At 46.4% G+C, this 144179-nt stretch overlaps 1 protein-coding gene across 2 annotated transcripts; it reads right to left on the reverse strand.

The window, feature by feature from the left end:
- Nucleotides 1-13552: 13552 nt before the first annotated feature.
- Nucleotides 13553-43997, reverse strand: CBLN4 (cerebellin 4 precursor). 2 transcript variants are annotated; one of them, XM_077335659.1, is made up of 4 exons: nt 43035-43997; nt 31102-31218; nt 14935-15070; nt 13553-14844 (listed from the first exon to the last, which is right to left on the reverse strand). In XM_077335659.1, the coding sequence occupies exons 1-4, from the start codon at nt 43323-43325 to the stop codon at nt 14813-14815; spliced, it is 576 nt and encodes a 191-aa protein (XP_077191774.1). In that variant the 5' UTR covers nt 43326-43997; the 3' UTR covers nt 13553-14812. The 2 variants fall into 2 exon arrangements, with proteins under 2 accessions (XP_077191774.1, XP_077191773.1); XM_077335658.1 differs by having other exon boundaries at nt 13553-15070; nt 43035-43995.
- Nucleotides 43998-144179: the final 100182 nt, after the last annotated feature.

Genomic DNA, 144179 nt, shown 5'->3' on the forward strand with positions numbered 1-144179 from the left:
GGCCCTGATTTGCCCTCCCTCTCAGTTGACTTCATATACTTTCAGCCACTCCAGAATGGTTATGTAGTATTATTAGGGAGCTGTGTGGTTCCTGATTGGCTGAATGTCCCATGTAACTAGCCTGTAACTATTGTCCAGTCACAAGTGCTCTTGTTTTCATTGAAACCATAATATAATCTGTCTGAGGAATGTTGGTGCTCGCTGATTGGTTGAGATCACCCATATGACTGAGCTAGGAAACACAAAAAAGTGTTGGAATACGCAAAATCTGTATTGGGCATGATTCATAAACATCTGAAGAATGTCCTGCAGGGGGCATTGGAGAAGATGTGTATTTAGCATAGTTAGATTAGGAACTTCCTGGAATTTTTCAAATACTCTCCTCCGGTGCCCTGATTGGCTCTTTCGAGACTTCCTGTTCATTTGAGCAATCTTCCTCCCTGCTTGCCTCCAGAACAGAAGAATGGCCACAGAAAACAGTTAGAACATCTCTCTTTCCTTTCTACACAAAGTTGTTTCTCCTCACAATAAAGCTGTTTTATTATTTCAAGCAGCCTGGTGCTTTGTTGCTCTTGGCATATTTAAATTTTGTCAACAAAAAGAAGCAGCCAACCAAGCGGAGGAGGAAATGGTATCGAAGGAGTTACACCTTGGGGAAAATAGCAGCACAACATAAAATCAATTTAAAAGGTGATTATTAGATCCATCACAGAACTTGGGAGAAACATGTCTGTCCCGTGGAAAATGCTATTAACATCCCGAAAAACAAGAATGGAGGCTATTGGTTGCAGCTAGAAAGGAAACATCATGAAAATCAGGGATCAGATTTGGAATAACATCCAAGCTTGCCATATCAGCCCCATGATGTTGAACTGCTCACTGCTTGAAGAATTTGACTGCACCCACATTGGGAATTAATACTAACAATGATTCCCACAATTCATCAGTGCCCTGTAAGAGGAGGTATTTTACTTCCAGAGGTGCATGGATATTTAGGGAACTACACAACTGGATTTTTCTATGCAGCTTTGAAGAAGAAGAGTTTGTTCTTATATGCCACTTTTCTCTACCTGAAGGTGTCTCAAAGCAGCTTACATTCACCTTCCCTTTCCTCTCCCCACAACAGACACCCTGTGAGGGAGGTTGAGAAAGCTCTGATATTACTGCTCTGATATTACTGTGAGGCTGAGAGAGCCCTGATATTCCTGCTCAGTCAGAACAGCTTGATCAGTGCCATGGCGAGCCCAAGGTCACCCAGCTGGCTGCATGTGGTGGAGCGAAGAATCATACCCAGCTCACCAGATTAGAAGTCCTGTTACGCATGGCAGGATCCCTGCCTTATGCCTTGGCACACTGTCTTCTATAACCAATGGCACCCCACAATAGTCTAGGCTTAAGCTAAAGCCATGACACTGCTAGGGTCAGCCAAGCCAGGCCAGACTCCATCTTAGAAATCTTGCTCTCTGCCTCAGGTTTGGAAATCCAGGTGCCTCCATGCCCTACTCTCGACCCCCCCCCCCATTGTATTTCTAAGTGAGTGGACTGGCTTCCTCCTGTTTGCCTAAGGGCTCCTAGGAAAATCCTTTGTCTTGCAACATTTTTCACACTTGGCCCCTCTGCCAGGGGATATTTCCCCCACATCCTGCCAGCTAGACCTGATGGCTCTCTTCCTCAGAGCCATTAATACCTTTATCCAAATCCATTTACGGCCATCACCCCCCCCCCCCACTTGGCCAGGTATTGTCCTAATCTCCGGGGACCCTGGAAACTTCCAGCACATGCTTACCTGAGCCTTGTCACATAGCCCCCTTCCCAAAATCCTATAAAAACTGTGGCTTCACACAGCCACTCTGAGTGTCTTCCAACCCGGGACCTCCCACGCTGGTTCGTGCTCCTTCCTCTGACCCACCACTCCTCGGACAGGTAACTATCAAGCCTTCCACTCTTCCTCCCCCTTCTCTATATGACTGCTTGTATGTGTGTGTTAGCTATTTGTGTGTACTTTTGTTATTTTCCTTTCAATAAAAGCTTATATTAACATTTTACCATTTAAATCTGTGTTTGCCTTGAGTTCCTACAGGTGGAATAACCCTCGTATACAAAGGTAACGATCCAATAACGCTAAGTTACCCCCCTCTCGCAGCATTTGAGCTAATATTCCCCACAAGCTCAAAGATACGTGTTTTAGGACACGTGTCCAGCAATTTGGGTAACAGATTATGGTGGATCTCGCGGGCAATTGCCCCAGGCTTACTCGGGAGTAAAGTGGACGCACGGCACTCTCCAGTAACCCGGACGTAAGGGGAAAAGCCCGTTTGAACTCTTGGCATAAGTGTGTGAATGTGCTCTTGGAAGTGTGATTTCTAAAAGGGTTGGCCTCTTTCTCTCCTTTCTACCCTTTTGCTATTGTTTTGCTCCTGCTGGAGATTAGTTTCCTTTAAGGCTAGGAACACCGAAGCAAGGTTTTCTTAGGCTTAGACGGGCGGGTGAACGAAACGCACCCAACAACAGTTTTCTTAAGGCTAGGAACACCGAGGCAAGGTTTTCTTAGGCTTAGACGGGCGGGTGGACGACACGCACCCAACAACTAGGGATTAGCCAAGCGTAGGAAGGCGTTAGGCAAAATTCCTCTTAGCTGTAGGAAGGACCAGGAAAATCCCCCTACTGCTACTACTCGTGCAAGCAGAGTCGCTCTCTGTAGCACCAAACTGCCCTGCGGCCGCTGGAGTTGGAGTTTCGAGTGTCGGGAGTGGCACGAGAACTCAAGCGGGCTTTGCGAAGCTCAGATGATCCAGGTTTTGGTAATTTTCCCCGTGTTCAGGAAAGCCAGGGCGATCCTAACCGAATAAATTAGCCGGTACCCTCAGGTTTTCTTGGTAGTTTTGTCCCTGAATCGAGAGAGCCCCGGCCATCTCGGTATAAAATAAGAAAACTAGCCAAACCCCGTAAGGACGTGCCTTGACGGGAGCCCTTCCCCCTTTTCCCCTTGCCGCTTTGAAGGATATAGAAGCCGCAAGAAAATCCCCCAGTGATTTCTTCCCTAAAAATACCTTCAGGTTTTCGGTGGTTTTCCCGAGGATCAAGTGCGCTCTGGCAACCTTGATTGGAAAAATCAGCCATCTGCTTGGTTTTTGGTAGTTTTTGCCCTAAACTGAGAAGCGCCCCGGCCATTCTCAGCCAAAAACAAACTAGCCACACCCGTGAGAGGTTAAACTCCACGGGATCCTTTTCCCTCTCTCCCCTGCTGTTCAAGAGACGAGCAGCGGCTGCCCCTAAACTCATCCCCTCTGTGCTTGCTTGCCCAGCGACAAGAAGCCAGAAAACCAAGCCCCGTCCCCTTTAAGATCTTGGAAATTAATAGGAAGAAATGGCATCCAGATTCAATTTGACTAGCCTGATTGCCCGTAAGGAACGAGCAGACAGATTGACACTCTGGGTGACCAAGAAGGGCGGCCAGAACCCCTGGCGCCCAGGAGCTTTCAAAAGCTCTAACCCCCTGGAAACCCTTACCGAGGCTTTCCAAGAATGGTGTAACACCAGGAAGCTCGGGGGTGGCAGTAAGGACTCTTATGCCACTTGGGGTATGTTTGTTGCCCTTCAGGACAGTGTAGCCCAGATTGCTGAGCTGCAACATGCCCTAGAGGAGAAGGATGCCCTACTGAAGGAGCAGGAAGCTCAACTGACTGACCGTCTCGAACAACGGGAGGCCCAGTTAGCTGATCTCCTAGAACAGCGTGAGGCTCATATCATCCACCTCTCCGACGAGATGGAGGACATGAGAACTGAGCGCTTGAGTGCACGGGTGGAGAAGGCTCATCAGCTTCAGACCATCCAGGAACTAGAAAGTCAGCTCCAAGCCACAAGGCAGAGAGCTGAGGTAGCAGAGGCTCGCATTCTCGAGCTAGAAGCAGAGCAAGTTAAGATCAAGGGAGCTGCACAGTTCCTAGTGGAGAACAATGTGGCCAAGCATGCTCAAGTAAGCCATGAGGCATGCCATAGAAAAATGCAGCAACTTGAAAAGCAGTTAGAGCTCCAAAGGGCTCTAGTTGCCACAATTCATACAGAGACTCTTCCCCTTCTACCTTCTGAGCCTCTGCCAGAAGAAATAACCCCCAAAATGTTCATAGAACCCCAAGGGGAAAATTCAGCTCCCTTCCACCCAGTTCTAGTTACAACCCCTGCAGATAGAACTGAGAGGCAGGAAATCCAGAAACTGCTCCCCATTGCAGGCCAGCTTAGAGAATCAGGTTCTCTTGAATTTCCCACTAACCAGGACTCCAAAAATTTAAACATTCAGGCAAACAGTGGTCTCCACTCTCAGTACAGGATCAAGAGGGAGAACCGCTTTAATCAGAATCACCCCAATTCTAATAGGAATAGAGACAATCGCTCCCTGCAGCCACCTAATGGCTGGAGCAAACAAAAGCCAGGAGAAAGGAGTAAGCCACAAAATGGTTTCCCTTCAAATAATTTCCCCCCAAATACTCTCAAACCTAAATACTTCCAGAATAGAAATTCTGCCCATCAGCAGCGCAATAAAAGAATCAGTAACAGGATTTTTCTGTGGCGGGAACTTAGAAATGCTGGAGCAGACATGTCCCAGTATCATGACCAACCCACATCTGTACTCATGTGTGGTTTTGTAAAGGCCATTAGAGAGAAAAGGAACAGAGACATACTTAGATGTGAGCTACAGAAAACTAGCCCCATAGAAATTTCTTCTCAATCCCCTAAGGACTGGCAGAAGGAAATAGAGAAATTTAAAACTCTTACCCAGAAACAAGATTTAGAAATTAAGGATCTTAATGAGAAAAACAAGGAATTCCAGGGTGAACTTTTAAATGTAAAAACCCATTTGCAAAATGTACTGGATTTCCAAAGCCACACAGATAATAAATTGAAAAGAAAATACAGCAGATCCAGCAACCCAGCTTCATCTCTTGTCTTTAAAGACGAGAAAATATTCTCAGTTCCCCCATCACAGAGTCAGGAAGTAAATCTTGCCTCTGAACCTGTACAGAGTTCCAAAATCCAAGTTCACAATAATGGTTCAACATGTGTGCTTCCATTTTTACTTTTAAACCTCCAAATTTTAAATTTGGCTGCAATTAGTAGAGCCTCCAGCTATAGTTGCAGTCACACTGAAACAGCCACTATTTTGCAATCTTAAAACAGACTCTCTTTGTCTAACTGCCTTCCTAGGCACTCAACCCCATGACTCATGCCTTGCTCTCTCCCCCATCCAGGCAACTAATCCACATAACAAAGGAACTTTATTCTTTCTTCCCAAATCAGTAAGGGAAGAAGTTTTGTTTCTTTAAAGACTGACCCCTACCTCAGAGAGAATCTAAGGGGGGAGAGTACAGTAAAATAGTTCTGTTCTAAAATATGTTTTGTTTTAGTTTTATTTTAAGACAATTTTGGCTGCTTTTAGTATTTGTTTTGCTTTTGTTTTGAATATGTTTAGAAAGCTTCATACAGACCTTTCATTTGGGTACTCAAGGCTTCCACTCAGCCTGACTCCTATGAAAAGGCACTCTGTGTATGTACAGAGGAATAGCCTTTCCTCCTTAAAAACACAATTCTTTTGACACACTATTGTGTAATGGGACTCTTCATGTTCTCCTCATTCATTCCTTCCCACTCCTATCCTCAGCAGTACTCCAATAGATGTATCTTTTTAAAGAAGCAATTGGCATCCAATCAGCCTGGCCTACAAGCAGGCAGATCTCAATCTGAAAAACAAGTTTCTATACCTCAACCTTTAAATTTTCTTTGAAGTTATTGGTTTTATTCATTTTTATAAGAAACCTTTGCTTTTAGAAAGGTGCTTATGTGCTCTAACTTTTTAGATTGTTTAGGTCAATCCACAATATTTTGCAAATTCTTTTGCCATGTTTTTGAGTCCTCTTTTAATTAGGAGTCCTCTCTTGTGCTCTTTATAGCAAGATCTTTATAGATCACAATCCAAGTTTTGGTTTTTGAAGCTTTCCTTTTGTGTTTTGATTTATCTTATGTTCCTTATAGAGAAAAATCTGTAGTATACTTTTAACCTATTGCATATCAGAGCATCTATTTCTTTTTGTGCTTATTAACTAGGAAGCAATTGACCAGATTCTATCTAGCAATTCTCCTTTTTTCCCCTCATATATATGTGTGTGTGTTTGAGCTGCTAATCTATTCATTCATAGACCATTTGCAACATGTTTGCAGGAACCTTTAACTTTGGCTCTTTGATTCTTTTTCTGAATGCTTCTTTTTACACAACAGTGCAGAAGGCCAGTAGACCTAGCCTCCAAAAGCTACCTGCTTACAGGACTTGAAGGACTTTCTCTCCTCTTGTGTATTTCTACAAAGCATCTTGCTTTAGTCACCCATAGTAATCTATCAGTTTTCTCTCAAATTCCCAAACTCACCAGAAGGTTGGCAACCTCCTTCTCTTGTTTTATGATTGCACTCTAATCTCCCTCTCCCTCCCTGGAGATGGCATCCAGCTCCTCTTAAATTCTATTTTCAGTCTCTGTAAGTTCATGGTGGGCACCCACCACAGTAGATCTTTTTGACAGTCACTTATGGGGCACCCCTCTGCTCCAATCTTTCATTTTGAGTTCATTGTCTTCAAAGCTCTAAATGTTTGAGTATTTTCCCTAATCTGTATATCCATCAGGCTGTGTGCCTACTTGAGCCCAGCCTCAACAGACTTTGCAGCCTCTCTCTTTGCAGCTGCACACACTTCTCCATTGAACTTTTGTCAATCTTTGTCCTTCTCTCAATTGGGTGTCTCCCCCTTGAGCTCTTCAGCTCCACTGTGCTGTTGATGCCCTGGGCCACTCAAACATTCTTGCAACCCACGTCTGCCAAGTCTGCCCTAAGGAGGCTCCAGGCTTGTGCATCACAACCAATTCCTGATGGTCCTGCCTGCATGCTGTTCCTGCTCGCCAACCTCCAGACCTGACCTGGCCAAGATGACAGCGATCCTCTGCCTGCGTTTGCTATGGATGTGTCCTGTGGTCATGACCTGCTGTTCTGCACTTTCTGCCCCAGCCCACCTGCTGGTGAACTACTGATGCTTGCTGTTTACCCCAGCTCCTGCTCTATGAAGCCTCACTGCCCAGCCTGCCTGCTGTTTCTTCTATGTGCAATCTCTGACCCTGCATACCCTCTGATGCCTTGGATTAGTGCCTTCACTGCCTCTTCCCCTGCCATTTCAGTCACAAGGGGGGGAAGAAGATCAACTTGCAAGCTAACCCGGACCTGCACACATATCCAGCTATTTGCTTGTTGCCACAACCTCTTGCCAGTGGCTCTTTCATAAAATGGATCCTCACCAAAGTTGCTTTTTACCCACATGGAGGAACCTCCTTTACCATTCTATATGTTTGCAAACATCATCCAGCAATATCTTACAACAGCAACAATATATATATATGCATATATATATCAACATCTTCAACTGCTGAACCAGTTGCTCATCCTCATCAATCCTCATGTTCAACTATCTCCAGCTTCACTCCCACCTTTACCAATGGGACAAGGGGGGGGGGAGGAAGTTTTTCAAACTGTATTGTCTGTATTCCAAATTGTATTGTGCCCTGTATTTCAACTCACTGCCTATTGCATTGTGCCTGTATCAGTTTTAAATAGTTTGCTAGTTTATGTATATAAGTTTTGCTAAATTGCTTAGCTTTATCTTGTTCTTATTGCATTGCTTAGTAGAAGCCATTGCTTAGTGCATTGTCTAACTTTTTAGTTTCTACCACTTTCTGCCTGCTTCATAGTAATTGCTTGATATTCATTGCCAGCATTTTTAGGATTGCCTAGTGCTCGCATTCTAAAATATTGCTCAGGTACTGCCCACAGTTTCCTGCCTGCATAGAATTTGGTTTTCACTGCATTTGCTTTTTGTCTATTGTTTGCTAGATTGCCTTGCTCAACTTATTAGTTTGCATTGGTTCATTGCTTTATTCATATGGTGGAGACCTCACGCTTAGCTAGTTCATAGTTCATGTATGTTACATTTAGTTTTGAGTGGTTGTGGTAAAGAGGAACAGCAACTTCACAGCTTTCCTTAAGTCACCCAAACCCCTCCTAAATGTGTTTTGTTTTTAATTTGGCTTAAGTTTTTGTAGTGGCAGAAGATGGCCCCACTTTTCTCTCTGAATTTCTAGTCTGAATTTCAATCTTTGCCGCCACTAACACAGTATATTGGTCTGTAGTGAATAAATTGGACATATAATTCACTACAGAAGGGGGGGAATGTTACGCATGGCAGGATCCCTGCCTTATGCCTTGGCACACTGTCTTCTATAACCAATGGCACCCCACAATAGTCTAGGCTTAAGCTAAAGCCATGACACTGCTAGGGTCAGCCAAGCCAGGCCAGACTCCATCTTAGAAATCTTGCTCTCTGCCTCAGGTTTGGAAATCCAGGTGCCTCCATGCCCTACTCTCGACCCCCCCCCCATTGTATTTCTAAGTGAGTGGACTGGCTTCCTCCTGTTTGCCTAAGGGCTCCTAGGAAAATCCTTTGTCTTGCAACATTTTTCACACTTGGCCCCTCTGCCAGGGGATATTTCCCCCACATCCTGCCAGCTAGACCTGATGGCTCTCTTCCTCAGAGCCATTAATACCTTTATCCAAATCCATTTACGGCCATCACCCCCCCCCCACTTGGCCAGGTATTGTCCTAATCTCCGGGGACCCTGGAAACTTCCAGCACATGCTTACCTGAGCCTTGTCACATAGCCCCCTTCCCAAAATCCTATAAAAACTGTGGCTTCACACAGCCACTCTGAGTGTCTTCCAACCCGGGACCTCCCACGCTGGTTCGTGCTCCTTCCTCTGACCCACCACTCCTCGGACAGGTAACTATCAAGCCTTCCACTCTTCCTCCCCCTTCTCTATATGACTGCTTGTATGTGTGTGTTAGCTATTTGTGTGTACTTTTGTTATTTTCCTTTCAATAAAAGCTTATATTAACATTTTACCATTTAAATCTGTGTTTGCCTTGAGTTCCTACAGGTGGAATAACCCTCGTATACAAAGGTAACGATCCAATAACGCTAAGTTACCCCCCTCTCGCAGCATTTGAGCTAATATTCCCCACAAGCTCAAAGATACGTGTTTTAGGACACGTGTCCAGCAATTTGGGTAACAGTCCGCACTCCTAACCTACCCCCTCCCCCAAATTCTTTTCCTCTGCTTTATAACTTCTTATTTTTTTCTTGTTTAAATTTCCTTTTGGGTTATGATGTTCCATAAAACTGTTTTTTTTTTGTAGCCATTAAAAATTACTATCTCTCATTCAATTATGTCTTGCCATCCTATTTTAATTAACATATATCCTTTTAGAACTTGGCGATAACATCTGATGGGATGTAATTATAAATGTGTCATTATATTTCTTTTTTCGCAAGACGTAAATCATTTAAAAACCAACCCTGCGTCTTACCCGTCCAGTCGACTGACTCCCAGCTCTGGAAAGGAATCTGAATATATTCTTACTCAGGAGATATACAACGATAAGGCCAAGTGAATAAGAAGAGAAGAAGTTTTTCATGCCCTGCTTTACATTACCTGAAGGAGTCTCAAAGTGGCTTCCAATCGCCTCCTCTTCTTCTCCCCACAACAGACACCATTTGAGGTAGTTGGGCCTGAGAGAGCTCTAAGAGAACTGCTCTGCAAGAGCAGCTCTGTGACTAGCCCAAGGCCACCCAGCTGGCTGCATATGGAGGATTAGTGCATCAAACCTGATTCTTCTGATTGTAAACCATGGCTCGTTAATCTCTACACCACGCTGGCACTCTAATTGTATTAGTCAAGCTGGACCAAGATGGTGTTTCTTTTAAAAGTGGTAATCAGTATGGAGAATATTCAGTCCAGTTGAAGTGAAATATGTAGATTTAAGACTCTGAAAACACACGAGGGATGGTTCAGAGCTTCTGCTGGTTCTGCAGGTGTGAGCTTGGTATCCTCCCAGCCTCAACATTTGCATGAATATTTTTTCAGAATATTAATATACCTGCTTTCTTCCTGATCATCTCAAGTCCAGTTGCATCATCAAGACTAACAAGGCTATTCTGGCATAACACAAAGCTGATTTCATCCCTTAACATTTAGGGAGGTGAACACTGACTGCTAAGTAGGTTTGTGAATCCCCAAATGGGGCCTGGAGATCTCGAATAATGACAACTATTCTCCAAACAACAGAGAGATTGGCTCTCCTGCTTTGAAGGAAAAGAGGTTGGTTTTATACCCTGCTTTTCACTGCCTGAAGGAGGCTCAAAGCGGCTCACAATCACCTTCCCATCCTCTCCCCACAACAGACACCCTGTGAGGGAGGTGAGGCTGAGAGAGCCCTGATATTACTGAAGAAGAAGAAGAGTTGGTTCTTATATGCCGCTTTTCTCTACCTGAAGGAGTCTCAAAGTGGCTTACATTTGCCTTCCCTTTCCTCTCCCCATATCAGACACCCTGTGAGGGAGGTGAGGCTAAGAGAGCCCTGATATTACAGGTCTATGAGGGCAGTGACTAGTTCAAGGTCACACAGCAGTCTGCATGTGGGGGAGCAGGGAATCAAACCCAGCTTGCCAGATTAGAAGATGCTGGTCTTAACTATGATACCATGCTGGCTCCTGTGGAGCATGGGCTTTATGACATTGTACCATGCGGTGGCCTCTCACTTTTCCAGACTCAATCCTCCACCGCAGTGGTCCCCAACCTTTTTTCGGCTGGGGACCGGCAGGGCAACTGCCCCACCCGTGCAGCGCGCATGTGTGCTCGCGCCCGCGCAGCGCGCATGCGCGGCACTTTCGTGCATGCGCGAAAGGGCTGCGCATCCGCGATTTCGGCTGCACAGCGCACGGGCCGCGGACCGCAGGTTGGGGACCACTGCTCCACCGGGACCACCCCCAAATTTCTAGGAATGTCCCGATCCAGAGCTGGCAACCCAACTCCCAAAAGCTGGGAGAAATCCTGTTAGTCTTGAAGATGCCACAGGTCACCTGTTCTCTTCCGCTTTTCTCATGCCAGCCAAGGTCTACTCCTGAGGGCTGGAGGCCTTTGGGGAAAGTATGGGAAGCAAAACAAGGGACTGCATCCAGAGTGGGGAAAGTCTGAAAATGGCAGACCCCCTTTTAGAAGTGAAAATGCCTCTTTCAAGGGCACCTTAAGATCCAGCCCATTGAGACTCGTGACCCAGAGGTGAGTTCCTCCCTTACCGTCCCCTTTATACTGTCCCTTTTTGCTGCTGCAAGATGTCAAAGTATCTACCCCGCATCTACTCTCGGGTAAAGAAAGCACCACGAAGGTTAAAAGGGTGGCTGATGACATGGGCACTGGCAAGTCAGCGCTGCACGCTGCCAGCTTTCTCCCCAAATTAATCACTCAGCAGGAGAGAGGAAAACATGCATCAGATCTGAGCTTAATAGAATTTGCTGCGGCCCCTTCCAGAATCGGCTCATCACTAGACAAATGTCACATTTGCCTTCATCCTAATTGCTGCAATTTAATCCTGTGGCTAGGCGGCTGTCCTGCATCCCTGCACACAATTATCGTCTGCAGCCTGTCAGTTCCTTGGGGGAGGAGTGACGGTCCAAAAGGCACTGTAAAACCATAGGCCCAGTCCTCCAAGAGGCCGTGCAAAGAAAGAACCAATTCCTCTCGGATAAGCCGTTGAAAAATTTCATTCGTAACGCCTGGAGGAAGGTCTAGTCCAGGGGTAGTCAAACTGCGGCCCTCCAGATGTCCATGGACTACAATTCCCAGGAGCCCCCTGCCAGCATTCGCTGGCAGGGGGCTCCTGGGAATTGTAGTCCATGGACATCTGGAGGGCCGCAGTTTGACTACCCCTGGTCTAGTCAGTAGACGCTGGGAACGGCTATACAGCAAGCAGCAACGATCCCAGAAGATGAAACCAGGCTCCCCACACAAAACCACATTCTGGTCTCCCTGATCCAGGACTGGGGCTCAGTGGGAGAGGATCTACTTGACACGCAGAAGGTCCCAGTGAAGAAAGATCTGGAGTGGGTGATATGAATGACCTTCACCTGGGACCCAGGAGAGTTACTGCCAGCCTGCGTAGGCAACACTGTTCTCGATGGGCCAAACTTCAATATGAGCCAGTTTCGTGTGTTCATGTAATTGACATGCAACCTTGCCCCATCATGCTCTTCTTTGGGCAGCAAATATTCATGCGGGGATCTGCTCCCACAGGCACATGCCCCTAGCTGGATTGGGGTCTCAGACTTTGTCATCAGCAATGGTGGTCAAGTGTGCCATCAGATTATTGGGCCGTGCTGTCTTTATTCTCATACATATGGAGATAGGGGTCTGCATTTATGATTCTATCATTTCATAGATAGATAGATAGATAGATAGATAGATAGATAGATAGATGGATGGATGGATGGATGGATGGATGGATGGATGGATGGATGGGTGGGTGGGTGGGTGGGTGGGTGGGTGGGTGGAGGGAAGGAGGAGAGGGAGAGGGAGAGGGAGAGGGAGAGGGAGAGGGAGAGGGAGAGGGAGAGGGAGATGGCTAGAGATGGATGGATGGCTAGAGATGGAAGGAGGGAGAGAGAGAGACAGAGATTAACAGTGCAGGCCTAAGCAACATTACACCATTCTAAGCTCATTCCATGGACTTCGACTGGTGTGATCCCATTCGTTCTTTCTTGTTTGGTCTTCTTTTGTAGGCCTTGCGTGGTCTGGGACCCACATATATGAGGGAACGCCTGTTGCCTTATGCCCTCCCTTATGGCTTAGGCTTAGTACTCACTTGTTGGTTATACCCAGCTCCCAGAAAGTTCATCTGGCCTTGGCCAGGGCCTTTTTGGTCCTGGCCCCAACCTGGTGGAACAAGCCCCAGAAAACCTGAGGGCCCTGCAGGAACTCTCTGTATTTTGCAGGTCCTGCAAGACAGAGCTGTTCCACCAATTAAAATGGGCCCTTCCAGGTTAGATCATCACTGCCAGGTTAGATCATCACTACTAATACTAATACTAATACTAATACTAATACTAATACTAATACTAATACTAATACTAATAATAATAATAATAATAATAATAATAATAATAATAATAATAATAATAATAATAATAATAGGTATACTTGTCACTCATTTATGTATCTACTCCAATTAGCCCTTCCTGGCAATATCCCCCCCCACACACACAAACACAGACACCTTCTCACTACCTATGAGTAATGGTTGAGGGTGTTCTGCTTCATTGTATCTGATGAAGTGTGCATTCACACAAAAGCTTATACCTAGCTTCGTTAGTCTTAAAGTTACCACTGGACTCAGACATTGTGCTTTTAATTCATAGGGTAGCCATAAGTCGTAAGTGACTTGTGAGCATTTAACACACACACAATCTTCTTGATTCCATACTGGTTGCTTTGTAGTCCTGTCCACACAGGACTAGAGCAAACCCAGTTTGCCTCATGCCGCTGTTATACAACCCTCATAAAAACCATTCTGACCTCAAATTAAAACCATCAGATCCTTCCCAGAAGCCCAAAGGCTACAAAAAAAAGGTTACACTAACATATATTAACTTTTATTATGTAACAGCAACGTAATAAATAAATTTATGAATTAATATGGCCTTTACAAAAAGACAGAAAAGATATTGCACCAAATTCAGGTACCGGCTATTTGGACTGAATATTTGCTAAACGGATCAGGTACAACCCAGCCTCAGCAAAGCTCTTTTTGAAGTCCCTCTGATTTCAACAGAAGAGTCAAACACAAGTTGGGAAATCCCTTCTGATGACCTTGACAGGGCTTTTGATGCTTAACTTCGGCTGCCCTATGCCCACGCTATCTATCCTCCTTATATACATTTGTGCAGTTAAGGCAAAACCAGATGACACCTCAAACACAACAGAAGGGCTCGAGAAACCGGCATAATTAAAAAAGAAGGCTCTCGTCTCCAACTAATGAATTTGCTGTGCCTAAGGAATGATTCCCTTCGGTTTTTAATAAAGTGGTTATTATCAAACGTGTTAATTAAAGGTGAAGAGCCAGTGTAAAATTTCCTACGGAGCAAGACTGTTTTGCAGAGGTTTGCCAAAACGATCCCATTTAACCTGGGTAAGCATTTTTTCTTTTTTTAAGCAGGATAATCTCTTCTCATTATTAGAAAATACTTTCCGTAGAATATAAATCCCCCTCCATGTGCAAATAACATCCAACCATGCCTTATTCGCTTTCAGTAGGGTGGTCTTCGTTGAGATTAATTATTTGAAGGAAAACATCTAAGTGGACCATCCAGAACACTGTACAAAGAGAAGCAGGGAAGTCAATTGCTTATCAATAACCATTATCTATTCTTTTGCCAACGGAACAGAATGGGTTTATGTTATTATTTCTTTTTTAGCGCTCGAGAGGAACAAAGGCATGATATAACTAATGTATCAATGAACAGTTCTTTGGCAGTTATGTATTAATCTTGATTGACGGCTGAACTCAAAGGATTCTGAAATCATAGACCTGGCTGCCAGTCTTTTAAAAAAATATAATTGGGAGGGGGACAAGGAAAGAATGCCGCAATTATCCACTTCTCCCACCGATCCAATATGTCCAGTCAAGAAACGCAGAAGGAAATCTTGCAGGTGGATGTACTTTGTAACACGTAGCATAGATAGTCATTGTCCGCTTTCAGTCTTAATCCAAACACAGAAAGAATTTCGGTGACGTCTCAGAGTAGTTCAGGTTGGCCAAGCGCCATCGAGAGAATCCATATTCACCCATGAGAAACCGAGAAAGAAAACATCAATCCAAAGGATGAGGAGATGCTCTTCAAAGAACAGAAGCAATGGACCGATCCACACCTGGATGAATGTCACAGGGAAATTGACCTTACAGGGGGAAGACCAGGAAGCCAGAAAACGTTGAATATTGCCATCCACCAACCAGATTACCTTTCTCCAGTTTCAGGTAAACCTTATCTTCCTTGTCTAGGTAGAGTAGAACTCCGTTTGTGGCGGCTTCACGAGTGACGTCTTTGTCCCCGGCAAATGCGGAAATGACCGGCTTCCCGTTTAGCATCAAGTTCACCTACAAGAAGAAAAGCACTGAACAAACTCAGGTTACCAGTGACCCGTCTGGCTTTAATGAATTCTATGCAAAGGACCGTTAGAGCTCACACGTAGCCTGGGGACCAGGCTTGTAGCCAGAAAATGTTCATGAGTACAGTGGTGGTGAGCACATAATTTGTTTGCTTTAATAAATGAATGAGCTACGATGTAGAGCAAATCTCTCAACGGGATCATGCTGCAAAGAAGGTTAAATGAGAACCCCCTTTCCTTAACACCAAAGGCCCCCTTCTTTTATTGACACAGGATGAACAGAGGCTTGCAAAGGCATGGAGATCCCCACCTCTGTATTGTTACTGCTTCTGTTGCTTAGGGTTGCAGTGTGCCAAATGGGAATTCCCCTTCCATGCACACACCCAGGGTAGTCCCAAAAAAGGATCTGTTTCTTCCTCTGAGCATGAAATGAGGCTTTGCTGACCCAGATGACAGAAGAAAATGAGGTTTTGGGATGGACCGTCCCTTTGATCTCCCACTGAAATCCACTTCCCCTCCTGCAAGCCTGCTCTGGTTTAGGTCCACATAACCTTGCTCTGGTTTAGAGCACATAACTTGCTAGAAGGCCATAGAGAAAGTTATGGGCACTCAAGCTGGACTGCACTAGAGTTCCCAACCTCCAGGTGGTGCCTGAACATCGCCTAGAATGACAAGTGATTGCCAGCCTAGACAGATCTCTTTCCCCTTGAGCAAATAACTATTTCCATGGTGTAAACTTACTGGTAGCCCCTGACCCCAAATACATCTGACCGGCCTCACACAGACCTGGTGGAATGAGCTGCCACCTGAGACTAGGGTCTACAAGGTGACACTCTTCCACCAGGCCTATGATTGAGGCTAAGGCGACCTCCTGAGAGGACCTCCCTGGTGCTTGCAGCTCTCCAACACTCCATTTTCACCCGTGATGCTGAGGGTCCCACCATATCCAATAGGCAAGGAAAGAAAGGATGGCAGAAGTGGGGAGAGTAAATACACAGATTGAACTAGCCAATATTCGCTGCCAGGTAGAGAATTTGGTTATTTAAGCGACTTAGTGTATACCGATGTATTTTAGTGTAATTTAGTGTATACCGATGTATTTGTGACATGTAGTGCCTCAAGCCCTATGGGAGACAGGCGGTTTAAAATGATGATGATGATGATGATGATGATGATGATGATGATGATGATGATGATGATGATGATGATGGTATAATCCCTGATTCATATCCCTCTCCCACTTTCCCCAGCCTCCATTCCCCAGATCTCTGGGAATTTCCCAGCAAGGGAAATTGACCTTACAGGCACTTTCCCTTCACAGTTTCAGCCAGCCGGACATGTAGGGGAAGGGCGGCTTTTCTCCTTCATGCAGTGGGGCCTATAAACCAACGTGGTCTTTCCAAAATAGCACTGCTATTTATTAGTTCAGGGATCCCCAACTAGGGTTTGTGGATGCCCCAGGATGTGCAGGAGCCCCAGTGGGAGTCCGGAGCGCTTCCCTTCCTACCTTAATGGACTCAGCCACAAGCGATGGAAGCAGACACTTCCATAGCTCCCCCCTCCCCCCCAAGCATAAGTGAGTCCTCTCGTGGTTTCTGCACCTGAGAGGGGGCAGAGCTTGTATGCGAACTCCCAGCTCAAACCACCTCCTGTCTCTTCTCCCTTCAGTCCTCCTCGAGCCTGCCTGTTAACACAGGAAGGTGATGTCACTTCCGGTGGTGTGTCACTTCTGAGGGTGGGGCAGGGAGGCGTGGCCAGCTGACATCACTTCCGGGGCTCTTTGAAGCCTGAAGAATTATTTCAGGGGCTCCTCCAGGGCCAACAGGTTGAAAAAGCCTGAACTAACTAGTTTGCACATGGAAGAAGAGATAATACAAAAGGTATTGGGGATGACAGGGCTACGTGGGGCTTGGGCTAGTGATAAAAGGATGTCTTCAGTTCTGCCAGTGGATTGCCTCTGCCCCGGATCCTGCTTCCCCTGCCTTCCCATTCAACACTGATCCCTCACAGCATTGATTTTCAAAGACTTTTTTCCTGTCTTTTTAAAACCATTGCTCATACCCATGAGTTCCTGTGTACTACGGTTGAATGACACTGCAAAGGGGGGAGGCTGTGTCATCATCTCAGGTTCAAGCCCAGTTGAGAGGATCAGGCAGTGGATGGTATGACAGGCCCCTACAGGAGACAGAGTAGTTCAGCAGTGGAATAGGCTGCCTAAGGAGGTGGTGAGCTCCCCCTCACTGGAAGTCTTCAAGCAAAGGTTGGATACGCACTTTTCTTGGATGCTTTAGGATGCTTAGGGCTGATCCTGCGTTGAGCAGGGGGTTGGACTAGATGGCCTGTATGGCCCCTTCCAACTCTATGATTCTATGATTCTATGATTCTATGAGACCTTAAAGAGCTGTTGCCAGCCCAAGTTGATAATCCCATTCCTAACCTCAGTCTCAAGGTTGACTCAGCCTTCCATCCTTCCGAGGTCGGTAAAATGAGTACCCAGCTTGCTGGGGGGTAAACGGTAATGACTGGGGAAGGCACTGGCAAACCACCCCATATTGAGTCTGCCATGAAAACGCTAGAGGGCGTCACCCCAAGGGGCAGACATGACTCGGTGCTTGCACAGGGGATACATTTACCTTTACCTTTAACCTCAGTCTGCCACAGCCCTTTCAACTACCTTATCCAGGAACGCCAAGTGCGAAACCTGGTGGTAGGTGGCTGGGTCCCGTGGGTCCAGTGATGGTTTCTTGAGGAGAGGGCAAACCACTGCCCCTTTTAGAAGCTCAGTAGACAGGGAGAGGTGGATAACGTCCCTGAGCTAACTTCCTATCTGCTGGCCACCTCCTTTGAGGAGCCAAGATGGGCAGGGATCCAGGGGGCAAGTGGTAGCCCTGACCGACCCCACCAACTTGTCCACTTCGGGTAAATAGAGCCACCTGAAGCCATCAAACGTCACCTCCAAAGGCAGCCAATAAGCCTCCAGTTAATTTACTGTATCAATCGTGGTGGGAAGGTCCCAGCGGAATGACAAAACTTTATCTGAAAAATAGCTCGCTAATGCCTCACAGCCAAGATCCAATTGACTAATATTTTGGTGCCTTATTTGAAAGTGATAAGAGAGCGAACTACCCTAAATCATTGAGCTGGGTGAGAGCTTGCAGATACAATTTCCACAGCAAAAAAAAAATCACATCTTGCCACTTTCACTGGCATCTAACGTTGTTGTTGTTAGGTGCGAAGTCGTGTCTGACCCATCGCGACCCCATGGACAATGATCCTCCAGGCCTTCCTGTCCTCTACCATTCCCCGGAGTCCATTTAAGTTTGCACCGACTGCTTCAGTGACTCCATCCAGCCACCTCATTCTCTGTCGTCCCCTTCTTCTTTTGCCCTCGATCGCTCCCAGCATTAGGCTCTTCTCCAGGGAGTCCTTCCTTCTCATGAGGTGGCCAAAGTATTTGAGTTTCATCTTCAGGATCTGGCCTTCTAAAGAGCAGTCAGGGCTGATCTCCTCTAGGACTGACCGGTTTGTTCGCCTCGCAGTCCAAGGGACTCGCAAGAGTCTTCTCCAGCACCAGAGTTCAAAAGCCTCATGCCCTCATAAACATGTGATAAGATGTTCTTGCTGCCTTGTCTTATGCTACACTCGATCAAGTCATCGCACTTCCCTCTTCTTCTCTCAAAGCACCCCAGTATACGAGGGGGCCCGTTTGAGGCGAGGGTGGAGAGGACGTCTGGGGGCAATCTCATCTATAGTGGCCACTAAGCAGGACTGCCAGTCCTCCACTAGGGCTGTCAACAAGACACCAGGAGGCATTGGGTCCCGCAGAACATTCCGGAAACCAAGTGGATCCATATGTCCCCATGCGTGGGCAAAAATTACCCAAACCTTAACTGCACAGGAGCCATTGTGACACACTTCTGTCTGGTTTTTGGGTTGAGGCAGGTTGCCCCAACCTTCTCGGTACTAAATGGAGGAAGATTTGATCCACTCCCCCTCCCCATCAACCCCAGCTATCTGCTCCCACATGGCAGCCATGGCAGTGAGGCTCCGCCGTGCTGCCATTTTAAGAATGTGGGGCATTTCTTTTTTCTTTCCAGGATGCTGTACTCAGGTGCAAGTGGGGAGAAGCCAAGCCAGGCCAGGCAGTTCTTCCACAGACACATGGCCCCAACCCAACATAAATCCACAAGAGGCCTACAACAAAGAAAAGGATGCGGATTTATCCACGTTCCCTCGCCACGGGCCAACGAAGCACCTGAATCACTCCAGGACTGGGACCATCCCAGACCAGCGCTGAGGTTGTGTGGCAGATTTGTCCCAATCTGCAACGAGAGATGAATTAGGCCAAATCCCTCATGGGGTAAAGATCCCAGGGAGATTTTGTGGCAGCGAAGGGATTTGGATCTGAATCTCCCCAGTCACCGTTCAACACCACCTCTGTGCTCCCCTGATCTAACACTAACCACACAGATACCTTGCCCTGGTGGGGCAGAGGATTTGTGAGGCAACCAGGCCAGCCCGCATTTCCCATTGGGGTAAAGGAGCTCTGGCCCAGTTCCCTTGACACCCTGCCCCATTTTACCTCCTCCTTCCCTCAGTGCCCACTTTCTTTGTGAAGGGGTTGGTAACTAGGGTTGCGTGCTCCAGCGCACTTTGGCCGCTTTGGTGAGCACCAAAGCCCAAGGCAACCAGCACTGTGGCACAGAGAGGAGGGGAGGGGAGCGGAGGGGGGAGGGGAGGGGAGGGGACAGCAGGACTCCAGCTGGCATGCCACTGCCAGTGCCACCCCTCCTCTCTGTGCTGCAGCACTGGCCACATCGGGCTTTGGTGCTCACTGAAGCAGCAGATGCATGCCAGAGCATGCAACCCTATCATCATAACAGTTTACAAAGCCTTGCCTAAGAAGGATGCCAATATGAGGCTCCTTTGCAGCCTCTTTTGCTGGCTGGACACATTCTCCAAACAGCTACCCTCTCCTGTTCACTTTTTTTGTAGCACTAATGAAGACATCCCCCTGGCGCACTGCAAGCGTTCTGTGGCACATGCAGAGATCTAAGTGCATGGCAAGTGCAGGCAGACTTGTGAAAGCCAGCCCCAAATCAGTCAGCACTCTTTTTTTCTTGTTTTAAGAATTCGGTTTGTTTCCTGTGGCCCTGGGGTTTCGCTTCCCCCACAGCTAGATGAGGATCACTTCTCCACCCATGGCTCCTGTCCACAAATACCAGTCTCCAGGTGGGACCTGGGAAATAGGTTTCTGTGGCAGGGTAGGGATTTGCGCTTGAAATTCTTTCTGTTACATCACACTGGTTTCTGTGGGGTGGCAAGCAATTAGGATTTGGGCAATTCACGCATGCCAAGTTGTAGCCAGTCACCAAGTGTCTGCTGTCAGACCTGGCCCCGATGAATCTTCCTTCAAAAGCTGAAACAGTCCTGGATAGGGCCCTGCTCTCTCTCCCAGCCTTTTAGCAAGCCTTCAGTTGGCTATAATGAAACCAAGAAAGAGAGTGAAACCAAAGCTTCAGTTTGCAATACTGTTGTAGTTGCCTAGCAATGGTTACTGAGGTCATTTGTTTCTTAAAGCTGCAGGTGTTGCTTTTATTAATGGGTGGAAGGGTTAACTTTCTGATGCATATATTTTGTAGATTTCATATTTTTCTGCAGACCTGGACTTTGTGTAGTTTGTAGCAATATCTGTCTTATCTGTTCATGGCTCTAGCCTCGTAATTTAAATATCCACATATTTAGCCACATTGAGAACATACAAATGTTACATATGTGTGTGTGGGGGGGGGATTACCATGAAAATATTAAAAATCTAAAAACCAAGTTTGATTGAATGAGTCTAGCACTAAGATAGATTCAAGCAGGTAGCCATGCTGGTCTGAAGCAACAGAACAAATTTAGAGTCCCGGGGCACCTTTAAGACCCGACAAAGTTTTATGCAAGGTATGAGCTTTCATGTGCACATATTGTATCTGAGGAAGTGTATGTGCCCACGAAAGCTCATACCTTGCATAAAACTTTGTTCATCTTAAGGTGCCCTTGCCTCATACTAAAAAAAAGATTATGAGTGAATTAGAAAGTGAATGGATTAATGAAAGCCAATATAATGTATTCAACAGAGAGACAAGAGTCTTGCTGGCATAATATTTGTTTCTGAGTCACAAAAGGGTATGAGGATAGTGTTCAGTGCTTGAGAAATTTTAAAGTAAGCTGTCTCCCAAAATGACAGCCAGAAGGAATGCCAAGGGAAAATCCCAAATCATGTCAGTACCTTTTATTAGGACCAACCTAAATAACAGGTGGCAGCTTGCAAGCTTTGAGTTCTCCAAGACTCTTAATTAATTAATTAGTTATCTGTTTATTTATGCATTACATTGCAATGGATGGTTTGTCAGATGAAGAGTTCTGGAGAACTCAGAAACTTACATATTGCTTTGTGTCATTTTGAAAGGCCCTAATAAAGGCAACTGACGTGGCTTTCATTTTTGGATTTCGTTGCGGTATAAGGCAACCCCTGTGAACTTAGCTACTGAAATATTACAGAAAGAAGCCCCAGGCCCCAAACTCACAGAATACTAAAGATATGATATTAATACCCTGAACCCAAAACCCAGTTGAGATCCTTGTGATACAGGAGAGAAATCTGGCAGAGTAGATGTTCTAATAAGCTGATAACTTCAGTTACAGTTAACTTGGCTGGCTAAATGAACATTTAGGTGCATTAATAGGCTTAGGAACGTTAAACTCTACCTTGGACAGCGCCCAAGATTTCTCAATGTAACCGATTCTTGTGCTTTCAGAACATTGACTCATGGGGTGAGTAACAAAGGAGGTGATTCTCAGCTTAATCCTGTGGGGTTCCCAGGATCCCAAACCAGATGCAAGCTCAGTTAAGCGCCTTACAAACTGTGATCACAGCCCTACTACCAAGTTCAGTGCATTAGGTGAGTGGAAAATCGGCCAGAAATTCCAGCTGAGTCATATTCCATTTCAAAAGGGGACTTCCACCCCCTTGAAAATGAAAAGAGTAGAAAGAAGAAAATGAAAAAAGGTATATTTAGGAGGGCAAAATCCCTTTAGGGAAGTTGGAAGTAATTTGAAAAAACAAAACAGAAGTTCAAACAAATTGTATGCCACATATTTGAAATGGCACAAAAGGTTCCAAAGAGACACCAGCGTGATGAGCTAGAAACGAAAGCTGTAACTGCTTACTTAGAAAAGTGGAAGTCTCTGCTTGGTGGTACAAATGAAAAACAGAAATCTCTGGCAAGCCAAGAAGGAATTGGGAAAGCAACTGGCTAAAGAGAGTGGAACTAACAAGGCAATCCACTGCCCAGTGACTCTGATCTAAGGCTACTGGTGTGGATGACATTAAAATGAAGAAACTCAGGAAAGGACTGTGCACAAAATGATTATAAATACGTTTGTGTGTGTGTGTGTGTGTGTGTGTGTGTGGTATATATTGTTTTAATTATACTATTGTTTTGTCTGGTATCAACCACTATGATATTTCTGGCATTGTAATGGCCTTTGGCTGGAAATTGTAAAATCTCTTGTATCTACAGTGAAATGGATCAGAAGCAGGAAATTGGCCAGATGGGGGCAATAGAGAGAAGAAAAATGGCAATAAAGGAGAAGATGTACACAGAGAAATGGCAGAAGAGTGTAGTATGGTGTTTAGAGTTTTGCACTTGGGTTCAGGAGCTGGGGATTCAAATCTGTGTTCTGCCATGAAGATTATTGAGTGACCTTAGGTCAGTCACTGTCTCTCAGCCTAACCTACTCCACAGGGTCGTTGTGAAGATGAGTTAGAAGAGGAGAGAATAACATAAATCTCTTGGGGTCCCAAGTCAGGGGGAAATTTGAAGAAGGTTGATAAATAACTGAGCAAGAAAGCAAATGAGACCTGAGCTAATTGGAGGGAAATGCACAAGATAAAACAACAAGTATTCTTCGTTTAACACTGAAGTTGGGGAAATGAATTCACTTGAGCTGTCCGGAAGTTTTGAAGGTTTTATATTTGCAATTTTAGGAGAAGAAAAAAGGTTTGCACACACACGTACACACACCCTCAGTTTTCACTCCTTTGCACATTTATTGGTACTTGTTCCATTCCTTAACCCAGGGGTAGTCAACCTGTGGTCCTCCAGATGTCCATGGACTACAATTCCCATGAGCCCCTGCCAGCATTTGCTGGCAGGGGCTCATGCGAATTGTAGTCCATGGACATCTGGAGGACCACAGGTTGACTACCCCTGCCTTAACCAACCAATTGTTCTCCCATTGGGATGGCCATCCAGATGTGTGATTGGCTGAAAAGCACACAATGTCTTTTTGAAACCTGTTAAACATTTATTGGGTGGTATGACCATATCTGGTCATGTTGACCCACCCCTCCCAAAATGGTCAATGGTGGGCCTGGAGGATGGGAAGGGAAGAGTGTACAGGTGGGGGGGATCTTTGTTGGGGATCATTTGGGCATGAAATTGGGGCCACTATGGGTAGGCAGATAGTTGTGAGTTCCTGCACTGAAGAATGTTTCAGGGGTTTCTTAATGATAAAAGAGTTGAGAAAGGCTGAGATAAAGATCTGGGAGCCCCCAGCTCAAATCTTCACAATGCTATGGAGGTCTGCTGAGTGACTCGTTGACCAATCGCACACTCTCAGCCTAACCCGCCTCACAGGGTTGTTGTGAAGATGAAATGGAGAGGGAAATTGTATCAGCTGCCCTGGGTCCCCCTTGGGAAGAAAGGCAGGGCATAAATAAAGGGAGCGAAATAAATGAAAGAGTGCCACTTAGAGGAGGGGCAGGGAAAGGTTTCTGTTGGCAGCAGAGGAGAGGACCTGCAGTAATGGGTTTAAACTATGTGTACAATGGTCCTACTGAGGAAGAATCAGCTCAGCTCTTCTGCGAAAGGATACTGCCTCTGAAACATATGGATAATGTCATTCTGATAGATAGCCAGGGACCACAGTGGCATGGGTGGTGATGTCATTTGTGTACAGGAAGAAGCTAATCTCCCTCCTACAAGCAGTAGTCCTAAGAGTGTGCATAACAAAATTCCAGGACTGAAAATATTGGCTTGGGTTAGAATTATAGAGTTGGAAGGGACCTCCAGGGTCATCTAGTCCAACCCGCTGCACAATGCAGGACACTCACAACTACCTGCAGGGATTCGGATCTGAATCTCCCCAGTCACCGTTCAACACCACCTCTGTGGTCCCCTGATCTAACACTAACCACACTGATACCTTGCCCTGATGGGACAGAGGATTTGTGAGGCAACCAGGGTATAGGAGCTCTGGCCCAGTTCCCTTGGCTACCTGCCCTTGACAACCATTTTGCTTCCTCCTTCCCTCATCTAGTCCAACCCGCTGGGAATGGGACTTTGTTCGTGGGGCTTCCCTTGGTCCTTTTAGGATATTTTTATGTGTTTGTGAATGCTTTTTATCAGTTGATGTGATCTGTCCTAATGCCCCTTCTATTCCTTCTTTTGCACTTTGCAACTTTGATTATAAATCTCTCTCTCCAAGTAAGAAGAGGGCTTTTCATTGTGAGAGGAACTCGTGAAAGCCAGGAAGAAGAGGCCAGGGATCAATCTAACTTGTGCACTGGAAATAATCCAATTCCTACCGAGAGCAGTACAGATTATTTTGTACAATGGCCTTCTGATGAAACTATGAAAATGTCCAAAAGGGAGCAGGAGACTGAAGGCCAAAAATCATCTAATGAAATCGAAAGTCTATACAATGGGAATCACAGGTCCCGAAACAAAACGTTATTACTTGAAATAACATTAAATGAGTACTCTGCATGTATTTGCTGATGGATGTCTCTAGGGTGACCGCCTGGCAATCGAGTTGAGTGAATAATGTTGCTGCTAGAAGATGTTAATGCTTGCATGTTCCCTTTCCTTTCTGTATCTGGGAAACCGAAGCATAAAAAGAAATGAAGGAGGTAATGTCCTACAGTAAAAGATAGATGATACGCCACAATAAATCTAACAGACCTGAGCTGAACACTTAAGGTAGTCAAACTGCAGCCCTCCAGATGTCCATGGACTACAATTCCCATGAGCCCCTGCCAGCGAATGCTGGTAGGGGCTCATGGGAATTGTAGTCCATGGACATCTGGAGGGCTGCAGTTTGACTACCCCTGCCACAGGCTGAGGAACCTCATTGTGGTACACTTCTCAGATTCAACCCTCACCTAATAAAAAGAGGACAGCCAGCAAAGAATAGAGGCTAAAACCTTTCATCTTAGAAGAGTGAGAAGGAGAAGGAGAAGGAGAGTTGGTTATTACATGCTGCTTTTCTCTACTCAAAGGAGTCTCAACCAGGGCCAGCACCTTTTCAATCCTCACCCCTGCCTGATGGGATTAGTTCCTGGAAGACCTGAAGGCCTTGATGGAGCTGTCAACACTCTGCAGGGCATGCAACATGGAGCTCTTCCATAGGCAGTTGGTTGAAGCTGGGTAGAAGATGATCTTTCCCCTCCTCTGAGTATCAATCTGGAACAGGTTCACCAGAGTTATGGCAGTCGGGGAGGGGAGAATGGTGAGGACTGGGGTATGTGGGGGGAAGGGTTTTGAGGTTGGGATTTTATTGTATTTTGTTGCATTTTGAGCCGTTGTTGTAAACCACCATGAGCTAGCAGGCCCAGAAGCAGCGGCCTCAAAAGAGAATTATAAATGAATCAATCCGTAAGAGTTTTAGGGTATAAGCTTGGAAAGGCAAAACTCCCCCCATTAGATACGAGTAGGAAGGGGGAAGGGATGTGATAAAGACTGGTTGTAAAGGATACAAAGGGGCAATGCATATTCTAATCAGCATGATTAGAGCAGAGGGAAAACGTTCGGGGGCCGAAAATTAGCATCTTATTACCTTATTCAGCCTGGGAGAAGAGTCCATTTTTAAAATCTTGTAGATAAACTCAAATTCGGGGATCTCATGTTGGAATTTCCCCTTGAAGTTCCTTTGTTTGATGACTGCTGCTCTGAGGTCCTTAGTGACACTTCATAAACAAAGGTGATTAGGTCAAGGTCACCCAGTAAATCCCATGGCCAAGTAAGAATAGCCTAGGTGTCCCAGGTCCTAATCTAGCAATCTGACTACTACACCATGCTGGTGTAGAACTTGAAGAGCCCTGGTGATCTCATTCTCATAGGCCATCTGTTGTTGTTGTTGTTGTTACGGACTGAAGGCCTAAATGGACCTTATTGTTGTAAAGAACGAAAAGAAAATGTTTCCAACTTTGGTCTCCCCTTCCAGATGTGAGCAGGCAGAATTTAACACCTCTCTCTCTCTCCTCTCTCTCTTCTCTCTCTCTCCCCCCCTGGTTCTTCTCCTTCTTTCGCTGACTTCCAGGGAGGGAAGGAGTCATAGTATAGGCCAAGCTCATCAAAGATCAGAATTTAAGCAGGGTCAGTACTTGGATGGGAGACCACTAAGGAAGGCTCTGCAGAGGAAGGCACTGGCAAACCACCTCTGGTTCCCAATTGCCTTGAAAGCCCCTTGCTGGAGTCGCCATACATCCGCTGTAACTCGACAGCTCTTGCACACACCCACGGCTGACTCTCAATTGTGCTCCACAATGAGAGCTATGAGAACGTTCAGTTGTCAGGAGCTGCTTAAGGGAAGATTCTCCTTAATTTTTTTACAGAAATATATGTCATTATTTATTTATTTGTTGGATTTCTACACCATCCCTGTCCAAAAGGGCCTCAGGGCCGGTTTTAAGTTAGCAACATGGGATGGATTTGTTGCCGCCATAGGGGGTTTGAATGGGGGGGGGTTAATGGTTCAATGCTGTATTTTTATTGGGGGGGGGTTAGCGTGACCCGCTGTGAGCCAGCTTCCTGAGAGCGGCGGGATATAAATCGCAACATCAATAAAAACCAAAAATAAATCGGGCAGGTTACAACAAAGAAGAATCGCATACAGAGAAGCATTTCAAAGCTTAAAATGAAACTAATCAGACACCGTGACCCAAAGAGACTGGGTGACACTGAGAAGGGTGCTGGCCCAAAGCTTGCAGTGAATCTAACAGAATGTGCCCTAGAAGCCACTGGTGACCTACAAAACAGCAGTGATAGCAGGAAAGAGATGTGACCCCTCTGCTCCCGTTACATCAGCTGGTCGACAACAATCCCTGTTGTTTAAGCTTATCTGCTGACACCTGAATCCGAGCCTTTATTGACTCAGGAACAAAAATCAGTTGTGATACTTTTGCCAAGTTTCCTGCCAATAAAATATTGCAGATGCACACTGATCTGGATGCCTGGTTGCAACATAGGTCAGTCAGAAGGAATAGACAGTATATCCTTCTGGTCTGCTTATGGACTATTGTGACCCAATTACTGTAATGGGTCTTGACAGAATCCTGGGAACTGAGAAGGCCACTGGTTGTGCCCTGGATCCTTTCCCACTCTGGCTGCTAAAATGAACCAAGGACCACAGCAATGAGCCCTTGAGGTCCATCATAAAGTGGTCACTTACTCAGTGGGTCTCTCTCAAAGAAAAAAAATCTCTTTCCACTGCTTTTTAAAAAATCCCTACAGAAGAATGATGGGGCCAATAATTCCCCAGTCTTTTATCTACCATTTTTGGACAATGTTACTGAGAAAGTAGTAGGTGACCAACTCAAAGTCTTCTTGGATAAATCATCAGTTCTGGACTCTTTTCAGTCTGGCTTCAGGCCTGGCTATGGGACAGAGACACCTCTGGTGGCTTTGGTTGATGACCTCCACCTGAATGTAGAAACAAGTTCATATTTATTTGTTGATCCTACTGGATTCATCTGCATCCTTAGATAGGGTGGACAATGTCATCTTGTTGAGACATTTGGACACAGAAGTCACAATGAAGGGAGGTGCTCTAAACTGGTTCATGTAATTCCTCATGGACCAAACTCAAATATAGATGTGCTTATACTGGTTTTTAAGAATGGATTGTTTTAACGTGCCATAACCCACCCTGAACTACCAGAAAGGGCAGGATACAAAAACAAAAATGATGATGATGATGATGATGATGAAGAAGAAGAAGAAGAAGAAGAAGAAGAAGAAGAAGAAGAAGAAGAAGAAGAAGAAGAAGAAGAAGAAGAAGAAGAAGAAGAAGAAGAAGAAGAAGAAGAAGAAGAAGAAGGGGTTGCCCAGGGAAGCCAACTGACACCTATCATGTGGGATTCCACAGGGTATAGCACTATTCCCCATTCAATTCAAATTATTTGCCAAGTCCTTAGGACTAATCATTCATCGTTTTGGGATTGGCTGTCATTCATATGCTGGTGACACCAAGTTCTTCATCTCCATATCCAAATCACTTGCTGATTCAGGTAGAGGTCCTCAATCACTGCCTCTCCACAGTAGTTAAAAGGCTGTGAACAAATGGAAACTAAACCCTTGAAGCACAAAGGTAAGGTTGCTTGGGAAAGCAGGGATCTAGAAGTGCCTGGTGATCCCCCACTTTAAGCTGATCTTGGTGGATTTGGATAAGGGGTTATGTTAGATCCAGCATTACTGCTGGAGAAACAACTTAATGCAGCTACAAAACAAGCAACGAAAAACCCCACACCCCTTTCTATAAATTTAGTTTCGCCCAGAAAATGACTCGGCTAATCTGACCACCTCCATTCATTCTACGGTGACATCAAGACTAAACTATTGCAGTATACTCTACATAGGTCTCTCCTCAAAGTCATCTTGGAGACTCCATCTGGGGCAGGAAGCCACAGAATGAAGGCAGTCTGTGCATATTAGCCTCATTCTGCAGGGATTCCATTAGTTGTCCATCAAGCACAATTCATCTTGGATCAGGCCAATGGTCATTCAGCCCCAAACTCGGCATCACATAGACCTATTATGCATGGCGGCAGCTATTCCAGGCTGCTGCTGTTCCATTGCAAAAAGCCCCGCCATTCCCAGAGTATGCACAGGAGAGGGTCTCCCCCAGCACATGCTGGTTATGCCGATGCAACGCCCCTGGGCACACAATGCTGGGCTGGGAGTGACCCCTCGCCACGGCAGCAGCAGTGGGGGGGAATTGAGAGTATGGCCCCCCCACTGCACGATGGTGGGTATCAACATGCTGCTCTCATACCATTGTGGGGGTGGGGGGACTCCTCTGTCAGCTCCGCAGAGCCCTCAGCGGATCCAGGCCCCTGGAAGAATCCCTGTTTTCTTAACGCGGGTCTTCTGAGGGCCTGGGTCAGGCCAGGACTCAGATGGCGGCGACATTGTGCATAATTGGGGATTTTCCCTGAAGCCTTGTTGCCACCATCGTGGGCATTCCAGCCCGTGCATAATCGGTCACAGTGGCAAAAACTCAGATGCCATCAGGAGGTCCACAAGCTTTCCCACAGATGCTCCCAAGCACCAAGACTACAGATCTTCTCTGCCCCAGACATAGTTTTCCCTCTATACCTTATGGCTAATCGCCACAGATGGACCTCTGCTCCGTATGTTTATCCAATCCCCTCTTGAAGCTGTCCATGCTTGGAGCCCCCACCACTTCCTGTGGCAGTGAATTCCAGGGGTTAATTCTTCTTCTCGTGAATTTCATTGAGTGCCTCGTGAGTTCTTGTATTGTGAATAAGGGATAAAAGGACTTCTTTTCATAACTTCTCTATCCCATGTATAACTTTGTAAACCTCAACCATCATTTCTCCAAGCTAAAGAGCCCGGACCACTTTAACCTTTCTTCCTAAGGAAACTGACCCATCTCCTTAATCTAATCACTTTAGTTGCCCTTTTCTGCCCTTTTGCTAGAATATCCTTTTTAAGGCACAGTTACTAGAACCACATTTTCCAAATGAGACCCCTACCATAGGTTTGCACAGGGGCATTATGATACTGGCTGGCATTGGCTATCACCCAGCTGGCTGCATGGGGAGGAGTGGGGAATCAAACCCAGCTCGCCGGGTTAGAAGCTGCCAATCTTAACCACTATACCAAGCTGCCATGTTCATGCTTATGTTCATGCTTATGCTTTGTCTCAGCTTGTTCCAGAGTTTGGGATGGTTGGTGTTTACTTGTTTAGGACAGCCTTTCTCAACTTTTTCACTCTTGGGAATCCTCTAAAATAGCGACCCCCAACCTGTGGACTGCGGACCACGTGTGGTCCTTTGACTAATTGGAGGTGGGCCCCGAAGGACGCCTTCTCCCCCCCCCCCGGCCCTTTACTTCATCCCCCCCAGCCCTTTACAACACACTTCATTGTTGTGGTGTGTCTGTATCTTATTTTGAAGGGATGTTTAAACATTACCATAGCGATCAGAGAGCGCTAGGGCAGTGGTTGAGAGTAGAGGAGTAAACTACCCCCCCCACCGGGCCTCAGCATTGAGTGGTCCCCAGCATTGAGTGGTCCCCGATGATAAAAAGGTTGGGAACCACTGCCCTAAAACATTCATCAGGCTTCAAAAAAAAAAAAACCCAGAAGTGATGCGATGGTGCAGGATATGGTTGGGAAGCATAGTTGTGTATATGCCAACCCAGGGCCACTCCCTTTCCCAACCCCTCCAGGCCCATCACTAGCCATTTTGGGAGGAGTGAGTGGGTCAACATGACCATATATGGCCATATCATCCCATAAACGTTTAACAAATTTAAAAAATATATATGAAAAATTAATTATCTCCCACCCATTAGGAAACCCTTCCAGGACCATCAAGAAACCTACTTTAGGATGCCTTTTAACTTGCCTAGGAATGTTTTAATCTATTGATATATACCATCCCAAGCCTGCTGGTGGAAAGGGGTGTTTTCTAAATCAAATCAAATAGAATCCATCTGCATTGGCCAAGCTAAGCCCCAAGGAGTTCTACACTTTCTTCTAAAGATGTTTCCAGTGATAGCGAACATGATTCCCAAGTTCCTCCAACCATTTCACCTTGACTGTTTCTAGATACAAAAAAATCTGTTTCAGACACCATCCAATGATCAGTGCAAGGCAGGGGAGGGGGAGGGGGAGAGAAGCAAGGAAACATCAGCATCCCCATAGAAGTTCAAATCAGCTTACCTGGATTGTTTGGCTCTGATAGACTTTAATTACATGAAAATTAAAACTGTAAATTCCTTTTCTTGGTGCTACGAAGACAGACTCCAACGTAAAGAAATTCCCCACATTTACTAGGATCTACAAATAAAAAGAGGGGAGAAAAACCAAGAATTAACATAAGCATTCAGAGTGCTGAAAAAGAACATAATTAATTTGCAATAGATGCAAAATTCATTACCAGGGCTATTCTGGGCTGAAGTTGAGCTTGGTTCCTTATTTCATTCCAATATTTGTTTACACTAATATATTGCACATAAAATGATTATTTGCTTACATAAGGGAAAGATTTATTTTTTCAGCCAGATATAGCTTTTCTTGAAATTGCTTTCTGAGGCTGAAATTCTATGCAGATTTATTTTGGAGGAAGTCTAAGTGGGACTTATTTCTGAGTACACACACCTAGGATCCGGTGGCAAATACTTAGTAAGGACTTCTAGGGAAGAAGAAGAAGAAGAAGAAGAAGAAGAAGAAGAAGAAGAAGAAGAAGAAGAGTTGGTTCTTATATGCCACTTTTCTCTACCTGAAAGAGGCTGAAAGCGGCTTACAGTCGCCTTCCTTTTCCTCTCCCCAGAACAGACACCCTGTGGGGTGGGTGAGGCTGAGAGAGCCCTGATATTACCGCTCGGTCAGAACAGCTTTATCAGGGCTGTGGGGAGCCCAAGGTCACCCATCTGCTTGCATGTGGGGGAGTGGGGAATCGAACCTGGCATGCCAGATTAGAAGTCCACACTCCTAACCACTACACCAAACTGGCTCTCATAGGGAATAGGTCTCCTTGTTCCATTTGTTTTAAGATAGCCTGGATTCCAAGAGAAGTCTGTGTGTTTAATAGGCATTTTCAGCACCACGATCCAAGTTCTCCAACTCTATCAGCAAGTAGCCATGCAGATAAAGTACCGGTATGTGCAACCTGAATGCCAACAGTTGCCTTGAGAACCAAGGTATGACCTTACTACACCACTATTATTATTATTATTATTATTATTATTATTATTATTATTATTATTATTATTATTATTATTATTATTATTATTATTATTATTTATATCCTGCCTCCCCTAGGAGGCTCGAGGCGGGTCACATAAAAACCAATCCCCTAAAGCAATAAAAGCACAATAAAACATAATACAATTAATTACAAAGTTAAGACAAGAATGGCGGCAAAATTCAATATAACTAACCCAATTCCACACCCACTAAGAAGGGAAAGGGAGGGGAAAGATGACAGACGCAACCGTCAAATTTGGGAGAGGGGGCTAGATCTTCTTGCTGCCCGGCCTCAACCGAAAGCCTGGAGGAAGAGCTCCATCTTGCAGGCCCTGCAGAATGATGATAGTTCCTGCAGGGCCCGCAGCTCTCCCGGGAGCTCATTCCACCAGGTTGGGGCCAGGACCGAAAAGGCCCTGGCCCTGGTCGAGGCCAGGCAAGCTTCCTTGGGACCGGGAATGACCAATAGGTTAGCCCCCGCAGAGCGTAAGGCCCTGCGGGGGACATAGGGCAATAAGCAGTCCCTCATATACACTGATGAGCCTCTTGTGGCGCAGAGTGGTAAGGCAGCGATATGCTGTCTGAAGCTGTCTGCCCATGAGGTTGGGAGTTCGATCCCAGCAGCCGGCTCAAGGTTGACTCAGCCTTCCATCCTTCTGAGGTCGGTAAAATGAGGACCCAGCTTGCTGGGGGGTAAACGGTAATGACTGGGGAAGGCACTGACAAACCACCCCGTATTGAGTCTGCCATGAAAACGCTAGAGGGCGTCACCCCAAGGGTCAGACATGACCCGGTGCTTGCACAGGGGATACCTTTACCTTTACCTTTACATATACGCTGGGCCCAGACCACGGATGGCCTTGAAGGTCAAAACCAAAACCTTGAACCTGATTCGGAAGATAACCGGTGATGTAGTGCAATTGCAGTGATTCAGTGCAATATGTTGAGCACTGCAGGGAGGAAATATGCTAGTTAGTGCCCAGGGCCTATATTTAAGGCTGGGAATTGAAATGCCTCGAAACTATGACCTCAAATGCCAATCAGCCTCCATATGGGCAGACATCTGACTCTCAGGAGAACAAGTAGATCAAGATGAAGTTTTAGTCCAGTGGCACCAGAAATAATGACTGAAAGGGTGACATGAATAGAGGCTTGCAAAACCATGCATGGGACAGAGAAGGTAAAGAAAGGACATGTCTACCCATGTTGATCTATGAAGGTAGAGTCAGGTGTGGAGCTGTGTTGGCTTGAAGCAGCAGGACCAAGTTTGAGTCCAGTGGCATGGTCAAGACCAAGGTTTTATTCAAGGTAGAAGCAAGATTCAAATGGGTAGCCATGTTGGTCTGAAGTAGCACAATAAAATCAGAGCCCAGAAGCACCTTTAAGACCAACAAAGATTTATTCAGGGCATGAGCTTTCGAGTGCAAGCACCCTTCGTCAGACTATGATCTTCTTACGTGACAGGGAATATATAGCAAAAATCAATTCTGTTACATGCAAGTTTCTGTGTAAGGTTGATGGAGTTCCATTCCAAGCAGGTAAATGTGGTGCCTTCAATAAGGATAGATTCAAATGAGCAGCCGTGTTGGTCTGAAGTAGCACAATAAAATCAGAGAGCAGCTTTCAAGTCTATGTACACTCCATCAGACAATGAAATGGGAGTTATGAGGCCACTTATGGATTAGTACATAATATAATGGAGACTGTGTACTAACATATGTGGTCTTCTAACTTCCATTTCATTGTCTGGCCAAGTGTGCTGTGGAGAACTGGGTTTGATTCCCCACTTCTCCTCCATATGCAGCCAGCTGGGTGACCATGGGCTAGTCACAGTTCTTCTCAGACCTCTCTTGGCCTCACCTACTTCACGGGGTGTCTGTTGTGGAGAGAGGAAGGGAAGGCAATTATAAGGTGCTTTGAGATTCCTTCAGATAGTAAAAAGCAGGGTATAAAAAACCTATCTCTTCTCTCTATGTGTCTTCTGTCTGTCTGTCTGACTCTCTCTCTCTCTCTCTCTCTCTCTCTCTCTTTCTCTTTAAAAATGATCCAAGTGTTTCTTTTGTTTGCCCTCTTTGTTGTTCATCATTGGGTGCTCCCAGGTATTAATGGGAGAGGGGGGAGAACTCCTTCCATCCACTGCCCTCACCTCATGCTGTGAAAAATCCTGAATCTGCAGTTGGGCACAAGGCTGTGCTCACACCTACCATGAAGCATTAGTGCATCATGCCTCACATAAATGTACTTGACCCCCCACAATCTTTCCATGCATTTTCTAGGCATTGCACAAGAGCTTGCACCAGCAGGTATGTACTGATTACATTTCTGCTCATGCATTGCCAGATCCAAACCTGGGAGCACAGCCAGGTAAAGGACAGACAGGTAAAGATGCTCAGGTGACTCTCGATGACCTGTATGTTGACTTTTCCATAGATCTTTTAAAAAAATGACAAGACAAAAGTGTACCCACCCAGCTGGATGCACTTCTAACAAATAAATGCAGTCCAAAGAAAGATAATGTTTAATGGATGAGTTATACTCTGTGTTAAATGAGACATTTTGACAATTTGGCCTGGTATACTGGATCAAACCAAACGTCCTGCTGGCCTGGCATATTTTCTCCCACTGTGACCAACCAGATACTCCTTAGAAACTTTGAAGCAGGGTAATAGGTCTCCCTTGCCCTGGAAGAGCTGTTGTGTTTTGTATAGAGGTTCCACGTAATCATTATCGCTAACACACATGGATATGTCTGCCCTCCATTGTTGTTAGGTGCGAAGTCGTGTCCGACCCATCGCGACCCCATTGACAGTGATCCTCCAGGCCTTCCTGTCCTCTACCATTCCCCAGAGTCCATTTAAGTTTCCACCGACTGCTTCAGTGACTCCATCCAGCCACCTCATTCTCTGTGGTCCCTTCTTCTTTTGCCCTCGATCGCTCCCAGCATTAGGCCTCCATAGATATATCTAATTCCCTTTGAAACCAAATAAATGAGTGACCACCACTGTGTCCTGTGGCTGGGAGCATCACATATTGATCATTTCCCCTGTGAATCGATATTTCACACAGTTCATGCTGGGCTTTGAAACTCATCCCATGACTGGAGATGTTTCCCTTCCCATGTTCTGAGGTCAGCGGTTCTCAATTTTAATTTGAAGAGGAACCCATTTCTATAAAGGTAAAGGTAAAGGTATCCCCTGTGCAAGCACCGAGTCATGTCTGGCCCTTGGGGTGACGCCCTCTAGTGTTTTCATGGCAGACTCAATACGGGGTGGTTTGCCAGTGCCTTCCCCAGTCATGACCGTTTACCCCCCAGCAAGCCGGGTACTCATTTTACCGACCTCGGAAGGATGGAAGGCTGAGTCAACCTTGAGCCGGCTGCTGGGATCGAACTCCCAGCCTCATGGGCAGAGCTTTCAGGCGGCTGCCTTACCACTCTGCGCCACAAGAGGCTCTTTCTATAGATTTCTATAGATACTCTAATTTTTTGGATCTACTTGCAGTGTAATTGCATACAACCCTCCCCCCTCACGAAATACAAGAATCACACATCAGTTAACTCTCTGTATGTCTGTCTGTCTGTCTGTCTATCACAACCTGCTGTGATTCATGGCTATTTTGCACACTATACCGAAGCAAATCCAGATCTGCCATCAAGCCTCCCAGGAACTCCTATCCAATTCACCTCTACTCTTTACTGCTATAGCCACCCCTCTGCATCCTGGATCCAACTGGCCCTTGCTTTGTAACACCCATCCCACCTTCTGACCAGAATATAAGCGCTGATGGAACCTTAGTCTTACTCGCATCTGATGAAGTGCACACAAGAGAATCCATGTTGGATCAGCCAGTGGTCCACCCAGTCCAATAGTTTGTGTCACACAGTGGCCAAAACCAAGGTGCCATCAGGAGATATACCACTGGAGCCAGAACTACAGAAACCCTCCCATGGTCACCCCCAACCACCAAGAATACAGAGTATCACTGCCCTAGACCAATGATTTCTAGAGTATGGCGGCCAGGACTGGGTGCCTTATATGCAGGGCCGGTATAGCCAGGTAGCACATGCTACGGGCCCCATGCTTCCAGGTCCCCAGACAGTTCCGTTCATGGATCAGGGCTGTAGACTCTCTGTAGATTCTTCTGCTCCTCTAACTCTTGCCCTGGCAGGTGGAGAATGGCTTGTCAGGGAATACATTGCCTGCAGGCAGCCCAGCAATGAGACACCACAGAGCAAAGGCTGGGCCCACCCAACACAAACCCCATGTTCTTTCCTCTGGGGCGAGCTTTGGTGTGAGCTGGCCCTGACAGCCACCAGTCCTCCATCGCCACACCTTCCCAATGGCACGGAGAAGCCAAGGGTTTTGTGTGTAAAGGCAACTGGTCCCTCTGCCACCTTCCTGCATACAAATGACAGCACAGCTGGAAACTACAAGACAGCTGGGCAAGGGAGCATCTATAGATGTCGGACAACATTGGAGAGGGAATAGCTCCTTGTGGGTTCTCCTTCTTTGGAGAGGCTAAATAGACATCTGGCAGGAAGGTTGTTTTTATGGACTTAGGCGGATTTTGAGTGGATGGGCAGGAAGGGATGCACCAGTGTTTGTCTCTTGTGGCCCTTCCTTGCATGCTCAGGGAACTGCTAATTGCCACTGTGGGGTGGTAGATGAATTTCCTCCAGGCCAGGCTGGATTCTGGAGATTTTTGGTGCACTTGGGCATGAAATTTGGGTCACTGTGGTTGGCCAGGTAGTTGTGAGTTCCTGTATTCTGTAGGGGGTTGGACTAGATGGCCCTGAAGGTACCATCCAACTCTATGATTCTATGTTTCTAACCCCACATACCAGGGTGTGTCACTGGGAAGTTCCCTTCTCTAGCCCCTCCCTCTGTCCCAAATCTTGAGAAAAGATTGCAGCCATTTGAGGGCAGCACCTTGAATTCCCCACCTACCACTTGATCCTTTTGGCTGGAGGAGCCAGGGATTGAACCTTTTGCATGCCAAGTAGATGTTCAGTCACTGAGCCATAGTCCCTCCTCAGGATTAGCTACTCTGCCCCCATCTTTATAGCTACACAGGCAAGTGGCTTTGTCTTTAGGACAGGAGACTTTTACTGGAGCAATCCAAGTTTACTTCTAAACTCTTCAGTGCAGCTTCAAGCACAGTCATTAGGTCAAAAAATTCAGATGCTTCAAAAATTGCATCTCATATATTGAGAGATTTGTTAAAATGCTTCAGTCAACCTATTTATGGATTATACAAACATTTGGCAACCTATATCTTTCTCCAAGAACCTATTGTGCCGCAGAGTGGTAAGGCAGCAGACATGCAGCCTGAAAGCTCTGCCGACGAGGCTGGGAGTTCGATTCCAGCAGCCAACTCAATGTTGACTCAGCCTTCCATCCTTCTGAGGTTGGTAAAATGAGTACCCAGCTTGCTGGGGGGTAAACGGTAATGACTGGGGAAGGCACTGGCAAACCACCCCGTATTGAGTCTGCCATGAAAACGCTAGAGGGCGTCACCCCAAGGGTCAGGCATGACCCAGTGCTTGCACAGGGGATACCTTTACCTTTTTACCTTATTATGTATCAGCTTATCAACCACTTGTGTTTCTCACTCTGGCATGACATACGGGATCTGTGCATGGCCTGAACACATTTTTTTTCTTGTGGGGCAATGAGGAAATACAGCTTTTGTTTTTATATTGCTCCAAAGTTAAATTAAGCTCTGGTTTCGCTGCTAGAGTTTAACAAGAAACAATTACTGGCAGGTAAAGAATCTCATCACAGTTTAGCTGTCATTGTCTTGTCTCAGGGTAAATGACTCCTTTATATACTTATCAAGCTTGCTGCTGGGAAAAGGGTAATGACTGGGGAAGGCACTGGCAAACCACCCCGTATTGAGTCTGCCATGAAAACGCTGGAGGATGTCACCCCAAGAGTCAGACATGACTTGGTGCTTGCACAGGGGATACCTTTACCTTTTTATCTTTCCCCAAATTCACTCTCACACAACTACCACTCAAGAAACTATCCCTGAATCCAGGGCATTGCATCATGCCATAATTAAACAGCCTCTGTATACACAATATCCATCAGAATACTGAGATCAAGACAGATCTAGAAAGCCCGTGAGATCGCTATTATGATCCAGGTCCATTAAAACCCAAGCAAGTTTGAACAGTAGCTTCAAGGGCATCAGGATATCGGTCTTACACCATAAGCAGTTATCTGCTAAATAGATATCAGCTTCATTCCTTCTGTTTTGCGATAATACTGCGGTGCAAACCTCATCCTCAGCTTTTTAACTGCCTATGCTTATAACGGAGCTATTAGTCTGCCTGTGTTATCTCTCCCTACCCCCACCCCCCAACCACATCCCGTCAGCATTATCACCAATTTAAAACTTATTTCTAAAAAGAGCTGGACTTTGCAAAAGGAGAAATGGGATTAAAGGGACGCAAATGACAGGCACAGAACATTGGCTACAGCACAGGCCTCATAGTGGCCAGACCAGGCCAATGTTTCTGTCAACTTAATCTGTCTCATAGGTTTATTAGGAGGATCAGAATAATCTGTTGGTTCTTATATGCTCTTTACCCGAAGGAGTCTCAAAGTGGCTTATAATTGCCTTCCCTTTCCTCTCCCCACAACAGGCACCCTGTGAGGGAAGTGAGGCTGAGAGAGCCCTGAGATTATTGCTCTACCACTACACCCAGCTATGGGGCGAAAGTTTCACGACTCTCCGTATATAAAGTCAATCCCATGACATTCAGTTGTGTGTACTGCCTCTGAGTAAGGGTGCATAGGATTCAAGACCATTAGTGTAATCCTAAGTGGAGTTACACCCTCTGACAGTGCAATCCTGCACAGAGTTACACTCATAGAATCATAGAGCTGAAAGAGACCTCCAGGGTCATCTAGCCCAACCCCCTGCACAATGGAGATAATTCATAACTCTTCTAAACCCAATGAAGTCAGTGGACTAAGAAGGATGTAATTCAGCTTGCCCTGAATTGCATGTCCCATAGTAGCCCAATCTCATAAGGTCTTGGAAGCTAAGCAGGACCAGCCCTGCTTAGTACTTGGATGGGAGACCAACAAAGAAGTCAAGAGTCACTACACAGAGGCAGGCAATGGCAAACCACCTCTGGTCACCTCATGCCTTGAAAACCCTACAGGGTCACTATAAATCGGCTGCAACTTGACCTCACTTCCCACTACAAACTCTTCTTAGGATTGCACTTGGGTGTCTTACTATGGAAAGGAAGAGAGCAATGAAAATAACCTTGATCATCAAGTTGAATTTTCTTGGGCAATGTTCATTAAGCCATTTATGGGGAAGACCATAGATTAGTGATGAAGGTCCCTGAAATTCACTTCCAGGTTTCCTCATTAGGGCCACCTCAGTGTCTTCAAACCATACTTTCTCCCAAACCCATTTTCCCTAAAAAGCATGTGGCTTACAGTTGCATTCAAAGCACGGTTACATAATTCAAGGCCCGTTGAATTCATTGTTCTTAGAAGGATGTAACCCTTTTTTCGGAGTACCCTATGAACTTAATCCTTCCCAGAAATAAAAGCATAAGCATACATTGGTGACCTTTCTCACATTCATTTCCTTCTTTCTTCCCTTGGCCATCTCTTCTAGCTTTTATTAGAAGCATTTGACCACACACACAAAGCTGCCTTATACCGAATCAGATCATCAGTCCTTCAAAGTCAGTATTGTCTACTCAGACTGGCAGCTGCTCTCCAGGGTCTCAGGTGAGGGGCCTTTCACGTCACCTACTACCTAATCATTGAACTGGAGGTGTTGGGGATTGAACCGGGGACCTTCTGCAAACCAAGCAGATGCTCTATCATTGAGCTGGAGACCTCATAGCTGCAAAAGGCATGGAAGGAATGATGATGATACATATACATATTTCTTCCAGTCCATGCAAGTCCCCCCCCCAGAAAGACAGAGGAAGGCCCTTGCCTTGAAAGTGGCTGCTGGTGTGGATAGACCCTATTCAGCTAAATAGTCCACAATACAGTAATGTAATAAATAACATAAAGCAGTTTTATCACATGGCTTCTCCTACAAAACTCTAGGGGAAATAAGAACCCGCCTTGCTTATTCTTGGAAGCCTTCACATGTGCCTTCATATTCTGCCATCCATGTGTCTTTCTGTCTATCTGTCAGTCTGTCTATGTATCTATCGATATGTAGATATATTTGCATGAGCTCAACCAAAATTACATTCAAGCCCATTGGGTTAGCATTTGCAACTTTGACTTAAAATCCATACAACTTCCATCCAAATCAATCTGGTTTTGGGGCTGAGCAGATCGACTTCCCTCCGTGTGGCAATTGAGGGGTGAGGTGGAGAAAGCAATGGATAGCATTCCATACAACAAGCAACACACGTTGGCTTCTTCTCCAGTCCTGGTTGGAATGCTCATGACATCTTGTGAGTGAAACAGAGTATAGGGGTGTGGATTGTATCTCATGGGCAAGCAGGGGCTCAAGAACATGACCAGAAGATGAGGAATTAACTGTACAGTACTTAGGCACTTAAAATGCAAGGTTCATCACCTGTGCCTGGACCCCCCTCCTCCCCAAAAAATCCATGGCTTGTCTTCTTCCTCTCCACTGAGACAAGCAGCTGCCTGATATTTGGCCCATGCCTAAGCTTCTTTCACATCCACCTGTCTCCGAGTCTCTTGAAAAGGTTAATGACACTGTGACTGAGTAAGCGACAAGGTTCCAAGACCTCTTTGTAGTCATGGGAGAGACTGAAGATTCATCTCTCTCCCTCTCTCTCTGAGTATATGCTTAGGAAGAGGAACTTTCAGGGGCTTAATTAGATGGTTGGGCTAATATTTGCAAAGGCACACTCCTCCAATGCTATCGCACATAATGAGAAGAGACTGAGCAAGGAAATAGCTGAGAGGATAATATTAGACAATTCCCAAGAAGAGGCAGGCATTTCAAGCTGCCAGCTGGCTTAACATCATTGCAACTCTTCTCCTTCTCTCTCTTTTTGTCCTCACCCTTTAATGGTTTAATGGTGTCCAAATCAAGACCCTTCATATCCAGTAGGAGAGATACAAGCACACAAGGAACTCTCCATTGGGAATAAATCAATTTTTGAAGTCTTCTAAAGCAGGGGTAGTCAACCTGTGGTCCTCCAGATGTTCATGGACTACAACCTACAACCTGGCAGGGGCTCATGGGAATTGTCGTCCATGAACATCTGGAGGACCACAGGTTGACTACCCCTGTAGTGTAATAATTCTGTAGGTCATGAGACAGGCGTCATCATCCCAATTGAAACGTCAGTCTTTTACACTAGAGAAAGTGTCAATAAATATGCCTCTTTCGTATAGCCTGGTCTTATAGTTGCATTTTTTCAAAGTTAGGTTTTTGCAGAGGTCGGGATGGAAAGGCAAGGAGAATGTGGGAAGCCTTCCCAACAGTGCTACATTCTTCAGCGACTCAGCTAAGGTGCAGTGAATCTTACAAAGGACTGCCTGTGTACGACCGGCAGGGTTACCTGACTCTGTTTGACTGCAAATATCGGCTTCCAGCCCAGACGAGTGCTGCAATCTTCCCAATGCAATTCTTGGGGGGGAGGGATTGTTTCGTGAGTTGCAAGTTGCATCTAAATTCCACTTAGAGATTCTGACCACTTGCAAAGTGATAAAAGGGCAGCACTGCTGGGAGATTTGGGTGTAAACCAAACAGGGATCTTCTGAGGAATCCTCAGAAGTTTGCATCATGCCTCTCTCAACCGTCTTCCAAAAAAGCATCCTTCTCCCCTCCCACACAAATCTCCTTCAGATATCCAGTCATGCACGCTGTGCTGCTGTGGTCCAGGGTACATTTACTTTGAAGCAAAAGCCTCTTTGCATATGATCTGGCTTCCAGAGTGCAGGCAGAAACAGCATGACCTCTGAATTCTGCCCTTCCTTCAGATCACTTACAATTACTTTAAACCAGGCTCTGTTAGGGATCTGTCTGATCTTCTTCCTGCAGCCTTATCATGTGCAAGAGACATATTTCTTCAATAAAATCATTGGAACACGAGCTTTTAAAAGACAAGTACTTCTGATTGTGAATGTTCAACGGCAGACGCCAGCACAATTCACTGGGAGCCCTCGGTATATAGCAGGATACACATCCAAATCAATTAATCATGAAAAAGGTAGTTAAATTTTCATTCAAAACAGCCGCGTTGCAATCTTATGATTAATTCAGTCAATAGATTCCAAAATGCGCAAATGCTGCCTGGTTCAGTTCAGTGAGATGGCTATAACTTCTTTGGACAAGGAAGGGGGGGATGACTGGTTGTGGGAGGAGAGCAGCTCATTGCTCCTGAGTCTTCCCCATCCCTTTGTAAGTTTCATCCCATTGTTTTCCATGGAGCATTGTGCAGAGTTCACAAATCGGCTCCCACCTGTTGCTTACCCCTTCTCCTCCCTGTAGCCATCTCTTCCCCCTTTGACGAGGAAATGCACCCCCCTCCGACCACACACAGACCCCTCTAATCTCATCCCATTCCCAAGAGCCACTTGTATTTTTTTAAAAAAATGTTCCCTACTTAGACAGAATTGGGGTCCTAAACTTTTTTTTTTTAACCTGCTTGCTCAATGGCCCCACACAACAGAAATCCTCCCAGTTCTTTCCTGAGTAACAACCAGAGCTAGATTCAAATGGGTAGCCGTGTTGGTCTGATGTAGCACAATAGAATCAGAGTCCAGTAGCACCTTTAAGACCAACAACGATTTATTCAGGGCGTGAGCTTTTGAGTGCAAGCACTCTTCCTCAGATTAAGAACTCCTTACAACCAGAGATATTTATTCTTCACAATCTCTTCCCCCCTTTTGGGGGGGGGGGAGGTGAGCAGATTTTTTGGGTTTTTTTACCTGATCGAAGTAGATTATCCTGGTTTTGTTGCTCATCTCCGACGGCTCGTGGTTGGTACTCCTGACGGCCGAAAAAGCCACCTTGGAATTGGCGGCCCGCACGGAGATCCCCAGGGGAGAAGACGACGAGCCTTTGGAATCGGTGGCCGGGTTGGAGTCGCAGACCACCAGGCATTTCCCTTCCAGCACGATGGGTTCCGTGTCGTTCTGCGCCCAGGCCGGGAAAGCGGGCAGAGTCAACGCCAGGAGGACGGTCGGGACCATGGACAGCGCCCTGCTTGAAGCGCCCATGTTCAGCACCGAGAGGCGGACAGCGCAGCCGGGCTCCGAGCGTCGCCCCGACGCCGCTCTGCGCCTTCTACCTCTTCTCCACACTTGCGCGACCACCGCGGAGCAAGCGAAAGCGGCCGTACCAGCAAGCACGCGAGAGGAGGGGAGGGAAAAACCACACCGAGACTCTCTCTTTCACACACACGCACGCACTCACACGCGCACTCACAACACCCCACTACCAGCGCGCCGGCAGCGGAAGCTTCCCTTGCACACTTCCAGCGAGTCGTCGCTTCTTTCTTGCGGTTCTTGTCGCCGTTGGTCCTTTCAAGATCGCTTTGGCAAGCAGCCTCCCCAACAGCTCCGGGAGCAAGCCGGCACTTCCCTCTGGCCCGTCCTTTGCCGTCCAGCCCCCCCTCCGCATCCAGGAGGAGAAGAGAGGGGGGGGAAGCCCTCAGGTGAATTATTGATGGAAGGGAGACAGACCGAGAGAGAGAGAGATCAGGACGAAATCAGAGCGCTTGACGTAGCCATGATTCTTTCCCGCCGCGACCCTTTTCCCGCCGCTGTCCTGCAGGGATCTAAGCAGACGCGCTCGGCTGCGCAGGGGCGGGCGGTTCGCAGGCTGTGGCTCAGCTCGTCTGGCAAGAGCCTTCGCGGAAGCGGAGTTCCCCCGCTCTTTACCACAGTCCCCCCCACCCCAAGCGTCACAGCTCCGAGAAGCACGCCCAGCCCTCTCTCTCTGGGCACAACTATCGCCTTTTTCAGTTCACACGAGTCCAGGAGCCCTCCTGGGTATTACTTCGCCACGTCCCAGGCGTAACTTTTAAAGGATGCGGGGCGGGGGCGGGGGGGGGGCGCAACACAGGAGATAGGTAGTTATTTGTCCCAAGGAAATATTACTATATTTGGGATTTGGGATGACTGCACAAGATATTTGCCCGTGGGGGGGGGGGGGTGTTGAAATATTGACTCAGGGGCCAACACAGTCATTAAGGAAAGGCAAACCGTCAAGGCTCTTAACCCTTTCAGGACTGAGGAATAATGGGCAAAGCATGAGAGTTGTAAGCTGGGATCTTTCCAGAAATAGGCTTCTCTGTGTGTGTGTCCACTGCATAGATAAGAAAGGCAGACTTTAGATCATTGGGTTTCTTGTCGCAACAACCCAGAGTTAGGCAGCTCCAAACTGAAGTGACAGAGAGGTCCCTTCCAAGCCACCCCCACTCCCCGCCCATTTTAAGATGGCCTTGGTAGGCTTGGCTCTGCAGTGCAGTCTAGTGGCTCCTTTGGAGATGGTACCAGGTGATATCTACATTCCTTTCCTTAGCATGTGGTACACAAGAGTAAACCAACCTATGGAGGGGGGAATGATTTTATTATTGTTTTCTTCTCCCTCTGTTACTCTTCTTTCCATGCACTAACCTTCCACACGTTAGCATGCATCAAATTATACACACACACACACATATACATACACATACACATATATACATACATACACGCTAGTTATACATATATAACTCTTGCAGCATTTTAAAGATACGGGGGGGGGGATGATTATCTCTTGTGATGGTATTAGGAAAGTCGCAGCCCAGAGAAAACAGTCTTATTGGGTGGAGATACACAGACTGAAAAATCCCACGCCATCTTGATACCCCAACCTAGGGTGTAGTCTGCACGGGGCTTTTTACCCAGTCCCAATTTGAATGAATCCCTGCTGTCTACACTGAATTCAATTTGCATTTTGATTTTGGCTGCTTTAGATTATCCCTCTGCAACATGCACGATTGATTAGTGGTGACTCTACCTTTCCCCTGCGCTATCCTGAAGTGGATATAAGCCTCGCTATTTCAAAAAACACCATGAGTACATATGCAGCTCACTGCTTTTCCCGAATTAACTTGCTGCCTTGCTGTAGTCTTCTCTGATTGGCCAGGGTGTCAGTTCCTGGTTCCCAGTTTCAAGGCTTGTCTTAAAGTGACTGCGCTTCAGAAGCCCTAACTTCTCTCAGCAGAGATTTGTCTCTTGGTTCCCCCCCCCCTCTGCTGTCTCCAATCCTCCACACACACACACCACCTTTCAAGAAAAGAAAGAGGATCCTGCTGTGCTTGGCTCCCTCCCCTGATTTCATATTGATGCTCACTGCATGGTGTAGGCCAAGCTATCAAGGAAACAACTGCAACTTGGGAAAAGGTGAGAATGTCAAGGACCTGTGTAAAAATATGGAATGCCCTGGTGTCTTTGGGCTGACTGCAGTCCTTTCCCCTGGGCAGTCAGCCTTATTCTAACTCTTAGCTGAGAGATAATGATCAGGCTTTCCAAAGGTTAAACTTTGTTGGCTTGGCTAGTGACATCTCACCTAGATGAAGAGCGCTAGAGCTCTCCAGTTGGGAACCCTGTCTGGGTTTGGGATTCTTCAAACAGCACTTCAACCAAATGGGTCTGTTTTTTTTCCAGTAGTCTTCAAGCAGCAGCTCTCTTTGTATAGTGACAGGCAGCTCTGCCCTTGCTGGTACCAGTCTTACCCTGAGCAGACGGGCAAAAGCCTTCCTGTTTTTTTGTTGGGAAGAATACATCTGTATGGAAGGAGATCTGCAAGGAAGAGAGCACACTGGGTTGACATTTGCATCGAGCTAGCCACTACAAACCCAAGATCTTTTCCCTGGCTTTTCCATTTATGGGATACCCTTTCCGTTGAGGCTCAGCTGGGGCCTAGATTGTGGAGGAGGAGGAGGAGGAGGAGGAGGAGGGAGAGGAAGAAGACAGTTGGTTTTTGTACCCTGCTTTTCACTACCTGAAGTAGTGTCAAAGGGGCTCACCTTCCCTTCCTCTCCTCACAACAGGAAGCCTGTGAGGCAGGTGGGGAGGAGAGAGCTCTGAGAGAACTGTGACTCACCCAAGGTCACCCAGCTGGCTGCATGCGGAGGAGGAGTGGGGGCCAAATCTGATTCTCCGGACTACAGTCCACTACCCCTATCACTACCCCAAGCTGGCACTCACGGTGGCTTTAGACCCCAGTCCAAAACGTATCTGTCCCCTCAGAGAGTTATTTATTTAAGTCATTTGTACTCCACCTTTCTCCCTGATGGGGAGTCATTTGTTCTCCACCTCTCTCCCTGATCTAAATCAGCTTACATTGTTCTCCTCTTCTCCGGTTTATCTGCACAACCACCCTGTGAGGTAGGTGAGGCTGGGAGAGTGGGACTGGCCCAAGGTCACCCAGAAAGCTCTCCTGGCACAAGTGGGGATTTGAACCTGAATCTTCCAGGCAGCCTGACACTCTTAACCACTACACCACAGTGTTAGCTTTTTAAAGCACCCTTCCAGCCTATTAACTGGTATTTTAATCTGTCTGTAGCCTGTTTTTATGGGCTATGCTTGTATGCCGAGCTGTTTTTTTTTTTTTTAATTAATGTCTTTTTAATGTTTGGTCGTGTTTTTTTTTTCATTAAGACAGGTCAGGCCAGTTCTTAGAGAGGCAGCACAATGATCTCTCCCCCCCCCCCTAAATAAATATATTATGGTTGCTGGCCCTCAAGAAGAAGGGCAGGTCATACAGCCTGGCCTTTAAAAGTACGCAAAGCTGGTCAAGCCTTTGCTGCCTCAGCATACAAAGTTTTATTCCATTTCAGCCTTCTTCGCTGGTAATTGAAATCATCCACTCTATAAGCAGCAGGAAAGGTTGAAATGAGCTCCCCGCAACGGCCTTGGTTTACTAAAACTTCGAGGGTAATCGGTTTATGCAATCTTTATTTTCCACTTTCAGCACAGAGTAGAAAAACGGTGAGATCACCATTTTATTAGGTGCCAGGTGACTCTTTCTCTTTCCCCAAGATGCAAACAAATTAAGAGGCTCAATTCTACAGCGACTGTTTTCAGGTTCAATTCTTTCTTTCCCCAGGTAAGCACCTTATTAACCCAAACCAGCAAGCATCCATGCTCGAGGGGGAAAGAGAAACGGAGATGAATGGTAATAAATTTAAGTCTTGTTTCTTAAAGGAAAAAAAACACACACACACAATCATTGTCTTTATGGAATTTTAATGCACCTTCAAAGCTGTTATTAATCATGTGCATGATTATTGAACACTTCAAGACACCAAATCAGCCAACGATTTCCCTGCTTCTTGCCAAGACCAATGGGATCCTAAGGTTACTGCCTCTGTTTCATGCAAAGATGTCATGATAAGTGGAGTGGGTCCATCCAGCGCACCCTCCAAATTTGGAAATATGATTTCACAAGTGATAGGTCGAGGGGTGCTGGAATATTCAGGCCCACCATCACACTTGCCATTTTTATTCTCTCCTTTTTCAAACTGGAATCAAACCCAAAGGACTGAAAACTTGCTAACCTTATAAATTCAGGTTGTTTTTCTAGCTAGGCTCTTGAAACTGCTGAACATCTTCATTATATTGCACATTTGTTGGATTACACCGTTTCCTATTTTACTGCTAATTTACTCTCTCCTTATATACGTAGCCTAGAGATTTCCAGGTCATTGTCCAAAGAAGTGTGCCTGCACATGAAAGCTCACCCCTTGAATAAAACTTTGCTGGTCTTAAAGGTGCTGCTGGACTCAAACTCTGACCTGGGGATGCTGCGGTTTTCGCCGTGAAAATTGTGGTCTTTGGACTTTGACATTTTTATCATTGAACTTACCTTGTTTGACTGAGCTTGGTGTTGGGGTTAAGAGTGGTGGCTTCTAATCTGACGATCTGGGTTTGATTCCCTGTCCCTCCACATGCAGCCAGTGGGGTGACCTTGTGTTCACCACAGCACTGAGAGAGCTGTTCTGATTGAGCAGTACTTATCAGGGCTCTCTCCGCCTCTTCTACCTCACAGGGAAAGGGAAGGCGATTGGAAGCCACTTTGAGACCAGGAGAACCAACTCTTCTTCTTCTTCTTCTTCTTCTTCTTCTTCTTCTTCTTCTTCTTCTTCTTCTTCTTCTTCTTCTTCTTCTTCTTCTTCTTCTTCTTCTTCTTCTTCTTCTTCTTCTTCTTCTTCTTCTACTTCTGTTGATCAGACATGACAGCATCTTCAGATTTGTTGACCCAGCCCCAGCTCCTACATCATGCAACTAACATTGTGTGCATTGGTGGGTGTGGGCAGTGGATTCCTCATAAAGAAGCATATGTACAGTGCCCTTGTTCATAGAACCATAGAATCCTAGAGTTGGAAGGGGCCATACAGGCCATCTAGTCCAACCCCCTGCTCAACGCAGGATCAGCCCAAAGCCTCCTAAAGCATGCACCATCTCCTTGTTCATGCACCATCTCCTTATACACACATATCTGTTAAGACAAAAGATACTCCAGACACACGAGCTGTAAAGGGCTTTTAGAACTGATGTTCTGAGTTCTTCCCAAAAATATATGGAAAATAAGTATAGATCCTGCAACACAGGATTGATATGAGCCCTGTATATAAGACCTGGCAAGACACGTAAGAGCAGACTCCAAAAGCAGCCTTGTCTGGTCCATGCGTTGTCAGCCTCAGTACCTACCTAGTGGAGAAAATAAGGGCCCTTATTTTTCCTGATGGCAAGAGAGTGAGAAACAGGCTTGTGGCAATATCAGTTGGATGGTATTTCTGGCTTGCAGTTTGACAGCCCTTGTTCCATATCTGTATGATTGTGTGCCTCAGCTCTCATAAAGCATTTGGTGCATTCTATCCAAACATCAATATATCTAATTCTCATCATGGCCACATTTATGGATACTTAAATCTAGAGATTGGAGTCAGGAACAGGCAAGATAGATTTTTCGATATACCTGAGAAAAGCTGCAAGTTTGAAGAAAAGTCTGATGTGCACACACAATAATAGAAGCAGCACTTGCACCTTTAAGAAATTAATGCCCCTAGAGGCCATTGGGGGTAGTTGCTAGGCAACCATAGCAAGATTGCCAACCTTCAAACTTGGGCTTCTGTTAATGAAAGGTGGAGAAGGGACATTCCAGGGATATTTTGGCATCCTAGTCCACCCCATTCCCTTCTCATTGACCTAGAGGGAGGATTCATGAGAACCAGACGTGACAGCAACTATCAGGTGACTCACTACTACATGACTTGCACAATTCACCCAGATCCAGTGGCAACCACCTGGCAACTCACTGCTATTTGACTGAACCCATCACATGAACACGAGTTCATGTCATATGAATGTCAGTGTGGGATCCAGAAGGCTCAGTTTTGAATCCCCACTCTGTCATGGATGGGTGTCCTTGGGCTAGACACTCATTTTCAGCATAGCTTAACTCACAGGGTAAAGGTAAAGGTAAAGGTATCCCCTGTGCAAGCACCTAGTCATGTCTGACCCTTGGGGTGACGCCCTCTAGCGTTTTCATGGCAGACTCAATACGGGATGGTTTGCCAGTGCCTTCCCCAGTCATGACCGTTTACCCCCCAGCAGCAAGCTGGGTACTCATTTTACCGACCTCGGAAGGATGGAAGGCTGAGTCAACCTTGAGCCGGCTGCTGGGATCGAACTCCCAACCTCATGAGCAAAGCTTTCAGGCGGCTGCCTTACCACTCTGCGCCACAAGAGGCTCTTACTCACAGGGTAGTTGTGAGCATAAAATGGAGTAGAGGAGAATTACGTGAACTGCTTTGAGTCCCCATTGGGGAGAAAGACAGCCAGGAAAGAAATTAATTAAATAAATTGAATGTAGAAGTCCTAGGTGGAGAAGAAGGAGAGAAGGAAGCAGGGAAACAGAGAAGAAGAAGAAGAAGAAGAAGAAGAAGAAGAAGAAGAAGAAGAAGAAGAAGAAGAAGAAGAAGAAGAAGAAGAAGAAGAAGAAGAAGAAGAAGAGTTGTTTTTTATATCCCGCTTTTCACTGAGTTTCAAAGCGGTTTACAATGACCTCCTCTTCCTCTCCCCATAACAGACACCCTGTGAGGTAGGTGAGTCTGAGACCATTTATGCACTGGAGGTTTCATGCCGGGCTACAGGCTGGAGTTTTAGTTGTGGCAGGTTGCCCCACCTCTTCCTGCACCCACACGGGGGAGCATTTGGACTGGTGCACCTCATCTGCCCCCAATTTGTGCTCCTGCACAGGAGCTGGGGGAGTAAAGTTCCCAGTGCATAAATGGTCTGAGAGAGACTGCTTTGTGAGAACATCACTATCAGGACTGTGATAAGCCCAAGGTCATCCAGCTGACTGTGGAGGAGGAGCAAGGGTATCAAACCCAGCTCTCCAGGTTAGAAGCCACTGCTCTTAACCACTACACCACGCTGGCTCAATCTATTGCACTGAGCCAAAGAGTATTGCCAATAAACGCAGATCCAGATGCATATAAGAATAGAGTGATTTCCCTTCACGTATCATATCTACATTCTAAATTAAAATACAGTTAAAACCCATTTTATTAAACTGATCATTCAGAAAATTATCTATCCTAACTGAAAGGTAACTAATATGCCTAACAATGAATACAAGCAAACATTATAAAACCAACGAGCCAAAAGGTATGCTTCCGGAAGAAGTAAATGTTGTCTGAGTTTTCTTAGCAGCCAAGGCAAGAAGCAAAATGCTGTACGTAACCGAGGGGTTAATATCAGAAAGTAAGGCAGCCAATTTGTCCCAATCAGATACTAAATTACAGCCCGTTAGAAGCGTGTCCACAAATCTGGACCCTGGATCTGAACACAAAGGACAAAATAAGATGTAATGTTCTAAGCCCTCCACTACCGGTTCTCCACAAACACAAAAATGGAAAGCTAAAGGCACTTGAGAATAATGACCATAATTTGCACTAGAGTAGCAGCAGAGGCTTAATTGATCCAGGGGATATGCTTTAGGGTGATGATACAGGGTGATTAAGTAAAACAGCATCTAAACTGCAGGCCTTGGGAGTTTGGGGGGGGGGGGGTTGTGTGACTCTCTGAAAAAGGAGGGGGACTATGAGAACTGTTCCAAGGCTTAAAGAGAAAGGACATGAGCTACTCGGGAGTTTTGCAAATGACATGTTCAAAAATCAAATGTACCCTGCTTGTGGTGTGCCTTTCCCTTGACTTGCACATGGCATAAGCTCAGTGACTGTCAACAGCGCAAAATGAGCAGCCCTTTCTGTGGTTTTGCACCTGCAAAGTCAGTGAAAATCTGCCCGGCAGCAATGAGAGGATGCCAGACGGGGCATGTTCACACTTTACATCCGCTGTAAATTCTTGCTTCTGCAGGTTAAGGAGGTGAGATATGGGGAGAAAGGCCCACCTCGAAAGAAGAAGACCCAGACTGGCAAGGCTATTCTTACCCACCAGGGTCTCCATCGACAGACACAACAGAAGCTTCGTGCTGCTGATCAGGAGCAATCATTGTAAAATGGTCTCGATAACTGGCTTGTGAAAACCTAATGAATTCACAGCCAGAGGTTGAGTTCCCTGTCAAGGGAAGAACTTAATATGTTTTCAATAATGATCTGTTCTGGGCGGGGGGAGGGCCTACCACCTGTGAAATGGATGTCCAAGGCAATCTCCGGCAAAACCAAGGACTGAATAATGCAATTTAATCTCTTCTTAATTAGATTCCACTTTTGACTGCGCAGATAGATAGATATATACACACATACACACACACATATATGTATATCTGTACATATATAATATATACTCTGAATATAGATATAGATATAGATATAGATATAGATATAGATATATACTCTGAATATCTATATGTATATATATTCAGAATATATATACACACACGCATCATGAAACAGCAAAGACAAATTATAAGCCCAAAACCAGCTCGTTAAAAAAAGGATTTGACAGGATGAGACAATGCAATAAGAGGAGCAGAATCTCTAATAAGTGGTTGGGCTGTAAAATCTAACAGGGAAATCATCGGAATTAGCCTGTTTCAAACCAGTGATTTGTACTGCACTAACTAGAGGTAGTTTTCAGGGGTTCATGCACACGTACCAGTTCCAGATCAGAAATAGGAGGGACCACGGCTCAGGGCTATGGAACAATTAGCATGGCTCTGCTTGGCATGCCGAAGGTCCCCAGGTTCAATCCCCGGCATTTTGAGTTAAGGATCAGACAGTAAGGTAGGCTTTCTCAATAAGGACCCCCCCCCCCCCGGGGTGCAACGCTGGCTGCGTCGGCCTGGAACAGCTGATTTGGATGGCACCGCACAGAACCCTAATGGTTCCCTTTCTTAGTCCCATTAACTCCTTTGTCTAAGCCCATCAACACCATCTCCAGACCTGGCCAGGGCATTGCCCAACATCCTGCTCCATGGAGAATTCCATCATGTGCTAACCTGGGCCACATCACGTAGCCCCCTCCCCAAAAGCATATATAAACAGTGGCTTCCCAAAGCCACCTCATGCTTTCTGATTCGGGACCCACTGGAAACCCCCTTCATGCTGGTTCGTGTTGCTGATCTTTGCCTCTCTACTCCTCAAGACTGGTAATTATATTGAAAACCTCTTTTCCACTCTATTTTCCCCTGTATGACTGATTGCTAGTGTGCTAGACATACATTTTTGACTATTTTTATTATTTTCCTTCCAATACAGATTATTATTTTTACAATATACCTGTTGTCTGCCTTGAGTTCTTAAGGGTGTAATCACCTCCTAAGCATTGGCAAACAATCAATTTTGCTATGTTACCACCCCTTGCTAAGAAAATTCCCCACAGATGGATATGCACGTCTCACAAGACACGTGGGTAAGTGCGTTTCTGGTAAAAGAAAGGTGCTCCTGGACTGTGGCTCTTTTCAGCCGTTACAGACAGACTAACATGGCTACCCATCTTGATCCAAGTCCTAGGGGTGACTCCTGGATCCCAGGGTTTAGAATCATTGGATCATAGAGTTCGAACGACATCCAGAGTAATCTAGTCCAGGGGTAGTCAACCTGTGGTCCTCCAGATGTTCATGGACTACAATTCCCATGAGCCCCTGCCAGCAAATGCTGGCAGGGGCTCATGGGAATTGTAGTCCATGAACATCTGGAGGACCACAGGTTGACTACCCCTGATCTAGTCCAACCCCCTGCAGAATGTAGGAAATGCACAAGTACCTGCCCACCCACAGTGACTCCAATTCCATGCTCCCACCCTAAAAAACAAACAAGAATCCCTGCCAGTCTGAAGATTTGACAGTGCTAACCCAGCTGAATCTATGCAAATGTTTTGGGGTTTGTTTGTAGTTGCTGTGAAGGAATTTGCAAGGCTAAATTAAAGGTCATTTTTGCACCGTTTTTTTGAGTGAGTTTTGACCCTACTTGGTTTCCAAGACCTGGTGAGATCAGGCTAGACTTGCTGATCCAGGCCAGGGCATTTTCAGTGGACTCACTCGGTTCCAGAGATCAATGAATTTTCTGCCCTGCACGGTCTTTTTTGAAACTTTAAGTTCCCAAAAAGAGCACTTTGCATTCTTTCCCAGGCACCAGCCTGTTCCTTTGCAGCGGAAAAGAAAATCAAACCCTGGCTTCTGAAATGTTGCATTCAAGAAGAGAATCTGCTGCAAGCCTTACCCTTGGTGTTCAATGATCCTAATTTGTTCCTGAGGGCCTGAACAATTCTGCTTACTTTTGTGTAACTCAAGCCTGGGTTTCTTTCCCTTTCCCAAGCCACCGCTTCCTTTCATCTCATCGCATTTCTCTCCTCTTGAGTTGCAAGTTCCTAGACTTGCTGAATTTTTAACTTCCTTATCCAGCTGGCTGCATGTCTATTCAGTATAAGGGCTGGGTGAATGACCTGGTATATTGAGGACTTGTCATTCTTTCCAGGGTGTAAACAGATTTATGCAGAGCAATCCGAGGCAGCAGAGCAATAAGAGAAGATCTGGTGTACTGGATTGACTAGCACTATCTTTCTGTATAGACACTTACTTGAATTCCCAAACCGAAATGCATTTTATTTTATTTATTTATTCATTAGATTTTTATAGTGCCCTTTCACATGGCTCAATGTGGTTTGCATATAATGTCGCGAGGAGATACATGGAATGACCTAACATACAACATAGTCAAAAATAACATATAACCAATAACATTGGTTCGGAATCTTAATCAGCAACAATATAACAGGAACAGGAACTTAGAAGAGGTCCCCAGAGGGGTCAGACTGGTTCAGGGCATGGGTGTCTGAAGGGGGACCTATGGATGTTGTTCCATTTGGTCAGGCATTGTTCGGGCAGTATCCCCAAAATCTACAATTCAAACTTTGCCCCATGGTGCAATCCTAAACAGAGTTCTACCCTATTAAATTCAATCTTTGCTTCGGGTGGCTGCTCTTGACATAAGGTTATCAAACTCTAGGTGGAGCCTGGAGATTTCCTAAAATTAGAACTGCTCGCCATACTGCAGAGCTCAGTTCCCCTGATAAAAATGGCTATTTTGGACAGGGGCTCCAATAGCATCATGCCCCACTTTGGTCTCTCCACTCCCCAAACCCTTCCCTCACCCAGAATCCGCCCCCAAATTGGAGGTCTCCAGAATTAATTGGGGAGATTAGCTTTCAGCTGGAGACTGAAATCAGCAGTAAGAGGAATGGAGAAGCTGGCAGGAACAAGGGAGGGGAAAGAACTTGGTGAAAATCTTGGGGGAGAAACATTATTTTCCTGGTATCGAAATGATACCATATTTTTCTCAGCCTCACCCATACTCTGGGGCACTAGAGTGATAACAATACGAGTATACGGAATCATTGTATGTTCTCCAAAGCCATTTTATCAGAAGCCCTTGGAACAGCATTGTATAAAGTGGTTAAATATTACAGAGGGGACTAGGGCAGAGTCTGCACTTACTTTCTTTATTCCATTGTCAATCTTGTTGAATTCAGATCGCTTTGAACTCGGATCTTCCTCTCCCCCCTCCTCCCCATTGAAACAGGAAAGTCTTCTGCACGTGGTTAGGGAGGCTCAGAAGGTGTTGGGGGGGCTCTTTCTTTCTTTTCTTGAAGCCTCTTTCTTTCTTTTCTTGAATGGGGGGGGGGAGAAGCCAAGCAGGGAGCCTCTTTCATTTCTTGGAAGGGAGGGGGAGAGGATTGAAAAAGGCAGAGGAGGGAGGAGAAGTCCAGGACCGAGAGAAGTTGAGAGAAGTTAGGGGCTTCTCCTTTAAGGCTAGCGTGTCACATGACCAGGTGTAGCCTATCAGAGGTTCTCTACCACGGAGCTTTCTTTATTCAGGATTTTCAGCACTCTAAGATATCGCACCATAAAGGTAGGGTCACTCCGCATCAATCCTTCTTGCTGCAGAAGGAAAATTAAAATCGCCCAAAATCCAAACTGAAATCGAATTCTGTGTGGAGGGCAGGGACTGAATCAATCTGGGGTTGGAATAAAAGCTCTGTGCCGTTTACACCCAGGATAGCCCTGGCTAGACCACTTTCATTAGACCTTGGAAGCTAAACAGGGTCAGATGTAGTTAGTTCTTGGAGGGAAGACCACCAAGGAAGCCCATGGTTGCCACGTTGAGGTGGGCGATTGCCAACCATCTCTGTTTGACTCTTGCCTTAAAACAATCTATGGTATATGACTTTTAAGCATTTTTCCATCACCAGCAGCTATGTTAAATAGCACAAAGTCCAGTGGGCGTGGCTCCTTATATCAGCAGAAGCTAGAGCACACAACATCATGTGCCATGCCTGGCTCATATCAATTTGGTTCTTTCTCCTGGGCTTGAGTGGTACTCCTAGAAGGTTCCCGTCCCTTCCTGCCACGTCTGACTTTTCCCAGCTCTCTGCATTTCAGAAGTTCTTTGCAGGTCAAATCCCTTATCAAGTGTACTAGACTTGTATGTATAACAATCTTGATTTACCTGCTATTCCCTTGCGTGAGTCTCGTTGATATGTACCGCAACATACCTTCTTGTCTCATTTAATTTCACAGACAATATGCCCTGTGAGTAAAATTATGCCGAGCCATGCTTGCGGAACATCTGCAGAACCTTGCTGTGGCCGACCTCATGCATGGGAGTTGATTCATGAAGGGCTCTTGGATTTGCAGACAGAGGCAGTGACCTCCATTAGGTGGGTGAAGTACGAAGTCTAAATGTAATATGAGCAACAGCAGCAGGTTGTGTCGCTTTGAACTCTTGTGAAGGTTTTATTCCCCCCCAGGCCTGAATTCTTGGTGGTCATAATTTTCACCCCTTCAGAGTCAGAAATCAAGAAACGCATACTAAGAAAGTACTTTTCTCCTCTTATTGTTGTTGTTAGTTGCGAAGTTGTGTCCAGCCCATCGCGACCCCATGGACAATGATCCTCCAGGCCTTCCTGTCCTCTACCGTTCCCCGGAGTCCATTTAAGTTCACACTGACTGCTTCAGTGACTCCATCCAGCCACCTCATTCTCATCCAGCCACCTCAAACTGACCAATGGCGAGAAGATCCGTTGTTCATGACTGTGTATAAATTGTTTTATTTCCGGGGTTTCTCAGTTCAGTTCTGCCTCTTGTCCCACCATGCCGATCTCGCTCTTTTCTGCTGCTACACACAGATGAACGCTCTCTCTCGATCTACCCCGCAAGGCTGTTGTGTAGATGGTGCCCCCTCGGCCAAGCTGCTTGCCCTGCTGCAACCCCTATGAAAGGGTCATTTGACCCCCCAAAGTGTCCTGACCCCCAGGCTGAGAACCACTGCTTTAGACCAAGCACACAAAAACATCTGCCTTGAATAAAACCTTGTTGGACTTAAAGGTCCCACCAGAGCCAACCCACATTCTGGAACAAACACCGTTAATCTTTAAGTGGTTCCTGAACTCCTGTACGAAGCTGTGTGATGATGATCCTAAATTATTATGCAACTGTGGATTCACATGAGACCGAAAAAAGAGATGGCTATTCAGATGGGCGTATATGGTTTTGTCTGACACGATATGAGTTTACCAATGTAGCTTAAGATTCAGGAAGGCCTCTTGAACACCGTGGGGAATGACAGGGTACAGTAAAAGAGAAGGAATAGTTCAAAGAAACAGTCCTCCTTGCACACACAGAAATGTCCTTCTGCTCGTGGAAGAGGGATTTGGGAATGATCTGCCAGCAGCTTCACAAGAAGCTGCCTTCTACTGACCCTAAGTCTGACAAAAGTCAGTCTTGTCTAGTATGACAGGCTGCAGCTCTCCAGGGTCTCAAGCAGAGGTCTTTCATATGACCCACTCCCCGATCCTTTTTAACTGGAGATGCCGGGAATTGAAGACTTATTTTATTCAAGGCCAATGTTCTGTTGCTGAGCTACAGCCCCTCACCAAAGTAAGAAAGCCCCAGAAGAACTGTAAAGTGGCCATTATAAAGTCAAAAGTGGACTTTTCAAGAAACAGGAAATTGTACCACTCCATGTGTCTTTCTAAAGAGCCTCTTGTGGCGCAGAGTGGTAAGGCAGCAGTCATGCTGTCTGAAGCTGTCTGCCCATGAGGCTGGGAGTTTGATCAAGGTTGACTCAGCCTTCCATCCTTCCGAGGTCGGTAAAATGAGTACCCAGCTTGCTGGGGGGTAAACGGTAATGACTGGGGAAGGCACTGGCAAACCACCCCGTATTGAGTCTGCCATGAAAACGCTGGAGGGCGTCACCCCAAGGGTCAGACATAACTCGGTGCTTGCACAGGGGATACCTTTACGTTTACCTATGTGTCTTTCTCTCTTGTTCTACTTGATGATGATGATGATGCTGATGATTATGCTGATGATGACATCATCCATTCAGTCATGTCCGATCCTCAGCGATTCTATAGCGATCCTCAGCTATTCTTTGCCATGAGCCCCTGTCTCTGATTACTTCTTTTAGCTATTTCATGGTCATCCCTGTGTTAGCTTTGATCGTGTCGAGCCAGCGGATCCTTTGGCGACCATGTTTCCTTTTGCCGCTGACCATGGCGAGCATTAATGATTTTTCCAGTGAGTTTGATCGCATGATGTGTCCAAAGTAAGGGAGCTTCAGCCATAACATCTTGCCTCCTAATGACAATGCTCCTCTCTAAAACTGTCTTGTTGGTAACTTTGGCTGTCCATGGTATCCGCAGCATTCGTCTCCAACACCATCATTCGAAAGTTCTAGTTGATATATAGTTTTAACACCAATAGCACAGTCACCTGACATTGAGCAACACGCCGTTCCCTAGTGTTGCCTACAAACATGCAATCCATGCCTTATGTGATGGTGTCATGTCCTGATCTGTCAGTTTTAATGTCTGATCCCTCCCTATATTGACTCTAGTAGACTCTGGTCAAGGGTAACTTCCAAAAAGTGTGACTCAGCATATTTTCCAATTTGGCTTACATTCCAAGGAGGATTTCTACTTTCCCCAAGCCCAAGTGATTAATGGCTAATATTGCAGGACAGATGGTAAGGCTGAAGCAAATATTGCTCATTAGACTTTGGTGCTGCATACAGTTATGCATGCAGTTGACTTTGTAAAAAAAGGGGACAGTTCAGTCTATGCCCTGCATGGGAAACAGAGGACACACACACAACTGCTGCACCTCCCAAACAAAGGACTTTCAATTGGTCGTCTTTTCACCATTTCCCCAGGGACCTCTGAATGCCATAAAGCTTATAATCCTTCTACCATCTGAAGACCTCCAACATGGGTAAATCTTCACCCCAGGGCTTGCTCCATTGGGAGCAGCTCGTGCCATTAGGAAGTTCTTCTTTAATGGACAACTGAATTCTGCCCTCCTGTAATTTAAACCCAGTTAATCCTGCCCAGCAGAGAAGCAGAGAACATTCTGAAGGGCAGCCCTTTCAGGTAGTTGAAAACTGAGATCAGATCTCCCCTGCTGAGATCACTAGATGTCATGGGAGCCTCCTTCCCCTCTTGCTCTACAGGCCTAGTCTCTTTCTCCATAATGGAAATGGTAAACAATTGATTGATTGATTGATTGATTGATTGATTGATTGATTGACCAATTGCCTGGCTGGCTCCTGCATTTTGCTGAAGGGGCCCATCGCCAATTCTGGGGTTCCTTGAAGCCTAAAAAATATTTCAAGTGTTCCTCCATGATCAAGAGGTTGAGAAAGGCTGAAATAAAAGCATATCAGAGGGGTAGGCCGGATGCTTGAATAACCAGTTTGTGAAGGGAATGACAGTCAAAGGTCTGTTTTGGACAGAAGGGCTCCTTTGAGATGGTTTACAGGAAGGGGAACGATGGTGGTGAGCATTTGCCAGGGGCCTAAATATGACCCATGTACAGATCTAACTCACCAGGCCAGATGATCCTGTGTTTATTTATTACTTTCTCAGAGGTCTGGGGAGGAGGGAGCCTTCCTCATTAAAGACTCACAACGAGTTCCGCTTGGTCTCCGGAAACTTTATGCATTATTAAGCCAGATGTCAGTTATCAGTAATATTTGTCCGTATCATTTATGTTATGCAAATGGCCTTTCTTGTCCTGGTTCTTTGTTGATCTCTTGCTCTGCATATTGATGTTGTTTGCCTCTTCGGTTAGAGCAGGTGGTTCACCCTTGCATCAGGGTTCACTTGATGGAGATCAGTTCATCTGGATAAAATGGCTGCTTTGGAAGGTGGACTCTATGGCCTCCTACCCCGCTGGGATCCCTCCCCAAACCCCGCCCTCCTCAGGCTCCGCCCCAAAGTCTCCAATTATTTCTCAGTCTGGAGCCATATAGTATCAACTCATCCAACGCATTGCTTTCATGAACCTTAGAATCATAGAATCACAGAATCATAGAGTTGGAAGGGGCCATACAGGCCATCTAGTCCAACCCCCTGCTCAACGCAGGATCAGCCCAAAGCATCCTAAAGCATCCAAGATGCTTAATTCAACATTAACGAAGTCTTGATTCTGGGAGAACGTTAAACCCCACTTGGAGGTAGGCTACCCTAGTTCGTAGCTGGTGCTCGTAAATTATAGCTCATTTAGCCTGTGCATGAATCCAACCCTGGCTGCAAAGGGGAAACAAACCAACGGGTTCGATGAAAGGATGATCAGGGCATAAATTGAGCTCTCCCTTCATGGGATGGTGGCTGGTGTTGAGGATGCTGGCAAGCAAGTGGAGAGTTAACTTCTCTCTGATGGGGTGAATCCTGGAAGCCAAGCTCCCACATAGGGAGGGGTAGGCATCAGACAGTGCCTTGACTTCAAAGGACATAGAAATGTGTCCTTTTGCTTAGGATTGCACTGTAAGGATTGCAAGGTTATTTCCCATGGGGGAGACTCAAGGCTGAGAGATGGACAGACTGGAATGTGTCCAGAGGAGGGCAACAAAGATGGTGAAGGGTTTGGAGACCAAGACATATGAAGAAAGGCTGGGGAAGCTTGGTCTGTTTAGCCTGGAGAGGAGATGACTGAGAGGGGATCTGATAGCCATCTTCAAGTATTTAAACGGGTGCCATATAGAGGATGGAGCAGAATTGTTCTCTCTGGCCCCAGAGTGACAGACCAGAATGAATGGGATGAAATTAATTCAAAAGAAATTCCATCTAAACATCCGGAAGAAGTTCCTGACAGTTAGAGCGGTTTCTCAGTGGAACAGGCTTCCTTGGGAGGTGGCCAGTTCTCCATCTTTGGAGATTTTTAAACAGAGGCTGGAGAGCCATCTGACAGAGAGGCAGATTCTGTGAAGGTTCAAGGGGGTGGCAGGTTACAGTGGATGAGCGATTGGGATGTGAGTGTCCTGCATAGTGCAGGGGGTTGGACTAGATGACTCATGAAGTACCTTCCAACTCTATTATTCTATTATGAAAGCCAGTTTGGTGGAGTGGTTAGGAGTGCGGACTTCTAATCTGGCGTGCCAGGTTCGATTCTGCACTCCCCCACATGCAGCCAGCTGGGTGACCTTGGGCTTGCCACAGCACTGATAAAACTGTTCTGACCGAGCAGTAAGATCAGGGCTCTCTCAGCCTCGCCCACCTCACAGGGTGTCTGTTGTGGGGAGAGGAAAGGGAAGGCGACTGTAAGCTGCTTTGAGCCTCCTTCGGGTAGGGAAAAGCAGCATATAAGAACCAACTCTTCTTCTTCTTCTTCTTCTTCTTCTTCTTCTTCTTCTTCTTCTTCTTCTTCTTCTTCTTCTTCTTCTATCTCTTTCCTGATTGCAATAATTCAGAGGAGAGCATGTCTCTCGATAAAAACAGAATTTCCTTTTTGCCTTTAGACTCACGCTTTTAACTTTTTGTCATCCTGCGCTTGCCTCTGTAGGTGTCTACAAATGAGTCACCTCAAAATTTTCTCACTTTGTTACTTTGCTCATATACGCACACCCAAACAATGTGCCAAGTTCCTTTGCAAATGACAAAGTGTACATTTTTCAGGGTTTTCTTTAAGGCAGTAATCAACCTATTTTCCTAAAAGAAGCCGAGTCGTTGCTGCTGTCAACAACACGGGCAGGTATGCAGCAAGCAAGAAGAGACATAATGGGATTTGGTCTTCAGGGGGGAAACTGGAAGCAGACTTCAGTTCCATCAGAAGCAGAACCGTGCCGGTACTGCCATGCTCTGCTTTCATAGAATCATAGAATCATAGAGTTGGAAGGGGCCACACAGGCCATCTAGTCCAACCCCCTGCTCAATGCAGGATCAGCCCTAAGCATCCTAAAGCATCCAAGAAAAGTGTGTATCCAACCTTTGCTTGAAGACTTGGCAGTGACGGGGACCCCTTATTCCCTGCAAGCATAGAGAGGCAGCTTGGTATAGTGGTTAGGAGTGCAGACTTCTAATCTGGAGAGCAGGGTTTGATTCCCCTCTCCTCCCCCACACGTAGCCAGCTGGATGAACCGAGTCTGGGCTAAACAGCTCAATGCCTGGCCAAGAGCATAATATCATCTGTTACAGAACATGTATACTTAAGCATCTTAAAATGAAAACCCATGTTCTTATTAAATACTGCATCAAAATGAGCCTCTTGTGGCGCAGGGTGGTAAGGCAGCAGAAATGCTGTCTGAAGCTGTCTGCCCATGAGGCTGGGAGTTTGACCCCAGCAGCCGGCTCAAAGTTGATTCAGCCTTCCATCCTTCCGAGGTCGGTCAAATGAGTACCCAGTTTGCTGGGGAGTAAATGGTAATGACTGGGGAAGGCACTGGCAAACCACCCCAGATTGAGTCTGCCATGAAAACGCTAGAGGGCGTCACCCCAAGGGTCAGACATGACTCGGTGCTTGCACAGGGGATACCTTAACCTTTTCCTTTTCTGCATTAAAATGGTGGTCAAACATCATCCTATGAATGAAAAGCCTGGGTAAACCAAAGCCATTTGGCCTGCTGCCTGAAAGACAGCAACAAAAGTGCTACACGTGCTTCAATGGGAAGGCCATTCCCTTGGTGAGGAGCCACTACTGAAAAAGCCCTATCTCTGGTTATCATTGGGATGCCAGCCTCCAGGTGGGACCTGGGGATTCCCTGGAAGTATAGCTCATTTTAGACTAGAGATCAGTTCCCCTGGAGAAAATGGCTGCTTTCAACTGTGGAGTTGATGGCATCATATTCCACTGAGTTCCCTCTCTGCCCCAAACCCTGCCCACTCCTGACTCCACCCCAAAAGCCTCCAGGTATTTCCCAACCCAGAGCTGGCACCTGCCTCATCTCAAAAGGCATGGAAACAGAAAACAGGGTCTTTCTGAGAGGCAGATCTTATCTGGTAGTTTGGATAATTGTCCTATAATAGTCAACCTGTAGTCCTCCAGATGTTCATGGACTACAATTTCCATGAGCCCCTGCCAGAAATCGCTGACAAGGGCTCATGGGAATTGTAGTCCATGGACATCTGGAGGACCACAGGTTGACTACACCTGCATGAGTCTCCAATCTTGCCCCCTGTTAAAGAAAGCAGGTAGATGTTTTCTATATCTGAAGAAACAGCAGTGTTAGATAAGTGTTAGATAACTCTTGGAGAGTTGGCTGGAGCCCCTTAAGGACCTCGGGATCCACGGCTGTTCAGGAGTGCCTCTTGGCGTCCTCCTGCACTCTACTTGTAAAGAAAGCAGAAACTAGGCCAAGGCCTCAAGTCTCCAGTGTCCTTTCCTCCAGAGAAAACTGGCCCAAGTAAATGTTGCCTCTGGATCTTCTCATCACAAGGAGAAGCGGAGTGTGCATTTTCGCATCTCTAGTTGGTGTAAAACTGTAAGGACAAGAGGAGTTTATTTTTATGTTCTGAAGCTTTTGCCTGCTTATAAAAAGACACCTTTCTTAAATAAATAATAACTTCCTTACTTCTTTAAGCACCTTTCCATGTTTGCAGTCATTTCAGGATCACTCAGGCACAAGAACAGCCAGGTGGAATCTAATAGGGACAGACCAGGGCAGGCCATGTGTGTGAAGCATTAGCATGAGCACCTGCAGAGAGCATGAAGAACCACTGATTACATTCTTTTCTTCCCTTGATGAGAGACAGAGGCCAGCTTTAAGGAAACTCTAATCTCAAATCTTTCTTTACAAATACTTGGAGGGGGCAAATCTGTGCTCCAGATGCGGCCGTGAACCCGAGGTCCCAACACTTTGTTTGTCTGACCCAGGAGTCATCAGAATTGGGGAGATATTCCACCGGATTCCAGGATAAGGTGACCAGATTGTCCCCCTTTTGGAGGGACATCTGGGGGTACCTAGCAAATTGTACTTAGAATCATAGAATCATAGAGTTGGAAGGGGCCATGCAGGCCATCTAGTCCAACCCCCTGCTCAATGCAGGATCAGCCCTAAGCATCCTAAAGCATCCAAGAAAAGTGTGTATCCAACCTTTGCTTGAAGACTGCCAGTGAGGGGGAGCTCACCGCCTCCTTAGGCAGCCTATTCCACTGCTGAACTACTCTGACTGTGAAAAACTTTTCCCTGATATCTAGCCTATATCGTTGCATTTGTAGTTTAAACCCATTACTGCATGTCCTTTCCTCAGAAGCCAACGGGAACAGCATCCTGCCCTCCTCCTACTTATGTTGCAATTATATATGTACTAGCAAGAAAGCCCATTGCAACCAGGAATGCAATGGGCGCTAGGACCCAGGGGACACCAGGAGGTGCTTTTTTTTCCTGCTGCGTGGAGCTGTGAAAGGCTCCTACAGGGTTTTTTTTTTTCTGCTGCTTGGAGCTGTGAAAGGCTCCTGCAGGGTTTTTTTTTTCTGCTAGCTCTCGTGGGCGTGCCGGCTTGGAGCTCCTACAGGGGTTTTTTTTCCTGCTGCTTGGAGCTGGGAAAGGCTCCTTCAGGGTTTTGTTTTCTGCTGCTTGGATCTGCGAAAGGCTCCTTCAGGGTTTTGTTTTCTGCTGCTTGGATCTGCGAAAGGCTCCTACAGGGTTTTTTTTTCTGCTGCTTGGAGCTGTGAAAGGCTCCTGCAGGGTTTTTTTTTTCTGCTAGCTCTCGTGGGCGTGCCGGCTTGGAGCTCCTACAGGGGTTTTTTTTCCTGCTGCTTGGAGCTGGGAAAGGCTCCTTCAGGGTTTTGTTTTCTGCTGCTTGGATCTGCGAAAGGCTCCTACAGGGTTTTTTTTTTCTGCTGCTTGGAGCTGTGAAAGGCTCCTGCAGGGTTTTTTTTTTCTGCTAGCTCTCGTGGGCGGTGCCGGCTTGGAGCTCCTACAGGGGTTTTTTTTTCTGCTGCTTGGAGCTGGGAAAGGCTCCTTCAGGGTTTTGTTTTCTGCTGCTTGGAGCTGCGAAAGGCTCCTACAGGGTTAATTTTTTTCTGCTGCCTCTCGTCGGCGCGGCGGCTTGGAGCTCCTACAGGGGTTTTTTTTTCTGCTGCCTCTCGTCGCGCTAGCGGCGAAAGGCTCCTCCGGGGGTGTTTCTTTTTTTTCTGCAGCTTCTCGGCGGCTGGAGTCTTGTGTTGTGTTTGCGGCGGGGGCTTCCTTGGGGCCGGCCTGACGCGGTGAGAGACGCTTCGCGCCTCTCACCACGTCAGGCCGGGAGCAACTGCGAGCCGCGCTGAGCGCGGCTCGCAGTTGCTGGGGCTGGGAATCGGAGGGACCAATCGGCAGGCGCTTCGCGCCTGCCGTTTGGTCCCTCCGGTTGTCTGTCATGAGGAAGGGTCCAATCCGGACCCTTCCTCATCACGGACACATCCCGCCCCAGAACCCCTTACTGTTTTATTTAGTCCGTGGCGCCCGCGGCGCCACGGGCGGTGTACAGATGTATGTATGTATGTATGTATGTATGTATGTATGTATGTATGTATATATATGTATATACTATTTTTGCTTTCTAAGTGTTCTATGAAACTTTATGTTGCTTCATATAGACCAAATGTTTAATCAAGAACCCCCCCCCCCCCCGGTCAATGGTGTCCTGCTTTACCAATGTTAAAATCTGGTCACCTTATTCTAGGAAGGTTCAGCCATGTGGTCCATGGCCAAAGTTTTGCCAAGAATGCTGTTGGGTTGTTACACAACTGATGTCTAGAACCCTTTGGCACAGCAACACTGGTCATGAGGTAGCACCTCTGAACTCTGTTTCCCCCGAAAGTAGGCGCCCTGCAATAAGTCCCCTCCCCATATGCCTCCCCCCAGTTCTTCCTGAGCCGGCAAGATCTGACTCATTTGTGACAATCCTCAGAAATGTTCCCCTTTTAGTAAGCTCCACTGAAATAAATGGGTTTAAAGTCTCTTGGTATAGAGAACCAGCTTGGGGGTAATAATTAAGACCAGCAGCCTCTGATCTGGAGAAACTGAATTAATTCCCCACTCCTCTACATGTAGCCAGCTGGGTGACCTTTGGCTAATCACAGACCTGTTGGAGCTGTTCTTGCAGAGCAGTTCTCTCAGAGCTCTCTCAACACCACCTCCCTCACAGGGTGCCTGTTGTGGGGAGAGGAAGGGAAGGTGATTGTATGCACATGTTCTGCTGAATGTGCAGTTGGTAGATGTGGTGATCTTGTTTCCCTCTGTGCACATATGCATCTCTGAACAAGCTGTTTACTACCCTACAAACAAGCTGTTCACCAAATGGTTATAAACTTCCTATGATAAGGTTGCTGTTGTTTTTTGTTTGTTTGTTTGTTTGTTTGTTTGTTTGTTTGTTTGTTTGTTTGTTTGTTTGTTTGTGTGAATTTTTGCCCTCAAGTCCTAGCTGACTTACGGAGAGTCTATAGGGGTTTCAGGGCAAGAGATTTTCAGAGGTGGGTTGCCACTGCAGGCCTCTGCATAAAACTCTGGCATTTCTCGGTGGTCTTCCATCCACCTAATAGGACTGATGCTGCTTATCTCCTGAGATCTGAAGAGATTGGACTAGCTTGCGAAATTAAATTCCCCTACATATTCATTTAAGGACAGGTGCAATAACATAAGAATTAACGACCTTTCTATTTCAGTGTAAGCTTTCCTAGATGCCATCGACGTCTTCCTTTCTTTATTTATTTAGAATATTCTGCCCGAGGCGGCTTACAATTAAAAATGACAGTATTAAAACACAAGCTGTTAAAAATAAGCCGTTGGACACGAGCAAAATAAAATCTATCTATAAAACAGGAGAAGGCCATTAAAAAGACATTAAAAACAGACCATTAAAAAGCTTCTTCAGACGATCTCTTCTTTGCCAGAGTGGAAAAAAAGATATATTTTTTTAAATGGTGATTTGTTTAAATCAGATTGTTTCAGTCTGAGCTTTTGTATTTTTATTTTACATTCAAACTTGGTGCAGTGGTTAAGAGTGGCAGCTTTTCATCTGGCAAGGCGCGTTTGATTCCCTGCTCCTCGTCTACATGCAGCCAGCTCGGTGAACTTGGGCTCGCCACAGCACTGATAGAGCTGTTCTGACCGAGAGAGAAGAAGAAACTCCTTTCTCTACCCGAAGGAGTTTCAAAGAGGCTTAAAATCACCTTCCCTTACTCTCCCCACAACAGACACCCTGTGAGTTAGGTGAGGCTGAGAGAGACCTGATATTACTGAAGAAGAAGAAGAGTTGGTTCTTATATGCCGCTTTTCCCTACCCGAAGGAGGCTCAAAGCGGCTTACAGTCGCCTTCCCTTTCCTCTCCCCACAACAGACACCCTGTGGGGTGGGTGAGGCTGAGAGAGCCCTGATATCACTGCTCAGTCAGAGCAGTTTTTCTCAGTGCTGTGGTGAGCACCCAGGGTCACCCAGCTGGTTGCATGCGGGGGAGCGCAGAATCGAACCCCGTACACCAGATTAGAAGTCTGCACTCCTAACCACTAAACCAAACTGGGGGGCTTTTTGCACGCCTTCAAAATCGCACAATGGTTGCCAATTGGAAACGCTATTGATTTGCCATAACGCACGACGTCGTAGACAATCTGCCACACACCTGAAACCAATCTGCAAAAAGTGCTTCCTTGTAGCGCTTTCAGGGGAATCCCAAAAAGTGGATTCACCCTCCGGAAAGCGCTACACTCTTGCAACCAATCTGCAACACTAGCGAAAAAGACCTGTGCGTTAACATTGTTGCGGTTTCTTCAAAGTCCCTCCTCCTGAGCCTGTCCTCCAAACTTCCGGCGAAGCGATCGCCATTTTTTTTTCTCCGAGCGAGTGGGGATAAACGCACCAGCGAGCCTCTTTCTGTTTAGAGGCTTCCCTGGCTTCAGTCCTTCACCTTTAGTCACTAAGCACAAACCACAGAAAAGCCCGTTTGCTGAAGTATTTTCCCTTTATTTTTTTACACATTCATTCAGCCGAAAATCGGGCCCGTGAGGGGGGGGGGATTTTTTTTTTCACTCGAGGCAACGTGGCAACGATCATACGATCAAACGACAGCTCACATTAGGCAGCTGGATGGGTCTCTCCGTTGCAACGAATCTACACAGATTCGTTACAATGGGTCTGTTTTTTTTTTAAAAAAACCTTTCTTAAAGGGAAAGGGGCTGTTTGGGAGCATGCTAACGGCTGCCCATTGGCTGCTTGACGGCCAGGGGCGGGACGAGCTTGGCAATAGCGCTTCCTTTCTAGCGATTTCTGCCGAGACCGGAAGCTGTGGGAAACGCTACAAAACGCAACTGGATTCCACTACAAAGGCAGGTATGCATAACGATGAATTCCACTATTTTAAATGGCGATTTTTCATTCAGTGACCAATTTGCAACAAAGATCCCGGTGCGTAAAGCCCCTGGCTCTCATATTAGCTTGCTGCTTCCAGGTCCAATACAAAAAGCTGTAGTTAGCCATTAAATTCCTAAATGTCTTTGGTCCAAGGTACCTGGTGGATTACCTTATCCATATATACCATGTACCTGAGAGACTGTCTCGCCACCTCTACCCCCAAAAGAGCATTATGCTCTGCCACTGCCAACTGGCTGGTGATCCCTGGCCCCAAACAAGCATGTCGGTCCTCGGTCAGAACAGTTTTATCAGTGCTGTGGCGAGCCCAAGGTCACCCAGCTGGCAGCATGTGGGGGAGTACAGAATCGAACCCGGCATGCCAGATTAGAAGTCCACACTCCTAGCCACTACACCAAGCTGTAGCAACCTAAATGAAATTTAAATGTAATATGAACATGTTAAAAGTCTACAAATGTAATCCACGTCTTCATTTGGAGAAGGTTAAAAACTGTTGGGGGCATGAAATAATTAATAGTATCAAGCACCATAATACAATGAGGTCCAGAATCATAAAGAATCATAGGCAGTGATGCTGGGTTCATATTCCCACTCTAACATAGAATTTTCCCCCTTTCCCCAACCCCTCCCACTCAAAATCCATTTCTAAATTCATTACACTGATATCCTAGCCTTCTTTTAAGGAGGCTCAGAGGGGTTTGCATGGTTTTCTGCTCTACATTTTACCCCCACAACAACCTTCTGAGGTAGGCTAAGGGACTGTTACATGGAAGCAAATAAGAGAGGTGTTAACTAGCAGAGTGCTTGCACTGGAAAGCTCACACCTTGAATAAATCTTTGTTGGTCTTAAAGGTGCTACTCGACTCTGATTTTATTGTGCTACTTCAGACCAACACGGCTACCCATTTGAATACATCTGACTACACCTGTTTAGCTTCCAATACATCTGAATACACCTGTTTAGCTTCCAAGGTCTGCCTTGTACAGTGGAAACCAATACATATATATCATTGGGCACATACACGGAAATGGGGAATGGAAATCCTGACCTAAATCCTTGCAGCAGTAGAGCAATGTGTCTGTGGCAGAAGAAGAAGAAGAAGAAGAAGAAGAAGAAGAAGAAGAAGAAGAAGAAGAAGAAGAAGAAGAAGAAGAAGAAGAAGAAGAAGAAGAAGAATCTTGAAGCATTTTAAAGACCAATACATTTTTCTGCCAGCATCTTGGAGGATTGAAGTCTACCTTTTAGGTTTATTTTGTTTCAGTCTTTTCAAAAAAAAGAATTAAATGGATTCAAATTGCCTAGATTTTAATTATTCTTCTGGCCATTTGGGAGGGAGAGAACCTTGACCAGCTTACCCAATAGGTACGTCTTGTGGTTAGGAAATTACTGTCGATAGTTGTTTTCAAACATCTTCTCTTCCAGAGAAAGTGGGATTTTTGGGTTGGCAGAGTACTAATTGCTGGCCTGATATTTTGAAAGAAGCACATTTGGGGGAAAAAGCGAGAGACATGATTTGCCTCAGGTATAGAGTGGCTCCACAGTGAGTTGTGTCAGTGGATCAACTTTCAAGTAAGCGAAACCAAAACGACTGCCGTTTTCATCTGAAATGCTCAGGTTTCATTGTTAACCTTTCCTTTTGCAGATATCCCTTCCCTTTCTACATTTGACTTTGTGAAGGAGACACTGCCGCATTCAAGGAAACCACGGATGAAAGGCATCAGGATTTTATCCCCCCCCCCTCCCCGCCATGCTTCAAAAATCACCTCTTCAAATTATTCCCATTCTTGTTTCATCTTTCTGCCTGTTTGTCTATCTGCCTGTCTAATGCACGGGTCCCCAACCTTTTAGGAGCCTGTGGGCTCCTTTGAAGTTCTGACACAGGGTGGTGGGCACAACAAAATGGCTGCTGCCGGAGGCAGAGACAGCCACAAAATGTCAGGGAGAGAGGTTGCGTATAACTCTCCTACTAACTCTTCCATATTTAAGGAAGAATCTTTATTGAACAGCCAGTCAGGAGCCTTCTGGGCTTGCAAACCCCCATCTGGCCCTGCACCCTTTCTAAATACTTTGGGAAAGCACCAGGAGAGGTGTTGCAGGGTACTGTGGTACCTCTGGGCACCAGGTTAGAAAACCTTGGCCTAATTCATTTTTATCTTACCTTCACTTCAAGAAGCTCAGGAACACTTATAGCGTACTTTTCTCCACCTGATTTGTGACAACCTCATGAGGTAGAGGGCACTCAGAGTGACTGACCCAAGCGCACCCAATGAGTGTCAGGGCAGAGTAGCATTTGAGCTTGGATCACCCAGATGTTTATACAAGGCTCTAGCCCTGCCTTTTCCAACCTTTTGGCCATGGAAGAGCCCCTGAAATAATGTTTTAGGCTATGAGGAGCTCTGGAAATGATGTCAGCTAAGCATGCCTCCCTGCCACACCCCTTGGAAATGACTTGTCACTGGAAGTAGCTTCACTACCCATGCCAACAGGCAGAACTGAGGGGGGAGAGAAAGGAGGTAGTGTAAGACAGGGGTAGGCATGCAGGCTCCGCTCCTCCCAGGCACAGAAGTCATGAGAGAACTCACACATGGGTGGGGGAAGGGGGAGCAATGGAAGCGGACAGTCCATTAAGGCAGGAGAAGAAAGCTGTGGACCCCCTCTGAAGCTCTCACAGACCCCCAGGGGAACATGGATTCTGGTTGAGAATCCCTGTTTTAACTACTGTACAATACTCTGGCAAGAGCCTCTTGTGGCTCAGAGTGGTAAGGCAGCGACATACTGTCTGTAAGCTCTGCCCATGAGGCTGGGAGTTCAATCCCAGCAGCCAGCTCAAGGTTGACTCAGCCTTCCATCCTTTTGAGGTCGGTAAAATGAGTACCCAGCTTGCCGGGGGGTAAACGGTAATGACTGGGGAAGGCACTGGCAAACCACCCCGTATTGAGTCTGCCATGAAAACGCTAGAGGGCATCACCCCAAGGGTCAGACGTGACCCGGTGCTTGCACAGGGGATACCTTTACCTTTACCTTTACAATACTCTGGCATCCCCAAATGTACAGCTTTCTGCCACAACCTCCTAAGGTTAGCACCATTCAGAATGTCTGCCATGCCTAGATGACATCTTTTCCAAATATGCCAAAGGATCAGAGTGCAATTCCTAGAGTGTCATTAACACAACATCACTGTCACCCGCTTCATTGCGAGTGACACCAGAACATTGCACCAATGCCCCCCCTCCCTTCTCTTCCTCCACAGAAGTACTTCCTTTTATCTATGCTAACCCTACTGATCCTTAATTTCCTGCAGTGCCTCCAAGGTAGGTAGAGTCGAGAGCTCTGACAGGACTGCTCTGTGAGAACAGCTCTAACAGGACTGTGACTATCCCAAGGTCACCCAGCTGGCTGCATGTGGAGGAGCGGGGAATCAAACCCGGTTTGCCAGATTAGAAGCCGTCGCTCTTAACCACTACGCCGCCACACTGGCTTAATAATTAATAATTTTTTAAATTATTTTTAGCCCACCCTTCTGTGTTGCTCAGGACAGGTGACAGCACTATCAAAAACAGCCTACAAAAACCTCTGGGCCACTTCACTGCTTACTCCCAACTCCAAATTACACACACCAACATTTCCCTCCCTAACGTATATGAAATCTGATCTAGCAATGGTGTTCTGGATCCGAAAAACGTCCTTTAACATGCACAGACCGTCACATTCTTCTTTCCATATTATTGTTTGCAGCAAACATTTCGGCCTAATGTTCACATCATTATTTTACTGGGAAGGGGGTGGGGGGGGTGGCCAGTCCCTCATAGCAAGAAGGAAGTGACTCATCTCCTGAAACATTAGGAGGACTTTTTATCAAAGCGAAGCGAGGCAAGCCTTTCCAATGTTTACTAGCCCCTGGCAACCCTTAAAGACTGGCAGGGCTTCATATCTTCCCTGCTGAATACTGATGAAATGGCAGGAATCTTTTTTTGTAGCCAAGGCTCTTAGTTTCCGGGCAAGTCATATGCATATGGGAGCTTTTCAACTGCAGGCATAGACTTTCAGAGCTCTTCCAGACGTACAAGGAGTTTGATAATAATAGGAGGCCTGAGCTTTTTCCCACTTGGCTTTGAATGCGACACATTAGCAGCAGTGTGACCAAGTGACAAGGGAATATTCCATCAGAGCTCAAAGGCATGCCGTGGCCCTGAATACAGAAAGGGTAGGCCATCCTCCGTTCTGTATTAAATATTTTGAGTATGATGTAGCCATATACTTCAAGACCTTTTAAATTTCACTTATTTTTCACAGGTGAGACCGAAGCACACATTTTAAACAAGTGGGACACAAAAGCACTTAATGTTGGTTGGATGGAGCTTGGTATAGTGGTTAAGAGAGCCAGCTTGGTGTAGCAGCTAAGAACTGCAGCCAACTATCTGTTGCATTGACCCCAAATCCATTTGCATTCATTGATACATTGAGTCATTGAGTCATTCATTCATTCATTCTATAACTTCTATACCTCCCCTTCACAATTTGTCACCTCAGGGTGGTGAACTCAGTAAAACAATCCATAAAACCCCAAAAGTATACATTTTCATTAGACGCCTCCTTAAAATGTTTAAAACATAGCACAGGTTAATATAACATGGAGAGCCAGTTTGGTGTAATGGTTAGGAGTGCGGACTTCTAATCTGGCATGCCGGGTTCGATTCTGCACTCCCCCACATGCAGCCAGCTGGGTGACCTTGGGCTCCCCACAGCACTGATAAAGCTGTTCTGACTGAGCAGTGATATTAGGGCTCTCTCAGCCTCACCCACCTCACCGGGTGTCTGTTGTGGGGAGAGGAATGGGAAGGCAACTGTAAGCCGCTTTGAGCCTCCTTCGGGTAGAGAAAAGTGGCATATAAGAACTAACTCTTCATCTTCTTCAGTAATATCAGGGCTTTTTCAGCCTCACCTCCCTCACAGGGGGTCTGTTTTGGGGAGATGAAAGGGAAAGTCAATGTAAGCCACTATGAGACTCCTTTGGGTAGAGAAAAGCAGCATATAACCGTAAGCTTGGCGGAAGAGCTCTGTCTTGAAGGACTTGTGGGACTCTACGGGTTCCACTTTGGTTACAACAAACTGATAGCGGAGGTCTCAACCACTGAAGAAGTCATTGAAAACGGAAATTATCTAGAAACTGTTATGGTTGCATCTTCTTGTATATAAAAGAAACTGCAAAAGAAATTGTATTGGAATTCAATATATACATTATCACAAGTATATTGCCTTGGAAAGGTTCCTTGTTTTTCTGTCGATTTTCCATTGTGAAACTTCCTTTTTTCGTGTTGTAATTTTATTGTGATATGTCAACCGTAAGCTTGGCAGAAGAGCTCTGTCTTGAAGGAACTGTGGGACTCTACAGGTACCTTCAGGGCTCTGATCTCCCCAGGGAGCTCATGTGAGATGGGGTGGAGGTTGGCCAGGTCCCAGGGGTCCAATGATGGGGGGGGAGGTGTTAGTAAAGGCTGGATCACTGACTTTTTTTTAGCCCTCTCAGGATTTCTCCAGTAGACTGAGAAAGATTGATTATCTCCCAAAGAGATAACCTGAAGACCCTTCCCTCTGCAAACCCCCAAATTTCCAGGACTTTTCCAGCTCACAGCTGGCAATCATGACAGAGCAAAATACAAATCACATCTGAGGCTTCCTATAGCACACCATGGAAAATGTAGCCTCTTGCTTAAGCGTGGTAGACTCTACTTTGCAGAATCAGGTGAAGCCAATCACAGTTCTCTTAGAGCTCTCTCAGCTCCACCTACCTGCCAAGGTGCTTGTTGTGGGGAGAGGAAGGGAAGATGATTAAAAGCCACTTTGAGACTCCTTCGGGTAGAGAAAAGGAGGATACAGAAGCCAGCTCTTCTTTACCATATGAAAATTCCACATTAAAGGTAAAGGTATCCCCTGTGCAAGCACCGGGTCATGTCTGACCCTTGGGGTGACGCCCTCTAGCGTTTTCATGGCAAACTCAATACGGGGTGGTTTGCCATTCCCTTCCCCAGTCATTACCCTTTACCCCCCAGCAAGCTGGGTACTCATTTTACCGACCTCGGAAGGATGGAAGGCTGAGTCAACCTTGAGCCGGCTGCTGGGATTGAACTCCCAACCTCATGGGCAGAGCTTTCAGACGGCTGCCTTATCACTCTGCGCCACAAGAGGCTCTTTATTCCACATTAAATTTTCCCAAACAATGGGAAAGTGCAACATCTAACCAAATCATTCATTTTCCAAGAGAGGATTTCTTTTTTTCCCTCCCCCTCCCCTCCATTTATTTGTGGACTGCAGAGTGCTCTCCGCTGGTAAAATTATTGGGAGAACAGAGAGAGAAAAACAATTTTACAAAAGCTGAGAAGGGAAGAAACCTTCACCTCCAAACATTAGATTAGCTGTGAGGGGCAGAAGATAAGCCTGAAGTCATGGCTCCCGGAGGAGAGCAGTGGAAATTGCTGAGGAACAGGGATCTGGGAGCTGTGCCTCCTCAGGGCACTTTCATGAGGTAAAGTGGCTAATTTTGAGATAGCGATGAGAGAAAGAAGATAGTGTCAGGAGATAGCTAGGGTCTCAATTTCTCTTTCCCTTCCTGTGTTCTGCACTGAATCTGATGATTTTGAAGCTTTAAGACAAAGATTCCAAATTGACATTCTGTCAACAGCGGGAGGAAGAAGATATCTGAGCCTTGGGAAGATCCATTGATCAAACTGAAGTTCCTTCTTCTTGGTCAGCCCCTTAACAGAACAATACCCTTTGGAGCTACAAGAAGAGCTGCCTTTAGTAGAACCATAAGCTAAGCTGTTCATCAGTTTACAATAATTTTATTTTTAAATACTCTGTTGGGCCCAGCAATTTGGAGGCAATATTCATTGCCTATGCATATGAATTGAGTGGCCAAAGGTTTTTCCTGTTCCGGAATTTTAATCCACTCTTGTCATGATATTGCCTTGCAGGGTAGGAGATCCGGGCTCCAAGAAATACGCTCACACGTATTGGCATGAAAAGGCCACAACTTTATTCACGTTAACCCAGCGAGGGTTGGCAGGGCAGAGGATTAGGAGCCGGAGCAGTCAGCCGACTGCCTCCTTTTAACCTGGGCAATGGCTTTACCCTTCCCGCCTGTTCCCGTCCGGGAATGCAGGTTCCCTAAGCCATTGCCCCTCACTAACCAGGAAGTGTCCACCCTGGACGCCGGAGGAGGCGCAAACCTCTTCAGCATCCATCCAGGAGACCAAGTCGTATCAGGAAAGGTTGAGGGAGCTTGGTTTGTTTAGCCTGGAGAAAAGGTGACTAAGGGCCGATATGATAACCATCTTCAAGTACTTGAGGGGCTGCCATATAGAAGATGGAGCAGAGTTGTTTTATGTTGCCCTGACAGTCAAACCAGAACCAATGGGTTTAAATTAATTCAAAAGAATTTTCAGCTAAACATCCGGAAGAAGTTCCTGACAGAGTGTTTCCTCAGTGGAACAGGCTTCCTCAAGAGGCAGTGAGTTCTCCTTCATTGGAAGTTTTTACACTGAGGCTAGATAGTCATCTCACAGAAATGGCAATTTTATTAACTTAGGCAGATTGTGAGCGGGTGGGCAGGAAAGGATGTGCCAGTGTTTGTCTCTTGTGGCCTTCCCTTGCATACCTAGGGAATTGCTAATTGCTGCTGTGGGTAGCTGAATTTCCTCCAGGCCAGGCTGACTTCTGGAGATTTTTGGTGGAGGGATCACTTGGATGTGAAATTGGGGTCACAGTGGGTGAGCAGGTAATTGTGATCGCTTCCAACTCTATGATTCTATTATTCTATTCTATGGTTCTAGGTAATATGATACCTCTTCAAGTACTTGAAGGGCTCTCACATAGAGGATGGAGCAGAGTTGTTTTCTGTTGCCCAGGTAGGTTGCCCAGAACCAGTGGGTTCAAATTAATTCAAAAGAATTTTTGTCTTAACACCTAGAAGAGATTCCTGACAGTTAGAGCAGTTTGTGGAACAGGCTTCCTCAGGAGGTGGTGGGTTCTCCTCCTTTTGAAATGTTTAAGCAGAGGTTAGAGAGCCATCTGACTGAAATGCTGATTCTGTCAACTTTGTCAGATGGTACGTGGGTGGACAGATTGTGTCTGAACTTGGTCCTGGTGCCCTTTCTTGCATGCTCAGGGAAATGCCAATTGCCAGTTTGGGGATCAGAAGGCAAAATTCCTCCAGACCAGACTGACCAGGATTCTGTTTTTTGGGGGGGAAGGGGGGCATCATCTGGACATGGAATTGGGGTCACTGTGGGTGGGCAGGTAGTTGTGAATTTCCTACTTTCTGCAGTGGGGTGGTCTAGATTACCCTGAAGAGGCTCATGGGAATTGTAGTCCATGGACATCTGGAGGACCACACGTTGACTACCTCTGCCCTAATTCACAGAAGGAAATTATAGTCAGGAGGGTAGAATTGGTATTTCCAGGTAAAGCACTGTTTAAGGATTTATTTATTAGAATCTTTATAGCTCTTTTTCCTATTTAAAATATATATACAAGATGATTTACAATACTGAAACCCATGTAAAAGAGTTGAAATAGATAGCAGCCTTTAAACATTAACAAGCACAAGGGACGGGTTTTTACTACAAAATGCTTTCCAGAATTGAAAAACGGTTTCCAGCAACCTCTAAAGAAGGAACCAACTGCACTGCAGTGAGTGGGACATTCAAAGACCAGGAGCAACTGTGAAGAAATCCATTCGTTATGTTTCCACTAGCTGGGAGTTAAACTGTCAGCTGAACTGCAGCTAAACTGTCAGCTGACATGAGGTTGTTTGTTTGTTTGTTTGTTATTTGTTTGTTTGTTTTCTATACCACGCTTCCATAATTTCCAAAAAGAGATTCAAAAGAAATTCCATCTAAACATCTGGAAGAAGTTCCTGACAGTCAGAGCGGTTTCTCAGTGGAACAGGCTTCCTCGGGAGGTGGTGGGTTCTCCATCTTTGGAGATTTTTAAGCAGAGGCTGGAGAGCCATCTGACAGAGAGGCTGATTCTGTGAAGGCAAAGGGGTGGCAGATTACAGTGGATGAGCGATTGGGATGTGAGTGTCCTGCATAGTGCAGGGGGTTGGACTAGATGACCCAGGAGATCCCTTCCAACTCTATGATTCTCTGATTCTCTGATTCTATATGGCTCAGGGCAGTTTATATACAACATCATGGGGGACTACATGGAACGAATCAACATACAACAGAGTCATTATACAACAATAACAATCCAATAGTGGTTCTAAACAACACAACTTCAGTGATCCCAAACAACAATATAACAGGAACAGAAACTTAGAAAAGGCCCCTAGAGAGGTCAGACTGGTTCAGGTCATGGAGGGGATGTCTGAGGGAGACCTGTGGTCAGTCTCAGGCAAATGCCTGGTGGAGGAGCTCCCTTTCGCAGACGCTGCAGAACTGTGGGAGTTGGGGCAGGACCCTGATCTCTTCGGGGAGCTCATTGCACCAGGTGGGGGCCAGGCCAGCAAAAGCTCTGGCTCTCATTGAGGACCGACATGCTTGTTTGGGGCCAGGGATCACCAGCCAGTTGGCAGTGGCAGAGCATAATGCTCTTTTGGGGGTATAGGCAGCGAGACGGTCTCTCAGGTACATGAGCTGGTATATATGGATAAGGTAATCCACCAGGTACCTTGGACCAAAGACATTTAGGAATTTAATGGTTAACTACAGCATTTTGTATTGGACCTGGAAGCAGCAAGCTAGTATGAGAGCCAGTTTGGTTTAGCGGTTAGGAGTGTGGACTTCTAATCTGGTGTACGGGGTTCAATTCTGCACTCCCCCACATGCAACCAGCTGGGTGACTTTGGGCTCATCACGGTACTGATAAAACTGTTCTGACCGGGCAGTGATATCAGGGCTCTCTCAGCCTCACCTACCCCACAGGGTGTCTGTTGTGGGGAGAGGAAAGGGAAGGCGACTGTAAGCTGCTTTGAGCCTCCTTCGGGTAGAGAAAAGCGGCATATAAGAACCAACTCTTCTTCTTCTTTTCATCTATTGCACATGATGGGAATAATGCTGCACTTGCCACAGCCAGTCCCTGCATACCCCTCAGCCACCACCCTCTGAATCAGGTGAAACTTCTGAACCATCTTCACAAGCAACTCCACGTACAATCTGGATGTTTTCAAGACTCCAGACCAGGGGTAGTCAAACTGCGGCCCTCCAGATGTCCATGGACCACAATCCCCAGAAGCCCCGGCCAGCGAATGCTGGCCGGGGCTTCTGGGAATTGTAGTCCATGGACATCTGGAGGGCCGCAGTTTGACTACCCCTGCTCCAGACTTTCTGCAGATTGCCTGTGCCCAGGACACAGTTCCTATATTTAGGCAAAACCCGTCTCCATTGTCTGGCATCAGGGCGGGAAGAAAATGAAATGAATAATGAATGCTGAATTCTTTGTATTTTTCAAGGTAGGTCCTTCGGCTCCGTTGTGCACTCAGTGTATTTCCCCCCCTCCTTTCCTGCACTGCGCTGCCCAAGAGCTGGCGGTGGCATCCATTTTTAATTTCTGAGCGGCACTGAAAAGCTTCCTGTTGACCCTCTTCTGCCTCCTGAGGGGAAGAAAGAGTTGTTTGTCATCTCCTAAATGACACACCTTAAATGGTAGCAATCCGCGAGCAGGGCACTGATGTTCACAACACACCGTATTCTTGGGCACTTTGAGTCAGCTTGGTGACCTGAGACTCCGTGATGTGCATGGCTTTAAATAGATGAATAGGCAGCTGTGAATACATTGGCAGATGGGGGGGAAAGGGCATTTCTGTAGCCTCCTTCCTCCCTGTTCCCTTTGATGCCATTTTTGCAGATTGCTGGAGTATTTATATGGACATATAATACAGGGCAGGAGAGGATGAGCCCACGGTGAAGAAGAAGAAGAAGAAGCAAAATCTGGTGAAAGGAGAAGAAAGCTGTTTGGTTCAAATGGGGCTCTAGATCGAACACACAGGCAGGGAGGGGGAAACACCCGGTAAGATGATCATGATAGTAATTTCTGCAGATTAGGGATGTGGGGAACAGTGTACCATGGAAATAGCAAAATGTGTTCAGTGTGGTTTGACATGGTTCACATATAAATGAAGATCATTCCAATGTGAGGGGCTTAATGAGCCACAGAAATTCATGTGCATGTTAAAATCAGCTCAGCTTTGATTAGGGGTGGCATACAGCCATAAATGATGCAATAAATGCAAGAAAAGAGCGAAACATTAAAAAAGATATTGAACTTCACATCAGGGAAACAGACCATCTGAGCTGATTTAAGCTTTTAGATATGTGCCTGTTTCCCGCTGGTTCAAATGGCAAGCTAAATTCAGAAGCATGTATTACCAAAAGTTTGTCTCAGTTCTGTTTTGTTGGAGAACCCGAAAATAGGGTCTTTTTGGGATACAAGGTTTCCTGAATAACAGGCTTTTCCACATTCTAATTTTCCTTGATTGTAAGGTCCTGTTTCTTGGGGAGGGGAGGATCCTGTTCTGAACCTGATGTCTCCCTCTAGTGGTCAATTTGCTATTACACTAGCATAATAACCTGCAGTTTAAACCTGCATGGAGATAGTCTAGAGATAAGCCACTGTATTATTGAATCGACCATTAGGGGGAGCAAATCAAGTGCAGAATGGGGAAAAAACACTGAAGAAACAGCAATTTACTATCAATGAAAATAAGAATGAGGAAGAACCCAACAAGTTACTATGTGTGAAATCTCTATTGTCAATGCATGTGTCTCTGCATTTACATTGGTGATAAAAGCAACCTGGAGAATTCACACCATCTTGAAGCAGCCCTAGAACTAGCTCCCCAACTACCTCCTCCTGCATTGTGTCTACGTCAGAATGTTGGTAGAGTCTAAATATGCAAAGAGATGCCAAGCACTCAATTGCTTAAAGAATAAAATGGCTTTATTAAGAAAAGAAACAAGCTTTGTATAGAAGGAGAGGAGAGAGACCCAACTCTCTATCTTTTCTATTGTCTTCATTCTGCCTGTTCATTCTGTAGGCAAGCTGGAAGGAAGTGTGCTCAAAGGAGTGTAAGTCTCCGATTAAGCCAATCAAGACACTGGAAGAGGTAATTTGAAAAGTATCAGGAAGTTCCTATTCCAGCCATGCTAAATACTCATCTTCACTGATGTCCCCTGCAGGATTTTCTTCATATCCTTTTTAATCATGCAGATCTTATATATTCCAATATGGGGACGGGGTGGGATAATTCAGCACCTGAGCTATTCCAGTGTTGATGGCATGGGACACTCAGCTTGACTTTCCAGAACCGATTTCATTTCCCAACACACTGCTGATTAAGGCTTCAGCCTCTGCAGAGAGACGCAGTAGGATACAGGTCATTGGACTAGATGACCCATGAAGGGGTTGGACTAGATGACTCATGAGGTCCATTCCAACTCTATGATTCTATCTTAAACCACTCCTGCGGTTAAATAAAGCCCTAAGGCTATTGGGGAGGAGTTAGGGTGGGCTCTGTCCGTGATAAAAACTTGGAGGGGTAAATCAAGAGCCGCGAAGCTCCTCCTCCTGATTCGCCCCCCCCAAGTGCCACTCAAGGGCAAAGTGGCTAATGGGGAGGTGCACAAAGTGCCTTCCAATTGGCCCCTCACTAGGACAGACCAAAATTCCATTCACCCAGCCCAGTCTGGCTGCCAGTCTGCTCCTGACCACCGCAGGGAGAGGAGGTCAATAGGGCTGCCAAGGGGGATGAGAACAGAGGCTGCACCAGCCCTTTTTGCCCCAAAGCTGTCATAACTGTCAAGTCCAGCTGAAAATTGCCTCAGAACCCTGACAGAGCTGGCAGGAGGCTGCAGAGTGCTCCCCCTCCCCCCCTTCAGGCCTGCTGCAAAGGAGCCTCTGACAGGCCCTGACTGAGGGAAGGAGGCCTTTCCAAGAGCAACTCAGGGGACCCTGAGGGCCTTCCTTTTGAGACACTTGAGGCCTGCTGGGTCACTGTGGCCCATTCCCAGTTGTCTCAGATCTCTCACAACCCCACATACCTCACAGGTTGACTATTGTGGAGAGACGAATGGAAAAGGTGTTTGTAAACCGCTTTGAGACTCCTTTGGGTAGTAAGCAATAGTGTTCAAAAATCCGTTCTTCTAAGGAGCAACCATGAAAGAAGCACTGAAAAAATCGAAAAGAAGGAAAAGGTGGACACCTGTGTACTGTGACTACCCCATGTGTATTACGGCAGAGGGGCATTTCAGTGAATGTGGCCTTATTCACACAAGAAGGGAAATGACGCAGAACTGGGAGGAATTGGTTGCCATGTAATCTTCCCCTAAGAAGAGTCTTCAGTCTGATTTTCCCTTCACATATCTGAAGACATGGCTCTGGAAAGCTCATCTGTAACCACTATGCCAAAATTCCCAAAGGTCAGTCTTCTCCCACACTCAACGAACATTCCACACCACAGGTTCTTGACACCCATATCTCCACACCTATACCCTCATTTGCCACCAGGCCACCACAACCTCCCACACAACACACACATTCAACCCCATGCCCTTACAGACTGGACAACTCCTCCCCTTCCTCTTCCCACTGCCAAGCTCTAGCGCCCGTTGTATTCTTGGATACAACTGGCTTTGCCCCTAGTGATTCTATGATTCTATGATTCTTTGATTCTATGATTCTATGATTCTATGACCATTGTTGGAGCCAATCAGTCCTCCCTTGGTGAAAGAGGAAGATGTTCCTTTTGATCACTAAAAAAAGGCTATGTCCAGGTTTGCAGGACTCACATGAACAAAAGCCATCTGGGACGGATGGTGTAATGAGGAAAGGAAACACAACTGGGTAGAAGAATTAGCTTCCTCCAACCCAATGTGATCCAGGCCTACATATTCAGGAGTTAAGCTGTTGAGAAAATTGGGCAGATCTTCCAACTTGAGCAGAAGAACAAATAGAGAAAATCATATGTCGCAATTATACTCCTCCACTTCCAAGAACTACAATTACACCATTTTCAGCCTTCAAGGTCACACAACATTTTTTAAAAAATCTCTTTTAACATTTGCAGGTTTTCTCCCTCCCTTGTCACAGGCAACTTGTCCTTCAATTAATGGTGTAATTATTAAAACTAACACCCAAGCCAGCAATAGATGGGGGAATTTCTTCAGACTGGTAAAGCTAGTTAGAAGGGAAATGCATTATTTAGTTTCTATTAGACTAATTGCTTTCCCCTCTTTGTCTTCTGTTCCTGACGTTTTGTCCTTCCCACCAATACGACTGATATTTTAGAACACTGCAGCAGCAAATTATCCAAAAATCATCTTTATCCATTGAAAAGGCATCCTATTATTTGATCACATATTACAAGTGAAGAGTCCTTTCTCACTTTCTATTACTGCCTGTCTTCATTAGCTGAACATGATGTTTTTTTGTGAAATGTTTCCCACTTTAATTCACTTACCATTGCAATATATTACTTAGTATTATACAGCCAAATTACTCCAAACGAGAAGGAAGAATTAAAGAGAGAATCACGTGCTAACTCGCAAAGAGGACGCAAACTCTTTTTAAAAAAAATTCAGAGTGAATTTTAAATATTGATGAGGTTCCACCCACTCCCCGAAATTATCCTAGTAATCTTGATAGATACAGAAATACATCTGTAGTGTGTCTTTTAAAAATGTCGGCAAGAACAAACTTATCTCATGGACGCTATAAATGAAAGATCTTTATTTCTGAAACAATATTAGATAAATCAGACCATTTCCACATGGAGGGGTAAAACATGAGCGGCTTCCAGCTTACAAATGCGGGATGGTAAATCTCATGTTTGCAGCCCTCCTCAAGGGGAGACCCACTTGTATTTTCCCACTGCCCCATTGCAACCTTTGGCTTTCCGAGGAGGCTGCAAGGGAAAACAAGCCAAACCTCTCCCTCCACTCCTTGGCTTGTCAAATAATAACAAGCCACCAATTGCAGCACAGCAGTTAGCTCATGGACTGAAACCAGCTCCAAAATTATTATTTTTAAACAGGCATTTCCATGTTGCTATGCGGCAATGCCACAACACATATGCATTTTTAATAGAAATCAACACTGCCCCATTGCTATGGAGAAATGCAAGAATGATACATCTCCCCCCCCCCTTTTGGAATTCATGTTCTTTGGCAGTTCATTTCTGGATTTCTAAGACACTGAACATGATAACTGGAGTCCAAAAAGACTTGGCTTTAAAACAAGGTGCTCAGAACCCAGTATGATCCGAAGAAGGCAGCCTGATCACCCACCCTGCCCCCTCCTTCCCATCTCATTCCCCACCTCCAGAAAACAGAAAGAGGACTGTGTTTTGCCTGCCTGATCCCAAGAAAATCATGGACACTTTAAAGAAGATTTTATTTCACCTTTGACAATGTAGGCTTGCACTGCAACATGGACCTCACCATTTTAAAAATAAAATTACTCAGAGCACGAAATGGAGAGGGTATGGCGGAAGTGAGGGCAGGACAATGCTGCCAAGACTATTGTTCATTTCCCCTTCCATAAGATCTTATCCCTGTTTGCTCACTGGCTGCTCATTGGTGGTTCGCGTCCAGTTTTCTGAATTCCCAAAATTGTGAGTTAAAAATGGCCAAATCATGACCTGGCCACTGGTCAGCCTTGGGATGTTGGTGATGTCATGTGGAGGGGGCTCAATATGCCACCAATATGCAAAGGCTGTCCAAGAACATTTTCCTCGTGCGGAAATGGCCTCAGATTTAGACGGTAAAATTGAAGACATTTGAATTCCACATTTTACGAATTTGATTGAAATGTTAACGAATAATTTTCAGAACAAACATATAAAACTTGGTCTAAAGTTTAAATCAAACTATCTAATGTGGCTGTTTGTGTATCTCAGCTGTCAGACTGATGCTATCACAAAATTAGTTGGGTTCAGAAATCTGTGGAAGGAAGGATCACGGAGATCTTTCCCTTCTTCCAAGCACTTTCTATCAACCTGAATCAGTTGCGGAACTTTAATGGGTTAGTATCTATGCAGGTCGATGGGGGCAGCTCTGGAGAGAGCAGAAAGAGGTGAAATCACCCTCTACCTCCACTTCTTTCAGTTCAGCTCCTCTAATGAATAGGTGATCCCATCCCCTTCTGCCCCACACTAAAGTCACACTGACCCACATTTAATTTAGTTCTCAATGTCTCACAACCTCAAGAATGAACTTTTCCCAAGTCAGAAGGGGCTGGAGGATGGGGGAGATGTGGAATGATCCAAAACCACTAGCACCTTACATAGATGGACCATTGGACCCAACAGAGCAGCTGCTATGTCTTGAGTGAACTCTCTCTTAGATACATTTACTCCCAGTGAAACTCCATATATCACTGGAGTTCCATTCCTGGAATGGTATATCTCATGCTAACAGCAATGGTGGTTTCCAGGCTGGATATGGTTGTGAAAGTCCAGGGTCCCTGGGCTCAGTAGGTAGGCCTCAAAAGCACTGAATCTGAAATACACCTTAACTTCCGAAGTGCTCCCCACCCCGACCTCCACACAGGGTCTACAATTATCCAACTCTATCACTCTCTGAACGCACATATAGAAGGGCAGTTGTGTTTTCACTCAGAGTCCCCGTTACATGAACTCATACAAAGGATGAATAATAAAACTAATTTAATTCGGATATCCTGCTCTTCTCTGGTCAATAGTTTAAGACCTTGCTAGTCTGTGATTGGAAGGGTTGATTGGCTGATGGATTCTCAAGGCAGCATCTTCTTGATTCATTATAATAGCTGTTCCAGTGAGCTTGGAAAGACCATTGTCTGAGATCACATACTTCTGTGATCTCAGTGGCTTCTCTAAATCCGATTAGGGGAATTGGTACTTTCTCCATTTCATTCATTTCCCTGCAGTTTGTTCAACCCATCCACAATCATGGACACGTAATCACATTTCCATTTTTAAGCTATTTGGCTAAATAACAATTGGGCCACGGATAACAAGGTAGCCATTAGTTCAGTAATTGGAGTTTGCCCATTTTCTTGGAGGTAGCCTAATAAAAAGGCAGCCAGGTCAGTCATTCCTTTAATTGGACATTAACTCCCATGTTTTAATTGAATGGGTTTTCATCAAGAATTTGGGACACAGAGAAAGTGAGAAGGAAAGAGGACTGCGATTTTAGAACCTTTTTTTCCTGCGGGAGGTTTTATGATATGCAAAAGACCATTGCTGAAGTGCCAGAGCCTGCCTAGAGCAGGGATTTGCAACCAGACTCCTGGGGGTCTGTGGGACCTTTCCCCTTCTACCTTAATGGACTTGGCCACAAACTGGGTGTCTACACCCAGAGGGCTCAGTGCTGTGGCTGTGGGTATAAAAATCAATGAGGGTGGTAATCAGTTGTGTCATGGTGTGGATGGTCCAGGCTGTCTTCTCAGTTCCTGACATTCCTCAAGCCAACTTAAACAGAAGCCACCGTAGCAGTAAAGGTGGGCAGAGAGAGTGAACGGAGGGCAAAGGGTGTGGGTGGTGATGTCACTTGCAGTGATGTGTCACTTCCAGGGGGTGTGGCAGGGAGGTATGGCCAGCTGACATCACTTCTAGGAGCTTGAAATTTTATTTCTTGGACTCTTCCACAGTCAACAGATTGAAGAAGGCTGGCTAGAGTATAGATGACAATATAGGATAGAAATATATGTAAGAGCCACTGAAAAACAGCACATCTGGTTCAAGTTCTCCCCTTCTCCCCTTTAATGCATGCAAACACCCATGTTATGATGCCCTCAGCTTTTGCCCTCCCAAGAGTAAGATATGGAGTGGGGATGAGGAAATATGCAATATACAATATCCAAACATAAAGTATTTTTACGTATTACAGAACAGAGGGACAGAACTCAAATTCCCCATGATGTTGTTATGAGTAAAGTGGAGGGCTGCAGACTAGACTGTAGGGTAGTTAGGTGGTTATAGAAATTGTTGGAGAACTACACCCAAATTGTAGTTGCTGGTGGCATTTCATCCAATGGGATACCAGAGGGCTCAGTTCTAGGCCCACTGCTTTCAATATTTTTAAAAATGAACGGGGGGGGGGGAGTGGGGAGAGAAAAGGATATTTATTAAATTTGCAGATGACACTGAATTGGGTGGAGTAGCAAACAAGCCAAAAGATAAGGAATTCACTGAGATCTGAACATACTGGAAAAGTAGGTGGATGTGAAGAATATGCAATTAAAGGATAAGTGCAGAGTTTCACATCTGGGTAACAAACATTAGAAGCCCATATACTGGATGAGGGATAGCAGTGTGTGTAAACAAGATCTTGGGGTCCTGGTGAACTGTTAACACTGAACATGGTCAGCTGAAGGTCTCTGATTGGCATAAGCTCACTTCCTATCCCTGTGGAGAGGTGTGTGTTTCTCCTTTCACAATGTTCAACATAGCCAGCAGTGAGATACAGGCATCAGAAGTGTCCATTGAATAAAGTATAACCTTAGTCAAATTGCTAAACATAGTAAAGCTAAATGCAATGAATTCCAATTCTGTTTTTTTAATGAAACTTGGAATGCTCTACGGTGGAATTCTAAATACTCGGTATAATCTTGTCAATAACAGGTATGGTCCTATGAGAATTTCTGTGGACAGAAGGGATTCCTACCAGTGGAAGGAGACTTCATCACCTTCCCCATCCTGCTGTAGCATGAAATACGGCTTAAGTAACAGTGTGAGGCCTTCAGTGGATGGGGTGATTCAACAGCCCCTTCATTCCATTAAGAGCAATCACCATCTGGGTCCAACCACTGAATTGGAATGAACTTCCAGGGCTATCACTAGAGTTGAAGGGATCACGTGACCTAGGGATGTTCCAAGGTACCCTTTTAGCTTCGTTTGCTTTTAATATGATCAGGATGAGCCATTTTGTCCTATGTTTTGTTGTGGTGGCTTGTTTGTTTGTTTTGTTGCCGGAATTATTGTGGTTGAGGCCAGGCAATGACATCAAGAAATACTGGCCTCCCCACTTGAAACACCCACAGACAGAGACCCCTCTGAACTCTGGAAGAAACCATGTTGATGAGGATGTTAGCTATTCAGTCTAGTCCAACTCTTGGTGATCCTATGACACAACTGCTGCCATGATTTCTGACCTTGTTCCACTTCTTTGAGTTGTGTAATGTTCTGGACGGTGTCCATTTTGATTGTATCTAACCAGTGCATTCTTGGGAAAAAACATAGGAAATTAATATTAGGAGGCTGTTTTTAATGGAAGATGGTTATTTATTGTTATGGTTTTAAAATGCATGGCTTTAGAATGCTGTGAACTGCCCCAAGCTGATAGGTTGGGGAGGTATACAAATATTATATTTAGTTAGTTAGTTCATTTCATAGAATCATAGAATCATAGAGTTGGGAGGGACCTCCTGGGTCATCTAATCCAATCCCCTGCATCATGCAGGACACCCACAACCCTATCGCTGACAGTGTAACCTGCCACCCCCTTGAATCTTCACAGAATCAGCCTCAGAATCAGCCAATCAGAATTTTTATTTCTCTATTTGCTATTTTTTCTGCCATGGTTATGTTATACGATGTGGGGAGGGTTAAACTGCTTATACACAATCAATGCCCAGATTAAGTTAAATTGTATCCACTTTATGGGAAAATTTGGTAGGAGGAAATAAGTGAAAAAGAGGGAATTCAGTTTGCCCAAGGGAGAACCAAAAAAAGGGGGGGATGGATTTTTCAAGGCATAGAGGAGAAACCTGATAGCATCCCTTGAAATGTTCTTGCTATTTGTTGACAAGTCTCCCTGGCCCAACTCTGGAGTGAAGCATTGTACTTTTGACTTTGCCCATGGACACAATCAGTTTCCAGGCATCTCTGGAGGAGCCGACGCAGAATTTAGTGGTATGGAGTTTGCTATTTATTTGTCCAGATCTCTTTCATGCAAGCTTCATGCAGTGTTTGCAGGTATATTGCAGAAGGAGACTCTTGGTTTTAAATCACTTCCTGGGGTTTAACTACAGAGATGTGTCATCATTTCCAAGGGCATCTGCTTAGCACAACTGAGATGGTACAAGCTGGGGGTTGATAGAACTCACTTCTAATTGACCAAGAAAGAGCCAGAGGAGAATTATCATTAAATATGAACGCTTTTAACAAGCAAGGTCCACGACTACCCTGAACTGTATTGTGGTGGTCAGCCATATCTTCTTCCGTTCCACAATTGGAACACTAACAATGAACTTGGAATAATGAAAGGGTGAAAGCTGCCTAAATGTGTGGGGAAAGTGAGCTTGGGGGAAAAGAGGTGCAGTCTTGAATGTGACCATTCATGGGCAGTATATCTCAGTATGGCATCCATTGGATATAGAGATCATTTTTCCTGGAGAAAATGGCCACTTTGGAGGGTAAACTCTTTGGCATTTGACACTGTCCTCTCCTGCTTGAAAATCTGGATCCTTTTGCTTACAACAGCCTCTCTTCAGATACTTTCTGCCAGTGGAGCTCTGAGAAGAAATTCTGAAAGGGGGTAAATGGGAGGAGCCAATGAGGGGAGTGCAGCGGATTCAGCTCTTCCTTCCTATTCCTTTTCCATTGTGTGAGAATTCAACACAAGGCCACTGCAGACTGGGCACATGAGCAGAAAGCCAGTCTGTCCTCCTGGGTTAGTTTAGAAGAAGAAGAAGAAGAAGAAGAAGAAGAAGAAGAAGAAGAAGAAGAAGAAGAAGAAGAAGAAGAAGAAGAAGAAGAAGAAGAAGAAGAAGAAGAAGAAGAAGAATGTTGTTGTTTTTTTAATTAAACCCCTGCAACTTGAGTAACTCTGGTTGATCATGATTAACCCTACAGGGTCACCATAAGTTAGCTGCAACTTGACAGCAAACAACAAGCAATATTACAATAGTAAGTGAGTAGTAGAAACACCACCGCCAGGACTGGACTACTTTCACTCTTCTCAAAGCAAACTGACCTCACAGTCACTCACAACAGCTGCCCCTTCCTACTGAAAAAGTTGAGAGCGTGAAACAGGATTATTGTTTAGAATCCTCAGATGAGAGTTACTTGAAGAAGATGTTCTCACTTGTTCCAGTGGTCATAGATTGTTCGTTCGCTCCGTTTCTCTGCATTTTACCAGGCCGGTGAAAAAAGCGAGTAATCTCAACATGGATTCTTACAGGCACCCAGGGCGAAAAAGCACAAATCATTCCAAATCTAATTCACTCGCCAATCAACTTAACTTCATCTATTGGTGACTTAATCGATAGTTCTCATGCTACACTCCTAATTGCACCCCCAGGGTGGTCGAAGTCTGTGGATTTTAGCACAGCCTCCCAACCACCCATGTTAATTGATAATAATCTAAGTAATATTGAAAAAGGCAATTTCTGTGGCTAATGACCAAATCCATGGAAAGCCTCCAGGAAGGCAAGGGGCAGGTAACTCTCCATATATCTATTGATTCTTCCACTGTAATCCCTGCTGCTGTGGCACAGCAAGAAAGAAGAAGCACAAACCAGCAGATATCTATGCTATTGATGTTGTTTATTGATTGCTGTGGGATACTCTAAAAACTGTGGAGAATCAGCAGGCCTGGAAATCTTGTTGCTTGATAGAATATTCAGTAGCATTTGGGACATACTGATATGTGAATTTTCTTAACCTCTTGCATCAGTCTTAATAGAAACACGAAGGAACTGCTACCAATCGGGCAGATGCAGGATGGACAAAAAGAACATGAGAAATTATATTGGGGAATTTACTGCCTGTGGATCTAGGTCATGGCCGCTAACAGAGACAGCTTTAAAAGGGAACTGGGCAGGTTGGAGGTCCATCAATGGTTACTAGCCATGGTGATCAAAGGATGCCAATGTATTTACAGTATACCTCTGAAGCTGAATACTAGGAGACCATGGCCAGTGGCCCTGTTTGTTGGCCCTCCAGAACAATTTATTGTCCACTGTTTGAATCAGGATGCTGGACTAGATGGCACACTGATCTGATCCATCTGGACTCTGAGTGGTTCCTCAATGGAACAGGCTTTCTCAGGAGGTGGTGGGTTCTCCATCTTTGGAAATTTTTAAACAGAAGCTAGATAGCCATCTGATGGAAAGGCTGAATCTGTGAAGGCAAAGGTGTGGCAGGTTAAAGTAGATGAACGATTGGGATGTGTCCTGCATAGTGCAGGGGGTTGGACTAAATGACCCATGAGGTCTCTTCCAATTCTATGATTCTATGATTCTATGATTCTATGATTTTATGATTCTATGATTTAGAAGTTTTTAAATAGTGGCTAGATAGTAATCTGGCAGAAATGCTAATTTTATGAACTTAGGCAGATTGTGAGTATGTGGGCAGGAAGGGATGTGCCAGTGTTTGTCTCTTGTAACCCTTCCTTACATACCTAGGGAATTCCCCAAATCACCACTGTGGGTTGGTAGGTGAATTTCTGCCATACCAGGCTGGAATCTGGAGATTTTTGGTGTGTGTGTGTGGGGGGGGGAATCACTTGGGCATGAAATTGGGGTCACTGTGGGTGGGCAGTTCCTGCATTGTGCAGGGAGTTGGACTAGATGACCCTGGAGATCCTTTCCAACTCTATGATTCTATAATTCTTCTTGTATTTCTATATTGGGTTGAGGCTAGGCTGTCAGTAACATCTAAGACCACCACTCCCCAAACACTCTCCCCTGTAATATCACACTCTTTATCTTAGCCAAAAGGCTTAGAAGCAATGCCCCTGTAACATCTAGATTCTGGCAATCAACGTGGGAGAGGCCAGGAAGTGAAGGACACAGACATTGTCTTAGAATTAATAGTTTTTAACTGTGTTGTTTTAATATGATGTACATCACCACAAGATGGCTGGGCCAAGAGGGGGCAGTCTTATAAATCGAAGGATGGACGGACGGACCGAAGAACAGACAGACAGATGAGCGTCATTATCTATATAGCTAGATGGACAGACGGACGGACAGACAGACCGATCAGTGCCATTATCTATATATGTTCCAAAGTGATGCCAGAAACAGCAGAAACGTGCCAGAAATTCAAATCTGCCTCAGGGAGAGAGTCATTGCTTTTCACATTTCCAGCTTACATCTACATGAAAAACGTTACAAAACGTGATGACAAGGCCTCTGCAACCTTTGGGGGCATCCTCTGAACCGGAGCAGAAGATTAAAGCTAAGTTGGACCTGGAAAATGTAATTAGCAAGGTTTTGTCGACAATAACCTTTTCAGAATAACATACCAAGGCCTCCTTCAGCATTTCTCAGAGGCTTTTAAAAATAAAAGGCCAGCTTTAGGGCAGCATAGCAAATGAGGCTGGGACTACCATTTGTGAACGACTTGCATCTTCAGGACATGCAATGTGCATGCATGTGGACTTCTGGTGGTCAACTCAGATTCAGACAACAGCCCTGTAGGAACCCTCATTGTCCCACAGAGTTCAGATACCACTGGGGGTATGTGTGCAGGTATATAAGATCCTTCACTATTCTCCTGCTGTAACTATACCTCTCCATTCCAGTTCCTAAAGTGGGTTTGCTCAATGTTATACAAATTTATATATAGACACACATGGATTAGACTTACCAACTCGCAGGTGGTTACTGCAGATCTCCAGGCTAGCGATCCCCAACCTGTGGGCCGCGGACCACATGTGGTCCTTCGACTAATTGGAGGTGGGCCCCGAAGGATGCCTCCCCCCCCCCCCCCGCCCAGCCCTTTACTTCATCCCCCCGGCCCTTTACAACACACTTCATTGTTGTGGCATGTCTGTATCTTATTTTGAAGGGATGTTTAAACATTACCCTAGCAATCAGAGAGCGTTAGGGCAGTGGTTGAGAATAGAGGAGTAAATTACCCCCCCCCCCACTGGGCCTCAGTAAAAGGCGTTGAGTGGTCCCCTGTGAGTGGTCCCCGGTGATAAAAAGGTTGGGGACCACTGCTCCAGGCAACAGAGATCAATCCACATGGAGAAAATGGCCACTTTGGAAGGTGAGGCATTATACCTCATGGAAGTACCTCCCCTCCCCAACTCCTGCCCTCCTCAGGCTACACCCCCATCACCTCCAGGTATTTCCCAACCAGGAGCTGGTCACTTCCAACATCTCCAGGTGTTTCCCAGCCTGGAGCTGGCAACCCTACATATGAACACATGAAGCTGCCTCATGATAGCTCTCTGCACATGACCCTCTGATGGACAGGGGGTTATCCTGCCCCCAAAAGGGAAAAAAAACAGCCACTCAGCTGAGCCCAAAGGCAGTGCTGCTCTTGCATCTAATCATCTTTTGAGGAAGGGGGAGGAATGTCAGTGGGGAGCAGAGGAATGGGAAGGTGACTGTAAGCCACTTTGAGCCTCCTTCGGGTAGGGAAAAGCAGCATATAAGAACCAACTCTTCTTCTTCTTCTTCTAGGGGAGATTCAGATCTGCCTCAGGGAGAGTATAGTGACAGTTTTAGGGCCTGCCTCAGCAAAAGAGCAGAGAATTGTTTTATTATCTTATTTAGTTATTTATTTTTATTATATTTATTTATTATATTTATATACCACCCTCCCCTGAGGCTCAGGGTGGTTTACATGGAACTGGAATAAAAAACAGTACAGATAACATGATAAATTGAACGATAGTGAAAGAGTCATAACAGGTGAACAGTAACATAATGGAACAAACATTCCTTTTTAACTGTCATATACTGACAGCCCCATGGCGGTTCTCATGGGAGGGGGGTCTCAGGGGCTTCCCAGCCCAGGAAGTTCTGCCCGGCAGTGTGGCTGAGTGGTTTAGCTCTACCTCTGGAAGCAAATAGGGTACCCAATTGTCAGGCATATCTCTGGTCATCATTTAGTCTGACTGCTGGGAAATGGCAAACTGGTGTGACTGGAATCCTGTGTATTTGAAAGGATCCACCCTAGTGGATAGTCAGGAAAAGCCTGTTCGTGCCGGGAAGCACTGAAGAAAATTTCAACCACCCTCTGAAGCCATGACAACCTTAAATTCACATGCCTTAGCCAGGTCTCTCGTTTAACCGCCTGGAAACCTGTGTGGCTGATTTGCTCTTTCAAACCCGCCTGTAAGCAAATAAATCTTCTTTGTTCTTTAGACACAAGGCCCGCTTCAGTGATCTCCGTGATCTATTTACTGACCATAAAAATCACCTCATGGCAGCAAAGGCAAAGAACACCTGGTAACTGAGGGCTAGGTTTACAGTTGAAACCAAACCTGGTTCCCATCCCTTGGGAGAAAAGGCCTGTCATATACAGTGACTGAATGCACAGGGAAGGAGGGAGAGTGCTCATGAGAACACTGGCCATGAGCCCCATCTACACACAAGCACTGACCTTTGAGCATGGCACCTATGCAGGAGTGCTTTAAGGATCTGAGGGGCTTTTAGCACCAGAGCCAGTTTAAGGATTCATGGGTACAGCTGTGGCGGGAGCAGCCAGACCAGGGATAGAGGGGCCTTCCGCAGTGGAAAGGACTGTCACTCCGAGTGTCCTTAAAGAGGAAAGGGGGGAGGAGAGAGGTTAAAGTCTTAATCCATGGGAGGAAGGCACTTCACATGGCCCCTGGAAGCCCATAGCACGGCCCTTCACCTATGTAAAAGCCATTTTGGTTTAGTGGTTAGGAGTGCAGACTTCTAATCTGGCGAGCCAGGTTTGATTTCACGCTCCCCCACATGCAGCCAGCTGGGTGACCTTGAACTCGCCACAGCACTGATAAAGCTGTTCTGACAAAGCAGTAATATCAGGGCTCTCTCAGCCTCACCCACCCCACAGGGTGTCTGTTGTGGGGAGAGGAAAGGGAAGGCGACTGTAAGCCACTTTGAGACTCATTCGGGGAGAGAAAAGTGGCATATAAGAACCAGCTCTTCTTCTTCTTCAGTAATATCAGGGCTCTCTCAGCCTCACTCACCTCAAAGGGTGTCTGTTGTGGGGAGAGGGAAGGGAAGGCGACTGTAAGCCACTTTGAGACTCCTTCTGGTAGAGAAAAGCAGCATATAAGAACCAACTCTTCTTTTTCTTCAGTAATATTAGGGCTCTCTCAGCCTCACCTCCCTCACAGGGTGTCTCTTATGGGGAGAGGAAAGGGAAATCAACTGTAAGCCGCTTTCTCTACCTTCAGGTAGAGAAAAGTGACATATAAGAACCAGCTCTTCTTCTCCTTCTTTTGGGGAGGAAGTTTGCATACTCCCGCCTTGGGATCAGAGATTCTGCTTTCTGAATTTTGCCTGAGGGGAGTTCGTACAGATACTTCCTCCACCCATAGGTACTGCTTTCATGAGGCAGCTGTTGTGCAGAAGTGGGAGGAGTTTATGCCCACCCAAGTCAACATGCAGAAAGATCATGAGTACAAGCCTGCATGGTAAGACTATTGAGGTTAGTATTGTCTACTCTGGGAGACAGGGGCCTAGTTTCTGCCTGCTGCCGCAGCCTGAATTTTGGTCTTGGCAGGCCACTGGGCAGCTTCAGGGCTTGGAGATGGGTGGGTGGATGGGAACAGGGGCATAGCTCCACCACCTCCCGGCCACTACGGCTGTAATTTCTTTTTTAAAAAACATTAATCAGGAACTAGGGGTGCCTTTTTCGACAACATGCTTCACTGCATAGCAATAATAGCGAAGATCATAACCAGAGTGGCTGTAATAAGGAACCAGTGGAGTGTTAACTATTCCATATTGAGAGTAGAAATAAACAGCAGCAGGCAGAGAAGAACTGAGAAGCAAGCGTGGAGAATCTTGAGTTTGTTCGGCGATGATGAACAATGTCACTCCTGGCGACGTCACTTCCGGGGGTGTGGCAGGGAGGCGTGGCCAACTGACGTCACTTCCAGGTTACCTCGAAGCCTGATAAAATGTTCAGGGGTGACTCCATGGGCAAAAGGTTGAAATAGGATGCTCTAGAGCAGGGGTAGTCAACCTGTGGTCCTCCAGATGTTCGTGGACTACAATTCCCATGAGCCCCTGCCAGCAAACGCTGGCAGGGGCTCATGGGAATTGTAGTCCATGAACATCTTGAGGACCACAGGTTGACTACCCCTGCTCTAAAGCCTCTGGGAGAGGAGTTTTCTGATGTGAATTTCCTACTTCCTGATCCTACAGAGATAACAGGGACGGGACTGAAGAACTCCTGCTTTAGTTCATCCTCCATAAGCCAGATGACCCACTTAGCCAGAAGACACTCCGTGAAGAGTCAGTTTTCTGAAACATGAGGGATTGCGATAAGAAAGGGAGACTTAAAAACTCTGATTTCAAAGCTCTTTTTTAATGTCCCGCTTTTCACTACCTGAAGAAGTCCCAAAGTGGCTTACAATCACCTTTCCCTTCCTCTCCCCACAACAGACACCCTGTGAGATAGGTGGGGCTGAGAGAACCCTATGAGAACTGCTCTGCAGAGAACAGTTCTAATAAAACTGTGCCTGGCCCGAGGTCACCCAGCTGGCTGCATGTGGAGGAGCAGGGAATTAATCCCGGCCCTCCGTATCAGAGGCCGCTGCTCTTAACTACCACACAACGCTGGCACACAAGTGAACCGTTGTGCTCAACCTCCAAAAGCCTGACCAATGACCATGTAATGTCTAGCTCTGTTCTGTTAATGAACAGCGGCAATAACATCCACATTATCAGGACTGTTCCTTGTTGTGCCAGCTGATGAGCCGGCTCAGGCAACCCTGCAAAAGCTGGGAAGTTCTCTAAATGAAGACAATTAGGAAGACCTTCTGTTTAATTATCCAAGGGTGCCATCTGATTTGCTTTGCCGAGACGTTACCGTTGTTTATTAATATTCATGCAGGAACCCGGCAACAAATGACTAAGACGCTGAAAGCCTTGTTTATCTGCTTCGTCTCTATGCACCTTCCAGGACTGTTTGGTATTCAACGATGGTTTGAATATCCCAAATAAAGAAAGAGAAAAAGGAGAAGAAAGCCAAGCGCTGGCAGTCCCGCTTGACACAAATGGAAACTACAGGTGCAGAACATTTTTGAATTCCACATCATAAAACCCGTAGGAAAGAAGAAATAATGCCAAATGTTCACTGCATGCAAAATAATAAATAAATGTAGATCTATAGATAGTATCAGCAATGTCATTTCCAAACCATTTTACGCAAACATAAAGTGTGTATTTTCAAAACATCATATAACCATAATCTTGAGTTTTCGATCCACTAAGTTCTATGAATTCTAGACTGGTGGTCAAACAGTAGATTGTTAAGAGTCATGAACATTCACCAGATTTATGCCTGTGTTTAATGCGTGGGCCACGTCACATGTTACATTATATATGTCTCATTGTGTCTTCTGGGCCCATTCTGCACACATTGGGCAATGTATTTTTTAGTGCATTTTCAATGTTCCTGTTTCGGACCAGTCTTCTGTCTATTTGTTCTTTCATTTTTTTGTAAGGACTGGTCTGTTTGTCCAATGAAGATGGTGGATGTCACAAATCGCATGAGAGGATGAGCAGGACCATGAACCTGAGATGGTCCGGCTGATGACGCTGGGTCCACTGAGGTTTTGCCTAGAGGTGAGAGCGCCCCAAGGAAATGGCAACGGGGAGATCTAAGGATGATTAAAAGTACAAGGTGCTGACGTTCACAGCAGATGGGAAATCATGCTGAACTGCACCACATCCCCTTCTACTGTGCATTAGCCATGCCTTAATCGTATTTTTAATTGGAGCTATCCCCTTGTGAAAAGGAACTCATCGCTAATATTGCTAATGCAAACAGTCGTTTTGTTCAGGGAATGCATGAAGACTGTTCCCACAACGCAGATTTGCCTGGATTACTTAGGCAGAAAAGGCTCAGGTGACTTCCATTAAATCTATTGAAGTGTCATCAGTACGGTCATATTTGGGTGTTAATAAATCAGTTAACAAAAAGGTCGGAGCTCTCTTAGCCTCACCTCCCTCACAGGGTGTCAGTTGTGGGGAGAGCAAGGGAAGGTGATTGTAAGCCACTTTGAGACTCCTTCGGGAAGAGAAAAGCGGCATCTAAGAACCAAAGTTCTTCTTCTTCATCTTCTTCAGTAATATCAGGGCACTCTCAGCCTCACCTCCCTCACAGGGTGTCTGTTGTGGGGAGAGGAAAGGGAAGGCAATTGTAAGCCACTTTGATCCTCCTTCGTGTAGACGCAGTGGTAGTCAAACTGCGGCCCTCCAGATGTCCATGGACTACAATTCCCAGATTCGCTGGCAGGGGCTTCTGGGAGTTGTAGTCCATGGACATCGGGAGGGCCGCAGTTTGACTACCCCTGGTGTAGAGAAAAGCAGCATATAAGAACCCACTCTTCTTCTTCAGTAATATCAGGGGTCTCTCAGCCTTACCTTGGGTAATGAAAAGTGGGGTATCAAAACCAATGCTGCTTCCAGTGAACAGCATTTCTCCTAGTGGCTCATGAGCGTAGTCTACACTTTATTTCCCTGTATGTTTCTGACTTTTATGTACGGTGTTGCTAACTCTCCTGTTCTCATATCGAACTCTTCCTGAAACCTTCCTGTGAAATGTCACCCCAAATACACTCATGCCGAGAAGTTCCCATTCAAAGTTACCTTTAGCTCTTTGTAGAACTGTGGCTCCAGAGCTCCTGCTTTGATAATCTTGGGTCGGATTTGTCTTCTTCACTCGACGATGCTTTCTAATTGTTTCCTCCAAACTAACTGCAAAATGGAGAGGGAAGAAACATGTCATGTATCACGGCTCAAATGTCACTCCATTGTCTTCAAGCGCTGATGCTTCTCTCAAACGCTATCAAGAGAAACACAAACATATGTCCTATATTCATGACGGGATGTTATCATTGTTCGCAGTCAAGTACATTAATGTCGCCAGAACTGCCGTTGTAAATATCTGGAGGGAGTGGTCCTTTGATGCTTTAAACATCTTCTGGCCCTTGCTCTGATTTCCTATTTAGAGCCAAAGGCCAGCATATGCTTTAAATGATTTAATAGATTTAATAGAGGTAAGATACGTACAAAGAGCCTCTTGTGGCGCAGAGTGGTAAGGCAGCCGTCTGAAAGCTTTGCCCATGAGGCTGGGAGTTCAATCCCAGCAGCCGGCTCAAGGTTGACTCAGCCTTCCATCCTTCCGAGGTCGGTAAAATGAGTACCCAGCTTGCTGGGGGGTAAACGGTAATGACTGGGGAAGGCACTGGCAAACCACCCCGTATTGAGTCTGCCATGAAAATGCTAGAGGGCGTCACCCCAAGGGTCAGACATGACCTGGTGCTTGCACAGGGGATACCTTTACCTTTACTTTACCTTTACCTTTACTTTAGCTTAAGATACATACAAGATCAAGGAGCATTCTCCATCATCCACCAGGTATGTTGGTATAGCGCAGTTTTCGGGAGGGGGTGGCATTGATCTTAAGAACCTGGCCCCAACCAAAGATCTGGCAGAAGAGCCCCATTTTCCAGGCCCTGTGGAACGTTGACAACTCCGTCAGGGCCCTCAGCTCTCCCAGGAGCTCATTCCACCAGGTCGGGGCCAGGACCAAAAAGACTCTGTCCCGGGTTGAGGCCAGGCATATCTCTCTGGGGCCAGGGACCACCAACAGATTAATGTCCACAGAGTGAAGGGTCCCTCAGATAGGCACAGCCCAAACTACAAATGGCTTTAAAGGTCAAAACCAGAACTTTGAACCTGATCCGGGCCATAACCGGTAACCAGTGCAGGTGGCCTCAGCACAGGCTGGATATGAGCCCTCCAAGATGAACTCATGAAGACCCTAGCAGCTGCATTTTGTACCAGCTGGAGATTTTGGGTCAAGGATAAGGGTAGGCCAGCATAGAGCGAGTTACCTAGCAGGCTTCATATTGAGGTGTGGGGAATCAAACCGAGTTCTCCAGATTAACATCCACCACTTTTGACCATTACATCATGCTAGGAATACAAACAGAAGCAAAAAAAAGTTACAAAAACACCAGGGAGATTTTCCAAGAAGATTCAGTAAATATCTACTCATCATTAGAGACTCCTTCATCATCTGCCCAATATACCACTGTTGATTTAACCTGCATGTGGAAAATGTGTCACATAAGCTCAATAGAAGACAAAAGGAAACTTGAGTCTAGTGGCTCCGTTAAAACCCAAGTTTTATTCTGGATAGAAACTTTCATGTACAGGCACATTTCTTCCAAGACAATGACAGAGCACCATCACATATATGTAGAGGGTAAGGAGGAAGTTGCCAGGAAGAGCCAATTAGAGTCAAGATGCATAAGTAACTGAGAAGTAAATAGAGCTACAACTGGATGAAGGTAACTGGTAAAACCTGTGGATGGCAGCAAATTAGCATACAGCATTTTAAAGAAGTTTACAAACAGATGTAAGAACTAAATGATGTTAGCATGTATAGTGAGATAAGAAACCAATGTCTCTGTTAAGCCCTGGGGAGTTCCTTTGTTATGAGTGTTGTAATGACCTGAAAATCAGCACTATCCCATTCTAGTCCTTTGCAATAAAACAGCTAATTTGAAGTCCTCCATTGGGAGTCTTGGAAGACTGAAGTACTCTCCAAATGGTTTCTCTTGAAGCCGGATTCATGGCCACTTATCCCCTGGCATAAGGTGTTGCACGATAGTCCTTTGGGGCAGTGGTAGTCAACCTGTGGTCCTCCAGATGTTCATGGACAATTCCCATGAGCCCCTTCCAGCATTTGCATGGTATTCCAGACTGGCTCGAAGGTCTGATATGGATTAATTCTTCAGCTTTCTTTCACAAACACACTGCGATTTCCCCTACCTCTTACACCTCTGCTTACACCTCCCCTACCTCTTACACCTCCCCCTCATCAGTAAAGGACTGAACTGGAGCCTATCTGCAGGTAAATCATGCAACCTTACACCTCAACCCAGCACTGGTTTCAGGCAAAATGGGATTAGATTCCCTATTTATCAAAGACATCCAGAAATATAAATATATATTTGATTCGAAAAGCACATGGCCATTATTTAAATGTTTCTTCTCAGATTCCCTTGAAGCGACATGACAGATTAAAATATCGTCATGACAACCACATCCTCCAGGAGTTTGAACCTCTCTGCTCCTTTTTGAAACCCTACCAACAAAACCCAGAGCCAGGTGGCTTCACGATGCGAAATATTCTGGTGGCAGATTCTGAAACCGTATTTATTTATTTGGCACAGAGGCCTTTGGTGGCGGCTGTAGCAAGACAAGGAAGGAATGTCTTTAAAAACATGGGAGAAAGGAAGTTGATAAAAAGAGATTTAAAAATGCATATATAAGACAGGGAAGGTTTGTGGGGGGGAGGGAGAAATGAACCTCCTGATAGAGCTTTAAATTCTGTCAACTCCTAAGGAAATTGAGCCAAATCAGACTCCGGTAAGGAGATCTGTTCCACAAGGACACAAGGTGAAGCTCTGTCCCTTACCTCGCAGCAAGAATAGTTGCAAACAGAATGTAGCAATAATTGTCAGACAACATCCATTAAAAAATAAATAAATAAGGACACGGAGAATGTGAGATATCCCAGGTAATTTTAATAAGGGTGAAAAGGTGAGATTAAAAGCATTTCTCTAATTGCCTGCCCAGCTGGAAGAAGGCCTGGGAGCCAGTGTGGTCTAGACCAGGGGTAGTCAACCTGTGGTCCTCCAGATGTTCATGGACTACAATTCCCATGAGCCCCTGCCAGCAAACACTGGCAGGGGCTCATGGGAATTGTAGTCCATGAACATCTGGAGGACCACAGGTTGACTACCCCTGGTCTAGTAGGTAAGAACAGCAGACTCTAAGCCAGGGAATGGCTTTGACTGCCCACTTCTCCTCCTTATGTAGGGATGCCAGTCTCCAGGGGGGGATCTTGGGATTCTTAGGAATTGCTGATCATCTCCAGACTAAAGAGATCAGTTCCCCTGGAGAAAATGGCCGCTTTTTTATTCTCCCCACCCCAAAGAGTCCCCCTCCTCAGTAAAGGACTGAACTGGAGACTATCTGCAGGTAAATCATGCAACCTTATAGGGTTGCCAGCACAAGACTGTGAAAAGTCTGGAGATTTTGGGGGTGGAGCCAGAAGTGGGTGGGATTTGGGGCAGAAAAGGGACCTCAGAGGAGTATACTGCTATGGAGTCCCCCCTCCAAAGCAGCCATTTTCTCCAGGGGAACGGATCTCTTTAGTTTGGAAATGAGCTATAATTCCAGGGGATTCCCAGGTCCCACCTGGAGGCTGGCATCCCTAAGTGTTTGCCTTTCAACTTTGATCTGCAATACCTTTCAGCAGAAGACCAGTTTATGTGCCTTATATGTGCCTTTTATGTGCCTTTTATCCATATTCTCTGACAGGAGCCAGGGGCAGGGTGGGATATTACAAGATGAGATTTAATTAAAGTAATTAGTAGAACTGTAATTGGCTTCCAGCTATGTATTCTGAGCACAGCGTAATGGATAGAGAGTTAGCCTAGGAATTGGGAGAAACAGGCTTAAACCACCTTTCTTCTCACTGGGTGACCTTGGGCCAAGCATTCTCTCGCTCTCAGCCTAACTTCCCTCGCAGGGTTGTCATAAGGATAAAACACAAGTGGGGAGAATGTCGGAAGTGACTCGTGGTCTCCACCAAGGAAATTTCCAGGCAGGGGAGTCCTTTAGCAAGGAGCTGATCGTCTGTCTCTCCTCCTTTGCCCTGTGGTGAGACCACCCACCATAGCGGGTGTTGTTATCGGCACTGGAGGTTAAATGGGTGGAGATCTGAGACAGGGGTGTTTAACTGTGAAGCACCCATCTCACAGAGAGCCCTCCCACACCCATCACTTTCACTGCTGACCTGTAGGCATCAGATTGAAGAGTCTTGCTTTTTTAGGCCCTTGGTGACTCATGATGCTACTGTTTTGCTCCTATTGGTGCTGGAAAGTACCATCAAGTCACAGCTAATTTAGGGTAACCCTATAGCAACCTTGCTAATCTTTTTTACCATTGAGAAATCTCTGAAACATTCTTTAGGCTTTGAGAAGCCCCAGAAGTGGTGCGATTGGGCGGAATATGGTTGGGAAGCAGAGCTGTGGACACGCCCACCTGGCACCCCTCTCCTTTCGACACCCACCAAGCCCATCATTGGACATGGGTGTGGGAGGGGAAGGTCAACATGCCCATATGTGGTCATGCCACCCAATACATGATTAACAATGCTTAAAATATACATTATATATATATATATATATATATATATATATATATATATATATATATATATATATATATATATATATATATATATAGAGAGAGAGAGAGAGAGAGAGAGAGAGAGAGAGAGATAGAGATAGAGATAGATAGATAGAGATAGATAGAGATAGATAGAGATAGATAGATACACAAAATTAATTAACTCCCAGCTATTCAAGAAACCCTTCCAGGGCCATCAAGTATTTCATTAAACCCTGGTACAGAAAGCCTGCCCTATAGTGTTTTCAAAGCAAGATACTTTCAGAGGTAGGTTTCATTGCCTTTCTCTGACCGATTATGCATGGGAAAAGACATCTGTGGTGGTGGCAGCAGGACAGCCCCAATAGTGTATGACGCTACCACCATCTCAGCCATGGCCCAGCACAGCGCCCTGGAAGACCCACAGTAAGGAATCTTCCGCGTTCCCTGGGATGCCCAGGGCACCAGCGGCGGCCGGGTCAGGCCAGTGCCATGCATAATTGGCATAATTGGGCCTGGCCTTCCCCTGACCTACGGTGTTCCTGCAGGGACACCACATGCCCCTATCAGCTCTGCAAATTTGCGGAGCTGGCCGGGGAGTTCCCCCACCACCACCTTGGTGGGAAAGTGGCATGCCACTTCCTGCCATTTTGCAGTGGGGGGGGGGCATGCCCCACACTCCCCCCCCCCCAGCTGCTGATGCCTCCAGGCAGCGTGCTGGGCTTTGCAGACCCGGCGTTTTGCATGTGCACGCACTATAATGAGGCAGTCTGCATACTCTGGGGGATTCCGTCCCCCGTGAGTATGCAGAAAGTTCTGAGGCATGCTGCCTCAGCGTGGCTGCTGCCATGCATAATGGGTCTGTGTGTCACGGTCCTGGTATTCCATGGAGGTTTCCCATCCAAAGTCTACAGTGCTTAGCTTCCAAGATCTGACAAATTCAGGCTAGCCTGGCCTATCTAAATCAGGGAATTTGCTGTTATTTGCTTATATTAATCCTGTTTATTTCAGCTGACTGTTCTTCCATAAAGTTATTGCCTTTTTAAATTGTTTTCTTTAGCCACCTTGAAGGCCTTAGAGGTGTGGATGGGAGATATAAATGGATTCAATTAATAAATACCTGTTGTTCTGAAGTGCTATTTTGTTTGAATAAATGCCTGTTCCCTTTTCTTTTTATTCTTTTTACTTATATATTTTTTTTGGTTTGGTAAAGACAATGTTAAGAGACAATAGCCATGTATTTGTGTAAATAAAAAGAACAAATGCCTACAGTCTTGGGAATGATCCAAGGACCAGTTTAATATTGAAAATCTGATTTCCCTGGACAAAGACAAAATGTTTCCATCCTCAATGTAACTGTAAGAATCTCTGGTGTAAAATAATGATCTAAGTCTTCTGAATGGAACTAAAAAGAGTTTCCCTGGCAGAGAAAGGTTTTGTAGACATTTTTCATAGTGATGGATGTGATATTTCAGCAGTTACAAAAAAAAAATGGAAACATTCAAATTGGGCCTCAGAATTGTTGCCCAGATCATAAATCATTCATTTGATATACTGAAATCCTCAGGAAGTGAGGAGGAAGATAGCTTCCCTTTCTATTTAGAGATGTGTTAAAATTTGATAATATTCTTAAAGGTTCAAGGCCATCTAGAGAATATGTACTCAGTAAGAGGGGTAAGTTGCAGACTGTGGATGCTGAGGAAGAGAAAACTGATCTCAGTGCCTTTTTTTCTGGCAAGCAAACATTACGTTTTGGCAAGCAAAGGAGACATGGAAAGTGTAACCCAGAAGAAATTCCATCTAAACATCTGGAAGAAGTTCCTGACAGAGCGGTTTCTCAGTGGAACAGGTTTCCTTGGGAGGTGGTGGGTTCTCCATCTTTGGAAATTTTTAAACAGAGGCTAGATAGTCATCTTGTGCTGCAGAGTGGTAAGGCAGCAGACATGCAGTCTGAAAGCTCTGCCCATGAGGCTGGGCGTTCAATCCCAGCAACCGACTCAAGGTGGATTCAGCCTTCCATCCTTCCGAGGTCAGTAAAATGAGTAACCAACTTGCTGGGGGGGTAAACGGTAATGACTGGGGAAGGCACTGGCAAACCACCCCATATTGAGTCTGCCATGAAAACGCTAGAGGGCGTCACCCCAAGGGTCAGACATGACTCGGTGCTTGCACAGGGGATACCTTTACCTTTTTTTAGATAGCCATCTGATGGAGAGGCTGATTCTGTGAAGGCAAAGGGGTGGCAGGTTACAGTAGATGAGCGATTGGGATGTGAGTGTCCTGCAAAGTGCAGGGGGTTGGACTATGAGGTCCCTTCCAACTCTATGATTCTATGATTCTAAGACACATAAGGGCCAATTCAAATGTTAAGTAATAGCACGTGGAATATAGCTCTTCTGGGATGCTCCCTGTGCAGGGAATTTCGACTTGGAAATACCCATATGGATGCCTTGGGCTCCAAATGAGAAGGCCAAGCTCAAATACACACACACACATCCAGCTGTAAAGCTAACTGGGTCATCCTAGACAGTCTGGGGCCCCTGTATCTGCAGAACCGCCTCCTCTGCTATACTCCCAAAAGATCACTAAGAATGAGCGACCAAAATCTGCTGAGGGTCCCCAGCCGCAAAGTAGTAAAACTGGCCTTTTCCAGCCCTGGTCCCATCCATTTAATCTACTTTGTCGGGCTCCCTTCTCTCTCAAAACGCTGCCCATCTTGCTGCCTCCATGGGATTCTTCAAATGCGGTAATGCTCACCTTCACCTAAAATGGTTTTCCACCTTTCCTCCCTGTGTTTCACTTAGACCTTGTGCAAACAATTTCTGTGCATTATAGCCCGCGGGAAGGAAAGCTCTATGCACTGCACATCTCTTGTGCAAGTGGAGCTATGCTGTTTACGCTTCTACTTCCCCACCTCTGGATCCAAGCCAACATCTTCCTTTCTTGTCACCATTCTAAGCAAATGGAGGCTGAAAAGAAACATAAAGCTCAAAAGGCTGACGGTACAGAGCAAAATTTATCCACACTAAGAAAATGGTATGGATAGTTTAAGGCAGGGGTAGTCAACCTGTGGTCCTCCAGATGTCCATGGACTACAATTCCCATGAGCCCCTGCCAGCGTTTGCTGGCAGGGGCTCATGGGAATTGCAGTCCATGGACATCTGGAGGACCACAGGTTGATTACCCCTGGTTTCAGGCATGTGCATTCTAAAACAAAGCTGTTTTGCAATAATACACTTACTCTGGTCTTCTCTCTCCTTGCCTTTGTGTTCAAGTAGTTCCCCCTGGCTGAGATATACTCCAGCAGCTACAAACTTCAAATTGTCCCGGAGCTGTTTGCATGCGTGGCTTTCCTGGATGACTAGCTAGAGTTTATTAAATCTTCAAGGCTTTTTTTCCCTTTGTTCCTTGTCAGCCAGGAATTAATCTAGAACCATGGAGTTATAAGCAGTAAAGCAGGCCTCAAAAAGGATGGTGACCAGATTTTAACATTGGTAAAGTGGGACAGCATTGACCGGGTCCGGGGGGGGGGGGGGGTTCCTGATGAAAAATTTGGTCTGTATGGAGCAACAAAAACAGTCTAAACATCATGAGCCACCTGTACATGAATACATAAAGCTGACTTATAATGAATCAGACCACCGGTCCAACAGGGCCAATACCGTCTACCCTGACAGGCAGCAACTCTCCAGAGTCTCAGGCAGAAGTTTTTCACATTGGCCTGTACAGTGTGGTGTAGCGGCTAAATGGGCTGGACCCAGATTCAAGTCCCCACTTGTGACATGGATTCTCATTGAGTGACCTTGGGCCAGTCACACTCCCAGTCTAACCTACCTCGCAGGGGTGTTGTGAAGAAAAATGGAGGAGAGGAGAGGGATGTAATCTGCTTTGGTGTGGAGGTAACGCCTTAAAGTGGTGGGTTTGTAGGAAGGGGGGGGGAGAGAAGGAAGGAAGGGAGAGAGAGAGAGAGAGAGAGAGAGAGGGAGGGAGGGAGGGAGGGATGGAGGGAGGCAGCCCCCCCCCCCCAGCACAGAGGGAAACCTGTGCCCTGGCAGCAAGTGAAGAGCGTATGTGGGCTCCTCTAGAGTAGGCTGGGTGCAGGCAGACAGTCCCCTCCCCCTCCCCACCCCTGTCAGAGTGCAGAGGGCTGGCCGCACCTGGTAAAGTCCGGCCTGGTAAGGCAGGCAGGCAGTCCTACCCCTCCCTCCAGCCAGAGCTCAGAGAGCTGCCTGTGCCATTGAAGAAGGTGGAGTCCGGCCTCTTCAGGCACATAACATGTGTGGGGCGGTGCTGACATGTCGCGGGACAATTAATGAGCTCAGTGGGGCACGTGAAATTTGGGGGGAACCCTGGGTAGTCCCTCCATTTGCGGGACATATGGTCACCTTAAATAAGTAGTTAACATGTGAAGTCTGAATTGCAGAATTCCAGGATTGCAGAGTTCCAGAGAATTTCAGGGAAGCTCAAACGAGAGGCAATTTCGGGGTGAACTACATTCCCTGTCAGCTGTCAGAAGACAAGAATCACCTCTAGGTTTATATCCCTCACTGCTGAGATTGAACTGTTTAGCCTAGTAAACTGTAGGCTGCAAGGAAAGAGAAGCAAACAAATTCTGCCACTTTTACAAAACAAAAAAGGCTATTTTTATTAAGAGCGGGGCTTTTTAAACTGGCACCTTGAGACCCACTGAACTCAACCACTCACAGGTGAACACTTATACCAAATTAGAGATGAATCAATTGATCCAATTCTGATCAGATCCAATTCAGGATCAGCCCAAAGCATCCTAAAGCATCCAAGAAAAGTTTGCTTGAAGATTGCCAATGAGGGGGAGCTCACCTCCTCCTTAGGCAGCCTATTCCACTGCTGAACATTTATGTGTACAATGTATTACTGAACAAGAAGAGTTAGTTCTTATATGCCACTTTTCTCTCCCAGAAGGAGTCTCAAAGCGGCTCACATTTGCCTTCCCTTTCCTCTCCCCACAACAGACACCCTGTGAGGGAGGTGAGGCTGAGAGAGCCCTGATATTACTGATGAAGAAGAGTTGCTTCTTATATGCCACTTTTCTCTTCCAGAAGGAGTCTCAAAGCGGCTTACTTTCGCCTTCCCTTTCCTCTCCCCACAACAGACACCCTGTGAGGGAGGTGAGGCTGCGAGAGCCCTGATACTACTGCTCATATCCAGTTGGCTACATGTGGAGGAGGAGCAGGGAATCAAACCTGGCTTGTCAGATTAGAAACCACTGCCCTTAGCCGCTACACAACACTGCAGTGCATTGCTTGGGTTCTTAGGCCACGTGTCAGTAATGACAAATCTCTCCCAAATTAAATTTTGGAACAACGTCGACAAGATATCAGCTCTACTGATTGGCATGGGCTGTGTCATCATTCATGAGGTATTACCTCCTGCAGGTGCTATTTCCACTAATGAACTCTCTCAGGTTTTGACTTGCCCAAGGCTATTTTAGATACCCCAGCAGGTAGCGCCTATTGTATTTCAAATTGAGACTATCTCAAATTTACTTTCATGCTAGTTATGATTCTCTTGGCTGTAAAATCCAGGAGCGACGTAGATAATCAAAATTTTCCCCCACCTTTCCTTTGAATAATGCAGTGAAATGACAACTTGTCCATCAGGCTGCTTGCTATATTGCAATATGAATGTCAGCAACGCAACCGGTTAGTTGCTTCCATTGCAAGGAAACAATCACCTTGTGCACACACTGGCTTTACAAATCGACACTGAGGACAGCTGGCGTCTTACTGTGATAGCACACACAGACATTAATAAAAAAATCTCATCATGTCTCTTACAGGCTTCATCTCTGCCATGATGCTGGGAGTTCATATGTGGCAAGCGTTTGGCCTAAGTCTAGAAAAGTTTTGAAAGTTGTCCATTGTTATGTGCGTATTACTGACCGTTTATGCACTGGAGGTTTCGTGCCGGGCTGCCGGCTAGAGTTTTAGTCGTGACAGGTTGCCCCACCTCTTCCTGCACCCACACGGGGGAGCATTTGGCTCAGTGCTCCTCATCTGCCCCCAATTTTTGCCCCTGCACAGGAGCTGGGGCAGTGAAGTTCCCAGTGCATAAATGGTCACTCAGAAGCTTCATTAGACCAGTCTCCTATCTACATGGTGATTCTTACTTAGTGGCTGGGAAGACATTCTCCCCCCCCCCCGCCCCAGCCCTCTTGTCATTTCCATCACCCGCCACCATTCTCCCACTGGCCTGGGTGGGAGGGCTGGAACAGCAGAAGATGCCTCACCCAAAGCATGCAAATAGCAAGGCTGCTTGGGAATACAGGTGACAGGGGAGCTGGTAACCAGCCATGTCCATGGAGTACAATTCCCATGAGCCCCTCCCAGCATACTCATGGGAACTGTAGTCCATGGAGAGCCACAGTTTGCCCACTCCTGTGCAAGACGGTGCTGAATTGCCTTTTATCTGCTTGGGCTGTGCCTGTTTCTAGGAGGAAAATCCGGCTTCTTACAGATGGGCTTGGATCTGTCTGAGATTTCAGTGGACAGAAGATATTTCCTTCCAGAGATTAGACTTCTCCCCAGATGTTGTTCTAGAGCAGGGGTAGTCAAACTGCGGCCCTCCAGATGTCCATGGACTACAATTCCCAGGAGCCCCCTGCCAGCGAATGCTTGAAGATTTATTCAAGGCGTGAGCTTTTGAGTGCGAGCACTCTGAGATTATGAACAGATTGAGCGTTCGTCTGTCTGGAGCAGTGGAAAAGAGCAAAATCGGCCTTGTGGGACAAGAGGCAGAACTGAACTGAGAAACCCTGGGGGGAAAAAACAATTTATATAGAGTCATGAACCATGGATCTTCACGAAATTGGTCAGTTTCGGTTTAATTTCTGTGAAGGAACCCTTGCATAAATTTATGGTTGGGGGTCACTGCAGCTTGAGGAACTGTATTAAAGGGTCGCAGCATTAGGAAGGTTGAGAACCACTGCTCTAAGGTATGCCCTCACCCAACTATATACCTTGCTGACATGGCATGAAACCTCTCCCTAGAGCTCCCTCGTTCTTTGCTAGGGAAGAGGCGTTGGGTGGGGTGAGCTGTCCAACCTTATCAATCATCTCAGGGCAGAATCCAGCATGGCAACCGCTGGTGCCTTTACACATGCCTCTGGAATACTGGCATAGGGCCACTTCCTTTTTCTGCAACGGAGCTTTGTTTGTAAGCAGCCTTTCTTCTCTGTTGGGCAGGGGACACTTGAAGCAGTTTTGGAATGGCACAGAGTTTTGCCACAGCAGTGTCCCGAAAAGCTCTCTGCTACAAATAGGATCAAGTCGAGGGTGGTGTTGGGTGTGATTAAAGTGACACACTAAGGCATCATGGAGAGTTGTGGGGGTTTTTCCCCAAGCACGGTTGTTGTTATGTGCGAAGTCGTGTCCGACCCATCTCGACCCCATGGACAATGATCCTCCAGGCCTTCCTGTCCTCTACCATTCCCCGGAGTCCATTTAAGGTTGCACCGACTGCTTCAGTGACTCCATCCAGCCACCTCATTCTCTGTCGTCCCTTCTTCTTTTGCCCTCGATCGCTCCCAGCATTAGGCTCTTCTCCAGGGAGTCTTTCCTTCTCATGAGGTGGCCAAAGTATTTGAGTTTCATCTTCAGGATCTGGCCTTCTAAGGAGCAGTCAGGGCTGATCTCCTCTAGGACTGACTGGTTTGTTCGCCTTGCAGTCCAAGGGACTCGCAAGAGTCTTCTCCAGTACCAGAGTTCAAAAGCCTCAATTCTTTGACGCTCGGCCTTCCTTATGGTCCAACTTTCGCAGCCATACATTGCAACTGGGAAGACCATAGCCTTGACTAAACGCACTTTTGTTGGCAGGGTGATGTCTCTGCTTTTTAGGATGCTGTCTAGATTTGCCATAGCTTTCTTTGCTGCAGTCCCCATCTGCAGTGATCTTGGAGCCCAGGAAAATAAAATCTGTCACTATCTCCATTTCTTCCCCATCTATTTGCCAGGAATTGAGAGGGCCGGCTGCCATGATCTTTGTTTTCTGGATGTTGAGTTTCAAGCCAACTTTTGCACTCTCCTCCTTCACCCGCATCAACAGGCTCTTTAGTTCCTCTTCACTTTCTGCCATTAGAGTGGTATCATCTGCATCAAGCACGGTAGGACGATTAAAAAAAAATGCAGAGTGGCCCTTAGCCGTGTCATCTTCAATGGGATTAATTCCATTTAAACCCAAGTAATAGAGCCTCTTGTGGCGCAGAGTGGTAAGGCAGCAGACATGCAGTCTGAAAGCTCTGCCCATGAGGCTAGGAGTTCAATCCCAGCAGCCAGCTCATGACTGGGGAAGGCACTGGCAAACCACCCCGTATTGAGTCTGCCATGAAGGGCGTCACCCCAAGGGTCAGACATGACCTGGTGCTTGCACAGGGGATACCTTTACCTTAATTTGGCTCAACGGATTCCGGATTGGTCTGTTTTGTCGCCGGCTCCGCTTAAAGCTTTGCAAGCCCATCAGCAAAGGGGGCTTAGGGTTTCTTTGCAGAACAATGAGTAACAGAGAATTTAAAAAATCCAGAGATACATCTCTAATTTTCAATGCAGGAAGCGGGGAACCCTCCGCCGCTTCAGTAAACACATCCTCTGGCTTTCCTTTTCATTTGCCGGAAACAACCCCGTTTTCAAAAGCAATATCTATCATAAATAAAGGATTGTATCCAAAAGGTTACCTTCTTAGCGCCGTAATCTGCTCATCGCTAAGTCCACGGCTGTCTTCATGTATAATGTATATTTTTTTTTTCTTTCTTTCAGGTGGCTTGACTTTCTGCGGAAACTTTTAAGAAAAATGTCTCAAGGGGGGGGGGATGATTCTTTGATTACTTGCAGATAAACGCACAAGGGATTGGGGGAGGGGGAAGAGACACACTGGGATGTAGCCGAGTTGATTCCCCGGCAGAGGTAGCTTTGCTTTGTGGCCCTGAAAAAAAGCTAAAATGAAAAATCGGTCCTCCCGTATCCTTAAATACAAATAGCACCGATGCATCCATATGTATATATTTGATTAAAGTGCCGCTGAGGCATTAGACAGATGCACAATCAAGATACTGTAACATTTGGAAGCTTATTGCTAAAGGAGGTTAGTTTAGCTAAGGTTTTTTATTTTAGGGAAAAAAATGTCTTGATGGATCTAAAAACAGGCTTCACTCAGTTTATCATTCTGTTTTCCACAGCAGCCAGCTCCTTTCCTTGGAAGCTCCACAGCTGGCCTTGAAAGCAATGCCTGTCTTCAGTAGCTTATTCACAGCAACTGGCTTTTAGAGATACACTACCACTGAATCTGGAGGCTCCATTGAACTCTGATAGTCATTTATCTGGATTTTAAATCCTGCTTTTCTCTCTAGGGGGACTGAAAGTACCTTGCAATACCATTCTTGCCCCCCCCCCCCTTACAACAACAATCCTAAAAAATTGGCTTGGCTGAGATAAAATGTTGGACCCAAGATCACTTAGTTAGCTTCTAGGTCAACGTGAAAGTTCCAGTGTGGCTGTCCAGATACACAAACTATTACACCACATGGCCTCTCCATTTTTAAATTCTACATTCAGCTATCCTCTTTGTTGTTGTTGTTATGTGCGAAGTCGTGTCCGACCCATCGCGACCCCATGGACAATGATCCTCCAGCCCTTCCTGTCCTCTACCATTCCCCGGAGTCCATTTAAGTTTGCAACCGATCCGCAGGTGACAAATGAGCTCAGTTCCCTTGTTGAAAATGTCTGTTTTGGAGGGTAGATTCCATAGCATTATCCTCCACTGAGTCCGCTTTTATCCTCTTTAAAAGCGGACAAAAAAAAAAACCCCAAATCATACTTTTGTGTGTATGGAATAAAGATGGTGTGCCATTTTGAAGAAGAAAAAGAATGGGTTTTTATGCCCAGCTTGTCATTGCCCATAGGAGTTTCAAAACGGCTTACGATCCCCTTCCTTTCCTCTCCCCACAACAGACACCCTGTGAGGCGAGAGGGGCCGAGGGAGCTCGGAAAGGACAGCATTATCAGGACTGTGACTAGCCCAAGGTCACCCAGCTGGCTGCATGTGGAGGAGCAGGGAATCAGACCCAGCTCACCAGATTAGACACCGCCACACTTAACCACGACACCATGATGTAATCATTTTAGTTTATGAGAGCAGCAAAAAACTGCATTTTTGCCAATCCAGCAATTCCCTTTCTAGTCACTCCATTCCCACAGCAAGTCTTAGAAACAGTTATTCTCCAGAGGGCCGTTATTTTCAAAGATTCTAGCTGAGGGAGCCCTTCCCAGGTTGACTTCTACTGAGCAGTGGGCCTGCCATGGAACAGTAGTGGGGCATTCTTGGTGATTTGTGGGCAGAGACTGCATAGGGTCAGGGAGGGACCTCAGTGGAGGATAATGCTATGGAATCTACCCTCCAAAACAGACATTTTCAACAAGGGAACTGAGCTCACCTGCAGATCGGTTGTCGCTCCAGGAGATCTCCAGGTCCCACCTGGAGGATGGCTTGCTGTAGTGGTTGGGGGTGCGGACTTCTAATCTCCCGAGCCGGGTTTGAATCTGCGTTCCCCCACATGCAGCCAGCTGGGTGACCCTGGGTGCTCACCACAGCACTGAGAAAACTGTTCTGACAGAGCAGGAATATCAGGGCTCTCTCAGCCTCACCCACCTCACAGGGTGTCTGTTGTGGGGGGAGGAATGGGAAGGTGACTGTAAGCCGCTTTGAGCCTTCTTCGGATAGAGAAAAGCAGCATATAAGAACCAACTCCTCTTCTTCTTCAGTAATATCAGGGCTCTCTCAGCCTCACCTCCCTCACAGGGTGTCTGTTGTGGGGAGAGGAAAGGGAAGGTGACTGTAAGCCGCTTTGAGCCTTCTTCGGGTAGAGAAAAGCAGCATATAAGAACCAACTCCTCTTCTTCTTCAGTAATATCAGGGCTCTCTCAGCCTCATCTCCCTCACAGGGTGTCTGTTGTGGGGAGAGGAAAGGGAAGGTGACTGTAAGCTGCTTTGAGCCTCCTTCGGATAGAGAAAAGCAGCATATAAGAACCAACTCCTCTTCTTCTTCTTCCACAAACTGACTTCAAATCTATTCAGCACTTCCATGTTGTAGTCTGTGGAACCTGGCTCTTGAATCTTTGGACCTAAGAGGCATTCCCTCTTCGCACATGAACGGGTGTGTCCGGTTAGAATCATAGAATCATAGAGTTGGAAGGGGCCACACAGGTCATCTAGTCCAACCCCCTGCTCATAGAATCATAGAGTGGGAAGGGGCCATACAGGCCATCTAGTCCAACCCCCTGCTCAACGCAGGATCAGCCCAAAGCATCCTAAAGCAAGGATGGGTTGAAGTGGGTTGTTGCTCGTTAGGCCCCTGCTCCTGTTTGAAACGATGCCGTCTCCTTATTTTAATGCCTAGCATTAAAGAAACAACACTGAGGAGAAACGGTGCAGTGCCTTGGCGGGAAAACCTCCGTCAAAAATAGCCGAAGCGCAGGTCCTTGTTCAATTTGCAGAGCAAAGACAAAAGATGACCTGAAAGACACAGGACTAATTGAGAGGATTTAGAAAGCGTTGTTTAAAGATGTGCTCTTTTCCCCTCACCAGCATCTTTTTTTTCCACAGGCCCTTCCCCTCTGACACTTTCCTCTGTTGATCAATGAAGTGGTAATTCTATTTCCCCCCCTTTTCCGTCCAGGTGTTCCAATTAAAAATTGCAAACGGAGCTTTGTTTGGCTGCATCCACAGAGGTGGAAGGATTACACTTCCCTAAATATACTTTCTCCAAATTCTTCATTGTAACTTATTGAAAAGCAGGGCTATGCTGTCTTCATATGAGAACTTTCTGGAAGAGTGATCGCTAACGTGACAGCAGTGGGCACCATGACACCCGCCCGTGTCTTCCCTGGTTTCCATTTATGTCATCAGCAAGACGATTCCCACAAAGTAAAGGGCTAACCCCGGCTTTCTTCTGCCTCTTAGGAGTGAATGGTCCCTCTGAAGGACCCAGGGGTATCACCCTTGTGTCTGAATGGAGCTCTAGGTCAGATACAACTCTCCCCATCGAATAAGGTTGCCTGGCTTGCAATTATCCAATATTTTGTGATTGGCCCCCAAACACCATGTAACTTAACCAGTGTGGCATAGTGGTTAAGAGCAGCAGGGAGCTCTGGTCTGGAGAACTGGTTTGATATCCCCATACCTCCTCCACATGAATCCTGCTGTGTGACCTCAGGCCAGTCACAGTTCTCTCAAAACTCTCTCAGTCCCACCTGCCTCACAAGGTGCCTGATGTGGGGAGAGGAAGGGTGGGTGATTGTCAGCCACTTTGAGACTTCTACAGGTAAAGACAAGCAGTCCTTTGGCATCTCATAACACAGCTGCCACTCACCTGGTCCAGAATCCTGAAAAATCAAGGATTGCCTTTGCATGAACAGACAATGTACCTGCAATTCCCAAGGCAGTCACTGTATGTAAAGCAGCACATCCCTGATATGGCTGGCTGGGGGATTCCAATTCATGCAAAAATGCCAAAATGGAATGTCAGCAGAGAGCTTCTCCATTCAAAGACACTTCTTCTCATAGGTGTGTTGCTAAAGAAGATTTCATTTGGGGGGGAGGGTCATCAAGTAGCAACTGAAATACGCTTGTTCTTCATGCATTTGATGTGCTTTTGCAGCTGGATTTTCCTGTGCATCATCCAACATCCATGGAATGAGCCTTACAGTGATCTTGTGGAGGTTTCAAGGTAAGGGATGTCCAGTTTGTCATTTTCTGCCTCTGCATAGCAACCCTGGACCTCCTTGGTGGCCTCCCGTCCACATACAGAACAGGGTCGACCTACTTTGCTTCTGAAATCTGATAAGATCGGGCAAACCTGGGGCTCTCCAGGTCATAGATTAGTCACATTTAACTAGAGTGTGGCAGGAACTACAGAAGTTCATCCTTATCTATTGTACTTCCTCTATATATTTATGAAACGGCCTAGGGGGTGGAACGTGTCCGGCTGTCCAAGTTGGAATAGGGCCAATCAGGGTGCAGCCAGCTTTGCCCTGATTGGCTCTGCCCCTGCAGCTCCCGCCCTCCATCCCTGGACTCTAGCCTCTTTGCTCTCAGATGCCTCAGTGCCTGGAGCCAGCAGCAGGTAAGGGGAGAGGCCCTGGGCAAAGGGTCATGGTGGAGGGCTTGCTAACGAGGGCCTCTTGGCCTGCTAGGCTGGCCCTGCTGACGAGGGCCTCCTGGCCTGCTGACTGCTCATTAAAGGACTGCTAAGAAGCTCTATCGGCCCTGCTAATCAGCCCCCACCCGCCCCACTTGATCTGGCTGCGAGCTGCCGCCCAAGGCCACCTTAAGCTGCCTGGCCAGGGGCCAGTGGAGGGAACTCTTTCAGGGCCTGTTCTTAGGAACGGGCTTTGAAGCTAGTCTTTTATATATGTGAATTTGTACAGTCGTGAGTAGCCTTCCTTCTGTTTGCCAGTTGCACAAAAGGCGCTCATTTTGCAGCGAGTTGGTTACTTTCCCCATGGTGCATCTTATTGCTTCACGCTGAAGCTGACGTCCACCACAGCCGTCCACGTTCCGCTTCCAACCCCACATATAGACACAGCGTCTCACAAGCCGAGAAAGATTTCCAGAGGTCTCCAGTAATGGCCACCCAAGGCAGTGTGAAGCATTGGCACTATTTCCAGATGTTTAGCTGAAAATTCTTTTGAATTCATTTCAACCCACTGGTTCTGGTCCGACCCGCTGGGGCAGCAGAAAACAACTCTGCTCCATCTTCTATATGTCAACCCCTCAAGTATTTGAAGATGGTTATCAGATCACCTCTCAGTTGTCTTTTCTCCAGGCTAAATAAGCCAAGCTCCCTCAACCTTTCCTCATACGACTTGTTCTCCAAACCCCTCACCATCTCTGTAGCCCTCGTCTGGACACACTCCAGTTTCTCTACACCTTTCTTCAGTTGTGATGCCCAAAACTGAACAGAGTCCTAAAGCACAGTTATGTCACTTGTAGATATTTACTGGAAATGGTTGTTGCATCGGTGCAATGTCACTCCACACACACATACACACACCCCTCTTCTATCAGTAGTCAATACCTAGTATCCTCCTCTACAAACACACACATCCTATGTCCTTACTCATTTTGGCTTTAAGCAGCGATACATTTGGGCTTTCACTTTAAACCTTGGCTGGAAGATAAAGAAAATAAACTGCGTTGGCTGTCATTGCTTTTCTAAAAAGCCGAAAACATCCATTATTCCTGCCTCTGCGGACAAAGTCAGAGTCCTACGTAAGGCTTAATGGGGCTGGCAATTCAATGGCTTCCCTCTCCTTTTGAAAAGGGAATCGTGCAGCTTAATCATTCACTGTTTGCGTTCCAAAAAAGAAAGGGGAGGTTATTATGAAGGAGAAAATAACCAACACTTCGATTGATGAGATTCCTTTTTTAAACAATCAGGATATGTCTGCTAGAGAACCGTTTGTACGCAGCCATCATAGGGGATACTCGGTTGATCTTTTGTCATACAAGGTGGCAACGTCATCCAAGGAAAATAACAGATACAAGACTCTAGTAAGACGCTGCACAGTGGAACTGGGTTAGAAATGCTTAAGAGTCTTGAGAGGAAGCGATTAGAGAAAGAACTAGGAAGGCAGACGCAGAACTTTGGACGGAGAAGATTCAAATGAGTAGCCGTGTTGGTCTGAAGTAGCACAATAAAACCAGAGTCCAGTAGCGCCTTTAAGACCAACAAAGATTTATTCAAGGCGTGAGCTTTCGAGTGCAAGCACTCTTCGTCAGTCTATGAACTGACCATCATAACAGTAGGAATATAAAAGCAAAAGTCAATCTTATTATATTAGTGACACAGCATCTTGACACAGCCACATGATAACTCCCTGCTGAAACAGCCAGTCAGACCCCTCGAACCCATTTGTAGTTCACAAAGACATATCAGAAATAAAACTGTCCATGGCTCACACCCTACTATTCACTCCTTACCTTCGGCCTACTGAGGGCAGTGTTGTAACATTTAATGCCTTCGTTCATTCATCCCACTTGTCATCAGGGCTCACTAAATCATGGGCAATCTCTGCGGCACCAGGAGGTTAGAATCATAGAATCCTAGAGTTGGTGGAGGAACGTGCCATGAAGTCGCAGCTGACTTACAGGGACCCCGTAGGGTTTTCTGTTGGAACTGACCATGTCTGGTGTACAAAGAAAATAAGAGAAGAAGAAGAAGAAGAAGAAGAAGAGTTGGTTCTTATATGTCGCTTTTCCCTACCCGAAGGAGGCTCAAAGCGGCTTACAGTCGCCTTCCCATTCCTCTCCCCACAACAGACACCCTGTGGGGTGGGTGAGGCTGAGAGAGCACTGATATCACTGCCTGGTCAGAACAGTTTTATCAGTGCCGTGACGAGCCCAAGGTCACCCAGCTGGCAGCATGTGGGGGAGCGCAGAATCGAACCTGGCATGCCAGATTACAAGTCCGCACTCCTAACCACTACACCAAACTGGCTCTCCAGAAGACCCTGAAGGGGGAAGCAAGAAGATTGTTAGATAGGTCTGAGTTCAGGATGTTTCTATCCCTTTAAGTGTTGCTTCTTGTCTGTCTCTAGATTGCTCCTCTTAGGGCAATTTCCTCCTTCTTTTCGGAAGCTTCTCTCTCTTCTCTCTCTCTTCTTAGGTGGCCATGTAGATAGACACCTGTCCCTATCTCACCTCTGCACTATCACAGTTATGACGTTCCATAAATAAATCCTTTTATCTCCTTTATCCTAAAATACAGCGTGTGCATATCTATGACTTATTCACCCTGCTAACATTTTCAAGGTCAGAGACATTCAGAGCCCTTCCCAGTTTCCTGTACCTATGTAAATAAATGTCTTTTAGAAACCTGGTATCACCTCATGTTGAAACCACCACACTGAAAATTTCATTATTGAAACTTTTTGCATGAATAATAAGAGGAAGACCGGTCAGTCCTAGAGGAGATCAGCCTGGACTGCTCCTTAGAAGGCCAGATCCTGAAGATGAAACTCAAATACTTTGGCCACCTCATGAGAAGGAAGGACTCCCTGGAGAAGAGCCTAATGCTGGGAGCGATTGAGGGCAAAAGAAGGAGGGGACGACAGAGAATGAGGTGGCTGGATGGAGTCACTGAAGCAGTAGGTGCAAAGTTAAATGGACTCCGGGGAATGGTAGAGGACAGGAAGGCCTGGAGGATCATTGTCCATGGGGTCGCAATGAGTCGGACACAACTTCGCAACTAACAACAACAATAAGAGGAGAAAAGGACTTTCTTAGTATGCTTGTCTTGATTTCCTTTGACACTGAAGGGGTGAAAATTATGACCTCTGCCAAGAATTTAGGCCTGGGGGGGGGAACCTTCACAAGAGTTCAAAGCGACACAACCTGCTGCTGTTGCTCATATTACATTTAGACGTCGTACTTCACCCACCTAATGGAGGTCACTGCCTCTGTCTGCAAATCCAAGAGCCCTTCATGAATCAACTCCCATGCATGAGGTCGGCCACAGCAAGGTTCTGCAGATGTTCCGCAAGCATGGCTCGGCATAATTGTACTCACAGGGCATATTGTCTGTGAAATTAAATGAGACAAGAAGGTATGTTGCGGTACATATCAACGAGACTCACGCAAGGGAATAGCAGGTAAATCATGGAGCTTTCCAGGCCTTCCGCAAGTTCAGTGTAACAAAAATGCATAACTCTGACATAGTAGATTCTTTTTTACCTGCCCAAGTAGCATAAATAGACATAGGCCAATTAAGTTGGTATAGGAGGTAGGGAGCGGTTCCTGTCAACAGCAAAGGATAGCACCCACAGTAATGGGTTTAAATTATGTGTAGAATGGTATTGGTTAGATCAGGCTTTCTCAAGCAGGGTTTCAAGAAACCTTGGGGTTTCTTGATGGCCCTGGAAGGGCTTCCTGAATGAGTGGAAGTAGTATATAAATATTAATTAATTGATGGATGGATTGATTTTTTTTGAAAATTGTAACATGACCAATGTGGTCATATTGATTCCTTCTCCTCCCCAAATGGCCAATGATGGGTCTGGAGGGGGTGGGAAAGGGAGGGGCTCCAGGTGGGCATGCCCACAGCTATTTTTCCTAACCATATTCTGCATGATTGTACCACTTCTGGGGTCTCTTGAAGCCTGAAGAATGTCTCAGGAAGGTCTCAACAGTGGGGGAAAAAAATGGAGAAAGGCTGGGTTAGATAGCTATGGTCCTTTTCATGATTTCAAGTTGCCTGGAAAAGGCTGGGCACTCTTTGAAATTGAATGCCAGGTGAGAAGGATCCCTGGTCGGATCCATCAGGGCTCTTCTTCTGATCTTACATTGGTCTGGAGTGCAAACCTAAATGGATTTCTACCTTTCTAACCGCATATAGTTCAATGGACTAAACAGATGTCTACCTTTCTAATCCCAATTAGTTCAATGGACTAAACAGAAGTCTACCTTTCTAATCCCATTTAGTTCAATGGACTAAACAGAAGTCTATCTTTCTAACCCCATTTAGTTCAATGGACTAAACAGAAGTCTACCTTTCTAACCCCATTTAGTTCAATGGACTAACTTTGCTCAGGACTGCATTGCAGATAACGGGTTTGCTTGGTTTGTTTTTCACTTGTTACTTGGGAGCCACTTGATGAGAATGATGCATTCCAGCAGAGATAAGGTTAAGAACCACTGTTAAAAGACTAAACCTGTTCCTTTCAGTGTACTTTTGTTTTATCTTCCGTCGACCTGGCTTCCAGTTCATAATCCTGATGTCCACGAAAGCTATCCACTCCCATTCATTGTAGTCCCAGAACTCACTTGAGAAAATGAGAACTGTGAGTGTGTGTGTTTTTTAATGCTCCCTTTCCCAGTGATAAAAATGGTCTTTGTGTACACATCAATCTGGGGATGGGGGAAAAATACAGAGAGATTTTCCTGCGGAGATATTTGTCATGGCTGTCTCTCCCCACCTCCACCCCCAGCAATGAGCCCAAAGGCCCATCCTTAAATTAACATGTGCAGCCACTTGGTGAAAAGACTAGTTCAAAATAAATGCATCTTTTTATTGATGATTATAATCCAGACAAACATTCTCTTCGTCACTTAGTCACCGTAACATATTTATTTAAGTTAGTGACTGAATATAGATTGATTCTGTCTGCTGCTTCCTTATCCCTCCTTTTGATAAATATGCATCAATTTATCATTCTGAAGTGTTATTTCCTTTGAAATTTTCCAAGTCTACCCAAGGCAAGAAACTATCTTTGTACAGGATTAACTCAGATGAAGCCTGTCGTGTCCATTACTGTCTGATATCGTGGTACATAACGGAAGATATAGGTCTAAGAAAGGAAGTGGCAGCAACCGGTTAAGGGAACCATTTGGCTTCTCCTGGCCCCTTCCATCACCATCCTTATCCATGGTTCCTATTTATGAAACAGCCTGAGGGGTGGAAGCTTTGCTGGCTGCATCCTGATTGGCCCTGCCCCTGCAGCTCCCGCCCTCCGACCCGGGACTCTCTAGCCTCTTTGCTCTCAGATGTGCCAGCAGCAGGTAAGGGGAGAGGGCCCTGGGCAAAGGGTTGTGGTGCTATTTTATCACAAGAATCACAAGATGTCATAGTCCCATTGTATACAGCACTGGTCAGACCACACCTGGAGTACTGTGTGCAGTTCTGGAGGCCTCACTTCAAGAAGGACGTAGTTTAAATTGAAAGGGTACAGAGGAGAGAGACGAAGATGATCTGGGGCCAAGGGACCAAGCCCTATAAAGATAGGTTGAGGGACTTGGGAATGTTCAGCCTGAAGAAAAGGAGGTTGAGGGGGGACATGATAGCCCTCTTTAAGTATTTGAAAGGTTGTCACTTGGAGGAGGGCAGGATGCTGTTTCCGTTGGCTGCAGAGGAGAGGACACGCAGTAATGGGTTTAAACTTCAAGTACAACGATATAGGCTAGATATCAGGAAAAAGTTTTTCACAGTCAGAGTAGTTCAGCAGTGGAATAGGCTGCCTAAGGAGGTGGTGAGCTCCCCCTCCCTGGCAGTCTTCAAGCAAAGGTTGGATACACACTTTTCTTGGATGCTTTAGGATGCTTAGGGCTAATCCTGCGTTGAGCAGGGGGTTGGACTAGATGGCCTGTATGGCCCCTTCCAACTCTATGATTCTATGATTCTATGATTTATTTGTTTCACTAGTAAAAAAGCCCATTGTATGAAGACAATGGGCGCTAGCAGGTGGGGACCAGAGCGAGCGGCAGGCGAGGGACAGAGCAAGGGACAGGCTACCTGAAAGAGGAGGCGGACGGCGGCTCCTCTGCATTTTTTTTGTTCTTCTGCGGCTTTCCCGGCGGCTCCATTGTGTTTTGGGGCCATGAGGGCAGGGAGCACCCAGCAGCTGCGCTGTGGGCGGCTGCCGGGGCTCCCAGGGCGCCGGCTTGAAGCGGTGAAAGGCTCCTCCAGGGGTTTTTTTTTTTCTGCTGCCTCTCGGCTTGGAGCTGCGAAAGGCTCCTACAGGGTTAATGCTTTTCTGCTGGCTCTCGTGGGCGTGCCGGCTTGGAGCTGCGAAAGGCTCCTACAGGGTTAATGTATTTCTGCTGGCTCTCGGCTTGGAGCTGCGAAAGGCTCCTACAGGGTTTTTTTTTCTGCTGGCTCTCGGCTTGGAGCTGCGAAAGGCTCCTATAGGGTTAATGTATTTCTGCTGGCTCTCGTGGGCGTGCCGGCTTGGAGCTGCGAAAGGCTCCTACAGGGTTTTTTTCTGCTGGCTCTGGGCTTGGAGCTGCGAAAGGCTCCTACAGGGTTAATGTTTTTCTGCTGGCTCTCGTGGGCGTGCCGGCTTGGAGCTGCGAAAGGCTCCTACAGGGTTTTTTTTTCTGCTGGCGCTCGGCTTGGGGCTGCGAAAGGCTCCTACAGGGTTTTTTTCTGCTGGCTCTCGGCTTGGAGCTGCGAAAGGCTCCTACAGGGTTAATGTTTTTCTGCTGGCTCTCGTGGGCGTGCCGGCTTGGAGCTGCGAAAGGCTCCTACAGGGTTTTTTTTTCTGCTGGCGCTCGGCTTGGAGCTGGGAAAGGCTCCTACAGGGTTTTTTTCTGCTGGCTCTCGGCTTGGAGCTGCGAAAGGCTCCTACAGGGTTAATGTTTTTCTGCTGGCTCTCGTGGGCGTGCCGGCTTGGAGCTGCGAAAGGCTCCTACAGGGTTTTTTTTTCTGCTGGCTCTCGGCTTGGAGCCGCGAAAGGCTCCTACAGGGTTTTTTTTTCTGCTGGCTCTCGGCTTGGGGCTGCGAAAGAATCCTACAGGGTTTTTTTTTCTGCTGCCTCTCGGCTTGGAGCTGCGAAAGGCTCCTACAGGGTTTTTTTTTCTGCTGGCTCTCGGCTTGGAGCCGCGAAAGGCTCCTACAGGGTTTTTTTTTGCTAGCTCTCGGCTTGGGGCTGCGAAAGAATCCTACAGGGTTTTTTTTTCTGCTGCCTCTCGGCTTGGAGCTGCGAAAGACTCCTACAGGGTTTTTTTTTCTGCTGGCTCTCGGCTTGGAGCCGCGAAAGGCTCCTACAGGGTTTTTTTTTCTGCTGCCTCTCGGCTTGGGGCTGCGAAAGGCTCCTACAGGGTTTTTTTTTCTGCTGGCTCTCGGCTTGGGGCTGCGAAAGAATCCTACAGGGTTTTTTTTTCTGCTGCCTCTCGGCTTGGAGCTGCGAAAGGCTCCTACGGGGTTTTTTTTTCTGCTGGCTCTCGGCTTGGAGCCGCGAAAGGCTCCTACAGGGTTTTTTTTTTCTGCTGCCTCTCGGCTTGGGGCTGCGAAAGAATCCTACAGGGTTTTTTTTTCTGCTGCCTCTCGGCTTGGAGCTGCGAAAGACTCCTACAGGGTTTTTTTTTCTGCTGGCTCTCGGCTTGGAGCCGCGAAAGGCTCCTACAGGGTTTTTTTTTCTGCTGGCTCTCGGCTCCTACAGGGTTTTTTTTTCTGCTGGCTCTCGGCTTGGAGGTGCGAAAGGCTCCTACAGGGTTTTTTTTCTGCTGGCTCTCGGCTTGGGGCTGCGAAAGGCTCCTACAGGGTTTTTTTTTCTGCTGGCTCTCGGCTTGGAGCTGCGAAAGGCTCCTACAGGGTTTTTTTCTGCTGGCTCTCGGCTTGGAGCTGCGAAAGGCTCCTACAGGGTTTTTTTTTCTGCTGGCTCTCGGCTTGGGGCTGCGAAAGACTCCTACAGGGTTTTTTTTTCTGCTGGCTCTCGGCTTGGGGCTGCGAAAGGCTCCTACAGGGTTTTTTTTTCTGCTGGCTCTCGACTTGGGGCTGCGAAAGGCTCCTACAGTGGTTTTTTTTTCTGCTGGCTCTCGGCTTGTAGCTGCGAAAGACTCCTACAGGGTTTTTTTTTCTGCTGCCTCTCGGCTTGTAGCTTGGATAAACTCGACGCACAAAAGGTTTGCAAAAGGTGTTCAGTGGGGAAGCGGCCTACCTGTATTGACGGACGGCAGCGGGGCAGTCACGGCAGTAGCGGCTCGGCTGTCGGGGGCGGCGGCCATTTTGAGAGGTCCGTCGGAAGAACGGACGGGAGTCCCCGGCAGCCGCGTCAGTCCGCCGGGCAGGGAGCACCCGCCAGCCGCGCATAGCGCGGCTGGCGGGTGCTCCCTTGCCAGTGAAGCAGGGAATGGGGAGCCGCGCGAAGCCTGCTTGGGCCGGGATGGACATTTGGAGGGGCCAATCAGGAGCCGCTTCGCGGCTCCTGATTGGACCCCTCCGAGTTTTTATCCCGGACTGGTCCCGCCCTAACTCCTCCCCACCACTCCTTACTCCTTTATACAGTCCGTGGCGCCCGTGGCGCCACAGGCTGTGTACAGATGAGGGCCTCTTGGCCTGCTAAGCTGGGCCTGCTTAACAAGGGCCTCCAGGAGTGCTAAGCAGGGCCTGCTAACAAGGGCCTCGGGCTGCTGCCTGCCTGCTAAAGAGCTCTGTTCTGGGCCTGCTAATGAGCTGGCCAGCCCCCACCCACCCCACTTGATCCAGCTGCGAGCTGCGGCCGAAAGCCACGTTAAGCTGCCTGGCCGGGGGCCAATGGAAGGGACCCTTTCAAGATCTGTTCTTCGGAATGGGCTTTGAAGCTAGTTACTATTAGTATTGCCAATAAATAACCATTAGTCCTGGCAGCCTTTTTTAACCTTTTGACCATGGAGGAACCCCTGAAATATTTTTCAGGCTTCAAAGAACCCCAGAAGTGGTGACAGGCCCCTTCAGAGAAGTGGGCATGGAAGTAAGATGTGGGAGCCAGCCAATCCATCAATTGATCATCATCTCCATTGTGGAGAAAGAATCAGCCTGTAGAGCCACAGGGATGTCTAGTGATGTCAGCAGCCGACTGAACATCTGGTAAAGGCTGTGTAACCTCCAGGGAGCACAAACATAACCCCAGTTTTCCCCAGAAATCTGGCTGGGCAGGCAACAAAAATGGTGGGTAGTTTGGAGACCAAAATGTATGAGGAAAGGTTGAGGGAACTTGGTCTCTTTAGCCTTGACAGAAGTCATGATATGATAGCCATCTTCAAGTATTTGAAAGGCTGTCACATAAAGGATGGAGCAGAACTGTTTTCTCTTGCCCGAGAGGGTCGGACCAGAACCAATGCGTTGAAATTCATTAAATCAATTTTCAGCGAAACATCTGCAAGAAGTTCCTGACAAATTTCTTCCAGGCCAGACTGGCCAGTAATTCTTGGGTTTCTGGGGGGGGGGGCATCATCTGGGCATAGTGTTGGGGTCTTCTGAAGCAGAAGCTATTTGAATATACTAGTAAAACATCTTATTTACATTGTTTGTCATGCAAGAACTTAACTTTTTTGTTTAATCCACCTAGAAGAAGAAGAAAAAGAAGAAGAGTTGGTTCTTATATGCTGCTTTTCTCTACCCGAAGGAGTCTCAAAGCGGCTTACATTCACCTTCCCTTTCCTCTCCCCACAACAGACACCCTGTGAGGGAGGGGAGGCTGAGAGAGCCCTGATATTACTGCTCGGTCAGAACAGCTCTGAGGTCAAGGTCACCCAGCTGGCTGCATTTGGAGGAAGAGATTGCCAGCTTGCCAGACTAGAAGTCCGCACTCCTAACCACTACACCAAGCTGGCAACCCTACCTGGGCTGGAGCTACTGACCTGTACATCCTTTCCCTGGCAGTGGTCCTCACACTGAAGAATAGGAAGCTTCCTTCCTAACAATCTTAGATTAACATCAGGCTGCATTTCTGTGCCTCCTGTGGCGACAGCCTTGAGTTTACAGTGGTGTGGGCTTCATCCCAGCAGGCCCAAGTCAGCTTGAATCTGATTGCTTCAGATCTCAGACCCAGTGCCCTGAAGCTGCCCGTGAAACCAGCCCAGATGGTTGCAGGTCCTCTTGACAAGTCAAGAATGCTTCCCGCCAGCCATGCCGAAAGGCCCCATGGCTGCTTTGATGTTGAAAGCTGAGCCCCCACCCCCGACGGAGCTAAGGGAGTGCCTGAGTTAACCTTCTACGAACCGGCAAACGCCATGTTCATAAGTGACTTTGTTATCCCTATCTCATCTGGAAAGCGAATTAAATCTCAGTTGGTGGCTGGGAGGGATCAGGTTGCCCGGAAAAGAAACGAGAGGACAGAAAGGAAAGGAAGCAATGTGGCTGTGGAGTGCAGTCATCTTTTTTTAATGCCGGCGCTCTGGTGTGTATGACAGTTGCATAAGAATCAGGAAACAGAAGGAGAAACTCTTTCTGCCAGGGAGAACTAGCCTGAGAATCACCTACGTTTTAATTCTTCGATCCTCTGTGCAGCTGTTAAAGGCACAGGAGCCTTGCCAAGGAGGAGGAAAAGTGGGCATTTTCCTCCATTGCTACATGGCTGCCTGTCCAGCTCAAATGTATGGGCACCATCTAGTTGAAGCTGGTCGTGATGAGCTCTCAATGAAAGCAGCGTAACTTATTTCCCCACTGATTTCATTAGGCCTCATACCACACGGTGGGACTGAGTGTATACATACAATCACCATCATCAACACCATTATTTAGATCCATATCCCACCCCTCACCAGTGTCTCAGGATGGCTGACAATGTCATGACTATAGTTGCCATTATGAGAAGACAAGGGACATTTGGAATGGCAATAATGCTAGGAAAAGTTGAAGGCAGCAGGAAAAGAGGAAGACCCAAGATGACATAGGTGGGTTCTATAAAGCAGGGGTAGTCAACCTGTGGTCCTCCAGATGTCCGTGGACTACAATCCCCATGAGCCCCTGCCAACGTTTACTGGCAGGGGCTCCTGGGAATTTTAGTCCATGGACATCTGGAGGACCACAGGTTGACTGCCCCTGCTATAAAGAAAGCCATAGCCCTCAGCTTGCAGGACCTGAGCAAGGTTGGTAATGACTGAAGGTTGCCTGGTCTTGGTAGGGAAAGACCTAGAGACTTTGGGGGTAGAGCCACAAGTGGGTGGGATCTAGGGCAGAGAGGAACCTCCATGGAGTGTAATGCTATGGAGTCTGCCCCCCAAAGCAGCCATTTTCTCCAGGGGAACTGGTCTCTTTAGTCTGGAGATGAGCTATAATTCCAGTGATTCCCCAGGTCCCACATGGGAACAGGCATCACTGGCACAGGACATTTTGGAGGACGATACTGCATAGGCTTGCTATAAGTTGGAAGCGACTTTAACACGCACAACTTTAGTTGCTTTCCATTTCGTTTAATCTGTTTCAGCTGATAAACAGCAGTTCTAATAATGGCTGTTTGTGTTCCCCAGCTTATACCAACTGCACTTCACACCACAGTGAGGGTGCAAGTGGAAGAGAGGCACAAGCAGCTAGGGAAATTAGAGGAAATGTCTTTTTACAGGATGGTTGGTGAATGCAAACAAGACACAGGATTTCTCCGACTGAGGTTCCCTTTTTTTATATGAAAGGCTATACACACACTTTCCCTCCAATACTAATTGCTGCCCCTCCAATACAAACCGTTGCTTGCTCTACAGGGGGAGGCGCCCAGATGTCCAGATGGTAAATCACCGCATGACAGCAACAGACTAGAATCAGTATGGGAGTAGGTGGCCCATACGGCCCAGAACTTTATCACTGACCCCAATTTTAGGGTCCCCATGGCCAATTTTTGATTTTAAAGAAATGGGAAATCCTATCTCTTAGATCTAAGTGGGGTTTTTTTTAATGCACACCTTGGGGAAATATGAGCAAAGCAGCCCTAAGCACAAGGACATCTACCAAAGTCCATTGACTCCATTGGTTACAGTGGTAGAAAACACCATCAAGTCATGCGCATTTGATGAAGTAGGGTTTTCAAGAATAGACCAGCAGAGGTAATTACCAGCAGAGGTAATTTGACCTCCTTGGGCTCTTTTGGTCACCTCCCATCCAAGTACTAATCAGGGCCAGCCCTGCTTGGCTCCCCAGATCTTGTGAGATCAGGCTAGCTTGGGCTATCCAGGCCAGGGCTCAGTGGACTGACAAAGGTGTAATTCTGCTTAGGACTGAATTGCAACTTGCATGCTTCTGTGCCGTCAAGTTGGACAACCCCAGCTAAGGGCTTTCAAGGCAAGAGAAAAGCTGAAGTGGTTGGACATTGTCTTCCTCTGTAGAGTCTTTCTTGGTGGTCTGCCTTCCAAGTACTGACCCCGGTTACTTCTGAGATCTGACACATGGGCTGTGCTATGCCATCTTCCCTCTTGCTAGTGTGCTTAGAGGAGACCATGCAATGGCCTCTTCCCATTCCTACAAGCAGAGTGCTGCCTCTACCAATAGGACTTCCTGTCAGGTGCCAAATGGTGCTGTCCTAGGCAGACTCATACCCTCCTGGGTCCATTGCAATAAATGGGCCAAGAAGAATATAAGTGGACTTAGGATGGCTTAGGGACCTTTTTTGACTTTCTGATAACCATCTTCAAGTATTTAAAAGGGTGACATATACAGGATGAAGCAGAATTGTTCTCTCTTGCACCGGAGGGACAGACCAGAATGAATGGGATGAAATTAATTCAAAAGAAATTCCGTCTAAACATCCGGAAGAAGTTCCTGACAGAGTGGTTTCTCAGTGGAACAGGCTTCCTAGGGAGGGGGTGGGTTCTCCATCTTTGGAGATTTTTCAACAGAGGCTGGATAGCCATCTGACGGAGAGGCTGATTCTGTGAAGGTTTGAGGGGGCGGCAGGTTACAGTGGATGAACAATAGGGATGTGAGTGTCCTGCATAGTGCAGGGGGTTGGACTAGATGATCCATGAGTTCCCTTCCAATTCTGTGATTCTATCACTCACACACCCTAAATGTGGTGAACGTGCTGAGAGATATGATGGACGGAATTCATCAGAAATGGAACTGCCAGAGCTGCTGCTGCTGCCGTTCTCCTGGGCCCATGCCAAAATGGCTCTGCCGCCAAGCGCAGATCTCACGCAAGCCCTGTGGCGGCTGCCTGCACAGCTGGTATGATTCTGCTTGAAAATGACCAATGAGCAAATGACCAATGGTCTCTCTCAAAGAAAGCATCCCCCTCCTTTGCTATGAGTTCTTTGTGCAACGGGAGACAATTGGCAATGAAAACCACAAGCCGTCTCACTCCAGTGCTCAGTATTGATTTCTAATCATTGTGCGAGAATGTAGCAAGCGGCTGAAATGCAGGGGAATCCACCCTGGACTGGCTGAGAGCCAGCTTGGTGTAGTGGTTAGGAGTACAGACTTCTAATCTGGCGAGCCGGGTTTGATTCCCCTCTCCTCCCCCACATGCAGCCAGCTGGGTGACATTGGGCTGGCCACAGTACTGATAAAGCTGTTCTGACTGAGCAGTGATATCAGGGCTCCCTCAGCCTCTCCTCCCTCACAGGGTGTCTGTTGTGTGGAGAGGAAAGGGAAGGCGACTGTAAGCCGCTTTGAGCCTCCTTCGGGTAGGGAAAAGCGGCATATAAGAATCAACTCTTCTTCTGATGATGAAGCAGCATCACTAAACCTGTAAATTGCATTTCCCCCAGTTAATTATTAAGTACTTCCAAGTGTCAGCAGGAAGGGAGCCAGAGCTGCAAATAAAGTGGATCTCAAAGGAGGGTGCAGCAAATCACCATGTAGTAATGGGTTGGAGTTTAAAAGGTGCCAACAGAAAGTGGGTTTGAGGTGTATTTTCTGTGTCTTTCAAAGGTAGAGAAGGTGGGTACTCACGTATGAGGGCTGATGAATAGGATCAAGTGTCTCAAATGTCTGTATTTTGGACATTTCTCCGCTGTCTCGTCAAGTTATGTTCAGTCTAAATTTACACTTTTATAAAGGGTGTAAAGAGATGAGCCTCCTTCTCTGGTGCCAGGCTTTTAATGAAGGGATGCAAACGAAGACAAGCCAATCCCAAAAGGTGAGGGAAGGGAGACCACCAAGGAAGGCTCTTCAGAAGAAGATGATGGCAAACCATCTCCGCTTAAGCACTTGCCTTGAAAGACAGTGTTATGTCTAAAATTACACTTTTTAAAAGGATGTAAAGAGGTCAGCCTCCTTCTCTGGTACCAGGATTTTGATGAAGGGATGCAAAAAAGACAAGCCGATCCAAAAAGGGAGGGAAGGGAGACCACCAAGGAAGGCTTTGCAGAAGAAGGTGATGGCCAACCACCTCTGCTTAAGCACTTGCTTTGAAAACCAGTGTTCAGTCTAAAATTACACTTTTAAAAAGGCTCTAAAGAGATCAACCTCCTTCTCTGATGCGAGGCTTTTAATGAAGGGATGCAAACGAAGACAAGCCAATCCAAAAAGTTAGAAAACGAAGCAGAAGAATTGACATGGAAGCAGAAAAATTAACTTTTTAAAGCAATTGTACTGTGTCACAATTCCTAGGAGACTGAGAGTGTTGGACAGGATGAGCCACCGGCCTCATCAAACAGGGCTCCTCCTCGTGTGTTCTTAAGTTCATTTATTTATTTACTAGAAGAAGAAGAAGAAGAGTTGGTTCTTATATGCCGCTTTTCCCTACCCGAAGAAGGCTCAAAGCGGCTTACAGTCGCCTTCCCATTCCTCCCCCCACAACAGACACCCTGTGGGGTGGGTGAGGCTGAGAGAGCACTGATATCACTGCCCGGTCAGAACAGTTTTATCAGTGCCGTGGCGAGCCCAAGGTCACCCAACTGGTTGCATGTGGGGAAGCGCAGAATCGAACCTGGCATGCCAGATTACAAGTCCGCACTCCTAACCACTACACCAAACTGGCTCTCAGATATTAAGATACTAGATATTAAGCCCGCTGTACCCAAAATACAGTGGGCGCTAGCGAGGTGGGCAGAAGGAAGGAGGAAAGGGAGAAAGAGATTAATTTACATCCCGCCCCTCTCGACTGAGTCATCCTGGGGCAGTTTACAATAATAAGACATACCCTGTAAAACCCATAAAGCATTAAAATACAATCCTTAACAGAGAATGATGAAAAGCAGAAATCCACAGATGAAGGCAAAAAACCCAAGGACTGCTCTCCAATCTAATCAAGCTGCCATAACAAAATTGTATCAAGACAATCTCCAAAAGCAAATACGGGGACAAAGATTTTTTTTTTTTTAGGCAGTCGTTGCTAAACAGGGATTTTGGGGGTTGATGGAACTTTCCCTCGGGCATCAAAATTTGGGAGTTCCTCGTCATTTGTAGCGTTCCCAGAGGCTAGAAATCAAACCACACGAATCTTAAAGCTTTCTCCCCTTAACTGTTGGGTTTGGAAAGTTTCGTTCATGAAGTGACCTGCAACTTCCGTTTCTTGCCCCCCCCCCCCCCACACACTGTTGTTTATCCTTGCAGATCACAAAGTTGAATTGTAAGCCTCCATGTGGGAAATCCTGGGAATCCCACCGAAGATTAGCAGGCTCCAATAAGTCATCCGGCTCCTTCTGTTCATCTTGCCACAACGCTCCCTTTGTGTTGCCATGATTTGCAACACGGCTGTCCGGGGATGAATTGTGACACTTTAATGGATCGGTTTTTGGAAGTGTTCAGCATCCACAAATCCTAATGATTTGTGAGTAATGAGAGCTTGGAGTGTAAAAGAGGGAGGGGAGGGCCATGTAAGCAAAACCAGCCAAGGCAGATAAAGGGCTCACCTTTCAGGATGGAGCAGGAAACAAGTCATTCCCATATTCACAAATCAAAGCCGCCTGCGTAATCCTATTTATATTTGCAGACTTGAGGGCCTTGGCAAATTTCAAACACCTCTGATGGCTCTCCTAAGAGCCATCTGAGAGCACTTCCAATTCCAGGAGCTGCTGTACCAGCAAATTATTGTTTAGCAGAGCGCAGTACAATGACTGCCGAACGTTGGCTATGATACATTTGACTGTATTGTGCTGGAAACTCTAGCTGATCTGGGGACACGGCACTGAGCAGCGCTTCTGAGCACTAACAAGACAGGGAATGGAACTCTGATGATCAGATTCATGGTAGCCTCACTGCACCAGGAGATCTGACGACAAATAGATGAAGAAAGAGTATGGAGAAGTAGAAGAAGAAGATCTGGGGGTGGGTGGGTTGTAGCCTGCTTTTCTCTACCCGAAGGAGTCTCAAAGCGGCTTACAATCGCCTTCTCTTTGCCTCCCCACCACAGACACACTATGAGGTAGGTGAGACTGAGATAACTGTGAGAGAACCGTGACTGGCGCAAAGTCACCCCGCTGGTTGAATATGGAGGAGTGGGGAATCAAACCCTGTTCTCCAGATTAGAGGCTGCTGCTACTAACCTCTACTCCAAGCTGGCCCTCCTCAGTTTTTTCTTGCAAGGGAAATCATGCTCAGTGTGAGAACATCATATCCCATGATGAGGGATGGAAGTTGTAGCCTAAGGGTGTTCCAGAAACACCTAGTGGTTTCTGATGAAACCAAGTACTCTGGACCAGATGAAGTGGAATCAAAGGCATATAAGGGGTGGTAACGTGTTGAGTTTTCAAAAGTACTTGTGCGAGAATTGGTTAGGGATGTTTGATCACTCTCCAGTTTGAGTCATTCGCTATTCCCTGGTCACCAAAATGGAGCTGATTTTGTGATGATTCGTTGAACTGCTTGTTGACCAATTTCTAACGGTTCAGCAGGTTGCTTCCCTGGGCAAGGTAACTGCTCTGCTCAGCAGGCAATTGTTTAAATAGACAACTCAATCAGCCACAAATCTTATAAATCAGTCATAAAGATCACAGGGAGATGTCCTCTTGAAAGTCCCAACAATCAAAGAAGCTCATCTGGTAGGCACCTGAAGAAGTGCCACCTTGGTGCAGCCTATCAATCCGCTTGAAATTCAGTTATGGAATGTTGAGTTTACTCCCTGGCCATAGGATAAGATAAAAGGTAAAGGTAAAGGTATCCCCTGTGCAAGCACCGGGTCATGTCTGACCCTTGGGGTGATGCCCTCCAGCGTTTTCATGGAAAACTCAATACGGGGTGGTTTGCCAGTGCCTTCCCCAGTCATTACCGTTTTACCCCCCAGCAAGCTGGGTACTCATCTTACCAACCTCAGAAGGATGGAAGGCTGAGTCCACCTTGAGCCAGCTGCTGGGATTGAACTCCCAGGCTCATGGGCAGACAGCTTTAGACAACATTTCTGCTGCTTTACCACTCTGCGCCACAAGAGGCTCTATAGGATAGTTACCAGTAATTACCTTGTAAGAATATTTCACACTGGTATGGGAACAGATGGGGCAAGCAGGATATGGTGGTGTGGAAATCTTTGATCACTGTCACAGACACTTTTATTTCTCCCATATTTGTGTGAACAACAACTGAATTTCAGGGGGATTGACTGGCTGTTTTGGCAAAGAATTATCATTGGCTGTATTTGGATGTGTGACACAGTTTACTAATGTAACAAATGTAATTTCTGCTATATATTCCCACAGTCATGTAAGGAGTTCTTAGTCTGAGGAAGAGTGCTTGCACTCGAAAGCTCATGCCCTGAATAAATCTTTGTTGGTCTTAAAGGTGCTACTGGACTCTGATTTTATTGTGTTACTTCTTGTATATTATGTTGTCACAGCTGGCGGATAGAAGCAAGGGGAGGAGCCCGAGTTGGTTGAGGGAGCAGGGTCCCTGGCTGCTCCAGGATATAGGGGCCTCCATTGAGGTGGCCAAACTGTAAGCAAGGCCATACCCAGCTGGGGATGGTATCAAGGCTTTCAGGGCCAGATAGCTTGGGGTGGGCCAAAGAAGGTGGACACCTTCATCGGCACTCTTAGTGGGACATCTCGCTGGGGAAAACACCCATCACTTAAATCCAGGGACTTCATGAAGTAATGCAGGTTACCTGAGCAGATGGGCAAGAGGTATGGGTGGTCGGCTGACCACAATTCTGGACGGCTCCATCTCCTTGCTTGGGCAAGGAGACCCTGGTTGCATTAACACCCTATTGCATTAAGAAAGCTGTGGCCAGTTTGAAAGCCATACGAGACTCAGCAGCATTCTTGAGCCAAAATGCCTAAGCCTCCAAGTCAACACGGTGTCCTCCCCCCCCCTCCCCTTTACTTGCCTACAGAAAGATTCGTGACAAATGCACGTACAGTAGCAGCCATAAAATTACTATTTCATTCATATTTTATGTTTTATCGACAAACTGCCCAGCTAATATAATCTCCCTTTGAAACCTAGCAAGAGCCTACGAGATAGCAAACTTGCAGGGCGTTGTACGCTGCTGAAATAAAGAGGGGCAGCATTTGGTGCTCTGGTTGCTAGAAGGAAATCTCTTCGACTAGCAGGAGCAGAGTAATAAGTCGGAATAAGAGTTTCGGAGGTCTCATGGCTAGATCTTCCCACCAGCATAATAAACAGTGCGGAGCTAAACAGCTACCATCAGACATTTAGAAGAAGCTTAGCTAGGTTGGATTAGGAAAGACATTCACTCCTGGTTTCTGCTTTCTTTGAGATATGTCAGAAACTATAGTTTCTGAGCCTCTTATGGCGCAGAGTGGTAAGGCAGCGACATGCTGTCTGCCCATGAGGTTGAGAGTTCGATCCCAGCAGCCGGCTCAAGGTTGACTCAGCCTTCCATCCTTCCGAGGTCGGTAAAATGAGTACCCAGCTTGCTGGGGGTTAAACGGTAATGACTGGGGAAGGCGCTGGCAAACCACCCCGTATTGAGTCTGCCATGAAAACGCTAGAGAGCGTCACCCCAAGGGTCAGACATGACTCGGTGCTTGCACAGGGGATACCTTTACCTTTACCTTTTATAGTAGTAGTAAAATTAGTAGAAGAAAGAGAAGAAGAACTGGTCCCTGTTGGCAGCAGAGGATAGGACCCACAGTAAGGGGTTTAAACTGCATGTAGAATGAGATTGTCCATCTATCAAGAAAAAATTCACCATCAGAGGAGTTCAGCAGTGGAATTTGCTGCCTAAGGAGATGCTGGAGATTAGACCTGAGACCATCTTCATTAAGAAACGTGGTGTACCACTTAGCTCATGTTGTTCTGTCAGATCTTCCATTGGGTTGGAAGTCTAGAAGGAACCTCTGTAACCTATTTATTTATCTTTTAGACCTACATATCTTTTAGACCTTTTAGACCTTCTCTTCAGTTGAAGAGGAGAGACTTATAGGTTACAGTTAAAGATTGTTTGCAAACGGTGACCTAAACCCTGTGCGCATTTAGTGGTGCACAAATCCTACCAATTTCCACTTCTCTGTCCTCATTCAAAATCTGTTCCATTTAGTTGGAGATCCTCATATCCTTGATGAAAGATTTTAGGGCTTTTTCTATAGTGTGAGCACAATATAGAATCCGTCTCCTTGATTTCCTTCATCACGTATGAAGACAAACAATTTTCAGTGAGGCAGTAAGTTGTATTTTTGGGGCTGATTTTAGTTTGTTTCGAAAGATTAGTTGCAGAGTTAGCTGTGGCTGTTTCATGTATCCTCCAGAGACAGAACAGAGGAAAAACAATGCAAGAAACCATCTCTTTAAAGATGTTAGTTTTTGTTCACAATTTCCTGGCGTATCTATTACCAGAGGCGGGGGAAGAAAGAGGTGAGGGAGACATTCTAAAGAAATAAGACAGGGGGAATAACGTTTCGGTTGGTGAGATTCTTAAAATGGTACCTGCAGAATCCTGGTTTCATTGATTTTTTGATCATCAGCAGGCAGATTTGGAAGACTTGTGGTTTCCTGCCTGATTTCTGTGGAAGGTCTTAAGTGACACAGGACTTTTGTTAACAGGACTGTGGATGTTTTATTATTATTATTATTATTATTATTATTATTATTATTATTATTATTATTATTATTATTATTAAAATTTATTACTCGCCTCTCCCCGAAGGCTCGAGGTGAGTTACAACATTTAAAAACCCCAATAAAACCCTATACAAAAAAATAAAACAACAGTACAATAAATTCTAACTCCATCAGAACTCAGATGAGGTGATAAAACACAACTCCTACCTACAACCCACCCTGAGGAACCCATTCTAGAGGGGTGGGAGACAGAGGGCGCTGTTGGCATGGTCTACAGCCACTCCGATAACTCTTATAGCGAGGCCCTGATCTTCCTTGCCACCCAGCCCCACCCAACAACCTGGTGGAAGAGCTCTGTTTTGCAGGCTCTGAGGAATGCCAAAAGCTCCCGCAAGGCCCGCAGCTCCTCCGGGAGCTCATTCCACCAGGTCAGAGCTAGGACCGAAAGGGCCCTGGCACTGGTTGAGGCCAGGCGCACCTCCCTGGGGCTGGGGATGAGCAATAGATTAGTACCCGCATAGTGTAATGCCCTGCGGGGGACATAAACTCTCTGTTATCTTCTGATAGTTTCGTCACATCAATGAGATCTTGGAGAAGGTATTTCACTAATACTGCCAAGATCCTAGGTGTGATTCTGGAGGCCTCTTTATCTATGGAGACCCAGATCACAAGTGCCACCCACCAGGTGTTTTACCATCTTCACCAGGCATAATCACTTGCACCCTACCTGTCAGCATCTGATCTAGCCACCGCAATTCATGCAGGGGTCACCTACTGATTAGGCTACTCTAAGCAGGGCTGCCCTTGAAATTGCTCCAGAAACTTCAACTGGTCCCAAATGCAGCTGGCTCAGGTCCTTACTGGGACTCAATGGAGAGCACATATTCAACTAGTGCTCTCCCAGCTATACTGGCTCCAGATTGAAGACTGGATCAGGTTCAGGTGCTGACCTTCAAAGCCCTAAATGATCTGGAACCCTTCTATCTGCAGAGCTGTCTCTTCCACTGCACACTCCAGAGAGCACTAAGACCAGAAGTTGCTCAGGGTCCTTTGCCCCAATGAAGTGAAATTCGACTCAACCAGGGTCTTTTCAGCCTTGCCCCTCGCCTGGTGGAACAGTCTACCTAACAAGATCAGGCCCCTGCAAGACCTTAACCAGTTCCGCAGGAGATGTAACACAGAGCTGTTCCTCTGCCTTTTAGGGATGCTTGCCTAGTGTACAATTGCCCAAATAGAATTATCACTTGACTGTAAAAACTTTTATGATTTTTATTCAACTGCAGTAGAATAGAAATACAAATTGACATGGGTGGGATGGATCCCAAAAAAGTACCTGCATCCAGAACAATACAACTATGTGAGATTAAATCTCTTCCCATTGGAGGTGGGACCAGGTGATGCCAGGTGATGCCTCCACCCCCTTGGTCATCCCACAGGAACACCCTGCAGCCACTGAGCCAGCCCCCAAAAGGTTGCTTCCAGGTTCTGAAAAGCTGCTTCCATGCTGCCACCACTTCCCCCGCCGCCCAGCCTCCAATGATTTACATAAACAATAGCAACTTCTTCCTTTAGCCTTGAGATTAGGTCAATTTGACATAATCATAACATCAACCTTGGCTATAGGAATCCCTGTCTCTGACTGCTTCTTTTAGTTGGTTCATGGTCATCCCTGTATCGGCTTTGCTCGTGTCGAGCCAACGGATCCTTTGGCGACCACGTTTCCTTTTGCCACTGACCATGCCAAACATTAATGAGTTTTCTAGCGAGTTTGGTTGCCTTTTAATGACATAGTTGGTTTGCTCCTCTCTAAAACGATCTTGGTGGTAACTTTGGCTGTCCATGGGATTCGCAGCATTCGTCTCCAACACCATCATTCGAAAGCATCTATTCTCCTCCTGTCTTCCTTCTTCAGGGTCCAGCTTTTGCATCCATAGCTTGTTATGGGGAAGACAATGGCGTTGACTAGCCAGCACTTTGTATTAAGGCTGATATCCTGACTCGTCCATATTCGGTTCATGCCTAACATTGCGATTCATTCCAGTGTTATTCGCCATTTGATTTCACGGCTGTACCCACCACTTTGAGTGATCATAGAGCCATGGTCTTTGACTGAATACAAAGTAAGGTTGCTGAACGTTCCAGGGCAACTGCTAGAAGATGTTGAGGGTAGTGCCTAGGGATGGAGGAATTTGGGCAGATTGTGATGTTACTTCTCGAAGACATGCTAGGAATTTTCTATAATATCTACGGTAAAAGCCATGAAAAGATGGGAGGAATTCCTAAAGCATCCCTATAGAGGTCATTTTCAAAAACCATTTTTTCCTCCATCTCCTCAATTTGTCGAGTCCAAGGAGATTGAGGCTCGGGGTGGGGTGTTAACCACCACCCTGTAGGAAAAACAAAAGCCATGAATAGCTTTTGGAGGTAGATGGATGTAGATGGAGGTAGAAAGAGAGGCCCATGATCTGGCTAATATTAAAGCTCATTGGGGTAAAGTGTGTCTTTCATCGTTCTGGGGAAAGATCTCTGCGGGATCTTTCAGTGTTCCGCAGGGCCTGCAAGACGGAGCTCTTTCGCCAGGTCTATGGTTGAGGCTGGGGCTGGCAAGTTAGACTGATGCCACACACACACACACACACACACGGTGTTTGAGTAGTACATCATCAGACCTCCTTCTCTAACCTGTTAGTAGTGGGAGGGGGGTTGGGAGTGGGTTTTCCACCATGTTGGGGTTATTTATGTCTTTTAATGGGTGTTTTAATGGAGATTTTATAAGACGCTGTAACCCGCCACGAGCTGGCCAGGGAGTGGCGGGGAATAAATTGAAAAAATAAATTAAAAAATTAAATCAACAAATCAACAAATCAACAAATCAACAAATCAACAAATCAACAAATCAATAAATTAATAAATTAATAAACATGATGCCTATTTGCTCTGCCTGTGTTCTGCACACACATATCTAAGTCAATCTTACGAAGACGATGGGCACCCTCCTTCTAAAGAGAATCAAATGCAGAAGAGATGCCCTTGCAACCCTCCCCTCCCCTAAGAGAAGTGAGGCGTACTTCACGGCGTTTTCGTTGGGAAGTGAGCACGGGATCCTGACACTCTTCATACATCATCCCTTCTGTCCCTGCTCAGGATCGTTCATTTCTTTTTTGTCCTTCCTTAAACGTCTAAGAGGTTTCTTCGAGCGAAATGCCACAAAGTCAAATTGTCGTTCGGAGCACTAACAAAATGTGACTGGGGCAACCAGCTGTAATGAACCAGACTGAACACGACGGACCGGGTTAAAGGACAGCATGTTTTCCATCAATCACATCGGCCAAGAATGCAGGATGGGAAGGTCATCTAGCTTAACCCATGGCACTGAGAAGGGACTGGGCACATCTGTTTGTGATTAATTGATGGGCACAGAGAAGCCAGTGCATTGAGAGCTTCTCCCCTTTCCGCTCACCCAGTCTATGAAAACGTCATTTGGAATAGGATGCCTCACAGCACAAGAGGCATATTGCCAAAGAGTTAGCTGTCTCAGATACACTGTCACTTCTGCGGCTCCTGGCAAAACAAACATCTCAGGACAGCGTAGTCCAGGGGTAGTCAAACTGCGGCCCTCCAGATGTCCATGGACTACAATTCCCAGGAGCCCCTGCCAGCGAATGCTGGCAGGGGCTCCTGGGAATTGTAGTCCACGGACATCTGGAGGGCCGCAGTTTGACTACCCCTGGCCTAGTCTCTTCCATGTTTCCATCTCTTTTCAATTTCTTCCCTCTGGAATGAAGGGAACTTCCCCTAGCTCTGGACCAGCCACTCTTCCCACACTCCGTTCCGAGACCTTCTGCTTTCCTTGCACTGATGCCCTCCAGCCAGCTTGGTGTAGTGGTTTGTTTGTTTGTTTGTTTGTTTGTTTGTTTGTTTGTTTGTTTGTTTGTTTGTTTGTTGATGTGATTTACTTCTCGCTTCTCCCAAAATGGCTTGTGGCGGGTTGCAAAGTCCTCAATAAAACCCGATAAAACCCCATTAAAAGGACATTCAAAAATTACAAAACAGTGAACAAGGTGATAAACAACAGAATCCTGCGCCAATAATCCAATAACCCTACCTACTATGGGGGAAGGGCCCTTGTTGGCAAGACAACCCCAGGTACTAGCACTAGCCCTGGGGGAGGGGGGGCACCAATCTTCCTCACTGCCCTGGCCTCAGTCGACCTGGTGGAAGAGCTCTGTTTTGCAGGCCCTGTGAAATGCTAAAAGCTCCCGCAGGGCCTGCAGCTTGCCCAGGAGCTCATTCCACCAAGTCATGGCCACAAACGAAAAAGCCCTGGCCCTGGTTGAGGCCAGGCGTGCTTCTCTAGGGCTTGGAATCACCAACAAGTCAGTACTCTCAGAGAGTAAAGCTCTGGGGGGGGGGTCATAGGGCGAGAGGCAGTCCCTTAGATATGTGGGTTAAGAAATTCTGGGAGATCTTTAGCCACCAGCTGGAGATTGGCAACCCTAGTCTGTACGTATATATAAGGCTGTACTAATTCCTCTTGTGGCGCAGAGTGGTAAGGCAGTGACATGCTGTCTTTAGCTCTGACCATGAGGCTGGGCGTTTGATCCCAGCAGCCGGCTCAAGGTTGACTCAGCCTTCCATCCTTTCGAGGTCGGTGAAATGAGTACCCAGCTTGCTGGCGGGTAAACGGTAATGACTGGGGAAGGCACTGGCAAACCACCCCATATTGAGTCTGCCATGAAAATGCTGGAGGGCGTCACCCCAAGGGTCAGACATGACTCAGTGCCTGCACAAGGGATACCTTTACCTTTACCTTTACTAATTCCTACCAATTCTCCCCACAGGACTTGCGAATGCTCCCCTAGCCCCCTCCAAGTGCTTCTACTCATTACCAATGAATATCTCACACACACAAGCCTTTCCTTGACAGTACCAATCAAGGAGAGATGGAGAGTTCACACAACAACCTACGTTGCTCTGTAGTTTGCCTCTGAACTGAGCCCCAGAACAAAAGATTATGCAGAGCAGGTGATTGTTTTTTTTCCCAAGCAAAACTTCCAACTGACTATCCCTGGCCAAAATCCAGATATTTCAACCAGCACACACTCTCTTTGGGCGCAGCGCACTGTCAGAGAGTAACGCAAGAGATGGCATGCTTTACAGCCACACCAGCGACTAGGTACCTTTGTTCCCCAAAGCCAGCCTCGCTGCAATTGGGGCTACACAGTCCTTCATCAGAGCTGACAGGGCCTGGGTGAGCATTCCGCAGCCTCAGCGTTACTGGGATGATGAAGTGCCGGAGCGCAAGGCCCACGGAGAAGGGCCTTTGCAGCGACGGGACGCATCGTAAGAAATATGCTGAGGTTTCCCCGGCTCTCATTCCGCACAGACTAGGCCCCGTCTGAATGTGGCATGAAAAATTGCTCCATGTAATCTGGAGCGCGGGAGAGAAAGAGAAGCCCCCAACAGGTTTGAAAAATGGCATTTTGATGCGCGGAGGGCTGTGGACAATGTTGGCGTGCGCTGTGCAATTCGTATAGCTGATCTATTTTTTTTTTAAGAATTATTGCTTTCCCCCAGGCAAGCCAAACGATGCTGCTGCCGGTGGCCTCTGACTTTCTTTTGACTTTTTGCAGAGCAATATCTTGATTGGCCAAAATACCATCCAGTGCTGGGCTCCTTGCTCAAAGGCACCATCAGCCAGCAATTCTAACTGGGGAAGGATTGTGGCACAGCAGGAAATTATTTGCCTTGCATGTAGAAGGCCCCAGGTTCAATCCCTACCATGTCCAGCTCAATTGTAAGGGATGTGAAAGATTCCATCCGAGTCCCTAGGATAGCCTTTCCTGATTTTTTTACCATTGAGAAGCCCCTGAAACATTGTTCAGGCTTTGAGAAACCCCAGAAATGTCACGATCATACAGAATATGGTTGGGAAGCATAGCTGTGGACACGCCCACCCTGGCCCCTCCCCTTCCCTCATGCTCCAGGCCATTTTGGGAGGGGACAGGTGGGTCAACATGACCCTATACAGTCACATCACCCAATAAATGTTTAACAATTTTTAAAAAATACCTGAACCATTAATTAACTCCCACCCATTCAGGAAACCCTTCCAGGGCCATCAAGAAACCTCAGGGTTTCACTGCACCCTGGTTGAGAAAGCTCGCCCTAGGGAGCTGCTGCCAGTCAGAGCAGACAAGAGGGGCCTTGTAGACAAGAGGGGCCGGTGTAGTTAATGCAGCATAATGTGCTCAACTGCAACAGATGCGTGTCTCAGAAGAAGACCTTGTGGAGCAAATATCCTCAGGTGGCTCAGAAAGATGAGCCAAAGATGCACTTCAAGGGGAAGTGAGAACAACCTGAGCTCAAACATCTTTAACAAAGAGCCCCTCTGTGTATCCGCTTCTACCTGGCGTCCATCAATCACCGTTCAGTTCTCCAGCTTCATGCTGTTTCGAAGGGCACTGGGATCAGAAAACATCTCTTTTCTACTTTGCAGGAACTAAAACTGAAAAATCATTTGACTTGAGTGAATATTTCTCGACTCATTCGACAATACGGAAATCTCAATATGGTGGCCTTCCGGCCAAGAATGTGGCCATTAATCTGATATCTTTTTTTAAAAAAAATCATATAAATTTGGGAACATGAACTACCTTGGCCAGTAACGTCAAGAATTCTGAAGCAGCAATTCTGTATGCATAAAACATGTATGCATTTATTCACTTGGAGGAGGGCAGGGAACCGTTCCTGTTGGCAGCAGAGAGGACCCGCAGTGATAGGTTTAAACTACAGGTAGAACGGTGCCAGCTAGAATTCACAGTCAGAGTAGTTCAGCAGTGGAATTGGCTGCCTCAGGAGGTGATGATCTCTCCCTCACTGGCAGTCTTCAAGCAGCAGCTGGACAGATCCTTATCCTGGATGCTTTAGGCCAGTGGTCCCTAACCTTTTTATCACTGGGGACCGGTCAACGCTTGACAATTTTACTGAGGCCCGGGAGGGGGGGTAGTCTTTTGCCGAGGGACGTCGTGGCTGCCACATGAGCCCCTTCTCCACTTAGTTTCCCTCCGGCGCCCCTGACTTCCCGCCGCCCACTGGGGGGCGCTGCCAGCAGCAGCTGCGCAGTGCCACGCCGAGGGGGAGCCCCAGCCATGGTGGCCGCTGGAGAGCACCAAAGGTGAGCCAGTGGCAGAGTGGCAGGGCAGCCCCTGAGGCAGCAGCTGGGGAGGAGGATGAGGAGGAGCTGCGGCCCGGTACCGACTGATCCCTGGACCGGTCCCGGTCCCTGGACCAGGGGTTGGAGACCACTGCTTTAGGCTGATCCTGCATTGAGCAGGGGGTTGGACTGGATGGCCTCTTCCAACTCTATCATTCTACCAACTTAAAGGCCAGAAGGCAGATGTGTTTATATTCCATTCACATTAATAGTAAGTGCCATCTTTTACATCCCCTCCTGCCAGATCCGTTAACTGGAGATCAAGCCTTCATGGTGGTTTATGAGAACAAAAGAGATACATTGCAGGACTCTCTGTCACGGTGCTGTTCTAGGTCCTTTTCTGCAATAATCTTGCCTCGCATAAGGACAGCGGTTTTGCTAACCATCAGATAATAGCCGGGCAATGGGCAAGTCCATGGATAAAGCGTTAAATGGTCACAACGACTAGCTTCCCAGCCTCCTTGTTCGGGGAGGGCATGACAAGCCGCATTGATTTTTCACCAAACGCCCGCAGCATCTCTGCGACGCTCCGCGTGTGAATTTTAACTCCATCTCCGAGGCAGAAGCTGTCACAGTTTGCAAAATGCCAGACCTTCTGGTGCCGAGGCTTGGAGTACTGTTGCAGAGTTCCCCTGTGCAAATTTTAAATGTTTACTGCTTAATGAAGTCACCATAAAATAATACCAAAAGCTGTTGACATATCACTGCATCTGTTCTTGGCCAAGGTAATAATGCCCTGTGCCTTTTAATGAGTAATTAAAATTATCCAAAGTAATAAGGACCGTATTATCATATTGGCTTATTAACATGATAATCCAATTAGCCTTGTGTTGAAACAATGATTATCAGGCTGTTAAAGGGTGACATCTAATTATTTCGGAGACACTCCAGCACGCTCCAGTTCACAGGCCCATGTGCTCCCTTTGCTTTACTCCGTGGAAAGCTTCAGGTGAGAAGTCCAGCCTGCTAACAATCAAACACTGGTGGGTCTGCTTGGAGAGGCGTTGGGCAGAGTTTGGAAGCCAGGTGGAGGGATGGACTTGGAAATGGGCTGGGAAAACCCAAGTTCAGATTCCTGCTTGTAAAATGGAAAGAGATCCATAGAATTTGTATTTACAGTCCACACACATTGGATAATGCATTTTTGATGTGTTTCAGAAGCAGATTTTAGAATCATAGAATCATAGAGTTGGAAGCGGCCTTACAGGTCATCTAGTCCAACCCCCTGCTCAACGCAGGATCAGCCCTAAGCATCCTAAAGCATCCAAGAAAAGTGTGTATCCAACCTTTGCCTGAAGACTGCCAGTGAGGGGGAGCTCATCACCTCCTTAGGCAGCCTATTCCACTGCTGGACTCCTCTGACTGTGAATTTCCTCCCCTGAAATCTAGATCTCCAGTCCCTAGCTGGAGCCTGGCAACCCTGCATGAAGCCATTGAAGTAGGACATTGGTATCTGCATTGCTAGAAATGT

Source organism: Paroedura picta, chromosome 4, assembly GCF_049243985.1.
Source record: "Paroedura picta isolate Pp20150507F chromosome 4, Ppicta_v3.0, whole genome shotgun sequence".
Lineage (NCBI taxonomy): Eukaryota > Metazoa > Chordata > Lepidosauria > Squamata > Gekkonidae > Paroedura > Paroedura picta.

Bases quoted from the DNA above. Each gene is read 5' to 3' on its own strand.
- CBLN4 (XM_077335658.1), bottom strand. From the start codon at position 43,325: ATGGGCGCTTCAAGCAGGGCGCTGTCCATGGTCCCGACCGTCCTCCTG. The intron at 31,219-43,034 runs GTAAAAAAACCC...TTTTATTTGTAG, and splicing joins GGATAATCTACTTCGATCAG to ATCCTAGTAAATGTGGGGAA. The intron at 15,071-31,101 runs GTAAGCTGATTT...TTCTTCTTGTAG, and splicing joins ATCAGAGCCAAACAATCCAG to GTGAACTTGATGCTAAACGG.